The 144,179-nt window shown below is 41.5% G+C and overlaps 2 long non-coding RNA genes and 1 other non-coding gene across 3 annotated transcripts; 1 reads left to right on the forward strand and 2 right to left on the reverse strand.

The window, feature by feature from the left end:
* Nucleotides 1-12,273: 12,273 nt before the first annotated feature.
* LOC117979244 (uncharacterized) lies at nt 12,274-62,342 on the forward strand. The gene is made up of 9 exons (XR_010109191.1): nt 12,274-12,364; nt 12,696-13,609; nt 13,784-13,885; nt 14,005-14,119; nt 18,943-19,110; nt 21,286-29,132; nt 49,349-51,099; nt 58,304-58,411; nt 61,009-62,342. It is a non-coding gene; the product is annotated as an uncharacterized LOC117979244 (long non-coding RNA).
* Nucleotides 35,120-35,248, reverse strand: LOC112438972 (small nucleolar RNA SNORA72). The gene has a single exon (XR_003027283.1). It is a non-coding gene; the product is annotated as a small nucleolar RNA SNORA72 (small nucleolar RNA).
* On the reverse strand, nt 61,199-112,403 carry LOC117979247 (uncharacterized). The gene is made up of 16 exons (XR_008624299.1): nt 108,915-112,403; nt 106,788-106,938; nt 105,541-105,693; nt 103,456-103,678; nt 102,514-102,690; nt 101,424-101,748; nt 100,765-100,943; nt 87,959-88,068; nt 85,377-85,407; nt 83,067-83,164; nt 81,795-81,921; nt 80,197-80,296; nt 78,267-78,603; nt 70,251-70,626; nt 64,590-67,606; nt 61,199-61,307 (listed from the first exon to the last, which is right to left on the reverse strand). It is a non-coding gene; the product is annotated as an uncharacterized LOC117979247 (long non-coding RNA).
* Between the last annotated feature and the right edge of the window lie 31,776 nt (nt 112,404-144,179).

Below are 144,179 nucleotides of genomic sequence, written 5' to 3' on the forward strand. Positions count from 1 at the left end.
GTGATCTGCCCGCCTTGGCCTCCCAAAGTGCTGGGATTATAGGCACGGGCCACCATGCCCAGCCTGGACATTTTTTAATTAGGTGAATTGGCAACTGGATCTTTTTCTGCCTTTTTCTTTTGAGAAGGTTTTTTTGGTTGTTGTTAATCAAAAGCTTTTTCCCCTTTCATTAATGTCTAAGTACATAAATGTCTACCTGACACTCTTATTTTTGTGAGTAAAACAGTTCAGTTTTTGTACTAGTATTATAAAATTCTGGTTTTGATAATTCAAAGTTATGGGGTCTATGCAGAATTTCTTATGAGAAACACACAGAAATCCAGTGTCTTATAAAATGATTTATATTTCATTCACGTTTCAATTCTATTTTTGGTGAAACTTGATCATTAGCAGACACAAATGTACCTTGAAGCCTTGGTCAGTATATAATATGTGACATATCATCACCTACAGCACTAGAATCTCCTCATCTTTTGAAAACTGGGCTAGAAAAATGAAATATGCAGGACAACCCCAAATTCCCATCTTTTCAGAGATTGCCAAGCAAATGTGAACCCTCTGAATTTGCTGAGACTCTGATCTCCAGTGTGAACTCAGGTTACCTGCCCTTCAGATTCTAGTTATGGCCTTCAGAGACTCTGCTGAGGCACTGCAAGGATGATGTTCTTTGTCACAAGCTCACTGTGTACTTATTTTATGCAGCCAGGCAATAAGCATATCAAATTCACCTTCAAACTTTTGGCTTTGTGGCTTGAAAAAACCCAAACAAGAATTTTTCTGGAACAACTCTTTCAAGAATCCTAGTTTGGTTGATCTGACTCCCAAGGGCTATTTGTGATTAGATGATTCCTCCTAAGGGTGATAAGTTCTGTTGAATTTCACATTAGGTCCAAGTTCCTCATGGCCCTAGTGTATACTGTAGTATAGCCACGGGGATCACAGCCAAGGACTAGATGGTGAAAGGGCAAACTAAAATATACAGGTGTGTTCCAAAAAAGGAAGAACAAGTGCCCATATAAAAATAATTATGCTATATATTTTATATAATATAATGACATTTATACTATAAGCTAAATTTTCAGTTACACCAACAACAAATAACACAAGTATACAGAATCCCATCGTTCCTGAAAATCTTGGGGCTGTGTAATTTAGAAACAGAAATGAGCGTGTCTGGGCCTATACAAAGAACCCCAGAAGCATTCTTCATGTTCTTGCCCAATGTCGTTCAAACAGCACTATTTCAGGATACCCGTTGACTTGGGAAGTGAGGGTGATCAGCTCCCTGCTGCCTCAGGCACTCTCCCTCCACATAGTCCCTGGGCACCCCAGCTTGGAGCACAATATCAACCTGAGGGGAAGAAAGCTGGGCCGCTCATGGGTCCGTGAACCCAACTGAGAACTGGTTAACTGGTTAGCAGGCAGGGCTGTTGAGTGATGTGCAGGCCGCTCCCTCTCTCTTCCCAAGCAGCTGGGCTTCCGGAATGCAGATGCCCGGCTGCCTTCCTGCCAGACAGTGGAGAGTTGGGTTAGAAGGGGGAACATCTGGGGAGATTTCCGGTAGCAATCTCCGGAGGCTGAGCTAGATAATCAGGCTTCATAAATTGGGTTGACTAGACAGTAAAATATTTATTATGATTCCTCTTTTTTTTTTTTTTTTGAAGTTCAAAAATCCTTGTCATCCCCGGCTGAAGCCTGTGTCCACATGAGAGGAATTCATAATGAAATCAGAAGTAGCCTGCCACCACTTACTCACGACCTCCACCTGCAGCAGGGAGGCAGTGATTGGATCTGCATATGTGCTCCATTTAATTGTTTTTTCCTAATAAAACAGAAAAATCCATGAAACAACAACAATGAGCAATCCAAAAAAAAAAAAAAAAACAAAACAAAAAAACAGAACAGCCCATGTGATGGTCTTTTATTCATTCTTGATGTATCAAATATTTTCTTACATGGGTGAAAAACAGAGGCAAATAATTTGGATGTTGTTTAAAAATAGACTTTCATATAAATAATGTTTAGTCTTAAAGATACCTATTATTATTATTTTAACCTTGAATCTCTACTAAAAACAAATGGTGAGTTGTGGAATTATTCAGATAATTGAGACCAAAATGCTGGTTTCTCTTTAAATATTTAGATAATGGAACAAAAACAGCTACAGCTGATGTGTATGATTAGTGACCATGATTAGTGACCAAGTGCTTTCTTTGGGAAAGTGGTTGATGTCTTGGCTGTACCCTCAAACTAAGTCCCATGTCAGTGGAGAGCATTAGAGGTTTATTATAAAAGAGGGATTCAGATTTCTGTCAAAGGTGGACATTTTTTTTTTTTTTTGAGACAGAGTCTTGCTCTGTCACTCAGGCTGGAATGCAATGGCATAATCGCAACTCACTGCAGTGTCCACTTTCTGGGCTCAATTGATCCTCCGGCCTCAGCCTCCTGAATAGCTGGGACTACAGGTGTGTGCCCTGTGCCACCATGACTGGTTAATTTTCTTGTTTTTTTTTTTTTTTTTTTTTTTGTAGAGGTGGGAATGGTCTCACTATGTTGTTCAGGCTGGTCTCGAACTCCTGGGCTCGAGTGATCCTCCCGCCTTGGCCTCCAAAAGTGTTGGGATTACACACGAGTCACTGTGCCCAGACTCTTTTTTCTTAAATGCTCGCACTAGTTAATAATTTGGCATTTAAATGTTTCAGTCAATTGGTAATCAACACCGATTACAGAGAACAGCTTCTCCACCTGGGTATAAGACGACTGCTGCTTCAGGCCTCACTGCCCATCTAGCCCCAGATCCTGCCATTCCCCACAGCATCCTATGCTCCAGTGAAACTTCCTCAGCATTCCCAATCTCATCCAGATGGCCCACTCCTCCTTGACTTCACACCTGCTGTGTGCTTCCAGACTTTGTTCTTTGGGAAACCTCCTGCACATCCCCTCATGGGGCTCCCTGCTCCCATCCTCATCAACTCCTCCATACCTTTCCCATCAACCCGCCTTCCACCACAGTCTATGCTGAGAAAGGTATCTGCCTTTTGAGCTTCCATTTTATCCTATTTACATATCTAAAATATCACTTTTTTTTTTTTTTTCCAACAGCCACAGATATTTACTGAGTGCCTCTTCTTTGGTAGGTCCTGCTCACACAGACACAGTTCCTGCCCTCCTGAGGCTGACATTCCAGGTGAGGAGAAAGATGATAGACGTGCATGGGAAATGATGCCAGGAAGTGCCATGACAAAGATACAACAGAGGTTTTTCTTGTTTGACTTTCACCATAGACTATGAACTCTTTGAAAGCAGAGACGGTAAATCTAGCATAGAGTGGAGTGTTAGCATATACTACATGTCAGTCAATGTTGAATGAATGAGCAAATGAAAGGCATATTTAGTGGACTTCTCATGATGTTTCCAATCCTTCCAATAATGGAAGAAATAAAAGAAATAAATAATAATTTTACTTATTATGGTTGGAAAGTTTTCTCAAAGAATATCTATGAGACATTTTCAAAGATAAAGAATTTTCCCTTTGACTACGAAACAACAATTAGTTCAGATAGCCAGGCACAAGGCCATCACCTCTTCTGACTGTCACTGATAATCATTCAGACAGATCACCCACAAGACATGTAAAAATGGTGGTTCTCTACTCCAGGTTTTTATTTCTATTAACTTTTATGGCATATGATCTTGAACAAACATTTGTAGTCAATATTTGATAAAAAGCCCGATTCAATCAAGTAAATAAAGCATTAGAAAAAATAATTTCATTCCTTTGCTAAACTAAATCCATTAAGACACCAATAGAACTGAGGACAAAGGATATTTAAAACAAAACAAAACAAAACAAAACAGTGAGACCCATTGCTCATTTGCATTTTAAAATTAATTGCTGCCCTAATTATTCATCAGTAGAAGCATAAATGAAGCAAATATAACTTAGCGTAAGCTTTTAGACACCCACAGGATTCTCCCTGCAAGAGTAAATTTTTGTAATGGTTCTCTGTGACAGTTTATTTTTGTTGTCTTCCTATGACTGAAGAAAGAGAAGATTGAAGCCATACAGAAATGAAACAGACTCAAGGGAAAGAGATGGACACAAGTAGTTACTTTTAGTTTTCACCTGTAAGATGTAAGAAGGAGGGCTGGGCATGGTGACTCACGCCTGTAATCCCAGCACTTTGGGTGGCTGAGGTGGGAAGATTGCTTGAAGCCAGGAGTTCTCCACCATGCCTGAGCAATATAGCAAGACCCTGTCTCTACGGAAAAAAAAAAAAAAAAATTAGCTGATCCTAGTGGCATGCACCTGAAGTTCCAGCTACTCAGGAGGCTGAACTGAGAGGATCTCTTGAGCCCAGGAGGTCAAGGTTGCAGTGAGCCAGAATTGCACCATTGCACCCCAGCTTGGGTGAGAGCGAGCGAGAGCTTGTCTCTAAATAAAATATTAAAAAAAAATAAGATGCAAGAAGGTAATAACCAGTAAAGAATGTTGGTACCAAGGAGCTTCCTTGGCAACCTTCCTGAAGCTACACTTCCATTAATTGCAAAGTGTGACTGACTCCATGACCCCAAAATGGAACCAAAAGCTGAAAAATGTAGTTCAACATGGAGTTGTTACCTGTCTTGCTTTGTGTAAATCTGATTGTTTGACTTGAGTATTTGCTCCATCTATCTATTTTCCCTCTGTCTTAGTTTTGGCTGCTATAACAAACACCGTAGACTGAGGGTGGGGGCTTAAATGATGATTTATTTTTCACAGTTCTGCAGGCTGAGATGTCCAAGATCACGATGCTGGCTGATCAAGGTTCCTGGTGAGGACTTTCTTCCTGGTTTGCAGATGGATGTCTTCTCTCTGTGTCCTCACATGGCAGAGAGAGAGAGAGAGAGAGACAGAGAGACAGAGAGATAGAGATAGATAGAGAGAGAGAGAGAGACAGAGAGACAGAGAGATAGAGATAGATAGAGAGAGAGAGAGAGAGATCTTGGGTTTCTTTCCCTTCTTATAAGGTCATTAATCTCATAGTGACAGTGACACCTTCATGACCCAATCTAACCGAAATCATCTCCCAAAGTCTCCACCTCCTGATACTATCATATTGGCGGTTAAGGTTTCAACATATAAAATTTGGGGGGACACAAGCATTTAACCCAAAGCACCCTCCCACCACGTCGACAGAGCTGTAGGAGGCATTTAGCACAGCTGGGAAAATTTCTCTGGCACATAATCAGGCATTCATTGTTGGTAATCTCTATCAAAAGCTTATGAAGCAACACAATGATGCTGAATAACAAACAATTCTAAATCTCAGTGATTTAAATTAACTGTCGTCTATGCTCATGCTTCCTGGGCTGCAGGTCAGCTGTGGTGTGGGTGATCTACGTGGACACAGCTAGGCACCTCTCCTCCAGGGATGCTTTGCAGTGCATGGGTCAGTTGGAAAAACTCTGCTTCAAGCCACAGTTTGTATTCAGGTCTGTTTCACCTGTCTCATTCTGCAATGATCATCACAGGGCATAGAGCTATCTGATTTACAATCTTTCTAAGGTGCAAGTAGAAGCACTCAAAGTGGTATGTGTAAACATGCAATGCCTTAAGGCTTAGGCTCCAAATTGACATATGGTCATTTCTGCCCACATTTCACTGGCCAAAGGAGTCCCATAGTCAAGCTCAACATCAGTAGGGTGAGAAAGTAAACTCTTCCCATTGGAGGCCAGTATGTTTCTGTGTTGGGGGCAGGAGGGGTACTGAATATTTGTTAAACAATAATGTAATCTATCATAACTATATTTAAAGGAAGTCCTTTATTTTCTGATTTAGGCCTCTACACATGAATTATTTCAAGTTTGCCCCCGTCCTGCTTTTTTGGTTTTCTCCTGAGTTTGTTAATTATGTTAGAGTAGCCAGAAAGATCTTCTCTCCTTAGGAAAGGTATGTGGAAGATTTAGAAACACTTGACTTTGCATGAACTTCCAGCAGAAACAACTAGACATGGTCCAGTTGAGTCTTTGCCCTGCTGCTTGAGGAAGGGGACCATGGGATGTGGGTCTACGGGTCTTATTTGGATTTGAGGCTATGCATTGAGGTGCCCAGTACAGACCAGATAGCAGAAATCTGCCTCCGCAGATGTGTACCTGACTTTACTGCTCCGATTACAGCATCACCTCTCCCCTGTCACCAACTGGCAACCCACAGCAAAGGATGTTTTTCTGATCATTTTGCACTCATTAAACGCAGCTGTCACAACAGTAGATGCGAGGATGCATGCAAAACTTTTCTGCCACATCAAAATAAAGCTGAAACGCTTTTTTAAAAAAGAGCTGATGCCTTTGAAGCCTGTTCTCAAGGAGTATTGGAAATATCGCCTTTTGTCATTGACAATTGAAAGAGTTCCACTGAAACACAAATTAAATCTCTGCCCAGGCTAAAGAAGCATCATCCATCAAAATTTTGCACCAGAAAGCATTTGGCCCACCATTTGTGGGGTTCGATCATACTGTTCCTGGGTGTGAATGACTCATATTCATTGTACTGGCTGATCCCTGCTCATGGTTTCAAGAGGGAGAAGTAGTTCCCTGACTCTCAAAGGAATGTTACGAGTATGAGATAACCAGGTACCTACTACACCCCCTATTAGGACTTAAACCAAGTGAATAGATTCTTGAGCTTCAACATGGACCCACTGGACTAGATTCTGTGGATGGGAGTGGGGGCCTTCCCTGATTCCAATGCAGTCATCAGAATCCATTTCACCAATCCCCAGGCCTGTGTGGGAACCAATAAGGACCATACATTTCAGTAATGTGCCTGTTGATGCAGCACCTCTTATATTTTCCTGTTGTTTACTCAGTGTCAGTCTTATCTCTTGATCAGTCACAGGTTGACCCTGGCCTCTACTTCTCAGAGAAGCCCACCATCCGCTCCCCCTGGGCTGCATAATGAGACCACTACCTGTGCCCCTTCATACCCTTTTCCCACCTCGATCACAGTAGTTCGCACTCTGTCCCCGTCATCTGCTCATGCATCCTCACTAGACTGGAATTTTGAGAGTAAGGACTGTGTCCATCATCGTATGTGTGGTTCTAACAGTATAACACAGGACAGGGCTTGACATAGAGAAGGCCCCCGGAAGGGTTGGTGACAGACAGGAAGGAAGGTGGGGGACAGGAGAACAATAGCATCAGATTGTTTCAAGGGGTGGGTGGGCACAGCTTCCAGCCAGATGCTGCTTTTGCACACCAGGTGACTACAGATACAGATTTTTTAGTCTTTATCTGCCTTCCTTCTTCCACCCCAAGGGCTACATGACAGCCTGGGCACACAGGCAACAATTATTAAGTAATGAGAAAAGATAAGAAGAGCTCTCATCTCCTGGGTGGCTGTATCTGTCAGGGTCCAGCCAGGAAAACTCACCTCGCTAGTTATTTCCTGCCTTGTCTCCGCCTACATTCCCCTTTTGACAAAGCCTAATGGGAGGCCAGGGAAATGGGGCACCTGTGCCATGAGAACCAAGTGGCTGAGCAGTTTGGACTCATTCAGTTCCCTCTCTCATCACAAGATGGGACACACGTTTCAATGACCCACAGCCAGTTGCACAAGCTATGGTGTCTGATGAGGACACACCCTCGCTCTGTGTTCTTGCAATGTGTGATGGCATTGCGGGCTACTTGAGGAATATGTGTGAGAAATTGAGATGCCGCCTCTTCCATGATGTCACACTGGAGAGAAAAATCCAAAGACAGGATAGAAACAGTGAATTTAAGGGAATTATGGATGAACACCTAGAATCCTCTGGTGTTCCAGTTACTGCATAAATTAATGCTGGGCACTGACCAGAGAGCTGAGATGAGAGGAAAAGGAAAGGCTGAGGGTACAAGGGCTCTGAGCTTGGTTAGTTTTGGTGTCTTAAATGAACCCATCTTACGTGATCTTAAGTGATCCCTCTCCTTGAGGGAGCCCATTGCTTACACAAGGCTCTGTCACCTCCTGGATAGCAAAGAATTAATTTAGTGGGTGCTTTTTCTATACACGAGCCTACTGTGGTTAGATTGCATTAGTAATTTGAATTTATTAGATGTATTATATTAACTTTTATCAACAAATCAAGTGACTGTGTGTCTGTCATGTGCAAGATACCTCTACCAGGGATGCCACTCTCCCTTCTTGCTGCATAGCTAGCACTTTCTCTTCCTTCTGCGGGATGACCCAGAACATCCCTTCCAGAGGCTGTCCTGAAGCATCTCATTGGAAGTTGGTCTCTTCTTCTCTATCATTTGTTATCTTAGGCCCTTGTCCCTACCTAACCATAATTCTAATTGACAATCCATTCATTTATCTGCTATTTCTTTGCCATCTCTAGAAGGGCAGGACCAGCATCTATATCCTTGATGCTTGGTGCAGTGTCTGGCACATAATAGAAGTGAAGTAAAATGTGTAGCATGACTAGATACACACAAGGCATAATACGAAATTAAATCAGATCCCTTCCTTTTTCTCAAAACTTGATAATATTGGGAAAAGCCATGTGCACAGATAAGTAACAAAACAAAGCATTGCAACATAATTCCTTTTAAAAATGATGCAACTCATAGAAAGAGCTGCAGGTGATCTTGATGCAGGTACAGGTAGCAACCATGGTTTTTCAGATGAGTAGAAAAAGGAGGGAGTGGATTTGTGGTAGAAGTAGGAGCAGCATCCATGGCCTCATGAGCAACATTCTTCCCATTCACTGTTTTTTTTTGTTTTTTTTTTTTGTTTTTTTTTCTTTTGCCTCCAGGCAGGATGTGTGAGTAAGTGATGAGTTTGTGTGTGTGTGTGTGTGTGTGTGTGTGTGTATCTAGCCACAGCCTGAATTGGCACATGGAGAGCTACCCTGCTTGAGATGAATTGCACTGGATTTCTTCGGGTCTTTGTTTTTGTTTTTGCTTTGAGGCAGAGTCTCGCTCTTTTCCCCAGGCTGGAGTGCAGTGGCACGATCTTGGTTCACAGCAACCTCCACCTCCCAGGTTCAAGCCATTCTCCTGCCTCAGCTTCTCCAGTAGCTGGGATTACAGACATGTGCCACCATACCCAGCTAAGTTTTGTATTTTTAGTAGAGATGGGGTTTCACCATGTTGGCCAGGCTGGTCTCGAACTCCTGCCTTCAAGTGATCCACCTACCTCAGCCTCCCAAAATGCTGGGATTACAGGCATGAGCCACCACACCCGGCCCGGGTCTGTCTTTCACTTGCTCTCCTTCCCATCTCTATCACTCCCCACTGTCAAGCTGATGGCCATGTCCCTCCATGCCAGCAGTACATGCGCCTCCGTCATTCTCAAGGGTAGTAGCAGCTTACAACCATTCCATAGGTAGTATAGACAGTTGTTTAATTATATTATTCATGCCTCTCTTAAAAGTAACATCTGTATATCTTTTATTTTAATAAAAAAGCATTCATAATTCAATATAATTGGAAACATTTCTGGATATTTCTTGAAAACTCTTAAGGATTATTCAGGGTGCATGGTGTGGGGCAAAACCAAGGCTAGCTGTCAGAGGGTTAAAAACGCCTGAAGATTGCAGCTCATCTGAGGGAACTTGCCCAGCCCTGAGCATTAAAGCAGGAAGCCACCTAGAATGGTAAGGACCACCCCGAACTCAGGAGGCTTTAGAATTTATTTTTTCATTAATGAGTGCTTCAGAAAGTGCACTGTCCCTAATTCCCTTCTTTGAAAGATGGAAACTTTAATGTGCAGTTAATTAAATGTTGTGTTGATTTGCAAGCCCTCAGCTCTCAGAGGCCTTGGGGAGGTGGAGGCAGGTTTAGAAATCAAACAACAGGGGGGACCGGCTGTCCCTGATCTGACCACAGTGCAGGCGGCACTGTTTGCTGCAGATGCCCGGGAGGCGTCCGAGGCGCCCCTGTGGCCAGACCCGCCGTTCTGAGCCTTGGTGATTCGTGAACGGCTCTGTTTACCGTTGAAAGGAGCAGAGCCCAGGCAACAGGTCCAGGCCCCAGCAGGGAGGAGGCTGGCCCGAGCCTACATCTCTCTCCTGGCTGCCTGGCTTTCAGAAGCATTCTTTAAAAAATTTTTTTCCCTAGTGCTTCAGCATGTCTTTGTGCTGAGAGGAGCTGTGTCATGCTGGAATTCTTTTCACAGCAAACTAAAGAACCCAGCTGTGGCGCTGGCTGCAGCCTGAGAACCTGCAGGGTTTCTGTATGCAGTTATTTACTAAGGGGAGCAGTGAAGCTGCTGAGGTGGGTTTACTTGTGCAAATCCTCAGCAGGCTTTGCAATGCTGGCAGGGCTGGGGTGGGGGACTGTGGGCATCCATCCCCTGGGTGGGGTGGGGTGGGGTGGGGCGGGACTGGATGGAAATGCAAAGAAACTTAGAGATTGCAGAGTGCAAAAGGGCCACAGAGCTTATCTTCCCTCTCTCCCATTTTATAGATGAGGAAACGTAGTCAAGAAATTGAGTGTGTGATTTTGCAAGAAAAAGTGTGGATTGCTCCAAATAACTAGAGACTGTTAACAGTGGCAAGTTTATCATCCATTTGGCCCTGGCTAAAGGCACAACTTACGCAGTTACCAAATGACAACTTGCAGGGTTTTTGCTACCAGAGCACACTTCCTTCAACCCTACTCGTGGCAAGAACAAAGCATCAATACCTAATGAAAATACACTTGCTATTGTTTTGGCATGGGAACCCCTTTCTTGTAACTCTTCTGCATGGTCAGCTTGTTTACCATGCCCCCAAAGAGCTGGCGAAGATCCGAGGACTGGCTTTGGAGGGTCTTGGCAGTGCTACTATATTCTTATTATGAATAAAAATTTTAAACCCAAGCTGATAAACATATTTTTTTTTCACACTGAATTCATCAGGAATACATTAACATTTTCTAAAAGGTAAAGACAGAAAAAATGAAAGAATTGAAAGGAGAACATTAGGATGTATTTGGCCACTAGGACTCTGTTTCCATCAGCTCCTGCATATGAGCCAGAACTTCACCCCATATAACTAATGTACAGGGAATTAGCCTATGGAATAATGATCATTCCTGATGAACAGAATAAGAGCTTCTTCCCATGTATGCGCAGAGCCATTCATCCTAAGAAAGAAATCTGGAGTGAAAGCGCACAGCATATTTTGCATAGGTTCTGTAAAAGGATCCAGGCAAAACAGGCTTTGCAACATTAGTTATGATCATATATGGAAAAAGCAGTTACTTTCTGGGGTGACATATGGCTGAATTGGTACAATGCCCAGGAATCTCAATGTCCCCCTTAGAAGGGTGAGCCCTGGCTTCATCTTTCACCCACATCATCAGTGGGACAAACTGCACAGCTCGTGGACAGATCACCGGTAAAGAAAATCACATCCACCTGTGCTGAGACCAAAGCTGCTGTTGGGCTCTGGCAGTTGGCAAGCGCTAAGGTCCCCTTCTGTGATCATAACTTTTTCTAAAGCACGAAAATTATGAATGGAGCCCAAGCCCGTCTGCTTAAGATTCAAGCATGGTGACATTCCATAGTAAACAACAACAGCGACAATGCTGACAAAAACAACACGTTTATTGTGAGGGTGATTCCACCCTTAAATGTTGAAAATTTAACCTTGCTCTGATATTATTCTGTAACCAGTATACCTATATCCAACATTCCTGACATAGGCAAGCCAATCAATTGAGCCTTATTGTGGAAGAGACAGGAAATGTGATCACTTGAATGTGTGATATTCATTCATCCACTCATTCATTTTGCTGACCATTAATTAATTCAATTAACCCTCCTGAGTACAGCTCTGTGCTAAGCATTAGGGACTCAAGATGATTCTTATCTTCAAGGCATCCAGCCTGGGGAGAAAAACAGACGTACAACTAAGCTGCAGAGGGACACATCCTTTAGTGATGGGGACACCTGGAAGGGATTGAGAGACTCCTTGCAGTTGGCCTTGGGAAGCTGGGGAGGACTTGAAACTTCTAAGTGGCCCTGGGAGCCACTGGAGGTGGGATGGGCCAGTGCCTGTAGGCCTGGGCCTGCCTGGCTGAGGATCCCAGCTGGACTACTGCCTTGCTGTCTACAAATGATGGAGCCCTTCCAGTCTCAGCTTCCTCACAAGTAAAATGCAGGCGGCAATGCCTCTTTCCAGTGACGTTGGGAGGATTCGATGGAAAGTTTCATGAAAGCACTTAGCAGGGTTTTTGGTGAGTGCTCAGAAGGTGATAGTTTGGTGTTGCTAGGGGAACAGAAGCCTGGGCTGAGAACAGGCCGTGGAGAGTCACAAATGGTCTTCAGCCGTCGGAAGGCACTGTTAGATTTACTCTTCACAAAGAACATTTTGGGACATCTTGGTGTACGGATTAGAAGGAAGGACAGAAGCTGGTGAGCTGTGGGCCACAGGGTCAGCAGGGAGGATACTGAAGCAGTCCACAGACGCAGCTGTGAGGGTGTCCTGGAGCTGGGGAGAGGGAGAGGAGTGGATTAGAGACGTGTTTGGAAAGTGTTAATAAGATAGGCAGGGCTGAGGGGAGAGAATAAGAGAGGGAGAAGGGGGTAGATTTTGATGAGGAGGTGACGGCAATGACAGTGACTGAGAAGGGCAATAAAGCCAGGAGCAGGCTGTGGGAAGAGGGAGTGGCTTCCCTCAGAAGAGGCGCCGCCTCCCTAGCAGTGAGCAAATGTGTTTAGGAGCTTGTTCTTCCTCCCAATCCAGAGACGGATTGCTGAGATGATTCCTGCTTTCCGGCTCCCCGACACCTGCTGTTCTTTAGATCCGCTCAGCGGCGCTTTTTCCTGTGCCATGTGCCCAGATCTGAGCGAGGCTTGGGAAGATGCGAACGGGCTGTAAAATCTGTCCCCAGAACTGGAGAGTAAGAATGCGCGGTGTGGGGCTGAGCTGAGTCCAGGGAGTGCGAGAATTTAGCAGTCGTGCTGTGCCTGGGCATTTCAGACTGTGCCACAGCCGGGCCTGCCTGTTCCGCAATGTGGCTGAGGAAGGGAGCCAGAAACGCTGCTGCAGGGCTGGCTGTGGGCAGTGGCAGGAAGCAAACAGAGGCTCTCTGGCCACTTCTCTCCCCTGGAGGCCCTCCTCCCTCTACTTCTAGCCCCACTGCTGTGGGACAGTTGCATCCTGGGGCTTTCTGTGGCTCTCCCATCAGTGCCCTGGGGCTGGCATATGCGACACCTCCTCTGCCTAGGGCATTCAGGCATCCTTCAGTACTTGGTGAGCACCTCCTAGTGCCAAGCTCTGTCCTGGTCACAGGAGAGCACTCCTATCCATGTGTTGTCCCTGTCCTCACTGCGCTTTGGGCCGGAGAGGAGCTCACTGTCTGATCCTTTTCCCCGACTGTGGCTTAAGGGGTTTCATCTCTTGCTAGAGCCCTTCTAGGCAGGCAGCAGGTCCTGGTTTGTGAGCAAGGGGCTCCTCCTCCATTTTGGAGCCTCGGCTGCCCTGCCTCCCCGGTAATCTGGTATTCTGGTAGTGCCTCTCTGGGCCCTGGTTTAAAAGGCCGAGAGAAGCTGTATTCTGGAGATCAGCTCCAGGTTCTCCCGCAGAGAGCAAGCTCCAGGCACAGGCCAAGGTTGTGGCTTCAGAGAAGAGCGAGGATCTTGCCATCTCTTTTACAGGTTGGTGCAGACTTTTTAGCAGCGTTAAACCCCTGATTGCTGTCATCAGTGGTGTGATTTTACCAGATGCTCCCTCAGTACTTTACAATCAACCTGCACTGAGCACTTTGTGTGGGGGCAGGGCCTGGTCTGGGGACTGTCAAGTGCTTTATCTTATCTAAGCCTTACCCCTAGATCCGTGGAAGGCAGAGAGAATTTGGGAACCTGTGTGCTATAAGCATGGAAAATTGGGACTCAGGTAAAAAGGCTGGTTCCTGGTCACACAGCTGGTCATGGGTGAGTGTGGTTTTTGAACTCTGATATTTGGATTCTGAGTACAGAACATGTTATATTGTGGCCCATGCTCTCCTCCTGAGTTCTTCAGTTTTAATCATTTCATTTTCTACTCTTTTTAGGCACTTTGGCAAAGGAGTGTGAGTTTTGGGGAAGCTCAAGGAAGAGGTACCAGGTAGAGAGAGGGTCAGGGCTGAGTTCACGGGCTCTTTCTAAATGGAAATGTCTCACATTCAGGTAGGTTACGGCATGCGTCAGGAATATCTTTTCTCTATAACAGTGATAAGCAATATGCAGTCATCAAGCTTTAGGAATGCAAACATCAATCTAGTAATTTCAGGAGCAAAAACCTCAGTTCAGGTGGTGGAGTCCTTTGAACATAACCTCCCTCATTCAAGTTTGAGCAGTAGTTGTCTCTCCAGCTGGAGCTGACCCTGCCAGGCTGGGGCTGAGGAACCATCTACCAGCCCAGGACGGACAGAGGCTGGCCCAGAGAGATGGCATCTGCGGCCATGTGCATGCAGTTGGTGTCCTGGATTGAGGTTGAGAGAGACACATAGTCCTCTATCCTTTCCACACATATCCTCAGGAAAGGATCTAGCAGGGTGTTCATTTTTCACTATTTTGTGAGTAGTTGGAGGAGGCAATGCCACCAAGAAAGCATTTTGCTACCCTTCCTTCCTGTGTACTGAAGGCATTCTGTATATGTATATTTTACATGTAACTCCTAAAAATATGTGGACCATAAACATTTTTATTTTTCCTGAATTTTACTTTATGCAAAAAAGACATCATATTTTAAATTCTTAGTGATGAGAGTGAGACACCTGAGATGGCTCTGGTGGAAGATGGTAGGTTATACTGTACTTGGATTCCAGAAGATGAGGCCTCCCTGTGTCTATGGGCTGGGAACTGGGGGGGCTCATCCCACCAGGTGTTGGAGGTGGGTCCTGTGGCTCCTGTAAATTGGAGGTTTCTTGCCATTTCAGGGGCCTGAGACTTATGTTGTGGAAAGACACCAGCAACAGGGAAGGGATGGTGAGTGGGGACAAGATAGACCAGCTTTGTCCTCGGTTCCATCCTCAAGATGGGTGCGGCACTTATTGTGCCCGGTAAGTTCTCACCCAGATACTACCTTACCTCTGAGGTTATATCCCTGGACATATTTTTTTTTTAAATTTAATTTTTATGAATACATCATAGTTGTACATATTTATGGGGTACATGTGATATTTTGATACAAGCATACAATTACTATCCAATCATAGTAATTGGGATATCTATCACCTTAAACATTTATCATTTCCTTGTGTTAGGAACATTCAATTCTACTCTTCTAGTTATTTCGAAATATGCAATAAATTATTGTTAACTATAGCCACCCTATTGTGCTATGGAACACCAGATCTAATTTCTTCTATCTAATTGTGTTTTTGTACCCCTTAATCAACCCATTTTTAATCCCTCCTTCCCCTCTACCCTTCCCAGCCTCAGCCTCTGGTAACCATCATCTATCCTCTACCTCCATGAAGTCGCCTTTGTAGCTCCCACATATGAATGAGAACATGTGATATTTGTCTGTCTTTTTTTTATTATTTTTAATTTTTTTGAGATGGAGTCCTGCTCTGTCTCCCAGGCTGGAGTGCAGTGATGTGATCTCGGTTCACTGCAACCCCTGGGAATATTCTTGTAGCACAAACTCCGGCCACCTTCTGCCACAGCTGATACCTGTAGGATAATTATTCCAGCTTCAGAGGAAAGCGAAATGATGACCAGAGATACCCAGATATTGTTCTCGTTGTGAGTGTGGCTTTCAGTCACTTAACGATAGGGAGGTTGAGGGGAAAGAGGAAGTGCATTCCTAAGGCAAGTCGGTGGTGGTGCTTGCTCATGAGGCCTGCACTGCTGCACTGGCCTTTTCTCTGGTCAGATTTTGAGGGGTTGACACCTCAGAGTTGGCCACGAGAGCCAGGGCTTCCTGGAGCTGCATCCTTTCTGGCATGAAGACCCTGATGGGTCTGGCAGGCTTTCTCACAGCGGGAATGTTACCGAGGAGTCCACTCATGGGGTCAATCAGGGAAGTTCCTCGAGGTGGAACTCTGGGATGTTTGATCCTCTGTATGGACAGATACTGAGTCTAAGTTTAGCTGGGAGTCACTGCTCACATGGACACTGTGGCCTTCCTTAGTGCTGGGCTGTTGGGGCTTGGCGTGAACTTGTTGATCACCTAAGATGAGATATATGGTACTTTGGCCTCTGAATTATTTATTTGTACAACTTAACAGATTTCTCAGGTGTGGAGAAAAAAATTGCAACTTAGACCAAGGACTTGTAAACTTTATTAGTACCTCTGCAGGTTTTTCATTTTTGTTTTTGAGATGGAGTCTCACTCTGTTGCCCAGGCTGGAATGGAGTGGCACATCTCAGCTCACTGCAACCTCTGCCTCATTCAAGCTATTCTCCTGACTCCGTCTCCTGAGTAGCTGGGACTACAGGCTCCCGCCAACATGCCCAGCTAATTTTTGTATTTTTGGTAGAGATGGTGTTTCACCATATTGGCCAGGCTGGTCTCGAACTCCTGACCTTGTGATCTGCTCACTTTGGACTTCTGCAGGTTTTTAATCCCTTTGGATTAAAAAGGGATCATGACCTTCCGTCTGTGAATTTCATGCAGCACCTACTAGTGACCAACACTTGTAGGAGGCTCCACCCTAATAGGCACTTTTCCACCCTCTTTAGCCTTACCACAAACCTAGGAGGGATGTACGGTTCTTACCATGTTTCTCCTGTAACTGAAAAATTGATTCTGAGCATATGACTTGCTCAAGATCCCATGCTGGCAAGTGTCTAGGCTGGCCTTTGGCCTTGGTGCACTCAATCTACCCTTTAACCCACGTGTAAGTCCAGGCGGTCCTGGGGAGGGTTTTTGGGATAAGATAACCTGGGAAATTTTCTCCTGGCTGTCATCTCAGACTGAATCTACACAAGTGGCACAGCTCTCCAGGGAAGGGTGGGCCAGTCTCTCTAGGCAAACTCTACAAATGTCCTTACAACCCTTATTGCCAGGAACTCTTTTTTTGATATTGAACTTAAATCCTCCTCACTCAAGGTTAAGCTGCAAGCTTCTCACTGCATACTAGATGGGGATGAAGTTGGTTACAATGCTCTGTGTGTAAATCTACAGTTCTTTGAGAAGACACACACACACACACACACACACACACACACTAAACAACCCAATTCCTCTATATGCTTTCCTTGCAATATAATAAAAAGCTCAGAGTTTTGACTTTAGGATTATTTTCTTTTGTTTGGAAAATATTCCCCAAATCAAATCTAACTTAGCTTTTGATTTCTCAAAATTAATATTTTTCTAGCTGATACAATTTCTGTATGTATATTTTATAGCAGAAATAGTTAAATTACCGAGTTTTGGAAGTCCTGGCCTATAGACTCTTAAAATTATGAAGCAGATAAACTTCCTAAAGAAATACACACCACATGTAGTAAATTCTTGGAAAGGAAGTGTCCGTGAACTTAAGAGTTAAGTGATATTGTCTCCTTGAATGGAAAGGCATTAAGAAACCAGGATTTTAAATTTGAAACAATGTGTGCATCATAGCAATTTGTACTACATAAGAGGAAAAGCTGCAGCACTTGGCTCTATTCTATTTTTATTTCCATTACGGATTACTTTTGTGTGTTTTTATGAGATCCTATTCAGAAAGGAGCCAGAGCTGTGCAAGTCAACAGATTTCCATTTGGCCAATATCTGAAGTAACGGGCGTGGGTGCAGCAGGGTGAAGAGAGGGAGGTGGGATGGGAGCAGAACCCCCTGGAACCACGCAGAGCTGCCGTTGCCTCCGTTCAGCTGCCCTTGCTCCTGCCCCCGGCCCTGGCCTGCATGGTCACAACCTCCTGCAAAATGCAGAAATGTCAGAAAAATGAATGGAAATGCCCCTATGGTGGGTGGAGACTTCTAGGGGAGGGACTCATTTCTGATTTTGTTCTGCAAGGGAAGGTTAGAAAGCTAAAGCAAGGGAGAGGAGAAAGGGAGACGGGGAGAGAGAGGAATGGAGAGGAAGGAAAGGGACAGGAGGTGGGGAGCCGCTGTCTGGAGGGAGAAGAAGCAGAAAACACCGGTTCTACCTCCAGGCTGCTAAAAACCTCCTCCACAGACTTAGCCCCTGAAGGAGCTGGCAGTGTGACCCCTACCCCTCCCAGCCCCCTTGCCCCTGGCCTAGGCAGTGAGGGGGTTTGGGGAGCACAAATGGCCCCACTCCTCAGGGTCCTTTACATTCTCCACTCCCTCTCTCCATGCCTATCCTCAGGGTACCTAGTGAGGACCTCCTGAGCCTGCTCTCCAGTGGGGGCTGTGCCACCCTTGCCTCCCCCTTCAACCTCCACAGGCCTCAGCAAGTCCCTCCTCACACAGCAGACGCCCTGGCCCACCCTCCTCACTAGCCGCCTCTCCTGCCACCCCTGCCTGGAACCCTGTGCTTTTGCTGCCCAGAAGTGTTGGCAGTTTCCCCACAAAACCAAGTGGTGCACATCTTGCTTCCTAAGTCTGGAATAACAAACACAACAATCACTACACCAGCTCATGCCCGTGCCAGGCATGGGCTCAGCCCTTGACATGCACAGCCCTACCAGGTGGGCACCAGAGTTGTCTCTGCTTTCCAGAGCTTACACTGAAGCTTGGAGAGACTAGCCAATTTAAGGGGAGGCTGGCTGGCCTGTGCAGGAAGGTGTAATAGACAAGAAAAGGGACACAAAAAAAGAATGAATATACATCTAGCACCCACTAAGTACCAGACCATGCTAGGCATGAGCGTTACTTCCGGATCTAAGACACTGATTTGAATGCCAAGCAGTCATATTTTTCTAGAACAGAGATTTTTGATCACTGTTTAGTCAGAAAAGAGACATTTCATCTTCTGCAGACTTTATTTTCTTGCTATTTAAGCCACGGCATTTTCTGGTTTGATAAGGTAAAGGGAGTCTCTCTCACCTGCCCCTTTTCCTATTGTCAATCTTCTTTTTTGTTCCTTTGCTTGCAGCTGTTGTCTGCCTTTGAGTCACACAGAACCACTTGCAGGAAGAACTCTAGAGAATTTGGGAAGAAAGGGGGAGAGGACAGACAAAAGATGCATTTTTTTTTCAAGAAGCAGGAAAATGTAAGGAAAATTGAAGGTGTTCTCAAGTGTGTCTGCTGCTGCCTGACACAGGTAACATTTCTTTAGTTGGCTTCGCTTCCCCTCCCTCATGCCTAGCCAGTTCTTCACCATTTTTTAACATCTCTTTAGGGACAGGGACATGAAAGTGAACCGCAGGTCAAAGGCAAGAATTAGGGGTTCTGGGGCCCTTTGTCGGACGGCCTCGCTGCTCCTTTGCGCCCATGCCTTCCCGGGAGCTGGTACAGTGGCTCAGAGCTCCAGCCACATCAGCCTCTCCTGAATGACAGCATCACACCTTCCTCCATCTCATTTACATTTCAAACTGCCACCCGCCTGCTCTTGATTAATTATTTAGTAACCCTGGCCACTTGTGAGCCTTTCGGAGCTCATATTTCACGTCAAAGGTCCAATCCTTTTTTATCCAAATCTTCTTTCCCTGAATCCATGTGTAGTTTTCTGCATGAAATGCTATGGTATTCCTTTTGCAGCCTCAACACCCAAGGTATTGGCCTCCCTTCTTTGTGGCAGAAACTCCTGGACATTCAGCCACCGGTCATTCATAAGACCGGAGTCTACCTGCCTGGTTCCTTCCCTACCTACTTCTGACTTTGGTCAACTCTATTATTATTATTATTATTATTATTATTATTATTATTTTTAAGACAGGGTCTCACTCTGTTTCCCAGGCCAGAGTGCGGTGATTTGATCATAGCTCACTACAGCCTTGAACTGCTAGGTTCACACGATCCTGCTGTCTCAACCTCCTGAGTAGCTGGGACTACAGGTGCATGCTACTGACCGGCTTAACTCTATTTTAAAATAAGTAAATAAAGGAGTCTGGAAGGCACAGCCACAGGCTCTCTTCTGTCTTTAATTATTGATGGAATCTGTGCGAAGAAGTGGGAGAGATGTGGGCGTTAGAATTCGAGAGCATTTCAGTATGTCCCTGGCTCTGGCACTTCTTTGCTGTGTGAGATAATGGGAAAGTTGCATACTCTGAGCCTTACTTTCTTTACCTCTACAATGGGTATGGAAATATAGAGGCGGCACGGGTGTTAAGATGGATTCATGAAGGAGTAGCAAGAACAATACACACTGAGTTCTGACCATGAGGATTTAATGACTCTCTCAAACAATGCAAGTCAGATAACCCGCACAGGATCAGTCCTCAAGAACAGTTAGGATGGCTGGGCATGGTGGCTCATGCCTGTAATCCCAGCACTTTGGGAGGCCGAGGTGGGCGAATCACTTGAGCCTAGGAGTTCGAGACCAGACTGGCCAATGTGACAAAACCCCATCTCTACTAAAAGTACAAAAATTAGCCGAGCATGGTGGCGGGCACCTGTATTCCCAGCTACTCAGGAGGCTGAGGCAGGAGAATTGCTTGAACACAGGAAACAGAGGCTGCAGTGAACTTAGATTGTGCCACTGCACTCCAGCCTGGGTGACAGAGTGAGGCTCTGTCACAAAACAAACAAACAACTAAAAAACCAGTTAGGTAGTTTATACCATGACACCTTTACCCTATGTAAAATTCTTACCGATACTGATGTGAAGTGGTATGAAAATTGCATGGTAAATAGTAACTTTTCAGTTTGTATCTTTTGAACTTTGGAATTCTATTTCTTACACTAATTAGTGGTGTGACTTTAGAAAATGTACTTCATTTGTATGGGCCTCAGTTTCATCATCTGCAAAATGGTCCCCACTGAACCTACCTCTGAAAAGTGTGAAAAAAATCAAAGAGCTAAGGTAGGTTAACACCTGGCACATAATAAGCATTCAAAAAATGGTCTTGTTTTTTTGACATCATGGTTATTTAATGTCAGTTCATAGATAAGCTTTTATCAATTCTCAAAAAAAAAGGAATGTTCATATTTTTCCATTTTGTTACCAAAAGTATGATTAGATTTTAAAGAAAACAGAGCACATCTTTCACCACATGACAATAAGGAATCTACTCTTTTTTGGCAAGAAAAAAAAAGCCATAAACACAACTGACATTAATTCTCTGTGCATATTGCATCTTGCATCCTTGTTTTACAGTTTTCGGAAACCAAGCGTCCATCTGTCTCTAAAGACCTACTCTAGGTTCTAGAAAAGAAAACACCATCTAGATCTGTTGGTGCTATCAATTTGGCTGACTTAAAGCCCCTTGCGTGACTTCCTTCTGCTGGCGCGTCCGTGAGGCCGGGATGCTGATTTATGGCTGCCTCTGTTCCGCAGGTTAACCCCGTCGCAGGTCACTCCGCTCTGTTAATTGCATCCTAACCTTCCTCGGCTCTTCGGCAGCGAAATCGCAGCAGAGGAGATGGAGCAGCTTCGTGCGCATTGCTCATTTGCGCCAACGTGAAAAGAACTGCCAGGATGCCCAGGACACCAGCTCCCTGGCTTCTGCGGGGCTTGCACAGTCCTGAATCAGCCCGAGAGCTGTGGATCTGCGTCCCCTGGCTGCATAGCCGACTGCTGGCTCCATGGAGGGGCCTGTGCCGGAGAACGCACATGTTGACTTATTTCTTCAGTCTAGGCCTTTCTTGGCCCCCTTGGTTATTCATTCTAGATGATACACCTCGTATTTCAGTTCAAATGTCTTACGGAAGAGGCATTGAAGACAGAGTGGATGCCCGTGTTCGTTGGCAGTAGGTAGTATTTACCACTCCGGCTGTAGTAAAAGAACAAAAGGAGAAATTACACCTATTTCTCATATTTAAGGGAAAAGCAATTAAATCACCAAAGTCAGATTCTCGAGTAATTGCTGGGCCCTTGGAGGGGCGGGCAAGGTGAGGTGTGAGGCCCCAGATCTCTGTCTTGTGTGGGGCTGACACTGCCTGCTGGGGACTCCAAGCAGAGGCGGGGCCAGGGAAGGCAGCATGCAGGGGGAAACCGAGAGCCTCTTGCCAGCCTCCCCTCCCAGCTGCTATCCATGCACTTGTCGTAGCTTCCCCGCTGTCCTCAGGCCAGGCAAGAGGTAGCAGGGCTCCAGCTACAGAAGTTATAGGAGGCGACTCTCAGAGCCTTGGTTTCCTCCATTTGAAATACTGAGAACAGTATCTTCCATACCTAGTTTCTAAAAGTTGTTATGAAGATTACGTAGATTCATACCTGTGAAGGCTGGTGAAAGAATAAAACAGCCTAAACACACAAGGTGTTAAAAACATCCCTTCCAACTAAATAATAGATGAGTTGGAATCCCAAGCATGCCGGACAGCAGCAGTCACAGCGGAGGGGTGGGGGCCCCGGCCTTTACCAGGTGACCTCCCATCGGTCAGGAGGACAATGGCATGTGGCAGTGCCGAGCACCACCTGGCTGGGATCACTTCTCCCGCCTTCTTTTCTCCTTCTCCGGCCTGGGTCGGTAGCATGGTCCGGAGAGCCAGCAGGCAGTCTCTCCCAGTCCGCAGAGGCAGAGGAGCTGTCTGAATGTGCAGGGCGGCCACTGCCAACGCAGCCTGGGATCAGGAGCTGCCCTGCACCCGGTGATCTCTGCAAATCAATGCTTACCCAGAAGGAAAACCAATTTACATTGGGTGAGTAACAGAGAATGCCAAGTTCGTGTTAGGAGATGAAGTTCTTTTGGATGAAGGGAGGCCGGAGCCCTTTAAAAATAGTATTTTATTTGTATGTGTTCCCACTGCTGAGTAAGGTGTTCCTTAGGCCAGCTCTGGGCAAAATTGGGAAGCTCCGTTTCAGCTCCCCCAAGCCCCACTTGTTTTAAAATAGGTATGTGAAAACTGTTACAATATCCAGGCAAGATGGACAATAGTAGAACTGACATTCAATCTTCATTTTGAAGAGCAGTTAAATGGGAGTGAGATTATAACACAGCTAAAATAAGATTAATGTTATAATAAATGCTAGCATCCCAGAACAATTGAATAGAAATATAATGAACAGCCAAGGCTGGTAAGTGGAAATGTCATCAACGGCCACATAGGTAGAGTAAGTTACTACCTTTGAGGATTGAGTTGGACTGTGCATAAAATGAGATCCAGAATAACTGTGGCTTTAGCTAGATAGAGGTTTATTTCTTTCTTACATAAAAATCTGGACACCACCCTCCCTCTTTTCTCTGTGTCCTCTGGAGTGAGGGCAACTTTGCTTATCTAACACACTAGACGCTGGGGTGTCTGGCCTCCATTGCTCATTGCTTCTTCTTTCTTGTGGTTCCACATGGGCTTCTGTTCCCCCAGGATACCTCTAGGTCCAAGATGACTGCTGTAGCACTGCCCATCACGCCTGCATTCCTGCCAGCAAGAAAGAGGAATGAGGAAGACGTGGCAAAGAGCAGACACCTGCTGTCTCTTAAAGAAGATTCCCAGAAACTGCAGCACACACTTTCACTTACATCCCATGGGCTGAGCCTTGGTCTAGGACTATACCTAGCTGTCTCTATTCAGTCAGCCAGTGCCTGCAAAAAACAAGTACTATGAAAGAAGTGGGAAGCACACTGGCCACCACTGATGATCTCTGTCATTTGTGTAATTTCCAGATTTCTGGGAAGTGCCTCTGCCTTCCCCTACCTTCCCGCATCTCCCAGTCCACTTAGCTGATGCCTGCATTCTCAACAGTTGTTAAGTCTCTCACTAAGACAAAGAGGACTTTCTCATGCCGAAACCTTCTTGCTCCAGGTCATTTGGAGAGTTCCCGGTGCTGATTTGTTTTTTTCCCCCCAATATTTCCCCAGCCCAACTGAGCTGATTTCCGGGTGATTCACCTCCAAGATATTTTTTTTTTCTGTTGTCCACCCTCTCAGAGGGCATTACCTATTCAAGCAGACAGCATTCACTGAGGCTCACTATATGCCAGCTCTTACACTCGGTTTTATATTCTTCTTCTCACGTAGTCTCTAGCACAGCTCTAAGAGATGATTGCTCTTCATGGAAATTAGGATCAAAATCGTGGTACACACCAGTGTGATCCTATGCCCTAGCCCTGCTGCCAATCTTTATGCCACACTACCTCTCCTGTATCCTGTATGATCTCTGTCACCATGCCCATCTTATAGGTTAGGGAAGAAGGTGAATAAGTTTCCATGGTAGGCCTGACATGGGGCTGAGTCCTGGGGAGAAGGCACATTTCTCTTGGTCCTAGTTCTCAAGGCATGTGTGTAAAGCAGAGGGGAGGGGAGCTGGAGGAAGTTAACACAATTCCTATATGATATAAGGCCAACTGGGATGTTTTCTAAGAGGTGAAAGTAGGTTACTTTCACTGCAGATGTTCAGGAGATGTAAGGTTGAGACACCTGAAGGGTGGCATGAAACGAGTCAACTACTCTGCCCCAGCTACCCCTCCTTTCCTGTGGCTTTGCTGTAGGGCTTCACCAGTCCACACCCAGTCGAGTTAAGGTCCTTACTGTGTGAGCCAGCTGTCAGCTGGGTTCCCACCTAGGAGGATCTGGTCAAATTTTACTGGAATCCTCATTCCGTGGCCTTGGAAGAACTCAGAGTCCTTCCTGCAATTTCTTTTCCTTAGTGCTTTCTTCCTTCAGCCTCCCTTAGCCTCATTGCCTGAATGTCACCTCCCTAGTCCATGCCACTGTTTTCATGGAAGGTCATTCTCAAGCCTGTTTCTCAGTTTAGCAGCTTTATTGGAGAATCATTCTCTGAGATAGGACCCCCTCCTAGGAATCCCCCCAGTCTTTTATTAGAAAAGGCCCACCCTTTTTGCCTTTTCTCTCCCTCCTCTGGGATGACTTCAGCTTTATGTCTAACACATGATTCCTCAACATTTGTGAATTTTATACCCAACCAATTTATGAAAGTATTTTTCTCACCAAGACCTGATTTCTTATGCTGTAAGAGATCCTGGAGAATTAAGTTTCCTTCTCTTGTTACTCTTGACGTTTTGGTGACTGTATTGGTAGAGCAGAAGTTAATCTAAATCTCCAGGTCAAAAAGCAATGCCATGATGCTGTTGAAAGTGGTGATGAGAAACCCTGGTCCCTCATGTGGGCCTGGGAGGCAGGGCCTTGAGATTATGGTGAGGTCATTGGCCCTGAAGCAATGGGACTGGCTACTTGTCAGATGTGGCAGTTGCTAACAATTGTGAAGATGGTTGTAATGAAAACACCTGCTTCACAATATATGAGTTGGGCCATTGATGGAAGCCCTAGAGATACTTAGTGCTTACCACATCCAGGTATTCATTCCTGAGCACATGAGAAGACTCAAGTTGTCCTGAAAGTAGTTCAAGATCATCTAACCAGCACTACCCAGTGGACTTTGAGTAAAAAGGCATATCATTTTTGTTCTGAGGCCGTTAAGAGTCTCCCATGCTCACTCTATCCGTGGGAGCCAGGAGTTGAAATGGTAGCAGCATGGAATGGGAAGACCTTAGATCCTTGAGACATCAGATGGAGGAGAGTCCTGCTGACCTGCATCAGACTTTGCATGAACAACATATAATCTTCTATAAGGTTGAACCCCTGCTACTTTATTTGTTACTGTAGCATAGCAGAGTGTGTCCCAACAAACACAGATAATATGGAAATGTATATAGCTTTTACTCAGCTCTGCCACTGGGATATTTCTGGATATTTAGTAGCTTCCAAAGGTTTGCTGGTTAAGGGGTGTTTTGGAAGAAGAAAGGGATGATTTTCTGTATTCTTTACTTATTTCTGTTGTTTTTTTCTTAAGTGGTCATCATTTCAAAAAGACTAGGTAATAAGGTGAGAGGTACTGAAATAGAAGTGCCAACAGACAAAATTGGAGAGAAGCATTTGGTAGGATGGTTTGCAAAAAACCCCTCAAGCCTCTGCTTGCCTAATTGATATGCTGTTCTGGAACAATTCAGCCTGACACAGGTGCTCCTGCAGGTTAGTTAAAAGGAGAGTGCAGTGCGGAATCCATATGCTACCATTCCGCCTTTCAAAGCAGCAGAGAATCTGAGGCTGTGTCTCCATTAGTAATCACCAGACATAACAGTTAAACATGTATCACACCAGGCTCAAAAATCCCTGGAAGATACTTTGTGTCCATTCTGTTCTACTCTGAATCTGTTCATAATATTGGTAAAATGGGACAAGAGGTTGGAGAAGAAGAAGAAGGGAAGGAAACCCCCGACAAGATTTGGAAAGCAGAGAATTCACATATTCTACTCTTGGAAGCTTAAAGAGTGTCCAACAGAGTGCCTAATAAAGCGTAAAGTGAATATTTATTGAACCAATGGTGACCATGTGCTAAGAGGTTGAACATATCAGTTATCAGTGGAGATTCTGGCTATGAAGAGAGGTGGTTAGTACCATCCAGTGCAGCTCACCACCTGACACACACATGGCAAGGTCTGGGACAGCTAAGCCTGCATATGCTGTGTGTAGTTTAATTCTCTTTTCCATATTCTTTGATCCAGTTCCTGTGGGTGTGGACATTCCAGTCACAGAACAGCAGCTCTACATCTAGGAGGCTCCTGAAGAACCCAAACTAACTATGAAAATGCAAGTGAAAAGTCCTGCTCTGGTGTGTTACAGGTGCTGCTTCTAGAAAACCCCTTTATTAGAAAGCAGCATGAAACCAGCGTTGGGATATAAGAGGATGTGCTTTGTTAAAAGAAAACCTCTTTCTAATACTCCCAACCAAAGAGCCAGAGGTCTTGTCTAACTAAATGCCACCTTTCTGTGATTCTTGGAGCTTCATCTTCAAAGACTGAGAGGATCCTCCTTCATCTGAAACCTCTCAGAAAGGGAAAGGTTGGTCGTGACTTGTCCCCTCAACAAGGAACTTCAGGAACTGCCAACTGTGTTCAGTAACCCTTCTCTGACAGGTGAATACGTGAGGGGTCCTGGAACTATTATGCCAATTCTCCATGTTGGTGGGTTGCCAACGTTTACTTGTCTTATTGAGAAAGGAAAGAATGAGCAAAGAAATCTTTCCTTTTCTTTCCAGGATGCTCTCCAGAAAAATTCCTGCTAGCTTGACTCAGAAGAAGAGCAGCCTGTGCATGAGCCTGTTCCCCTTGAGAATTTCCTCTTCCTTCATTAGTGTCTTGCGATGGCCACATTTTCCATTTCTGTGACTTCCTACCAGCTTTTCAAATGCTTAACTACAAACTAAAGTTATTCTGGCATTGGCAATGTGATCTCTGGATTCTCACAACTAGCTTTCCTCAAGATGAATATTGGGACGAGTTTGGCAGCAGACTGTATGATAAGGAGCACTGGAGTGGGAGTCAGAAAGCATTGTGAACCCTACAGGGCAAGTGACTTCACCTCTCTCAATCTCATTGTCATCAACCGTAAGTGAGAGTGAATGAAGGATGCTCCCAACTGTCAAACCCTGTAAGTCAAGAAAACCTGTGCTCCAGAGGAGAACATGAACATTGGCAAAAAGGTATTTATACATCCTTCACCATATTTTTGTAGATGAGTCTGAAAGAATTTTGAATTCACCTAGCAATTGCACTATCCTGATTTCATATGGAAAACACAGTTTCAAGAAGTTAACCGCAAGGCTTGCACACTGGCTGGCTTCCAGCCTTCTCCTCACAGAGTAGATTAACTAATCCAGACAATTACTGTCAAACAAAGGAGCAGGTTGGAAATTCTTGGAGGATTTTTTTTTTGGTACAGCTTGTATAGTTAAATTGAGAGACCTCAAGTGGAATTGTTTTCATGAATAATTTAAGTAACTATTCTATTTATCTAGTGCTTGTTGGGTAAAAATTTACAAAAATTATGAAAGTTGGATCAACTGACCAATTTGAAGGACAAACATGATTCCAGCTTTCTTTTACTTTATTTTTTCCCCTAGGACCACAGCAATTAGAATAATTTTATCACGAGTTTGAGCAAATAAGTCATCCAATCCCAAACTGAAAGTAATTGAAAAGTAAACCATCACAACATCCCACCTCAAACAGGTGTACTGGGAAGCAGTGTGTGTATATAGCACACCTTATAAAATGAAATAGGCAGGGTACAAAATTTCTGAAAACAGAATCTCTCAATTAGGACCTTCCCCATGTGTATGCCATTACCTTGATAAAATTGAGACTTGACCAGTGGCTCAATAAATTTGGAGAAAACAGAAACAATTAAGTTCTCACTTCAGATTCATACTTTTTAAATTTTCTTTTATATTTTCAGATTTATGGTCTTAATGCAGGCTAGGTATTGCATTTTGACAATGGAATCTGAAACAGCTACGACTCTAGATTTTGTAAATTCTTCTTGACCATAGCAGTGGCTTAGTTTTAACTGTGATTACTGTCTCATTGGTCAAACTGTTTTGACAGAAAGGACATTTTATTGAGAGGTTAGTCCCCAAAAGACATGCTTTGGAGATCTTTTTCAAATGTTCAAATAATGGATGGCTTAGTTTATACTCTTTACCCGAAAATGAAAATTCTGGCATTCTCATTAGCCTTCTCACAAAGCAAGTCTTTAAAGCTTCCCCAACACATGTGAAAACCGAATTTTATGAGGATTCAAGACCAGCCAGGAAACTTTAGTAAAGACTAGATTTCAGAACAGCAGATCTTTAGTTGTGCAAAGGACATTGCTAAACTTCTGGGTTGGAAGGTATCCTGATATACCTAATTCTATTTATGAAACTGCATATGTGCTTTGAAACTCCGTTTAGATCCAGCTCTTTCAGTTAGAGATGGAAACCATATGTGTGTCTAAGGCCCTTATGTTTTGCCTTGGAGAGTCTTAGATTTTGTTTTGATTTCAAACTTGGCATCATTTTCAGATTTGGAGGCATCCTGGGTATGTCCTTGACCCTCTGTGTCATGCAGAAACATTTTTGTTATCCATTATTACTCTTCTTAGATGAGTCTCAGGGCCATATGCTTCGAAAGGTGTTGTGCCTTTCTTTCTCAGAAAAGTTATTCTAAGTAAAAAAGAGATCCAAAGAAAATATGTGGAACGTTCAGGCTCACAATCTTGTACATAGTAAAATAGTTTTTTGTTTATTGTTTATTTGAATTAATCAGGTCTGCTTTTCCCCTTTATTCCTTATTTCTTTTGTGGGAAGTGAACTAAAGCTTCTGCTGCACCATGAACCCAAGAATTGTAGACATATCCCAGTGGCCAGATGGCTGACTACACACCAAGTCTACCTTCCCATTCTCTCAAGGTAATGAGCTAGCTGTAGCCCAATATGTGACCTCTTAGTTGGTGGCTATGTTTCAAGAGCCACTTGCAGGTGTGTGTCTGAGTTCCTTCCAGTGGAATGTGAGCAGAAGGGACAGGAGACATTTCTAGGCCCTGGGTCTGACACACAGCCTTCCCTGTGGTTGGTGCTGAACTACAGCGTAGCCGAAGACCAACTGGCTTTGAGCATACAGGTGCAGGACTACTGTATGAGAGATGAAAAACCTTCTTTGTCCTTAAAATGAACTTTTTCCCTAAAATCACATGTAGACCTTGGGGCTCATGCATAAGAATTAAAGAGAAAGTGGGAAAGAAATCTCTTTTTGTTTCCTTGCATAGAACTGAGACATGGAGGAGTTTGGTGTCTTAGTAAGTAGTTGGTTTTGGCTGAAATGAGTGTATGTGGGTGTGTGAGTGTGAGAGAGAGAGAGTGTGTGTGTGTGTGTGTGTGTACGTGTTGGGGGCTGGGGCCCAGGACGAGGGGTTGTGGATTACAGGAGGCCTCTTTTTTAAATTTAAATTAAAATTTTTTTTTGAGACAGAGTCTCACTCTGTCACGCAGCTTGGAGTGCAGTGTTTGATCATAGTTCATTGCAGCCTCAACCTCCCTGGCTCAAGCAATTCTCCTACCTCAACCTCCTAAGTAGTTGGCACCACAAATGTGCATCACCATGCCTAGCTAATTTTTTTTTTTAATTTTTGGTAGAGACAGAATCTCTCCATGTTGCCCAGGCTGGTCTTGAACTCCTGGGCTCAAGCAAGCAATCCTCCTGCCTCGGCCTCCCAAAGTGCTGGGATTACAAGTGTGAGTCACTTCGCCCTGCTGAAAGACTTCTTAGTGAGCACAACAAGGACAAGCACTGGGGTCAGATTCCCAAGGTGGACCCACATTTGAGGGATGGTCATGGTCATAGAAAGTTTAAGGGAGCAAAAGAGTCCAGGAAAATAATGAAGCAGCAAATGCTGGAGAAAGTGGTATCACGAAGCCAAGGAAGAAGATTCCAATTGATACAGATATTTGCTACTACAGTTTTTGCTGGTTTTTTTTTTGAAATGAGAATAATTCTTATTTTTCTTCTATAAGAATTTTTCTTACGAAATAAGAAGTTTTCAAAGGGAATTCAATGAAAAAATTAACCAATTTATCCTTTGGTCCTAGGGCTTGGTTTAGATGAATAAATACCCATATCTTGTACCCAGTGCTACCTGTGACAGTCTAGTTGCTCCAAATACTTGCTCTGCCTCTTTGAATAGTACTTTTTCCAAGCTGCTTTAAAGTTCTAATTTTTTAGCAATAATTTTAATGGCTTTGTCATTGTTGAGGAGAAGGTGGTAAAGTATCATGGAGATAAGAGAAACCGGATCTATAGAGTCAAAGAGAAGAGAAGCAAAGGAATACTTAATTGGATGATTTAAGACAAGTTCCATTCCACTATTTAAAAATTAGTTGAAAAATTTTAGACTGAGGCGATTGAGAAACTTGTTTCAAGACTTCAGAATTTATGGGTTAGGATATGCAGGAATGAGGTCTATGTTTCTCCAACTTGTCCTGTCTTATTTGACTAAGCATAATGGTGAAAGGTACAGATTTGAAAATCAGGTGGCCTGGAGTCACGGCCCTGCTCAGCCACTCATTAGCTGTGTGATTTCAGTCAAGTTAGTCAGCTTCTCTGTGCCACAGCTTCTTCATCTGCAAAATGGGGATAACGACAGAATCTGTCACAGCCCAGGTTCTCCCCACGGTGGAGTGTGAACAAAGAGATCTATCTTTCTGAGTTGCTTATCTTAGAAAGAGATCCCAGATAGCAGGAGAGAGAGACAGGGGAGGTGGGACAGGGACAAAGGGAAGGCCAACTCAAGGATGTGTGTTAGGATGGCCACTGCTGTGGGTGACAGATTGCTCCAATGTTGAGGACTTGATCTGTCTTGTGAAGACACTGCATTTGGCACCAGGCTGTTCATTTTAATCAGTCTTTCATAACCTTCTCGCTGTGTCCTTTTCACATGTTCTGCCATGTCTTCATGTCTTTTTCTTCTTCTTCTTTTTTTTTTTAAGATGGAGTCTCGCTCTGTTGCCCAGGCTGGAGTGCAGTGGCGCGATCTTGGCTCACTGCAAGCTCCGCCTCCCAGGTTCATGCCATTCTCCTGCCTCAGCCTCCCGAGTAGCTGGGACTACAGGCGCCCACCACCACGCCCTGCTATTTTTTTTCTTTTTTGTATTTTTAGTGGAGACAGGGTTTCACCGTGTTAGCCAGGGTGGTCTCGATCTCCTGACCTCGTGATCCACCTGTCTCGGCCTCCCAAAGTGCTGTGATTACAGGCATGAGCCACCGCCACTGTGGCCAGCCTCTTTCTTTCCTTCCTTTCTTCCCTCCCTCCCTCCCTCCCACCTTCCTTCCTTCCTTCACTTCCTTCCTTCCTTCCTTCCCTCCCTCCCTCCCTCCCACCTTCCTTCCTTCCCTTCCTTCCTTCCTTCCTTCCCTCCCTCCCTCCCACCTTCCTTCCTTCTTTCTCTTCCTTCCTTCCTTCCTCCCTCCCTCCCTCCCTCCCTCCCTCTCTCTCTCTCTCTCTGTCTTTCTTTCTTTCTTCTCAGGGTCTTTCTCTGTCACTCAGGCTGGAGTACAGTGGCACAATCATAGCTTACTGCAGCCTTGAACTGCTGGGCCCAAGCCATCCTCCCAGCATAGCCTCCCAAGTAGCTGCAGCAGTACCTGGGACTACAGGCATGCACCACCCCTGCCCAGCTCATTCATTTTATTTTATTTTTTGTAGAGTTGGGGTCTCCTTACGTTGCCCAGGTTGGTCTCAAATTCCTGGCCTCAAGTGACCCTTCTTTCTTAACCCCCTAAAGTGCTGGGATTACAGGCATGAATGAGCCACTGCACTGGGTCATTTTCCCTTTTTTTGCTGTATGTCGCTACCTACCTTGTTCTAACTTCAAGGAATCATCAAAAGCAGGTATGGGAACTCACAAGTGATTGCCCATGTCAACAATTCCTCCCCAACCAGCCCTACAACCCTATTGCCCTGTGCCTCTATCTTCTGGTTTCTGCTGGTACATATCCACCAAGTCCTGCCATCCTTTCAGCGTGTGAGTCATTTCCATTCATATCAAGGACTTTATTTTCCCACACAGTCTCTGCTGAGGCAAAGCGGGTGGGGTGGGAACAGATCCTGAGAAGGACAGGCATTGTGGTCTGAGAAGCACGCTCTAGGTGAGATGTCTGCAGGGATCCAGGTGGGGAAGGCTGCTCTCTTCCATCACAGAGCAGGGCATTGCTTGTGCCAGTACAGAGAGTTCAGGGCATCTGACGTTCAAGATTCTCAGGCTCAGCTCATCCACCAGCCTGCCTGGCCTCTACAAGGTCTCAGGGACTTATGCTTTCCTGTGAGTGCCCTGATTTCCACATAGCAGACCCGTCCTGGCTGTACACGCAGTCTCCTGTGCACTTCTGCCTCTCTTCATAAGACCTTGACTGTGATTTTGAGCCTACATTGAGGTGAGAGTTGACTCATCTGAGCCTGTTGTTTTCTTTTTTATTAACTTCCTCATATTCAAATTTATCTTTTAAATTAATAGACTTTTTAAGGGTAATTTTGCATTCACAGGAAAAATGAGAGGAAAGTACGGAGAGTTCCCATGTACCCCTCCCTTTACCCCCCTGCACAGTTCTTTTATTATTAATGTCTTACATTAGGGGGGGTACATTCATTACAACTGAATGAGCCAATATTGATATGTTGGTAGGAACTGAAGTCCATACTTTACATCAGGGTTCAAGGTTGATGCTGCTTATTCTATGGGTGTGATAAATGCAGAATGAATGACATGTGTGGTTTCCTTTTTAATGATTGTCACTAACCTGATGCTTCACCATCACCTGTCCCCCATCCCAATCAATCACAGACAAGAGTCATAGAGACTGACTGCACAAACCCACTCACCCCAGCAGTGACATCTTTATGGCCATCTGATTGATTGGTCGGTGACCCCGCTCTAGTATTTTATTCTGAGCATACTATTTCCAGGGCTATCCTTTTACCAATTGCCTTAGTCTCCTAGGGCTGCCATTCAAAATATCACAGCCTGGGTGGCTTAAACGACAGACATGTATTTCTAACCATTCTGGAAGCTGGAGATCCAAGACCAAGGTGCTGCCAGGGTTGATGTGTTTTGTGGTTTCCTGTGACAGCTGCCTTCTCACTGTGTCCTCATATGAACTCTTCTTTGTGTGCATGTGTGTGGGAGGGGAGAGAGTGAGAGAGAGAGAGAGCGGAGTTCACCTTCTGAGGTCTCTTTTTATAAGAACACTAATCCTATCAGATGGGGCCCCACCCCATGCCCTCATTTCACCTTAATTACCTCTGTAAAGGCCGTATCACTAAATGCAGTCGCATTGGAGGTTAAGACTTCAATATCTGAATTTTGGGGTAACAAAAACATTCATTCCATAACGCCAACTATCCTAGCTTAGATCATCTGAAAGCAGAGGACAAGACAAAGGTTAACATGTGAGTAATTTATGGGAATGAGATCTTAGGGCATTAAGAGTAAAGAGCTGGGAAAGAGAAGCCTGCAGGGAGGGAGGGACTAACAGGTGATCACGGTGTATGGCTGGGCTGCTTGGTGCCCAGGACCTTACAATACATGCCTCAGAACTGTGCACCTTTCATCTTGAGTGTACAATACCCTTGTACTTCCCAGTTGCATGTGGGAGTGCTGAGCAGGATTCTGTGGGTTCACCTGTGACACCAGGGTATCCCCAGGGCAGGAGGTAAGAAGTGCAAGGAGCAGTCATGAAGCAGAGCCTGTCATGAAGGGCTGTACCCTGCACAAGGTTGGTGTGCAAATCATTTTGCGCTTTACACAAAATGAATGTGTGTAAAGTGCTCAGAACACTGCTGATATATGTGACCGGTAAAGATCTGTCAGCTGTGACGGTGATGGTGATGATGATGATGATATTATTATTATTATTATATGGAGCAAAAAGAACCAAGCAACCATCTGCATATTCATCTACAAGATTGAGTATACTTGCCTCTCTCTTAGGAAGCTGTCATGTATTATTGATGGGCCCCTGATGTCCCCTGATATCAGCGGGTTTTTGGCAGCCCCTAGTTTGAATCTGGTCCCTGCACAGTTCAGACTTTTAAAATATATGGCTTTGCCTGAGTCAGGTGAACGGCACTGTGCCTTTGGCTATTGCTCCTTCTATGATCTCTAGCCTTGCCAGCTACTTCTCGGGTTTACCCTGGAAGGTGACATCTACCAGGCAGCCCTGACATTTGGCGTGGAGAAGTTGCTGGCGGCATAGAAGAGTTAGAAAGTTCCATTGTCTAGGGTAGCCAGCATTTTATGTTAACAAGTATGGCTGGGTTGAATTGGGAAGGGTCAAGCAAATCCTCTTCCCTCAACTTGTATCTAGACCACAGTTTTGTGGAACTGAACCTGTGAGGAGGGACTAGCAGGGCTGTGGTGGGCCTCCAGGGACCCGGGTTACCTATGTGAGAGGTCATCCCTGCACTGTGCTCTAGAGGGCGACATTCGTGCTGGACTCCAGGTGAATGGGGTTCCTGTAGGCATGCGTGGTGGCCCTGGTCTGGTGCCTGGGGCTCTGCCCCTTGGCCAGGTCACACGGGAGATTTGAGCTCTCCCAGCACTTGCAGCCTTGCTCTCAGAACTTGGCAGCACCGCCTCTAAACCAAGCATAGGTTAATAACAGGAATATTTTTAAATGTTTGAAATATTTTGATACTGGAAACTATTCTTAAAGATATTTAATGAATAAGTTGTCTTTTGCATGTTGTTAAGCCAAGGTAAAAAGACTCAATGAAAACTTTGCTCCTTATTGGTGACAACATGGATTTGCATGCTTGGTGTTTATTTGGTTGAACAGACAAAGAATGTCTGTTGACATTTTTTCCAAGCTATTCACACTGATAGCCCAAGACCTTCTTCTTGACCTGGTTTATTACCAGAGTTTATAAAACCAGACCTAGGGAAAGAATTAAGACTGGGGACATGTGCGTGGCCTTAATATAGCCAATCTTTATAGCCTGTCCTATTACAAAATCAGAACAGCAAGATATTCTCAGGAGCAGCTTCCTCCGACCCCCTGGTGTGTTCCTTTTGAGCGTGTGAATTCTGGTATACTCCTCCCCAGGACACTTGCTTCAACCAAATAAACACCAAGCATGCAAATCCATGTTGTCACCAATAAGGAGCAAAGTTTTCATTGAGTCTTTTTATCTTGGCTTAACAACATGTAAAAGACAACTTATTCATTAAATACTTGTAAGAATAGTTTCCAATATCAAAATATTTCAAACATTTAAAAATATTCCTGTTATTAACCTACACTAGTTGATAGCTCTTTAGTTCACTGAGAAATAAAAACACATGGTTAACCATCAAATAAATTATGAGTAGATTGAATATAAATCACAGAGGTTTAAAGACTGCATACAAATTACAAAGACTTCACATGTATGTGTTCACAATATGTTCTTAAATATAAGACAGTTTGATTCTTGATCATATCTGTTCTCCATCACCTCCACAGAAGTCCTCTTTGCAATAAGTGAGTATTTAAACAGTTTCCAGAATAATAGGCATCTTCTGCTTATTTCACCAAAATACAGTTTTGTCTGTTAAAGAAAACAAAGAAATATATTTGTCAGCCATAATGAGTTTTAAAGACATTCTTTAAACGTGGGTATGCCTCAAATTAAGAAAACCAGACATTTAAATAGTTGACCTTACAGAGCACATAAATTAGAGGGTAATTACTTAAATGTTCTTCAGTTTGTGAAAGGATTTACAACAGGGTTCCTCTAAATAGCTAACTCTCTAGTGAATTTAAATTACTAGTGTGTGTGTCTTAAAATCAGTTCATTTTTTTTTAAAAAGAAACATACCTGTTGCATAACACAAGTTGTGTTAGAATTAAGAAATGCTGGTGGGTTTTCCCCTTGGTTAAGTGAGTCTTTAGGTTACACTGGAACTCATATTTACCAAGCCTTTTTATGGCAGGAAGAATTAGTCAGCAAAAAATGCTGAGCTCATGTTTGCGCTGGCTCCATTTCCTGTCTGGAATAAGAGGTAGGGCCGCCAGGGAAGTCCTGGTGGTATGAGTTTCCTTGGGTTTCCACTGGGGATTGGGGCCGAGGGGATATTGAATGTATTGTGGAGCCCATGGCTGTCCTGGGCTGAGCCTTTCTGTCTTGGAGTGGGAGTAATGAAGGTGGGAGTAGGGTGGGGTGGGGATGGGAATGATTCCAGTGGGGAAGACTATCAAAGAACATTGAGGGGGAGAAACCATTGACCTCATTGGAATCCAGCTCTGTGACCATGGGTAAGGATTGAAACCCATTCTAGCCTTAATTGTACCATCAGGCATGGAAATTCAGCCAATGACAAGAAACTGTCATTATCAATATCTCCACCTGTCATTGACCCTGGTTGCTTCTAAAGACTAGTCTCATGAACGTTATTCCTAAGGGGGTTGACCTTTTGAAGTCATAGAAAAGTTTCTGCTTCTTGTTACCTCATGCGTGGCTTTTCTTTCTGCCTCTGCTGCAGTTTGTTGCTCTAAATAGAGGCTATGTGCCATGATTTTACCCTCAGTGTTTACATTCAACTGGACCAGTTCTGCCATTTTGAACAAAAAGCATGTCTTCAGGATTGGGTCCCAAGATCTTTGTGTCCAAGCCTTAGTCTGCTACTAATTACCAATCCAAAGTGAAGTGTTCATCATTCATTTATTCTACAAATATTTACATGTCTCCTACTTCATGTCAGTTACTGTTATTGTCACTGGAGGTATCAATGAGACAGATAAAATGTCAGTTCTAGTTGGTGGAGATAAGCAACGGTAAATAAAACAGATACATAATTATTATCAGTGAAATTTTTAAAATAAGGAAAATGTATTATATTTTCTATATAGTCATAGGAGTTTTAATGTAAAAAATTGCCATTATGCCAACATTATATCTTTCTTAGTATTTTAGAATCAACATTTTATTTCTATTTATTTATAATTGTTATATCAGATGATGATTAAAAATTTAGCACAATTAAAAGTTGGTGTGGTAGCTGGGCTCCAAGATTGTCTGCAGTGACCCCTACATGGTGGTATTTGCACGAGGATGTAGGATTGGTACAAGGGCTGGTCTGTGTGAACAACAGAATATAGCAGAGGTGATGGTAGTCAATTCTGAGACTGGTTTCTGAAAGGCATTATTTCCTATTGAGGTCACTCTCTCTTGGATTACTGGGTCTGGGAGAAATCAGCTGCCATTTTGTGTGCAGCCCTATAATGAAGTTCACATAGTGAAGAACAGGTAGGGAAGAAACAAGGCCCATTGTCAACAGCTGTGTGAGTGGGCATGGGAAACAATCTCTCCAGCCCCAGTCACACCTTCAGATAATACAGCCTCAGCCAATGTCTCAGCTGCAACTTTATGAGACACCCTGAGCCAGATCCGTCTGGCTGGGCCACTCCTGAATTCCTGACCTGTGTGATAATAGATGTTTATGTTTTAAGCCACTAAGGTTTGGTGCAGTTTGTTATGCAGCAATAGATTGCTGATAGAGTTGGCAACCTGACTGCTGTATTACATGCAAATAATGAAAACCCAGAAGTGTAGCAACCACCATCCCATGTGAAAATAAATTCTCTTGGCAAAAGAATCTGGACAAAATTATACTTGTTTGTGCTATCAATTATTCTGTGCATTCTGTTCCTTGCACTTGTCAATGTTACTACTGTTTAGACATAGCACACACTTATGCATGAACTATAACTTCAGTGTGGCTGTTTCTCTTGGCTGAACTATCCTCTTATCTCCATTTCCTTTATCCAAATCCTATTCCTTCTTTTAAGCCACATTATAATGCATTTAATAGCAGTTACCAGATAGCCAACTAATACTTTTTTTTTTTTGAGACGGAGTCTTGCTCTGTCACCCAGGTTGGAGTGCAGTGGCACAATCTCAGCTCACTGCAAGTTCCACCTCCCAGGTTCATGCCATTCTCCTGCCTCAGCCTCCCGAGTAGCTGGGACTACAGGTGCCCGCCACCATGCCTGGCTAATTTTTTGTATTTTTAGTAGAGACGGGGTTTCCCTGTGTTAGCCAGGATGGTCTTGATCTCCTGACCTTGTGATCCGCCTGCCTTGGCCTCCCAAATTGCTGGGATTACAGATGTGAGTACATTTTTTACAGGTAATTTTCCTAGAGAACCTGAGAAGTAGAAGGAAGACTATTTTGCACCTGTTGTTTTATTAGTGCCACCCTCTTTCACTCTTAGAAGTGTCCAGCTTTGGAAAAGTCTTATGGCCATCCTAGCTAAAAGTAAAAATCCTATCAATTTATTTTAGGTTGTCTCATTTTGCAGATTTTTAGGGTGGGGACTAGAGTCCATTTTTGAAAGTGAGTGATAAGATAACTAAACTTGTCTACATCTCCTCTATGTGGTAATATTTTCCTTCCTGATATCTGTGTGGAGAGAGACAAGGCTCCCTTGGCCCACGGAGTTCCTAAGCAAACATCAGCATTAGAGCCCAGAATGGTAGCTGGGTGCCTAGCACTGCCACAACTGTATCAACCATAGCCATGAACATTAATGGGTTCCTTTGCTTCCCGAAGTGCTGAGGGAGATGCAGTGAAAGTGGTTCTTCTCTTGTAGCTTAGAGACTGAAGCAGGTGTCTCTGAAGGCATCTCCAACTTCCACAGTGAGCTCTAGAAACCATTATCAGCATGTGTGTTTCCTGCAAGGTCTGCCCTTGGACAACCTGGGCAGTGGGCAGACTCTCATCATGTGGGCAGACCCGGACCTTTCTGTGAAAGTAGGATGGTTCCGATTTCAGCCATGACAGCCAAGAAAGATTCCCCTCACACCTGGGTTTTATGGCATGGAAAGTTAGGGTGCCACTGGAGAGGCAGTGAAGAGAGGGGAAAATAGCCCAGGATTTGAAGTGGGACCCATCTGGATTTCAGTTCTTCTGGCTAAACTGCTTCACATCTCCGAGCCTCAGTTTCTTTCTTTTGTACTAATGCCAACTTCCAAGTGTTATTATGAGGATTAATTAGGAAAAGGGTAAAGAACAGAACCCAGGGACTGGCATAATTACAGCATACTGGCTATTTCTGAATAATGGACTTGGATGAGGGAAGTCATGAAGACTCTCTTCAATGTGTTTCCCTGCTCCCTGCATCACATTCAGTTCAGGGTCTTTGAGGTTGCTGCCTCCCTCTGCCTGGGACATCTTTCCTCTCTTTGCCTATCTATACCTTGTCTATCCCTCAAGCCCATTTATCTCTATTCCCTATTGATTTCTTGATCTCTCTCCCCATCTCTCCATCTCTATCTCCATGATTCATCTAGATTGAGCCTTCTTAGCCTGGAATTTAATAATTGTATGCAATGTTAGAATCTGTGTCTCAATCCTCTTCATGCTGCTAGAATGTCTTCAAGCATAGGAATGATGTCTTGGATGGGACAGGGTTCAGGCCATGTGAAAAATAAATACTAATTGGTTGTCTTTAAAAAAAATAGAGCTATGAATGTAGAGGAAATACTTTTATTTCTGGAAGCACCCAAATTCTTATGAGGAGAATGTGGACGGTTGCACCAGCCTCTTCCCTGATACATCCTGTATTAGTCTGTTCTCATGCTGCTAATAAAGACATATTGAGACTGCATAATTTATAAAGGAAAAAGAGGTTTAATAGACTCACAGTTCCACATGGCTGGGGAGGCCTCACAATCATGGTGGAAAGTGAAGGAGGAGCAAAGGCACGTATAACATGGCAGCAGGCAAGACAGTGTGTGCGGAGGAACTCCGCTTAATAAAACCATCAGAGAAAAACCCACCCCCATGATTCAATTACCTCCCACCAGGTCCCTCCCATGACACCTGGGGATTAGAGGAGCTATAATTCAAGATGAGATTGCGGTGATGAAAGAGTCAAACCATATCACATTCCAACTGTTTAGTGTTGATTTAAAAAAATTCAAATGCAGAGTGATGACATAGTTCTTTTCTTCATCTCATGAAATTTTGGTTGTGAATCAATGACTGAGGAAATCTGACCCAGGAAGATTTTAATACCTAAAAATGGTTAAAGAAATCCTTGTTTATAGTGGTCCTCTACACCTTCGAATGCACAGGTAGATTTCAATGTCTCTCAGCTCAGCTTCAGGCACGCCTGGAAGTTGAGGATGTATGCCATGGAATACAGCATTGGAGACTTCAAGCAGCTGAAACTAACTTGCTTGGACCAAGGGCTCACAACTGGGGACATGGCCAAAATTGCACTAGCATTTACTTTGTGCCAAGGCAACCAGCTTCCAGAGTGAGACAAGATGGGGGTTTGGGGCTATGAACATGTGAATAAAGTCCTGAGCTATAAAAATAATGAATAAATAAAAACCAGGAAAATATTTCAAGTTCTTATGTGGCAACATCTCTAGATCTAAAATGTAGCAGGAGGAAAATAATTGAAGACATTTGTCATATGCTACAGGTGAACTGTGACCACATCTGATATCACCTGCGGCTTCCTTATAACATGCCCACTGGGCAGAGAGGGTGAGAGGCAGGAGAGCACCAGTGTATTTAGGACCAACTTTTGAAATTTAACCATTAAGTTCAGTCCCTCCTACTCTCCATAAAACAGGCCCATGTCTTTTCCATCTTGGTCTTCCCAGCACTCAATAAATGGTTTTGAAATAGATAATGACCAAAATGTGTGCTATAATTTTAGTTCCTAATTTAAATGGCAAAAAAATGCATATTTCACTTTCTAATTGGGAATCTGGCAAGCTGTATTCAAAGCATTTTAGAGTCTTGCCTGCTATTCACTATTTCTTCTCCTGTTCTCCAAATATAAGACAAAAGAATAACCATTTATGGAAAGTTAAATGCTAAGCTACATGTCTTCATGGATTGCATCTTCTTTGAGAAACATATATTCACTCTACATTCCATGAGATTTTTCTTCTTTATTGAAAGGTAAAATATTCTGACATTTCTGGGATGATTTTGATCATATTGATTACCCTTGTTTATTTATCAATTACCATTTGTTAGTGACTTCAGCTTTTTTTTGGAATTAGAAAAAGATACATTTGGGCATATGAATTTTGTGTGCTTGTCCATTTATTTTCTTTGGATAAATTTCTAGAAGAGAATTCCGCAATAAAGAGCATACATATTTTAAGGGTTTTCTGATACATATTACCAACATGTGCTTCCACCCTTTGGTTATTGATCAGTTGCAAATAACCAAAACCAACATGGCCAGTTTAAACGGAAAGGAATTTATTACTAATTCTTTATCGTTTACAATTGTTGGAGGGCTGGAGGACCTGTCTTTAGGCTAAGCTTCTATGGAAACAACTAGTCCCTGGAATTTCATTACCTGTGCCATGATTAAGCAAGCAGCCAGTTCTGCCATATCAGGAGGCTGCTGGTAGTAAACCCTAACTTCTTCCACTAGAATCGACACCACCAAACAGATACCTTGTCATGGTCACTGAGGATGGTCCAGAGAGGCCCCTGGAGTTGTAGTGAGGTAGCAGTTTCAAGTTCCACAGCATTATGCAATTGCTAAATTACCCTCTCGCAGCATTCATTCCTGGATATGAGAGGCTTTGGAAAAGTAAAGCACAAAGCTGCAGGCACAGGAAGCAGATAGATTTTGTTGGGGGTATTTTTCAGTGGAAAAGTGAGAATGTCAGCTCCACCTCCTGCCGTTGGATTCTGGAGCAATGTTTTCAACAAGAAAGAACGCCCTATATTGGTTGGTGGTTCAGAGCACACAATGCAATGGTAGGATAGCACCTTAACTATGCAAGGTTGTTGTTTATCAGTTAATGCCACAATTGAGGTTTCAATAGGACATTCTGGTATTTGTTAAGTGGCATCCCATTGTCTCACTTGCTTTACTATAAAATCAGGTCCTCAATCAGAAGCATTGTGTTGGACACTGTGTTTGTGACTATTGCATTCATTAAGTCATGGAGAGTGTTGGCAAAAGCAAAGTAAACATTCAGATCCGTATGTCTCCATGCCAGGGAAGTCATTGCTGCTTCTGCCATTTTGGAAGGGATCCAATTCTAACTGATCTGCTACCTAGTGGCTGGCTGGACCCCTCCTTTGAGCTATGAGGCCAGCTAGATTAGCCTTGGGAAAGGCAATCCATGTGTTATCTTCATTCATGCTACTATGGCTACTTAATTTATGAACCCATGGCAAAGCATTAGGGTAGTTGGTGAAAGGCAAGATGGACACCCACAGGATACTCATCTTATTCTCCAGATTATTGACAACGTCCTTCTCAAGAAGACCTTTTGAAGAGGATTCACTTCTCACACTCTGAGTCTGTTGTAATGTATGCACTCCTATACCCGTTCTCCAAACTCCCTTGTCACTAATTCATCACTCTTGGTTTTTCCAAACTTTTGACCATATGGCCGAACCATTAACCATCTCCCATGAATCAGTATAGATCTGTACCCTTGGTTATTTCTCTTTCTAGACAAGGTACAAAGCAAAACCCAACCAAACCAAATGAGAAATGCTACTTGAAGTTCTGCCTAATGCAGGGCTCCCTTTTCCATCATTTTTCGGCGGGTACTGTTGTGATCTGAAAAGCTGACTCAGGATTGTTACTTACATTATCACATAGAATGGACCGTAAGCCAGGTTACTTTTTTGTTATTTTCTTTTTAGCCAACTGTCCATACTGAACTCCCCATGAGGCTTGAGCCTGACATGCCTGAGGGCTGGGCACATGCAACTTCATGTTGTGATGACTCAGACAACAGTGGGTTCTGGATGGTCAACTCAGGGCACATGGTTACTTGTTGCCCCATAATCAGCTTTTTTGTCTACCAAGATCCAGAAGGAAGCCAAGATCTGTTTCTCAAAAGAACAGTAATTATGTTCTTGGGAATGTAACTTGGCTTCAAAGTCCTATGAGCCTTGACTGTTTATTTCCCTACCAGGGTTTGCCATGGGCTCTGTCCAATATTCTACTCTGCCCTAGATACTTCAAGCACAATGGGATGTGCTGTATCTGAAGGTCCAAATGTTTGCAGCTGCTGGGCCATCTTGAGAGCCTTCTCTCATCCTGGCCCTCCCTAAGAGGTGGTGCCCTTATGAGTTACATGGTGAATGGATCAAAGCAGCACAAATGAATATGGTATCTATTGCCTCTAAAGTTCAAAGAAGTCACATTCTTCGGGGCAATGGGTTCATGATGCAGCACATTTTCTTGCACTTGGGAGGTTTCCCTGATATGTCCCAGAAAACTAGAGCTGATGAACTTTGGATATGGGAGCAAGTCTTCGGATTTTTATCTCCTATTCTCTGGTACTCCTGTGTCTTACCAAGGGATCTAGGGTAACTACTATCAACTACTATCAACATTTGGTCTTATGCCACAGTGAAATGATCAAGGCCTCTGTGGGATACATTATGAAAAAGTCAGAGAACAGACATAACCCTGAGATCAGATGGTGATAGTGTACTTCTTCCAGGTGAAAGCAAATTGCTTCTGGTTAGTTATGGTTATTGAGAAAGAAAAAGTTTGTCAGATTGACAGATGTATACTAGGTACCAGGATCTGTTGGTTTGCTTCAGTAATAAGATTACTTTAGGAACAGAAAGAGCATTTGACATTACCATCTGATCTAGTTTGCAATAATCCAACATCATTTTTCAAGGCCTATCTTCCTTTTGCATAGAATAAATAGGTGAATTCAATAAGGATGAGATAAGAATAAACCCTCTTGAACCTTTTGGGTTTTAATGGTGGGTCCTATCTCCATCATTCCACCTGACATATGTGGTAGCATTACTTTTGGTTTGCTATTTTGCATGAAGACATGGCTTGAGAATACAGTTCCAAAGTTTCCCACCTGGCCCTTCTTTATGCTGTGGTTCAATTTCCCAGCATATCTATTCCAGCTATACACTTGCGAATGGAGATCCTAACCACAGGATGGACTTAAAGATGTACTTTCACTTCATCTTCATTACACTTCAATTGATTGGTGGATCACAATGGCGTTCTGGATCTCCAGGAATTGATCTTAGCTCAGATCCAGTATCTCATAATCCTTGAAAGATGTATTTTTCTTTTCTTTTCTTTTTTAAAGACAAAGTCTCACCTTGTCACCCAGGCTAGAGTGCAGTGGTGCAATCTCAGCTCACTGCAACCTCTGCATGCCAGGTTCAAGCGATTCTTCTGTCTCAGCCTTCCAAGTAGCTGGGATTACAGGCATGCACCACCACACCCGGCTAAGTTTTGTACTTTTACTAGAGACGGGGTTTCACCATGTTGGCCAGGCTGGTCTCAAACTCCTGACCTCAGGTGATCTGCCTGCTTCAGCCTCCCAAAGTACTGGGATTACAGGCGTGAGCCACCATACCCCGCCTGAGTATATTTCTTTCCTCGATGCACAGCCAACTAAGTCAGGAGTTATAGGCTCTTCAAAAGGATGCAAGAAGAATGTATACAGCATGTGTTTGTGTATTAATGATAGGCTCTTTCCTCATCCTGATTCCCTGCATACAAGGGTTCTTGCATACAGAGCATCCAGATTCCCTGCATACAAGGGTTCTTGATTTGTGAACTAATTTAGGTCTGGAAGTGGAATAAGCTGATGTGACTCCACATCTTGCTGCTGCAGTCAGACATCTGTTAACCAAATTTAGAGGGTTTTATTGGAGCTTGGGGTGAGTGATATACAGTTTAAGTAAGATCATAGTGGGCTCCCAATCCATTTCAGCCCAAGGGGCCCCTTCTTTATGAGCTCCTGCCAAAGAACCCTTCATGTCACAGTAATTTGATTGTCATCTTGGCTGTATTTGGTTATCATGGTGGCCATGCCACTTACTTAATTGGTTAAGGGCTGTTGCTTGGCCTCTATAAATCTGAGATCTCAAGATGACTGGTGAAATCAGCTACCCCATTTCATTGGCAGCATCCCTCACTTTTCTTTCTTGCATACAGATACAGTCACTACAATATGGCATTTTCTAAGGCTTTGGAAATGTCCCTCGGCAATACGTGTCTGAATGCCTTTGTGAATGGGAACTCTGCTGGGCTTCTCTGGAAATGTAGTGAAAGGGGAGCTGGGTGAGTCTCACAAAATAAATCCACTCCATGATTACCATATTTTTATGTCTTTCTATTTCTTTCTACAGTATACCAGAAATCGTTTTTGTTTTTGTTTTTGTTTTGCCTAGTATACCACTGAACCAACCAGCCCAGCTGCTTGAGACAGCACAATGGATCTTTGGCAAGTGCACTTATATTAGTAAATCTGGCCCAATATCAAATGATATCTCTCCCTCCATGGTCTGGCCCTCTCACAGTTCATTTCCACACATTTCCCCAAGTTTCTGATCATCTCAGTTAGAAAACCTTGCAACCCTTTAACTCTTTTCCATTTATTTGGCACGTAAGCCTCCATCTCCTTGGTGGGATGATGCTCCCCGTCTCATCTCCACTCTTCTCCATTATCTACGTACAGCTTTGGAAGGAATACAGAGAGTAGGCAGGGACATGAGGAGAATTGGCATCTTCTTACAAAATAACAACCCCAGGAGAGGTCATTACAGGGTCCTCAATCAAGGCAGGAACCCCTTCCCTCCACAGTGAAGGAGGACCTACACCTCTTGGCAAGGGTTCTCGGGATTGAGGTAACTTGGAGTCATTCAAGTCCACCCAAAATTCCCTATGCTGATTCTTGGGATTCCTCCATTTGCAGTCAATTCTCTAACATTTATATAAGAGACATTGTGAGACTGTCAATTACTATAATTTAACAACCATCAGGCCCAGATTCTACTCCAATTTTGGGTTATTCTAGGCCTGCTACAAGAAAAGAGATTATTTTAGGGACCTCTGACCATGCCCTGAATGCAGCATGTCTTTCTTTAAGCTCTCTAGCTGATTAGAAGGCTCTAGTCCATCACCCCACAGCCCCTGCATTCCTATTTCTGATGGCACTGGGTTGTGTAAATAGGCACTCAGTTGTCCAGGGCTTCGCCTTCCCAGGTGACCACAGATGACAATTTATGTGAATGTTTTGTCATTGCATACTGTGAACTACAGTGTCTTGTCCTTTGGTATTAACAGGATCTAATCCCAGATTCCCACTTTCAGAGTGTTACTCAGTACTTGGTTGGGACCAGTTACTCAACAGATTAGCATTTAGTTGCAGACAAAAGAAGCCATCTCAGTAAATTAATCAGAAGGGTATTGTATTTATCACTGTGTTAAGAGTCTTTCAAAATCATTATAATGGTGGTGGATGATGTTCTAGCTAAGCTCCCAGGAATAATTTGCAAGGTCTAGGATCACCATTTTCCCATTGTGATTGAGAAAGTAATTTTTTTTGCCGATGCAGGAAATGTCTATTTCAACAGCCAGGTCTTGGTGCCACATAGGTTAATGTCTTTACCTGGTGAGTGTATATGATTGGTGGATCCTAAATCACATTCATATCTTAGCTCTAAGGAATATGGGTGACACAACTTTGAGCTTCGCAGCCTCTGCAGTAGAGGAAGGAACACTAGGAGGGAGTTGACACAGATACTGAATGAGACAAACAACAGTCTTTACCATGGGTTTGGAAGTTAGGGTTTCCTCAAACTTTCACCTTATTAGATATTAGCATCCTTTTAATTTTGGTCAGTTTAGTTAATGAAGCTATTTTCTCGTTATTTTAACTTGCACTTTATTAGTTGAATGCTTTATCCAATTCTGGTGTTTCTTATTTTTTTTTTTTGAAAAAAATCTCTGTTCATTTTCTCTAGTTAGGTGTGTCTATTTCTACTATATGGATTTATAAAAGCTTTCTACATATTTTATCTTTTTGAAAGATGGTCGTGGCAAAGTTTAACTTTTTTTACATATTCAAACATTTTCCTTTTTTTCTGTCATGTCTACTGCTTTTGGAGTTTAATTTTAAAGGTTCTTTTCTACTTCATGATTATGGAAATATTCAACCATTTTTTGGGTGCAATTTTTGGCTTTATTTTTACATTAAGTAATTAATCCATCTGTAATGTGTTTTGGAATATAATATGGATTCAGAGTCCAACTTTGTGTTTTCCAGATAGTAATCCAATCATCCTCACACTATTTGGATCATCTATTCCTTATCACTGACTGAAGGTGTTACCTTATCATATACTGAATTCCTATATGCACCTGAGTCTAAATTGCCTATTCTCTTCCATTGATCTTTCTGTTTCTGGATCCGTATCACACTTTAGCATTCTTATTTTTAAAATGTGTTGTGGTTATACTAATACATTAACTCATGTCAACAAAATTTATGAAATTTTTGTCAAGAATTTTAAAATTCCATAGGTATTTTGATTTGGAAATTAACAAAAAATGTAGATCAACCCATACATATTTGATGCCTTCTTTCCTAGGAATATGGGAGGTGGTAATGCTTGATTATTAAGGGTATGAGCTGTATGAGAAACTCATCAGTTTGGGCCCCTGCTCTGCCAGGATTTATACTGTCAGGTCTCCTGCAAGTACTGCACTTTTTTTTTTTATATACTTTAAGTTCTAGGGTACATGTGCACAACGTGCAGGTTTGTTACATATGTATACATGTGCCATGTTGGTGTGCTGCATGCATCAACTCGTCATTTACATTAGGTATATCTCCTAATGCTATCCCTCCCCCCTCACCCACCCCACGACAGGCCCTGGTATGTGGTGTTCCCCTTCCTGTGTCCAGGTGTTCTCATTGTTCAATTCCCACCTATGAGTGAGAACATGCGGTGTTTGGTTTCCTGTCCTTGCGATAGTTTGCTGAGAACGATGGTTTCCAGCACCTTTTTAATTGTTAGTTTTTTCATCTGTAACATGGGAAGAAATATTGCAGCTACTAAAAAGATGTGGTGAGGATTAATGAACGGGCACTTGTAAAACTCTCAGAAGAGTACCTGGAGCAAAGTTTAGACTGAAAATGTGATACCAGCATGTCCTGCCAACATTCTTGGTGAAGACGTTGATACTACTTTTTAAGGCTGTATTAGTCTGTTCTCATGCTGCTAATAAAGAAATACTCCAGTTCCCAAAAAGTCCCTCATCTCCATCTGAAACCTCCTTAGCCTTGACCTCATTGTCCATATCACTATCAGCATGTTGGTCAAAGCCATTCAACAAGTCTCTAGGAAGTTCCAAACTTTCCCACATTTTCCTGCTTTCTTCTGAGCCCTCCAAACTGTTCCATCCTCTGCCCTTTACCCAGTTCCAAAGTCACTTTCACATTTTTGGGTGTCTTTACAGTGGCACCCCATTCTACAGGTACCAATTTACTGTATTAGTTAGTTCTCACACTGCTAATAAATTACCTGAGACTCGGTAATTTATAAAAGAAAGAGGCTTAATTAACTGACAGTTCCACATGGTTGGGGAGGCCTCACAATCATGGCTGGAGGTAAATGAGAAGCAAAGTCATGTCTTACATGGTGGCAGGCAAGAGAGGGATGTGCAGGGGAACTCCCCTGTATAAAACCATCAGAACTCATGAGACTTATTTGCTATCATGACAACAGCATGAGAAAAACCTGCCCCCATAATTCCATCACCTCCCACCAGGTCCCTCCCACAACAGGTAAGGATTATTACAATTCAAGGTGAGATTTAGGTGGGGACACAGAGCCAAACGATATCAAAGGCGCACAGTAGAATGTTGTATCTTCATTCATTCAGGTGATGAACAATTCTTCATTACATTTACTTCTTGGTATTTTGTTATTGTTGTTGTGTGCTAAATAGCAGAGAAAGCACCACACTTTGAAAGATGTATAAGATTAAGTTCGATAAATTATATTATGTCTCTGTTTTTGGTTTAGAAAATCCTAGTTTTAATCTATCTTACATTATGAAGCCTGAAAGTAATAGAACATAATACTATCCAGAACTCCATATTCTGGTCAATGCTTAATTGTCTCTTTAAAGCCTTACTTCTTCACTGGACTGCAAGTTCCCTGGGCTGGTGTGACCTCTTCCACTGCCATGTATCTCCTATGGGCCTGGGTCTAGTATGTGCTCGATACATATTTGCATGAACAAATAAATGGCTTCACCTTGATATCTCTTCAAAAGCATCTAATTTGCCTCTTTTTCCCCCACCTTTACAGACTTCCAGCTACATCAAGCTTCTTGCTCTTTCCTGAATACTCCAAGATACTTATTCCTCTGTGCCTTTTCACATGCTATTTCTTCTTGGTGTCAGGTCTTTGTACCTCTCTGTCAACTGGAAGACTGTCATCAAACGACTTCCACAAGAAACCTTTCCAGAGGGGTCACTAGCAGTGTGAGTCACTCCCTCACTTATGCTGATAACATGTTGCACTTGCCTTCTTGGTGATTCTGAACCTTATTTATGTGTGCCCATATCTGCCTTCCCATGTAGATTCTGCCCAGCACAGTTCCTGGCATACAGGTATGGAATAAATGCATGAAGCTCAATTCTGCCCTTTGATCGAGGAATAAGAATGGTGATACATTTTTCTGGTTCAGAGGGGAGCAAACATTTCCAATACTACTCTTTTATGGTCTCCACAGAACACTTTCTTACAGTTAAAACTCTACAATAGGCAATCCTACAAGGTGGCAATGGGAAGGAAGAATGCCTCCTGTATTCCAGTGATCATATTATTTTGTTAAAAAGCTCAAGTTGCTAATGGTTGGAGCAAGATGGCAGAATAGAAGGCTCCACTGATCATCTCCCTGGCAATTACACCAACTTAGCAACTATCTACAAAATAAAGCTCCTTTATAAGAATCAAAAATCAGGTGAACACTCACAGTATCTGGTTTTAACTTTCTATTACTGAAAGAGGCACTGAAGAGGTAGAAAAGAGTCTTGAATCACCAGTGCTACCCTTTCCCCATCTCTCGACAGTAGCAGCATGGTGCAGTGTTTCTGTGTGCTGGGAAGAGGGAGAGCACAGCAATTGTGAGGCCTTAAACTCAGTGCTGCCTTATTATAACAGAAGACAAAACTCGGCCAAACTCAGCTGATGCCCGTCCATGGAGGAAGCATTGAAACCAGCCCTACACAGAGGGGAATCACCAATTCCAGTGGTCTGAACTTGAGTTCCCACAAGCCTTGCTACTGTGGGCTAAAGGGCTCTGTGGCTGTAAATAAACTTGAAAGACAGTCTAGGCCACAAGGACTGCAACATCTAGGAGTGTTCTCATGCTGAACTGGGTCCAGAGACAGTGGACTAGAGGGCACATGACCTACTGAGACACCAGCTGGGGCAGCTAAGGGATGCTGGCATCACCGTTCCCCTAACCCCAGGCTGCACAGCTCATAGCTCCGAAAGATACCACTTCCCTTTGCTTGAGGAGAGGAGAGGGAAGATTGAGGAGGACTTCATCTTGCATCTTGGGTACCAGCTCAGCCACAGCAAGATAGGGCACTGGTTAGAGTCATGAGGCCCCCTTCCAGGCCCTAGCTCCTGGATGACATTCTAGACACATAGACACATCCTAGGCCAGAAAAGAACCTACTGCCTTGAAGGGAAGGACCTAGTCTTGGCAGCATTCATCACCTGTTAACTGAAGAGCCCTTGGGCCCTGAATAACCAGCAGTGACACTCAGGTACTACGTCAAGGGCCTTGGGTGAACCTCAGAGACTTGCTGGCTTCTGGTGAGACTCAGCACATTCCCAGCTGTGGTGGCTACGGGGCGAGACTCCTTCAACTTGAGAAAAGCAGAAGAAAAAGTAAATGTGACCTTGTCTTGCACCTTAGGTACCAACTCAGTCACAGGGGTGTAGAGCACCAAGCAGGCTCTTGTGTTCTCTGATTCCAGGTCTTAACTCTCGGACAGCATTTCTGGACCTGCCCTGGGCCAGAGGGGAGCCCACTGCCCTGAAGGGTGAGTTCCAGGCCAGGCAGCATTCACCACAAGCTGACTAAAGGGCTTCTGGGTCATAAGGGAACATCTGCGGTAGTCTGGCAGTATCCCTGTGGGCCTGTGATGACAGTGGCCATGGGGTGAGACTCCTTTGCTTTTGGAAGGAGGAGAAAAGAATGAGAAAGACTGCATCTTCTGGTTTCAGTGCCAGCTCCACTGCAGTACAATAGAACACCAGATAGATTTCTAAAGGTTTTGATTCTAGTCCCTGACTCCCTGGTGGTACCTCTGGACCCACCTGGGGCCTACGAGATCTCACCAGCCTGAAGGGAAAGACACAGCCTGGATGGTTTTACCACCTGTTGATTATAGAGCCCCAGGGCCTTGAGCTTGGGAATGGTTATAGCAGGCCCTGGACAAGACTCAGTGCTGTGTCGGCTTCAAGTGTGACCCAGCATAGTTCTAGTGGTGGTGGCCACAGGTGCTGGTCTCACTCCACCCCCAGCTTCAGGTGGCTCAGCACAGAGAGTGAGAGACTCCATTTGTTTGGGAGAAAGTAAGGGAAGAAGAGTCAGCCTGGTAATACAGAGAATTCTTTCAGATCTTGTCCAAGACAATCAAGGTGGTACTTCTACGAGTCTGCAAGAACCACAGCATTACTGGGCTTAGGGTGCCCCTAAATCAGATATAGCTTAGATCACAACACCCATGTCTTTTTGAATATCTGGAAAGTCTTTCCAAGAAGGACAGATTCAAACAAGCCTAGACTGTGAAGACTACAATTAATACCAAACTCATCAAATCCCCAGATGAATGTCTACATGTATCAAGGCCATCCAGGAAAACATGACCTCACCAAATGAACTAAACAAGACACCAGAGACCAATCTTGGACAAGATCTGAAGGAATTCTCTGGATTACCAGGAAGAAACTCTTGTTTTCTTCCCTTACTTTCTCTGAAACAAATGGAGTCTCTCTCTCACTCTCTGTGCTGAGTCACCTGAAGCTGGGGGTGGAGGAACAAAAACACCCCGTGGCCACCCCATTAGAACTATGCTGGGTCACACTTGAAGCCAGCACAGCCCTGAGTCTCGCCCAGAGCCTGCTGTAACCACTCCCAGGCTATGGCCTATGTTCGCGCAAGGCCCTGGGGCTCTGAAATAAGTAACCTTTCAGACAGATAATTCAAAATAGCTGTTTTGAGAAAACTCAATTAAATTCAAGGTATCACAGGGAAGGAATTCAGATTTCTATCAGATAAATTTAACAAAGAGATTGAAATAATTAAAAAGAATCAAGCAGAAATTTTCGAGCTGAAAAATGCAATGCGCATACTGAAGAATGCATCAGAGTTTTTTAGTAGCAGACTTGATCAAGCAGAAGAAAAAATAAATGAGCTTGAAGATGGGTTATTTGAAAATACACAGTCAGAAAAGACAAAAAAAAAAAATGTTAAAAAAATAAAGCATGTCTACAGGACCTAGAAAGCCTGAAAAGGGCAAATCTAAGACTTTTGGCTTTAAAGGGGAGGTAGAGAAAAAGATAGGTGTTCTTCAAAGGAATAATAACATAAAATCTTCCCAAACTTAGAGAAAGATATCAGTGTCCCAGTGCAAGACGGTTATAGAACACCAAGCAGATTTAACCCAAAGGCATTTAAAAATCAAACTCCCAAAGGTCAAGTATGCGGAAAGGATCCTAAAAGCAATAAGAAAAAATAAATAAATAACCTATAGAGGCACTCCAATACATCCAGCAGCAGACATTTCAGTGGAACCATTTTAGGCCAGGAGAAAGTGGCATGACATATCTAAAGTGCTGAAGAGAAACATTTTTTATCCTAGAACAGTACATCTGGTGAAAATATCCTTCAAACATGAAGAAGAAATGAAGACTTTCCCAGACAGACAAAAGCTGAAGAATTTCATCAACACCAGACCTGTCCTACAAGAAATGCTAAAGGGAGTATTTCAGTCAGAAAGAAAAAGACGTTAATGAGCAATAAGAAATCATCTGAAGGTGCAAAACTCACTGGTAATAGTAAGCACACAGAAAAACACTGAATATTATAACACTGTAACTATAGTGTGTAAAGTACTCTTAAGTAGAAAGACAAAAAAAGAACCAATCAAAAATTATAACTACAACAACTTTTCAAGACATAGTACAGTAAGATATAAATAGAAACAACAAAAAGTTAAAAAGCAGGGGTACGAACCTAAGGCATAGAATCTTCATTAATACTTTTCTTTTTGCTTGTATGTTTGTTTATGCAAAGAGTGTTTGGTTGTTATCAGCTTAAAATAATGGGTTATAAGATAGTATTGGCAAACCTCATGGTAACTAACACCAAAAAACATATAACAGGTACACAAAAAATAAAAAGCAAGAAACTAAATCATATAACCTGAGAAAATCCCCTTCACTAAAAGAAAAAAAGGAAAGAAAGAAGGAAGAAATGACACGAAACAACCAGAAAACACATAATAAAGTGGCAGGAGTAAGTCATTACTTATCAGTAATAACACTGAATGTGAAAGGACTAAAACTCTCCAATCAAAAGACAGAGTGGGCCGGGCAGGATGGCTCATGTCTGTAATCCCAGCATTTTGGGAGGCCGAGGCGGCTGGATCACCTGAGGTCAGGAGTTTGAGACTAGCATGGCCAACATGATGAAACCCTGTCTCTACTGAAAAATACAAAAATTAGCCGGGCATGGTGGCGGGTGCCTGTAATCCCAGCTACTCAGGCGGCTGAGGCAGGAGAATTGCTTGAACCCAGGTGGTGGAGGTTGCAGTGAGCTGAGATCATGCCATTGCACTCCAGCCTGGGTGACAAGGCAAAACTCCATCTCAATAACAACAACAAAAAGACAGAGTGGCTGAATGGATAAACAACAACAAGAAGAAGAACCAATTATCAGTTGCTTATAGGAAACACACTTCACCTGCAAAGATACATACAGCTTGAAAATAAAGGGATGGAAAAATATATTCTATGCCAATGGAAACCAATGAAAAGCAAAAGTAGCTATATTTATATCAGACAAAATAGATTTTGAGATAAAAACTATAAGAAGAGAGCAAGAAGGTCACTATATAATGATAAAGCAGTCAATTCAGCAAGAGGGTATAACAATTACAAATATATATGCACCCGGCACTGGAACACCCAGACATAAAAAGCAAATATTTGAGCTAAAGGGAGAGATAGGCCCCAATATAATAATAGCTGGAGACTTCAACACCCTACTCGTAGCATTGGACAGACCTTCTAGATAGAAAATCAACAAAGAAACACTGGACTTGTTCTGCACTATAGACCAAATGGACCTCATAGATATTTACAGAACATTTCATCCAACAGCTATAGACTACACATTCATTTCCTCAGCACATGGATCATTCTCAAGGATAGAGCATATGTTTGGTCATAAAGTAAGTCTTAAAACATTCAAAAAAACCTGAAATAGTATCAAGCATCTTCTCTGACCACAATGGAATAAAACTAGAGATCAATAAAAACAAAAATTTTGGAAACTATACAAATACATGGAAATCAAACAATATGCTCCTGAATGACCAGTGGGTCAATGAAGAAATTAAGAAGGAAATTGAAAAATTTTTTGAAACAAATGATAATGGAAAGACAACATACCAAAACCTATGGGCTACAGCAAAATCAATACTAGGAGAGAAGTTTATAGCTATAAGTGCCTACATCAAAAAACAGAAAAACTTTAAATAAACAACCCAACGATGCATCTTAAAGAACTAGAAAAGCAAGAGCAAACCAAACCTGTAATTAGTAGAGGATAAGAAATAATAAAGATCAGAGCAGAAATACATGAAATTGAAATAAAGAAAACAATGCAAATGATCAATGAAACCAAAAGTTGGTTTTGTTGAAAAGTTCAACAAAACTGACAAACCTTTAGCCAGACTAAGAAAAAGCAAGAAATCCAAACAAATAAAATCAGAGATGAAAAGGGAGACATCACAACTGATACCGCAGAAATTCAAAGGATCATCAGTGGCTATTATGAGCAACTATATGTCAATAAACTGGGAAGTCTAGAAGAAATGGACAAATTCCTAGAGACATGCAACCTACTAAGATTGAGCCATGAAGATATACAAAATCTGAACAGACCAATAACAAGTAACAAGAATGGAGAAAAACTGAAATCCTTTCCTCTAAGATCTGGAACATAACAAGGATGTCCACTGTTATTCAACATAGTCCTGGAAGTCCAAGCTGGAGCAATCAGACAAGAGAAAGAAATAAAGGGCATCCAAATTAGAAAGAAAGAAGTCAAACTATCCTTGTTTGTAGATGATATGATCTTATATTTGAAAAAACCTAAGGACACCGTAAAAAATCTATTAGGACTGATAAACACATTCAGTGAAGTTGCCGGATACAAAATCAACATACAAAAATCAATAGCATTTCTACATGCCAACAGGGAACAATCTGAAAAAGAAATAAAAGTAATCCCAGCCGGGTGTGGTGGCTCACGCCTGTAATCCCAGCATGTTGGGAGGCTGAGGCGGGTGGATCACGAATGAGGTCAGGAGTTTGAGACCAGCCTGCCGAATATAGTGAAACCTCATCTCTACTAAAGATACAAAAAATTAGCTGGGCATGGTGGTGGGCACCTGTAATCCCAGCTACTCGGGAGGCTGAGGCAGGAGAACCACTTGAACCCAGGAGGCAGAAGTTGCAGTGAGTCAAGATCGTGCCACTGCACTCCAGCCTGGGTGACAGTGCGAGACTCCATCTCAAAAAATAAAAACAACAACAAAAAACGTAATCCCATTAATAATGGCCACAAATAGAATTAGGAATTAACTTAACCAAAGAAGTGAACAATCTCTATAATAAAAACTGTAAAACACTAATGAAAGAAATTGAAGAAGACATCAAAAATGTAAAGATATTTTATGTTCATGGGTTGGAAGAATCCATGTCATTAAAATGTCCATATACCCAAAGCAATCTACAGATTCAGTGCAATCCCTATCAAAATACCAATGACATTCTTGAAGAAATAGAAAAAAAAATCCTAAAATTTATGTGGAACCACAAAAGACACAAAATAGCGAGAGCTGTCCTAAGTAAAAAGAACAAAACTGACGGAATCACATTAGCTGACTTCAAATTATATTACACAGCTACAGTAACCAAAGCAGCATGGTGCTGGCATAAAACCAGACACAGAAACCAATGGAACAGAATAGAGAACCCAGAAACAAATCCACACACCTAAAGTGAACTCATTTTTGACAAAGGTGCCAAGAACATATAATGGGAAACACTGTCTTCAATAAATGGTGCTGGGAAAACTGAATATCCATATGCAGTAGAATGAAACTAGACTCCTATCTCTCACCATCTACAAAAATCTAATCAAATGAATTAAAGACATAAATCTAAGACCTCAAACTATGAAACTTCTGCAGGTAAGCATTGAGGAAACTCTCCAGGACATTGGTCTGGGCAAAAATTTCTTGAGTAATACCTCGCAAGCACAGGCAACCAAAGCAAAAATGGACACATGGGGTCACATCAAATTAAAAAGCTTCTGCACAGCAAAGGAAACAATTAGCAAAGTTAAGAGAGAACCCACAGAATTGGAGAAAATCCTTGCAAACTAACCATCTCACGAGGGATTCATAACCAGAATACAGAAGGAGCTCAAACAATTCTATAAGAAAATAATCTGATAAATTTATTTAAAACTTGGCAAAAGATTTAAATAGACATTGCTCAAAAGAAGGTATGCAAATGGAAAACAGGTATATGAAAAGGTGCTCAACATCATTGATCATCAGAGAAATGCAAATCGAAACTCCAATGAGATCTCATCTCTTTCCAGTTAAAATGGCTTATATCCAAAATGCAGGCAATAACAAATGCTGGAGAGGAGGTGGAGAAAAGGGAACCCCCTGCCACTACACCGTTCGTGGGAATGTAAATTAGTACAACCACTATGGAGAACAGTTGGGAGGTTCCTCAAAAAACTAAAAATAGAGCTACCATATGATCCAGCAATCCCACTGCTGGATATATACCCAGAAGAAAGGAAATCAGTATTGGAAGAGATATTTCCCATGTTTGTTGCAGCACTGTTCACAATAGCTAAGATTTGGAAGCAACCTAAGTGTCCATCGAAAGGTGAATGAATAAAGAAATGTAGCAGTTACACACAATGGAGTACAATTCAGCCATTAAAAAGAATGAGATCCTGTCATTTGCAACAACATGGATGGAACTGGAGATCACTATGCTAAGTGAAATAAGCCAGGCACAGAAAGCAAACATCACATATTCTCAACTATTTGTGGGACCTAAAAATCAAAACAAACTCATGGACATAGAGTAGAAGGATAGTTACCAGAGGCTGGGAAAAGAGTAGGGGATTGTGGGGGAGTTGGGGGTGCTTAATGGGTACAAAAAAATAGAAAGACTAAATAGGGCCTAGTATTTGATGGCACAATAGTGTGCCTATAGTCAATAATAATTTCATTGTACATTTTTAAATAACTGAAAGAATATAACTGGATTGTTTGTAACACAAAGGATAAATGCTTGAGGGGATGGATACCCCACTTTACATAATGTGATTATTACTCCTTGCATGCCTGTATCAGAACATCTAATGTACCCCATAAATATATACACCTACTATGTACCCACAAAATTAAAATTTAAAAATTTTAAAAATTCAAAAAAAGTATAAGTTGCAAACTGAATGTTTTTAGGCATGATTTAAATGTGAAGAAAGTAATTTTTTTTTTTTTTTGACACAGAGTCTCACTCTGTGGCTGGAGTGCAGTGGCACAATCTCAGCTCACTGCAACTTCTGCCTGCTGGGTTCAAGCAATTCTCCTGCCTCAGCCTCCCAAGTAGCTGGGATTACAGGAACCTGCCACCACGCATGGCTAATTTTTGTATTTTTAGTAGACATGTGTTTCACCACATTGGTCAGGCTGGTCTTGAACTCCTGACCTCGTGATCCACCCACCTCGGCCTCCCAAAGTGCTGGGATTACAGGCGTGAGCCGCCGCACCTGGCCGAAGAAAGCAATTTCTATATTGGAAGAATATGGACTAACGATACAAAGGATGAAATTCCTTAAGAGAAAAGGGTGGGTGGAGGAACAAAAAACCATGCACAGCACTGAAGAGCTTATTTGGTCATCTGCTTTGTCACTTTCAGATAATGGAATCAGAGGATAAGCATCGTGATGCATCATACAGAATCTCCTTTCAAATAAAGTTATGAAAATGGGGATGGCATTTCATTTCCTGAAATGCATCAGTGCAGGTTAGATAACTCATTAAATATAACTTCAGTTTTCAGGACAAGGTTTTAGCGAACAAGACAATCTAACATTATTTTATTAATTTTAAAAGCTTTTCCCCCAATAGAGGTGAATACATTATTTAAGCAAGTCAATAGAAAAAAAAAACCCAGCTGTCAATAATAGGTTATTTTAGAGACATAGCAGAAAGAGTACAGCAGTGTTCCTCCAACTGGAAGCTGAGGACATTGGGGTAAATTAGAACACAGGAAATGTTTGGGGTTAGGTATTTGGAAGGGACAGTGGTTGATGGCAGTTTTAGAACAGAAGATCGCTTAGAGGGACCTAGGAGGCTCTTAGGTTGGCAGAATAGTCAAGGTGACTGTGTTGGGCTGGAGGGCTCCAAGAGAGGCAGATGAGGCACATGGACAAGTGAGGGTCCTCAGCTTCTAGTGGCAAGACGGGGCTCATAACTCCACAGCACACACAGTGGGGTTGACACATCTGTAGTCTCTCACAATGAAGACAGGGAAATAAGCACATATGTTTTTATTAATATTATTTTATTATTATCATTGTCATTTGGCTGTGAGACTCCATGGTGTATTGCATAGCTGTGGAGTCTACTGCCAGGTTTCAAATTCTGGCCCCACCTCTTCCTGGGACAAATTACTAAACCTTTCAGTCTGTTTTCTCATGGGTGCAATGGAACTGTAAAATCCGGGCTGTAACAAGGATGAAATGAACTAACATTTGTAAAGCACTGAGCCCATATAACCTCTATTATTATTTTTACTCTTATTATGTAATGGGGAGATAAATAGATGACGCATCATACTCACCATTAATTTTGTGCTCTGTTCCAATGTAGGGTTATGATTACATAAGGACTTTTTACACATTCAGAAGCGCTGACACTGGGCCCTTACTTTTAACTTTTTGTGAAATTCGGTATGATAGGGTCTAAGTTTTGCTAGTGTTTAAATGTTGAAATATAAATTTCATAAGGAAGGAAGTAACATATGCTTTTATTCATTTAATTTTATTTGAATATCAAAAAGATATCTTAGATTTTTTTTATATATATTCCTTCAACTCTCATTCAACAAGTGTCTATTGAGTGCCTCCTGTGTGCCAGGCACTGTTCTAGATGCTTGGGAGACAGAAATTCCTGCCCTCCTAAAAGTTCTGAAAACCTAAAGAAAAACTTGGTAGCTTATTTTTTTATAAGCAATTTGCCAGATATTGGGGCTCAAAAAATTCTGGGGGGGCCGGGTGCAGTGACTCATGTCTGTAATCCCAGCACTTTGGGAGGCCAAGGTGGGCAGATCACTTGAGGTCAGGAGTTCAAGACCAGCCTGGCCAACATGGCAAAACCCCCTTTCTACTAAAAATATTAGAATACTAAAAATACTAAAAAATTAGCTGGGCATGGTGGTGCATGTGTGTAATCCCAGCTACTTGGGATGCTAAGGCAGGAGAATTGCTTGAACCTGGGAGGTGGAGGTTGCAGTGAGCCGAGATCGCGCCACTGCACTCTAGCCTGGGGAACAGAGGGAGACTCCATCTCAAAAAAAAAAAAAAAATTCTGGGGGAGAATGTATTTTACAAGATATGATGCAAAGTTCCCTTCTGGCAAATGATATGTAGATGTGGGATGAACAAAACCAAATCTTTATGTTGCATTTTGTGTCATAAATGTTACCCAGATGTATAGGTCATTATCAGATGCTGAGATTCAGGGTCTACCATTGTGGAAATAAACACACAGAAAATGAGGGGTGTGAAAATAAGACAAAAAATAACCCTGGAAGATTGCCCAGGCAATAATTAAGCAAAATAATTGAAAAATATAAAAGACTTAAAATTTGTTACAAAATACGAATAAACCATTTTAATGAAGTCCAGGGTCCCCGATTTCTCAGTATAAAAAACAGGGATTACAATTCATTGAAAATCAGAAGAGGAAAAAAAAACCTAATGTGTATATAGTGCTTATAATCCATGCGTTGTCCATATTCAATCTTATTTAATCTTCACTCTCAAATCTGAGGAGGATTTTATCTTCTTCACTTAATGGAAGAAAACAGAGAATTGGAGGAGGTGGTAACTTCCTCCAATTGTATTCCAACTGGGTAACCCCAGTTGGAATATGCTGGAGAGAGGGCATGAACTTACCCTATTTGGTTGCAGATCTTATACATGTCTTTAACAAATCTTTAACAAATAACATGCAATCCCATGGGCTCCAAAAATTATATTTGGCTCTGAAAATGATTCATTCTCAATTTATCGTAGTTTTATATTCTCAATGCAACCATCTACCCTCATGAAAACTTTCCTATTCTGCTTCAGGTAGGGACTGAACTAGCTACCAGGCCTCACATTCTTCATGCGCTCACGCATTCATTCCCCAGTCTAACTCAGCACCTTTATGTTAGGCACTCTGTTAGACATTGGTGATATAAAAATAGATAAGACAGAATCCCTGCTCTCAAGGGGCTTACGGTATAATTGGACAGGAGACAGTTACTTTAGCAAATAATTTTATGAGATGCTAAGATATGCAATGTGATTATTATGAAACTCTTTTAATTTAGTTTTTTTCAATTAAATGCAGAAAATACTTATTAAGTGCCGACAGACAGTGTGCAAAGGAACTGGAGTTGCAGAAATAACCAAGCTCTGAAAAAGCAGCATACTACATAGGAAACAGTGCAACGAGGAGAAACATATTGATGCTTGCAGACTTGGCATTTTCACAAACACAAAACTGGCTTTGCCTGACAGGATGTTTTAGGAAAACTTACCTAAGGATTCGTCCATGTAGTTTTCAGCAAGAACAAAATTTTCACTTGCGCTCACCAAGGGCTTAAGTGTCTTCCCCCGGGGTGTGCTCAGGTTGAGAGATCAACGGAGCTATTTTCAATTAGGACAGAAAGCACAATTTGTTTGGCTCAACCAAAATTGCCAGAGTGTTATCACAAGGTGAACTCAAAGTAACTATTATCTGGACACCAATTTAGCATATTGCTGTGCCTTTTTTTTTTTGTTTAACTGTATGCTGCTCTAACAAAAAGGCTTGTCTAAAGGCATTAAAGGATATGAAAAAATATTTGGTTCTGAATTGATATATCTCCCATCAGGAGACCAAGTAATATCCAGAATTATTAAATTAGATAAAAACATGCATGAGGTTAAGTACAGCTGCTATTAGATTATTGCTCTAAGATTATGTTTTTTTTTTCTGGATAATTCGTCCTTTGTATCTAAAGTTTTGCTTTTTATTTTAATTTAGTTTTAACTTGTGTTAACCTGTATATTAGCATTTAAGATCATCCACTGAATTTGAAGTCACATGTCTCCATATGTTAACTAAAATAAAAGTGCTAAGATATATCTATGGAAAATGGATTTGAAAATGTCTAAGTGTTCTAGGTAAAGCTATAAACTCTGAGTACTTTTTATAGGGTTGAAAGAGTTAATCAAAAGAAGCTTTTGAGTCAGAGAAAACTCAGTTCCATCTTAATTTCTACTAAAATGAGACCTTAAATTCTATTGAAATAGAATTTGACACAATTCAGGCCAGATTTCCTATCAACACCACCTTGCGCTCTGGGACACATCTGTCTAATTAAGGGACTTCCTTCATTAGTCACCCTGTGTCCGGCAAGCTAAATCCAAATCTGTGGAGGAAAAGCAATGAGATGTTTTAAACAATGATAAGAACATCACAAATAATCAATTTCTATGGCATTACGAGCTACCTGGTCAAGGAAAAGTCTATAAGTGCAAGAATGTATCGTAGAACTCCAGCCCGCCTACTGGGCATTGATTCTTTGCAGTGTGCATAGATTACTGGGTTTAAAGAGAGATTCCTAATGACGCTCACCTTTAATTTTTCCCCTCACATAAAAAGAAAGCGAGTTGCCCATCAAGGCCTCAGTATAAGCAAATCAGTGTCTTTGTGGTTGTAAAGATGTATTGTGAGACTTTTCACAAAAATAGGAAACCAGCAAACTGCTTGGGAGTAATTAGACGTAATCTGATGCATGCAACCTCATAAAGGAGGAAGAGCTGATTACAATTACAATGCACCGTGCTTAGAAACATATTTATTGTGCTTATTTTCAAGATGTTTACTTCACCTGAAAGAAAAGGCCTACAAAAGCATTTCCGTGTAATCAAAACACAGATCTTCTTTTACCAACCACATTTATTTCAATTTCTAAAGTTCATGGCAGACAGCATTTTAATCCACATTAACCTTTGGAATCCTTACATGTTCCAAAACTAGCGTCGCTTAAGAAAAACACACATATTCACCTCCAGCCCTACCCACCACCTCTCTATGCTACCCCCACACTGGAGACAGAATGAAATACAATGATTTGACACAACAATTTAACCATAACTTCCTCAAGAAAGGGCATCAACCGACTTATATATTCATTAAAGGATTAAACTTGCATTTAATCCTCAAAACTGAAACAAAACACAAAGATCCATAGAACTTTCCCAGCACACTTTCATGCACACTGCCCTCACATGGAATATTCATTACTCTCATTAAAGTAGTAACAACTGGAACCAAAATCTATGCTGTGCCTTTAAGGTAGAAAAATGGAGATGGATTAATTATATTCTCATTATTCAGCCTTCACTTTCAGTTACTAAGAAGCAAAATAAGGCAAAAAACGTCCACCCTAAACCCCAAGTTAATTTCCTTTTAATTCTATCCAGAGGGTGACTTCTGTGTTGTATAGAAGATACCTGAAATTAAAGTTTAAGTTGAAGGAAAAGGAAATTAAAAGAGTTAAGCAGATGATTGTAACTTTCTAAGAATTCTGGGGCGATGCATTTGTTTCTTTTAGAGCATGGCTGGTTGAGGCAGGAAACGGTGGCCATAGTTAGGATTCTGCGCATCTCTAGCCTGTGCTGGGAAGAGGGGGCGCACGCGCAGGTGGGCGCTTCGGAGACAGTCTGTCAGCTCCACCTGGAACGATGACAGCCAGAAACGGCTGTCCCTGGCACTCTGACCACACAGCTTGCAGAGTTCATTGTACAGTCAGAAGGAGAGGCCGTACCTGTGACCTCCCACGGCCTCTTCTGTGATGCAGCCTCCCTCGTCTCAGTGGCCTGAATGCAAACCTGCTCCCTGGAGAGGGCAAATCATTGAACATATGTTTAGTCTAAAAATATAGCTTGCAAAAAATGCACTTTTGGAATGTGCTAAGATATTTCCTTACAGTGGAACCTTCTCTTTGCCCCAAAGATTTGTCAAATGGAATTGAATGCACACACATCAATCTGCACATTGTTGCCAGACTAGGATCATTTCAGTGTGTCCTTGTGTATTTTGCAGAAAATGCCAGCCATGTTGAAACAAGATGCCTTACAAAAGTTGTGAGCACATTACTACTCCAGGTTTCTTCCCATAGAAGATTTAAATTTAGAACTCCCTGAATTCACATTTTATTTTAAGGCATGGGAAAGATATGCAATGTGCCTTATCAATAGTTGAAATGGGATTGGAGAATATCTCTCAAGTTTATCAATTACTAAACAAAAAGATGTATATAACTTCTCCAAGATTAAATTCTTAAAGATTTAAGATGACAGACGTATTTTTATAACAAAGATCTACAATAAAGCATTGGTGGTGTTTAAAACAATGTCCAGATATGTAATAAAGACACTTTTAAAAATACCATGAGCCGAAAATTAAAACAGCAACCATTTTTTTTTAATGTGGCTCTTTGGTTTTCTTCAACATTTATATTCTCAAAATGTGAAAACTGTAGGAACCACTCGAGAGTATGACTGAGTAGTAAGAAAAACGGGGTTTTCCATAAAGCTTTGGTACCACCTAAATCAGCTTTAGGTCAAAACCGACGACTCTGAAACAAATCAGAATTCAAACAGCCAGGCCACGCTGCTGAAGGTACACGCTTACTGTGAAGGGCACACTCCCCACCTGACATATTCCACGTCTACAGAGAACCTATCAGACAGAGACTCAGACATGACCGCTGACACCAGAATCGAGTTTTCTCACTGAACGCCACATAAATGGGAGGGACTGTAATGACACACACACACACACGCTCTCTGCCTCCCTCTCTGCATGTTCTCGCAGTGAAAATAACACACGTATAATACGACAACCTTGAGAGAGCACAAACTGCTGGGAAACATTACCTTCTGTGCTGCAGAGAATTCATGAGTTTTCACCAGCTGCCTGGATCTGTCCGGACATGTTCCAGTGCTCATCCTGTTAAGACTGGCAATTAAACAGAGTATTACAGCTAGGAGACCCCAAATTTGATTCCATCCTACTCTCCTCTTTGCAGAACCCAATTTGATTTTTTTCCCCACTAAAAAAAATGCATGCGTAAGTGTAGCTGTGTACGTGTGCATGAGTGTAAGCATTTCTGATGCACCTAAGCAAAAATGACAACTCTACAATAAAACAATAGGAATTCCTACCATGAAAGAAAATGAGTTTTACAAAAGTACAAGTTCTTCATAGCTGTTTTAAACAACTGTGTTTAGCAATACACCTGCTTTGATATTGTCTTTTAACTGTCTCCTCTTGCTACTTAGGCTGGCAAAAGACAGCCTCGATGGTTAATTGCCGAATGTACAGAGAAATGAAACGTGGACTTTTAAAAGAGTAGTAAGCTGGAAAGAAGATTAATAACAAATTAGTAAATAGGAAAGTCTTGCAAATCTATGACATGTTACAAAGGGAAAATACGAGCAGAATCTGTAAAATGTTACCAAAACACGAAAAGAACCTAGAAAAGGAGCACATTTGATGTTTATTTGAAACAATTATTTGCTAAGATGAAACACATTTTAGCAAGGGACTGGTGGGATAGGCAGATTGTCAGGGGAGCTGAAAATGCAGCAAGAATGACCAAAGTTAAGAGACCTAATGACTCGTGACATCTTCCCTTAAAAATAAATCCAAACAGGGGAAAGGAATAATAAATTTTAAAATCGCTAACTGATTGGCAACCTAGATTTTGCTTTATTAGGGAGGGCAAGTAAATTTTATGTGATAGTTTGTTGTATTTAAAGACAGTGTAAAACTCTCATTGCAAACAGTTGTTTACAGTGCGTTTTTCAGCACCGAGCTGTTTTAAAGCTCAATTGTGCATTTTGCAGATAAAGTGGGAAAACTAACTGAAGGCTGTATTGTAAGCAGTGGTTGCCGTGGAAACCCCAGTTTCAAGAGCTGGTTCTCCATTACCACTTAATTTAGGCTTCCTAATTGCATTCCACTAAATCGGTAGCGACAATATCTGCAGAGCAAAACTGCATGCCCAGTCTAGCGCAAACCTCTTTGAAACAGGCTTTTTGAAAGCCAGGAGCTATAAAAACTCAGCATGACGTGGAGCATATGAGAAACCTGTAGTTCAAATGTACTACTGCCTGCTTTCTCATCCTTGGTAACTTCAGTGCGCTCCACACCAATCTATTAGTTCAGTCTACCTTAAAGATCATAAAGCTCTGCCATGTGGAAACTCATCTGTCCAGCAACACATTGGTGCAAAATAGATTTAATTGTACTCCCAACCCTGTATCATGTCCACCTTATTTCACTGCACACCAGCAGGTAGCCAGTGCACAGTCTCACTTCCCTTGAACTGCCCTTGCTCCACAATACGAGGAGAACAATACTTTCTCAGTTTAAATTATTTGCCACTGTTGGGCTGAGCGGAGAGCTAGACCGCCCATACGTGACCTGAAGAAGAGGCTTGTCAGAACCACTAGACATAAAAGCATTCCAATTATCGACCACACTGCTTTAATAGAGGAGGCAACTAATATGATAGTGTAAGTGACTGCACCAGTGAGGAGCTCTTCGTCACTGTCAGATTAACACTTGAGTTAAACTCTTGTAAATCAGTCACATTATGCTGCTGGTGGAGAAATAAACACAGACCTATTAGGCTTAGGATTCCAGAGAGCTCTTTCTGCAAAAGGAGTTACACTGGATGCCTTATTAATAGGAAATTTGCCATGTTTATTATTTTGCAATTACTAATATGGGTAACGTTGGCAAATTTAAGTTGCCCGTGATCAGATTCCGAAAGAGAAGCAAGTGCCTTCGGTGGCCAGAGAGCAGGCCAGCCTGGCTCCGTGGCAGGGCACCGCAGGGCACGGTGGGCATTCTGTGTGAGCGGCCAGTGGGAGAGGAAGTTGGCTGACTCTTGATTGACAAAAAAATCCCACAATTCTCGTTTTCTCTTTAAACAACGAATGCTTTCAAGCAAAATGCCGTGCTATCTTGGAGCACAGGACTTCATGCCAATCCCTGGCGAAGCTCATCATTTCCTCACTCAGGACCTGAGGATTTGGCATCTATATGGTAGGCGAAGAGACTCTTTTGCTCCAGAGAGGCAAGTAAACAACTGCAGCGTTTTATCCTCTCCCTGGCGTGGGTGCATGTTGCTAAAGCAGCCCAGGCACTGCTGCCAAGCACTCCACTATTGTCTTCTGTCTCCCAAGGTTTCGAACGCCCCTGCCCTCCCAACGGCGGGTCTTCTGCAGGGATGAATGAGGCATTTTCCAGGACAAGACTTTATGAATGAGACAGACTGTGTATTACAAGGCAAGAGGCTCCTGTGCATTTCCTGAAGAAGAAAGCCAATGTGAAGGAAGTCTGCATCCCAGTTTCAGCAGCAATGTGGAGGAGAAATCAACATCACTGACAAGATTTTGCCAGAAAGCCTCTCCCTTAGTCACGATACAAAGAGGGGATGACCGATTCAAAGGCCAGGCATATAAAAGCCCTGGACAAGGTAGATTCTAAAGGATAAATAGTTGCTCTTCCGAGGTAGTGGGGAGGGGCGCCCGCTGTTGGACCGTTTTAATCAACAGAAAATCAGGTGCACTGCTGTGGGTGTGGCAGCTGCAAAACATGGCAGGATTGCAGGTCATCTTTGGATGAAATATAACGACTCATGGTTCTGTGACTGAGAACATGTGATCTTGGAGACGAAGTTTGAGCAAAATGACGAGTGAAAGTTCTGGGATGTTAGTTATCCTGAGTCATGGAGATCTAATCGAAGTACTCCTTTCCGATCCTCTAGAGTTTCCTTAAGAAGCCCTCGGCATCAACTTCAGGGTGTGAATACATTTCTCTATTTCTGATGCACCTGCAACCTGGGTGCTACAACCGTTCTTTTCTGTGTGTTTCTTCCTCACTATGGATGGAGAAAAGTAAACAAGTGTGTTTTGTGCATCACCTTCATGTTGCCACTCCTCAGTTAAGCAAGTAAAAGCTAGCCCTTCCTCCCCAAACTTGCTTGGTGCCTCTGTTCCCAGAGCAAGGTTTCAACCCTGTTGAAACTCTGTTTCAGTCCAAGTCCAGGGCCCTCAGAGACTTTTTTTTCTCCCTGAGGGGATAAGCAGGGCTTTAAAAAGATTCTACTCCCTTTCCAAGCCCACCAAGTGCTCAGAAGCAGCCCCCAAAGGAGCCAGCAGGGAAAAGTACACTCAACTTTGTCCAAGCATCAAGTTCCTGCTAATTTCCTCTCCTGCTACCCTGATGAAATCACCTCTGATTTTATCTGTGTTCTCCCACTTTGCCACTGCTTATCTCTGATCCACCCATGGAACTAATAAAATAAAGGACTAATGTTTCCTTCTCATCCTTAACAATTAATTCTAATTCTAAAACTTCTTTGATCTCCTCTCTATTATTCTAAAATGAAACCCCAAATCTTTGGGCTTAAAATCAAGCCTTGTTTCAGTACATAGCCTAGGTACCACATGGAAAGAAAATTGCAGCAGCCACAGAAAATGATTACTGCTGAATTACAAATCACAGAGAGATGCATAAATAGTTATGAGGGAAAATTGCAGGATAATGCTGCTGATACAATCAATAGCATCCTTGATAGTGATAGGCCCAGGGGTTCTATATATTATCTATCCACCAAAATGCCAATATAGTAAAACCTACAGAGGAATTTATATCATGATCCATTCTCTGTTAATTCCCAAGTGAATAATAAATCAAATGGGATACCTGAAAGATCGTCTCCTGTAATTGACTTGTTTAAGAAACTGGTTATACTGGCCATTACGCTATTCCAACTAATGTGTGTTAGGAAGCATTTCTCTCTCTTTTAAAATTAATAAAACAATTTCACATATGACCCATGGTGCAAAGAAAAAATACATATTCTGTAAGTGATTAGAACTCATTATAATTATATTTACTAAAATGTTTTATGTTTACATCATTTCTCCCGGAACTGCAGTGGTCAATAAGGGGCCCAGAGTATGAGGGGTTTCCTATTAAATGCTTTTTGAAAAAGCAAATATACATTGATCAGGCTTTCTTTATCTTTAGCTATCACTGCTCATTTTCTCTTCTTTCCTTTCATTGAACATCTTTTAAATTAATTAATCTATGAATTTCCAAATGTTAGATAGCAATCTATATCCATTTCTGTAGAAAAATTAACGATGCATTTTAAATGGAATCCTTTTGTGATCCCAGAATGACACCACAAATGAGATTTCCATAGGTTTACGGTTATGGCAGGTGTCTTTGAAAGTGGCAAGAATTCTCCCAGCTCACTAGGGGATTGATTATTAAATCTTACCAACACAAACATGGCTTTCTTATATATCTCTTTACAAGAACTAGATTTTAGAGCACCACATCATGGCCTACATATTGGGACAATATTTGGTATAATAAAATTCCAGTAAAATAAACATTTCTCTTCTCTCTCTCTTTTTTAAAACAAATCCTTCTACTCCATTTATTTGTTCTGCAGGGGAATTTGGCCTGATTTGAATAATAAAGCAGCTATTTCCTATATGTCTTAGGCACCAAAAAATGTTATCTGAAGTGGTCTTGTGGCCCTAGGCTAGGGGCTAACACGTGAAGCCCCCAGAGCTTCATCTGGTGGGTGATAAGGTTTTCAATAACGTGGTCCTTGTCTTTATACAAAACCTAAGTATCAATTCCATTTGAAACAGAGGATATTCAAGAAATTGTATTTCAAAAAGTTTAGATTTGCTACTTTAATTCTTAGGAGAAAAATCACATGCAGTCTGGGCAGGACTGGCTACCCAATTTGAGGAGCTCTGTGCAAAATGAAAATACAAAATGTATTCCCCCTGTACAAAAATGGTAAAAGTGAATCTCAGCAGAGCATTAAACTAAGCATGGGCCCTCCTGGGCACAGGGTCCTGTGTGACTGGAGGCACGGCACACGCCCACAGCCAGCCTTGGTTTGGAGTCCAGCTGAGGCTCCCCCTTTCTTAGCTGTGTGATCCTGGCAACTTAACCTCATGTAGCTTGGGTTTTCTGTGGCTTTCAAGCACACTTTACTACACACTGGTATGGCGCTTGTGAGCATACAATGCAAAAGTGTTTTGTAAATTCTGAAGCATGATGTAAAATCACGCGTTGGGATATCATTATTTCATTATTACTTTTAAATTGTTGGGTCATGATTAGGATCGGGAACAGACAAGATCATGACGTCATCAATCCAATGTTGGCTTCACTTTTCTTTCTCTCGACTTAGAGTGAAGTGACTTGATACTCCTCTCAGCCTCACTGGGCATCAGGTCACACGAATAGACCATCTTGTTCTTCTCTGTCACTAAAACCACCACTGTATTCTATCCCTTGTTGTGGGTCCCTGCTTTCTCTAGTCATGGAACCCAAGAGTGAGTCAGTCACTGAGAAGGTGTCATACTGAATTGATGGGATGCCTGGACATATAAAATGGTGACGTTCCCATGAACCATTTCTCTGAGTCCTCATAGCATAAATATAATGCACTCCAGTTGAGCATTGTGTCAGAAGGACATGATTCTCACCTCAGACTCAGGCAGGGACAATGCTCGAAAACAACAGCCACTGCTCCCATCTAAGCTGAGTAGCTCCAGGAGTGAGGGCACCTCCTGAAGGTCTCTGAAGCAGCTGCCCTCTCTACGGGTGCCCTGACATTTCCATTGCTTCTAAGCAAAGGGACAAACCTCAGCCTTCCTTTGTATTAAGATACTTCCGATCAGACCGGCTTGTGAAGTGGGATCCAGGAGGCTTAGAGTTGAGTCTGATTACAAATTGCAGTAGCTTAACTGAGTCGGAGAAGCAACTTCTCAGATGTTTCCACAGAACTTTGGTGTGCAGTCTTGGCCTAGGAGGTTCTATCACCATGGAATTGCTTCAAGATGTCAGGTGTTGTCTCAAAACCTGTGTGGGCAAAAAACACCATAAAGAGATTCCAAAGACAAACCTTGGCAGACTTGTATGATAAAGGCTAATGCCATTCGTCTTAAAGAGCTCCTAAAATTTATGAAGAAAAGATGAAGAATCTGATGAAAAATGTGTAAAGGACATCAGCAGGCAGTTCCCAGGAGAAAAGAAAAGGCCCTCAAATACAGGAAAAGATGCTAGAGTGAAAGAAATGCAAATTAAGAGTACGTTTAGACACCAGATTGGCAAAAACTCATGTATGTCAGCATCATTGGTGGGTGAGCCTGTGAGGAAATAGGCCCTATTCTATACTGCTGGGAAAGGTGTAAAAGGGTACGACCCCTTATGGAGGGAAATCAGGCAACATCGAGAAAACTTACATAGGATTTGACCCTTTGAAACAGAGCTCTCACTTCTAGGAATCTATCCTGTAGACACACTGCCAAAAATACTATAAGGCATATGCACAAAACTATTAATTGCAGCATATTTGTATTAGCAGAGGACTGGAATCAACCCAGGTGTCTCCATTAATAGGGGACTGTGGGAATAAACAATAGAGGATCCACACAAAGAAAGTCTATACAAAAAAAAAAAGTGAGAAATGTGGAACACAAACCTTTTGTGTAAGAAAGAGAGGCGATATAAATATATTTACTGATTTGCTTATATTTTCAAAAAGCAACCCTGAAGAGATAAATGAAAAATAAATATACATCATTATCTGTAGAAGAAGGCACAGGGGACAGAACGAAAGGAGATGCCTCTGAATCATGTCTATGTTTTGTAGGTTCAAGAAACATACAGTTTAAATTTCAAAATATACTGAAATTGATGTAGAGTTGAATGAGCCAACTCTACATCAATTTGGTGACATAATCACACAGAAGAAACAATGATTTCAAGTGACTTTAGAAGACGTTATTTAACCTGTGCATCCATGATGAAATATTTTATAGGAACAAATAATGCTGCCACACAGTGTTCAACTACATTCTGCAATCTTACTTTTAGTAGCAACATTAGTAATCATACTTTGTGATAATTCTACATAGTTTGTATGATACAGCAAATAATTTGAAGCCAATATTTTCAACATAAGAGAAAAAAAGTACAAGTGTAAAGCCAAAGGATAAGAAAAATTCCTGCAATATAATTGAAAATAGCAAGTTTAACTCATGATTTGTTTATTATGTTTTTTTACTAGCCCCACCTAAAAGCAAAGGCAACATTGCAGCACTAACTACTCCCAGTGCCTGAAGGGGGGTCTGTAAATACTATTTCCCAATGAAAGAAATCAGTTTTCGGACAGAAAATACGTAAATGAAGTGGGACATTTTGGTATGTCAGAAAAAAACGGAAGCTATCGAGGACTACTGGGCGCATGTCAAAATGACACACTAGACAATATGCAAGGGGACCACTGGCCAAAGACAGAGCAAGTTGAGCATCAAAAAATGATGATTAATTATTGAAATACACTAAATGTGTAAAAACATGAACTCTCCATGATACTGAGAGGGGGAGTTTAGAAACAACAACAAAACAAAACAAAGTGCACACACAAAACAAAACAATTCACTGGTGACCATTGTAGGTAATTAGGACTTCAAATCCTTTGAACGTTGGCAATGGAAGGAAAGGAACAAAGCATTTATCGTGCCTTTCGAGGACTAGATTGATAGCCTTAGCTGATGAAAGAAAATTATTTACAAAAAAGGTGGAAAAATAAACCAAATTAGAAGGTCACCCTTTATGACATGTAATGGATGATCTGACTTTGCAAAGCACACCAGTGGAGGACACCGTGAGATGAAAGTGTGATGGGAACTTTATGGTGGGGGGATTAGGCTGTCACCACCTCACCTGCCCTCACATGATTACGATTGTGCTCCCAAAGATGGCCACAATGGTACTTCCCATCCTCTTTTGCACTGTGACCTTGTGACTCCCCAGCAAGAGGTAGAGTCTATTTCAAATCCTTTTGATCTACAATGGTCCCATGACTTGCTCTGGCCAATAGAATGAGATGGATGTGATGCTCTGTAACTCTCAAGGCTGGGCCTTAAGAGACCCATAGCTTCTGCCTTTATCACTAGAACACCCTCTTCAAAGCCAGTCACAAAAGCAACCCAGAGACCATCAAGCTATAAGGAAGCCCAAGCTAGCCATTTGGAAAGAGAGGATGACCACTGAGGAGCCAGGCCCATGAGCAAGACATTGTTGGACTTGCCAGCCCAGCCACCAGCTGGGTGCAGTAGAATGAAAGAATTCAGCTAATGCCACATGGCTCGATCAGAAAAAACTGCTCAGCAAAGCTCTACCCAAACTGTGACCTATGGAATTGTGCACAAATAATTGTTTTAGGCCATCAAGTTTTGGGATAGTTTGTTATGCAGAGCTACTGCATAATTTAAAAGTCACTGTTTTGGAACAATCAAGTAGTATCTGATTCAGGGGGGCACAAATGATCAACGAGGAAACCAGTAAATGCAAGTTTGGTGGCGATTTTAATATTGGAAAAAGTGGCTGTCACCATCTGAACCTTACCAAGACAGGGACAGCCTGACAGTAGGGGTCTTTCGATAGGATGTAATAAGGAGTGCCCAGCTTCACTTATGAAATATTCTTGTAGCACTTTGGGAGGCCAAGGTGGGTGGGTCACCTGAGGTCAGGAGTTCGAGACTAGGCTGGCCAACGTGGTGAAATCCTGTCTCTTCAGAAAATACAAAAATTAGCTGGACGTGGTAGTGCACGCTTGTAATCCCAGCTACTCAGGAGGCTGAGGCAGGAGAATCGCTTGAACCCAGGAGGCAGATGTTGCAGTGAGCCAGGATCGCACCATTGCATTCCAGCCTGGGTGACAAGCACAACTCCATCTCAAAAAAAAAAAAAAAAAAAAAAAAAAAAAAAAAAAAAAAAGACATATTCTTGTACAAAAAGCAAAACACAAAAGATTTAGAGTTGAATTGGAACACTTTAATGGATTCTGTAGTGCTAACCTTCAATTTACAGAAAATACAGAGAGAGAAATATCAGTTAAATGACATCGAGAAGAAGCGAGCAGAAGCACCCAGGGAGAGAGACTTCTATGGGACAACTGACCTGGCTGACCTTCCAAGAACCAGTGACACAAAAACAGGGTGGAACCAGCTGTGGATTAAAAGAGTCTTAAGAGGCTATCAGCCACAAAATATATGAATCTTGTTGGGATCCTGATTCAGACAGGCCAAATGGCAATAGACAAACTGATACACTCAGGGAAGTTTGAATATGGAAGGAGTGTAACATTTCACCAAGAAATTAGTTTTTAATTTTTAAGATGGGATAGTGGCATGTTAGTTATGTAACAAAATATCTGTCTTTTTTTAAAAGACACATATGCTAAGTACATAGATGTGAAATGACATGAAGGTTGGAATTTATCTTAAATTTCTTTACCAATTAAAAAGAAAAGAAGAAAGGGAGAAGGAAGGCAGAAAGAGAAATATGAATAAATGATACAAAAAATCTCACTAACAAGTTTAGAGAGGCAATACAGGGACTCATATATTAAAATTTCTATACTTTTGCTTATAGTTGAAAGTTTTTATCATAAAATTTGCAAAATAAAAATGTACTATCCAGGCCTGGTGCCTCACGCCTATAATCCCGACACTTTGGGAGGCAGAGGTGGGAGGCAGAGGTAGCTTGAGCCCAGGAGTTTGAAACCAGCTTGGGCAACATGGTGAAACCCCATCACTACAAAAATTACCAAAAAATTAGCCAGGAGTGGTGGGTGGTGGTGTGTGACTGCAGTCCCAGCTACTCGGGAGGCTGAGGTGGGAGGATCACTCGAGCCCAGGAGTTTGAGGCTGCAATGAGACATAATCATGCCACTGCCCTCCAGCCTGGGCAACAAAGCAAGACATTGTCTCAAAAAAAATTACAAAATATGAAAATTTATGTAAACTTCTTTTTTTAAGTCATGTCAATACCTCTTCTAATATAAAAGTATGACTTTACATTACCAATGAAACAAACTAATGTCTTACCCCAAATATTGGAGTAAAACTGATGTTCCAGAAAGACCTGCCACCACTTACATTAAGCTAAGCAGCCAGGGCTTCTTATATCCGTCTCCCAACATTCTCCTATTACTTGCTTCTGGCTCATTCTTGTTGTAATGGTTTTCAATGTTATGTGTTATCTATTTAATTATTTTAGTAAGTTGGAAGTACTTTTTGGGCATCGATGGGCTATGAAGAAGGAAATTTAACGTAAATATGATAGTTCTTGACCCTCTTACTCTGCTTGCTTGTAATAAATGGATCAAGACACAAATGTCCTTGGTATGGGCTTTGGGGTCCACTGCTCCGGGTTCAAATCCTGGCTCCACTATCATCAGTTGTGTGACTTTGAACAGTGACTTCCTTCTCTGTGTCCATGTCCTCCTTTACAAGATGAAGATAATACTAACAGCTCCTATTCGTACACCATGTTCATGGCAGCATTATTCACAATAGCCAAAAGGCGGGAATAACACAAGAGTCCATTTATGAATGAATGGGTAAATAACAGGTGGTCTATCCACATGATGGAATATTGCTTAGCTGAAAAAGGAAGGAAATTCTGACACATGCTGCAACATGAATGAACTTTGAGAAAATAATGCTAAGTGGAATAAACCTGACATAAAAGTACATGATTCCACTTACATGAGGTGCCTAGAGTAGTCAAATACATACAGATAGAAAGTAGAAGGGTGGTTGCCAATGGCTGGAGGGAGGAGAGAATGAGGAGTTTAACAGGTACAGAGTTTCAGTTTTGCAAGATGAAAAATTTCTAGAGATGGGTTGCACAGCAATGTGAATGTACTTAATTCCACTGAACTGCGTTAAAATAGTTAAAATGGTAAATTTTATGTTAAGTATATTTTACCCCCATTAAAAAAGAATTAAAGCTGGAAAAGTATCTAGCAGCTCCTGTGTAAGAATGCTAGATGAATCATTTGAAGTAACCCTGTAGAGATGTGCAGAGGAGTGCCTTGCACATAACCAGTGCTCCATAAAGGACAGCTAGTAGCCTCAGGATGTTCCTCACTGTCACTTTCCTTCCACCCCAAAGACAAGGATTAACCCCATCAACTAATGCCTTGTAAGGTTGGGGCTTTTTTGGGGACAGCAGGTCTGGAAGAGGGCTCAGATTCACTAGAGAATCTAATGAAAATCATGACCCCTGTCCTAGAAACAATTTTGGTGCTTGCTGTCCGTCTCTCTCTCTCTCTCTCTCTCTCTGGTTCTCTGTCTCATTTTCTGTGTCTCTCATTCCTGCCCTCCACAACCATTTCACATCCTCTTATAGATCCCCCACTCCCCAGCGGGAGCCAGAACCCATGGACCCCAGATTAGGTTCCTACCTTGCTCTTCCCACATTAGTGACTGTTGATGAAGGTAGGGGCTGCCTTGGGGTAATTGCACTTTAATGGAGGCTTGTTGGAGAGAGGCCATTACACAAGGAAATGACATGAATGGTGAAATCTTTTTTTAAAAAAAAATTATAGTAAAATATACATCTCCAGAAATGGAGATGAATAGTGGTGATGGTCGCACAACAACGTGAATGTGTTTAATTCATTCCTCTTCTCAAACCGAAAATCCATTAACATTGACTCCTCATTCTCCTCTCCCCTCCAGCTCCTGGCAACTACCTTTCTGTCTCTATGAGTTTGATTATTCTAGGTATCTCATATGTGTTAGTCATTTCTGGCTGCTGTAACAAAAATACCATGCACTAGGCTCTGATGATGGTTTTCTTCCCGGTTTGCAAATGGCTATCTTCTTGCTGTGTCCTCATATGGCAGAGGAAGCAAGTTCCTGTGTCTCTTCTTATACTGGCACTAATCCCATCATGAGGACTCCACTGTTAGGACCTAATCACCTCTCAAAGCCCCCACCTCCTAATAGCTTCACATTGGATGTTTGGATTTCAACATTTGAGTTCTGGGGAGACACAGACATTCAGTCCACAACATCTAAGTGAAACCGTGCAATACATAGGCTTTTGCGTCTGGCTTATTTCACTTAGCATAATGTCTTCAAGGTTCATCCATGCTATAACGTGTGTAAGAATTTCATTCTTTTTGAAGACTGAGTAATATTCAGAATGGTGGACTCAGCATGATGGTAGGTCTGAGGAGTGGGGCTAGAGATGGGCATAGGCTGGGATCTCTGTGGGGGAAGTGTACTTTCTTAAAGGTTTTCAAGTAATACTGTGGAATTTGTTGCCTACTTGGCTGCTCTCTGAAGCCAGTCCAGGCTATGTCTTTAGAAAACAATGTTTATAGAAGGCACGGGCCATGGAAATGGAAAGAATTTACAAGGAGTCCTTGAAACTGCATAGATTTTGCATCACTGCATTAGGAGTTCCTTTAGAACTGCTCAGTGGCTGCAAAGAGTGAAGGCAGCTTTGCAATGTCATACTCTCTTCCTCTTCCACGGCTTTTCGCCATATGCCCATGTTTTTCTTGACATTCAATATGCTTGCATGTATTTCAGGATGATTTTTGGTCATGAGAGCAAATATTTACTGGGTTATTAGCCAAATGAAAGGAAAACAAAACATGACCTTCCAGGGCCAAGCCCATTGTGTAGGATATGAGTTTAAGAAACATAAACCCTTCCACAAGGATTGGTTGGGTACAGGCCTGAATGTCTAAATCCTGCAGGGATTTCCCATCTTTCCCTACCTTGCTAATATTCAAGAAAAACAACGATGTGTGTGGAACCCAATGAGATTAGACTAAAACCCAGAATAAATAAGGATTTTGATATCATCCTGTCCTGACTCATGTCTTGCATGTTTTAAATTCTCTTGGCCCCATAAACACATTACAACTAATTATGGCTGAAGCTCAAAAGGCTTGGGAGTTGAGTACATAGTGGATTCCAAGCCTGAAAGCCTAGCTCGATTTCTCTGCATTGGCAAGGGCACACTCCTACTCAAGGGCCAAAAACGCTGGGGAGGTGGCTTAAGTAGTTTGCAGCCAAATACAGGGGAGGAGGAAAGAGAAATAGAACTCAATCATCAATCATCATGTTGTTAAAACCGCTTGGGGTTTTGGTTTTCCTTTATTTTGCCCATTTATTGTAACAGCTGGAAGGGTGAGCTCAGCTGACTTAATGATATTTTGTAGCACTAATGTATTTGGTGACAACGCAACACTTGGAGGTTTAACAAAAGCAGAGGATTAAAACCGTAGCCAGAGATTTGAGAATTCTGTGACATCATAGAGAAGAAATAAAAGTTTTCCTTCTTTGCTCTTCTATTATGACATGGTTGGGATTAGTCATCATTTTTGAAAAGTAAAACACAACAGCAAAAAACAATAGGGAGAGAAGGCAGAGCATGTGGCTCAGGGAGGGCCTGGAATTTTTAAGCCACCTCTGGCCTACATATTAGGCCTAGGGGCACAGTGCCTAAGGTCTGCAATACTTTTAGTAGAGCACAAAAATGTTTTCATTTCTTATAAATTCAGAAAAAAAATAAAGTTTAAGGTTAGGAAAAAATTTAATATAAAATATTAATATATTTGTTTTATACCAACACAGTTGGAAAATATTATTTTTAATCTTATTTTTATGGAGGAAGGGACTTACGCAGGCAAAAGTGTCTGGGGTCCATGAAAGCCATCTGAAGTTCTGTTTGAAGTTATTGGCATATGGTTATAAGTCGTCCCTCTCCAGCACCGCTACTGACATCTGGGTCTTGGAAGCAGCCCTGGGGAATTGGGCAATCTCCCTCGGCCATATATCTCTTCAAATTCACTGATTCCATCTAGGAGATGTACATGGAGCAAGTAGGATTTGGATTGTGTGCATTTCCCTTTGATACTCAGTTATCATGAGCTTATTTGAGTTTCCTCCCCTTTTGAGGCTAGTATCCTACTTTCCAGCCAGCATTTTGGGCTAGAGTTGAAGGAAGCAGCTCCCAGTTCTGGAGAGAAGAGTAAGAGATCCTTAGTCCCCAGGGAACTGGGAATTAACCCCAGTTAATTCCCTCAGGAGTCTGGAGCAGCTGACTGCAGAACCGTGACTATCTCTGGCCAGTATCTGGTTATAAAGGAGGGCAGTGAGGTCGAAAGTGCACGAAACTAGAAACCCAATGACCTGGGTTCTAAATCTACCACGTATCAACCATGCAACGTTAGTTCCTCTGACTTCTACGAGATGGGAATAGTCATACCTGTCTAGGTCACCTGCTGTAGTTGTTATGGAAGCCAAATAAAATAATACATGTGAATGTATTTTGTACATTTGGAAAGTTTTCTACAATGTAAAGATCTGAGCAGGGCACAGTGGCTCACGCCTGTAATCCCAGCACTTTGGGAGGCCAAGGCGGGCAGATCACCTGAGGTCAGGATTTCGAGACCAGCCTGGCCAAAATGGTGAAACCCCATTTCTACTAAAAAAAAAAAATAGCCTGGCATAGTGGCACATGCCCATAGTCCCAGGTACCTGGGAGGCTGAGGCAGAAGAATTGCTTGAACCCAGGAGACGGAGGTTGCAGTGAGCCAAGATCTTGCCATTGCACTCCAGCCTGGGCGACAAGAGCAAAACTCCGTCTCGATAAATACATAAATCTGCTATCTATTTCACATACTATGCCTCAGTTTCTTTACAGTAAAATGGGGAGAAAATGATCCTGGCCTGCAGTTCACCTCAGAGGAGCTTCACATGGCTAGGACTGGCTGGCGAGCGAAAGCTCACTGCAGACATTCAGTGTGGCCGTGCAGACATTCAGTGTGACCGTGCAGACCACATGACTCCCATATCATGATACAGAACGTGGACTCTAGTCGGGTCTCCCCAGAAATGTTGTATGTTGGATCTGAAAAACCTACTCAATAGCTGAATGCTTGCATTTAGCCCATCAGAAGCAGATTTGACAATCCCTGCAGCAGAGACACAAAGGCATCTCAGCAGCAGCTGACCTCTGTTGCCACTATTCTGGTGCATCTCCGCTTCCACCCTGCCAAAGCCCTGCCCATTAGCTTTTACCCCATGAGCGCTTCCTCATTAAATACTCCCTCCCTCACTCGCCAGTCAGGTATGATTTGGGGAAGAGCCTGAACTTAGTCACAGCAATTACGTTCTCTTCTGGGCCAGCCTTTGACGTGCTGCAGAATAACCCAGAAGGAAAGGTACCTGCTGTTTGTGAGGGCTCAGCTACCCCAGGAGAAGACGAATGGCTTCACAACCATCTCCACCTTCAGTGAAGTCAGGACTGCACACCGAAGGGGCAACAGGCCAAGGGGATACTACCCATCTTCCCAAAGGGTGAGAAAACAAGTGTACTGAGTACTGAGTATGGAGGCAGGTAGGGTGTGCCGGGGATAGAGTCCTCATTCAGCACATCCAGTTATGAGGCCACAGCACGGTCCCATCAATTCACAAGCTGCAAATCATTTCCAGATTATTTGGCCCCTGAGGTGTTAATTATGTCAAATTCACACCTTTTTCTAGGAGACATAGGCTAAACCTGAATAATGATTACATTAGGCTACGAGACCTGACATCTCCTCCTTACCTGCCATCCTTGGTCCCTTTTTTCTACTAACAACTTTGCTGAGTTCCACCGTGAGCCAGGCCCTGGGCCTGGGGGTAGGGCTTCTCACAGAGTTCACATTCTCATCAGGGAGAGAGACAAAATGCAAATAACACAGATAAAGAGACAAAACAACTAAACATTGTGAAAAGTGGCACAGAGGAAGCCGTCCATCCCACTAGACCCCCTGGTTCTTCTGCTCTCCCCTTGCCGGGACTGGCATCTCTCCACTGACTTCCATATGCCTCCTCCACCTTCACACTCAGCAAGGGCAATTGCTTAGATGTGATGCACTAAATGGAAGGGGGCAGCCTCGCCCTTCCTCATCCTGCCATCACCAAACCTCTGCCTTTTTCCTTCCTGCATTGCTAGGCGAAGGCCACCTGGCTCACCGCTAGCTCTTGTTGCGTTGAAAGGACTTCCCACCTGTAGCTCTCCCCCCATCCCTCTCTCGCTGCCTCAGTCTTTCCCTCCTATGCGTTTATCCCCAAAACCATAGACATACGCAGCACTGCCCACCCTAAAAAATGAGAAATTTTGTTTGATCTTACATCTCCTGCCAGGTTCTGTGCCACCTCTCTGCTCCTTTTCAAAGTTGAACCTCATGAAGTTACCACCTTCACTAGCTACATAATTTGCCGGGCCCCATGCAAAACGATAATGTAGGGCCCACTCAGGTAGGAAGTTAATGTTCCCTTCCCAGGTGGCTGTGCAACCCCGGTGGAAGACACTCCTCCAGGGATTGCAGCCTCTGCGCCAGATGCGCTCTGGACCTGGATCATGGGTAGGCAGGAAGACACCACAGACCTGCCCCCAAATACACTGAGGGATGGAGATGGCCATGGGCCCCTGCCCGAGATGTCACGAGGCCCACGGCAAAGCCCGATCTTCACACATCCTGGCCCAGGTCCCCACTGGGGATCAGGGGGCAGAACGGTGGTCTCTCTCAGTCAACATGTGGTGGAGGGTGGCAGTGGTGGCAGTGGGGAGACCCCAACCCCTGGAGGCCGAAGGAGGAGGTGGAACTATGCAGACATGAGGACCCAGGGCCCCAGTGCATGCTTTTCTGCCCATTGTCCCATCAGACTTCACTTACAAAACAAACTGAAAGACAAAAGTCTTAAGAATGTCCAGGCTGTCATGGGGCACTGACTTCCAAGCACAGGGTATCAGAGCAGGCAGCCCTGCGGGTGGCACTGACCATACTGGACCCGTTTTTTCCATGCGGGCTCCTCCTGGGCCCAGGGGGCCAGGCTTCTGCCCCTCGCTGCACTCCCTGTGTTCTTGTCAAGGCTGCCACAGGCTGGGCTGCTTTGTCGCCCCCTTACTTAGCCTTCATTCAGCACGTTCAGCAACTCTGGAAGCTCGGGAAGCTCCCTCCTTCTGGAACTCCTGGCCTTTGACACAGCACCCTCTCCTGCTGGCCTCACTCAGGCTGGCTGCTCCTGAATGAGCAGGGGGCTCCCTGGGGTCCCTGGGGTCTATCCTGGGCTCCTCTCTTCTCACTGGCCTGCACTCCCTAGACGATCCTTCAGCTTATGGGACTGACACCATTTCATGACCATGGCCCCCACATTCACCTCTCTGGGCCTGCAATGTCTTGTGAGGTCGCCTCCACATCCAGCATTTCATTAGCCGATTCTAGCAAGGTTGGGCTTGCATCTGTGGTTCTCAAGCTTGTAAAACAGCGACATCCATTCTTTGTATCTGGAACAAAATCAGACCTTTTCAGGGCATTTGCAACTTGCAGTTACAGAAACCAAGAATAAATTCTGGAAGTTATGTTTCTTGGTTACCCATATGATCATGATCATGACTCACGGGTTCTCTTTTTATAAACTGGTTCCCATAGGAATTCTAAAAAATTATATTAGTTGAGGCTATAGTTAGGAGTGTCATGATCATATGGCTTAGATTGATAGGTACCTGAGTACTCAGGACCCCAGAGTTTCACTGAGAGGCCCAGAAGCTGTTACCAAGGCATCAGGAGGGAGGCTGCCTGGGTGGCAGCCAGCAGTTCCTCTTGTATTTGTTCTCAACATTTTAATTTTATATACAATTTCATTAGAAGGAAGGACACTGCATTCTAAGGCACATAAGTGACTTGTTAAAGTTACACACCGGGCGCTGGAGGAGTGGGGACAAGAGCTTTGTTTCCCATCGCAGGTCGCTTCCTTGGGGCTTCCAAATGGTCCCTATGTATAAAGAACTCTGTAACGCTGAAATTCATTTTGAGCTTTAAAAACTTGGTCTCCATTTCTCTTGTCAGCATATCTAATTTTGAGGAACATGTATATTTAGAGCTGTTTTGGTTTTAAAGTTTGGTAATAACCTTTGAGCAAACACCGAAAGACTTGGAGAGACTGGATCAGTGTCTCAGCTCTCTTTCACGGGCATGGCATCTGGGGCTGCTCAATTTGCACTCAGGATGAGTCATTCCAGAATTCTGCCAGCCGTGGGAGCAAGGGGTGAAATGAGTGACTGTGCTACCTGAAGATAGGCAGGTACAGTTTAGACTGAATCGTGACTCTGGTGCATTTCAGCTATGCAAAATAATGCACAAAGAAGCATTATTTCACTTCTTTGTGACATGGAGAATGTAATTCCCTTTGTATGCCTGTGCTAAGAATTAATTTATTTTTATTTTATATAAAAATAAAATTTTTGAGACAGGGGCTCACTCTGTCACCCAGGCTGCAGTGCTGTGGTGCCATCACAGTTCACTGCAGCCTCAACCTCCCAGGCTCAAGCAATTCTCCCGCCTCAACTTCCCGAGCAGCTAGGATTACAGAAACACCACCATGCCAGGTTAATTGTTTTTTCCCCCACTTTTTGTAGAGATTGGGTCTCACCATGTTTCCCAAGCTGGTCCCGAACTCCTGGGCACAAACAATCCTCTGCTATGACTTCCCAAAGTGCCTGGATTACAGCCATGAGCCACCGTGCCCAGCTGGAATTAATTTATTAAAAAATATGTGATGCGGAACATTAAACATAGTAGATATATAATCAATAGGAAATATATAACTGTCTGTGATCAAAGGATGAATATATATCATTGTATCTATATATCTATACACACATATATATGTTTATATACTTTTTCATATTATTTTAGTTTTTTTTGTGCTTAGGGGATGCTTTCACTAACCAGCATATAGACTTGGAGAAAAAATAGTTTTTAATCATGATTTGAACACCACTCGTTTTCACATTTATTAATGCAATAAAAATTTTCTTGGGTAAGCATCAGGTATAAAGAGACTGTATTCAGGAGACAAGGATAAGAAACAGTCTTCACACTGAAGGAATTTAAAATCTAGAAATAGAACATAATACTTCTATGTGGCCACGATTTTTTAATTTATCTTGAAAATTTCAAATGTCAGGCACAAATTTCTCCGCAAACTAAAAGACAGTTTCTGATGAGTGTTCAGACATTTTGTCTTGAATTTATATTATCAGCTTGATATCTCTGCTGTGTTAGGGATGCTCACGAGACAGCTGAAAGGGATAATATTAAAATAGATTAGGTGATTGTATTCAGTGTCTATAAAAAGCCATAATCTAAAGGCCTCGATAGTTTATTTCCATAACTACTAAAATGTAAATGGACATTCAAATGTAGCATTCGTATTTTTAGCGAAACATGGCTTTTATCACATATAAACAAACAAGTAATCCAAGATTGTCAAAGAAGTTGTTAGAAGTATAAAATGACTAATTAAAATAAGAAATACCGGTCTTATTACCCTGAAATGGTCTGGAACTGAATTGAATGCTGTTTGATTTAGGAATTATAGCAATTCATATCTTAAGGGCTCTGGAGTCTTCATCAAACCATGGAAAATATGGTACATTAACTCTGGAGACCATACATAGAGATGCTAAGCTCAGGAACATTCTAACCAACAGAAATTCCTAGAGGGGGAGCCTGCTCCTTTCTGCATTCCAGTTTGATCTGCTTAGTTTGGGATAACCTTTGTTCAACACGTAACATTGTCATCAAGTCTTTTTCTGAATCGGTACCAAATTCTCCCATTTTAAAAAGTCACCTATTTAATAGGCCTATTTCCTTGGTCGGTCCTCTTCATAGGATTTTTGTGAGCTTGAAGATGGGGAAGGTGATAAGAAACCTGTAGAACTGGGTGAGAGGGCGACATAACAGGCCTGGCCCAAACCTGGGGTATTAGGTACGTCAAGGTACAAATTTTATTAGAACACAAAGGTGAGTTAGGAAAAATAGTTTGTCAGAAATCCATCAATGGAAACAATGTAGTGTGCTGCTTCTTTAGTTCAGAGGTTTCTACTGGGGTCCTGATGTGCTTTCTCTCTGCTAGTCCCTAGCCTTGAATGTGACTTTTTCAGGCTTACCTTGGGTCTTATTTTAATTTTTTCTTGCACATTCTTTAACAAAAGTACTACTCTACTGCTAATGGTAGCTCTTCTTTTCTTAAAAAAAAATGAAATAAAACAAACAAAAAAAATTTTATGTGTTTTTTTGTGAGCAGAGGCTTACACCTGCAATCCCAGCACTTTGGGAGGCCAGGGTGGGCAGATCACTTCAGTCCAGGAGTTCAAGACCAGCCTGGGAAACATGGTGAGACTCCATCTCTACAAAGAAATACAAAAATTAGCCGGGCGTGGTGGTGTGCGCCTGTAGTCCCAGCTACTCAGGATGCTGAGATGGGAGGACTGCTTGAGGCCAGGAGTTGGAGGTTGCAGTGAGCCAAGAACGTGCCACTGCACTCCAGCTGGGGTGACAGAGTGAGACTCTGTCTCAAAAAAGGAAAGAAAAAAACCCAAAGCATTTTAATGAGATATGATTGAGCATTTTAGTATTATGTGGTCCATCTTACATGGATAAAGAGGTGTGCAATTCTTTTGGTGGACGTGAATTAACACTGGTTAAAGTTTTGCCATAGATTTTCCATTATGTTGAACAAGACAAGTGAAAAATAAAAATAAAGTTTAGCACACATCCACACAATCGACATTCTCAGAACACTGGCCTTCCTCCACAGTTGTTGCTTGGGAAGAAAATTTCTGTTTGCCCCCTCCTTTTAGTTTTCATTTTCATTTTACCTCCCTTCTCTCCTTCCCTTTCTTCTTTTATCCAGATACTATGAATGAATCTTTTCATTAGTAAAATTCTTATGTACCTTAAGAGAATTATCATTCTGCCTCTTCTTTCTGAAACAAAACAGAATTTTGATTTGTTATTAAATTGGCCTTTTAAAAAATACATCATTACTTATTGGATGTTTTCTCACAGGATAAAAACCTGGGCTTGTATTGTCAATGCTCCTCTCCAAATCGCAATAATTTGATCTATCTATAGATCTATACCAATAGGTGAGCAATAATAGATATCAATTTTGGAAAATGAAAGAAAATCAATTAAACTATTAGAAAGATATTCAAAAAATGTGTCTTGAAGTCTGAGGATGATTCCTGTAGAAAATGCTTCTTTGTTTTTGCTTATCAAATCTATTTAATTTATCCAGTATTTATAGAGAGCCTACTATGTGAAATGTAACAAAAAAAAATGTATCCAAGTGTAATACTTTGCCACACCATTCCAGGAAATGGTACTTGGCTTGCTACTGACATTCACCTATTGTCATTTAAAAACATTAAACGGTGGACTTATAGAAATGATTCTCTGGAGAGCACTAGTAGGTTTTTTATAGGACATTGTCTGGAAGGGAAAGTTCCCGGAGCGTGTGAATGAAGGCACTGAGCCACTGCCATGGGTGAAAGGCAACAGCTCAGCCTCTTAGTCTCTGCTCCTTATACCTAACAATAGCACACAATTTGCTATCCAGACATACAGTCCATTTATTACTGAATCAAGTCCAGAGGTACAGAATCGACCTACTTCAAATATAGAAGTAACTAATCTTGCTAGCTTAACAACACTCTATGGTTTCATCTGTGGCAAGGCAAAGATTCTTGAAAATTTTGTCTTCGATTTTCAAATTTAGCAGATAGCACATTAAAAAAATAACATCACTTCCTCAATTATTTTTCTTCATTGATTCACAGGTGACATTTTATATTTTTAATTCTCGTGTTCTTGAAAAGTAACTGCATTATGCCCAAATGTCCCATACTCCCAGACTTCAGTTAGAAATAAAATATGAGCAGATACGTGTGATAAACATGTAGCTGTGAAAAAGTTCAAGCTGGAGAGTCCAGCTGCCTGTGTTTGCATTCTGGCTCCATCATTCACCAGCTGGGCAGCGCTTGGTGACTTACTGACCCTCTCTGTGCTTCTGCAGGATGTGGTCGATAATGAAGCTCACTCATAGAACTGTTGTGAAGATTAGTGCAGTGAAAACATTTAAAGCAATTCTTGGGACACAGTGAGTGCTCAGTAAACGCTTATAGTTATATCAAAAGATAGAGATACATTTAAATCTTAATGAATGTAGTCCAATTCAATTTCACAAGGACAGTTTTTCTTGAATATAGGAGGGCATTTGCCTATGGAGAAAATAATGTGACATGAATTAATCATTATCAATGGCAAATGATCGTTAAATACAGACATTCAGTAGACAACAGCAGATGCAAGGCAATGGTTCTGTCTATCTTGTTGGTTATTTTTCTCATTCATGTGGTTACTTCATGACATTCTGAGGTTCTGTACCTTGAAAGAATCCTTTCTCTCTTTATTTTCAGCAGCTTTAATCTTCCACAACCTTGCATCTCCTTTGAGGTCTAGAGTGGTCTCCTCATGCTTTTCAGCTCCTTTAGGGCCATTCCCTTTGTCTTAAAAACCTTCTAAAGATACACGCAGCATTTGGGCCACACTCTGCTTGTAGATCGGGACTGCTGCAAAGATGTCATTGTTGAAAGGAACTCAGGGGCCGTGGAGCTTTGGGTACTCCGCTAAGGAAACAGACCCAGAGAGGGTCTGGCTTCCTCACAATTACTATCTATGACTAAGCATGAATTAGTAACTACTAAATCCATATCAAATTAGCCATGTGAAAAATTGGGACTAAATAGGCACCTGATCTGAGTTCTCTGAATTCCAATTTGGAGGTTTTTGACACTGTTCCACATTAACTTCCACAGCCTTTGGACTAAGAGTCACTTGGGGCTGGGATTTTTAGTTTTGGCCTTGTCATACAATTACTTACTGGCAAACACCACATACCTTATGGCAACCACAGAAAAATGAAGGATTCGTAAGGATGATGTACTGTCACAAATTCAAAATGAAGCCTTGTTTGCCCCCCTAGAACTTCTTAGTTAAATCCCAGCCCTAACATTAACTATGTCTCTATTTGCCTTTATAAGGTTAGTACCTTGGTAAGAGAATAAATACTACTTTGTTCTTTATTTCATTAATTCCATAAATAATAGGAATTTTAGCCTAACAATGTTTATAGTCTATATATAAGCCACTTTATAAATATTTAAAATTTCCACTTATGTAGTTAACACACTCTTAAAAATTATGTTTGAACGGACTTCACCAACTGTCAGAGTGTTAATTGAAGACCACTTAGGAGAACACCAAAGTACCTGTAGAGTCAATGTTTACACTTCTTACTGTTTTTTTTTTTCTCCAAAGTTTAAAGAAACATGATCAACCCTCATCTATTCTGTGTTCCTCAATGCGATGACATGAATGTCATATTGACGAGGATTCAATTTCTTTCCATTGCAGGGGAAGAGGAAACTATTCCCAAGATAAATTTAAAAAGACAGCGGGGCCACACAAACTTACCAAAGCCAATACCCAGTGATTAAGTGGTTCTGCCCAAGTAAATCAAATGTGTGCTGTAGTACACAAGTGTCCAAGTGAAAGACCTGTCTAGTATTTTTCATACACACTTTCTGAAAAACAAAAACAAACAAAAGCAAAAGCAAGTATGGTGGTAGCTTTCATGCCCAAAGCAAAAACCTTCAAAACCAAACACTTAAACTACACTGGTATTGTGAGAATAAATGCTGGTGTTCGGGAATAAATACTGTACCAGAAATGCTGATTAAAATATTAACAAAGTCTTATCTTTTTCGAGATCTCTTTCCTCTGTAAACTCAGCAGTTTTAATGGGGTTTGAGTAATGATGGACTTAGTAAAAACTTCATCAAGGTTGGAAAGGAAGAAAGCAATTTTATGGTAACTGTCGGCTAATTAGTGAACTAAAGCCTAAATTGGAACACATACACATACACTTAAAAGACTTTGGGCTTCGGAGAAAGAAAATCCATTGTAATAAGAAGTCAAGCAGTCTCTTCAGTTGACACCAAGAATTCTTCTCAGTTTTTCATGTGGGAATGCAATCCTGTCACATCAAATTATCCAAGTAGTTAGTAAAAACAAATTCCTCTGGAATTGCTTATTATTTCAGTGATCCAAATAAACGCCAGTCACCTCAACCTGTGCTTGGTGACTCCCAGGGATGACTGGGCCAGGCTGTGTGGTCCCAGCCGAGCTGGTCAGTTCAGTAAATGGCTTTCATGAAAATGGCCTGGGCCCTTCCTTCTCCAACATGATGGAAATAATTTCTGGAAAGGCCAACATTTAGATAAACCCTGATGGTTTGCACCTTTTTATAACTTTCCAGATCTGACCCATAAGTTCCAGCCAAGTTCAAACCTCCCCTTATGTTCTAGACGTTCTGAGAACGAACCGGTGATTGGAGAGAGTTTGAATCTACAACGTTGGCCTCAGAACTTAGAGAGTGCAAGTCGTCTTGCTGGTCCTTGCTGTGGAAATCGTTCACTTTCTTCCTTACTACGTACTGTACAGGAAAGCTGCCCAAAATGTGTTTTTTGTTTATTGGTAAAGGGTCTTGTTGGAATTAAGTTACTTAGGAATGTGTCTATTGCAATTAAAAGAGGCATAATGTTTATATTAACATTTTAAAGTTTGGTTACTCAGGGAGCATTGGTTTACATGAGTGTAAATAGGCGATAATGAATATGTTGAATTATTCCATATTAAAACTGTAGCTTCCTAGGAAGATGTTAGTGTGGTTAAATAGACTCTCTAGTACCAGCTGCAGGACAACAGACAATACTACTGTTAGCATTTAGTCCCTGTATATCTTAAATAGGTAAACAAAAAAGCTGGATATCATTTTCCCACTTAGAATTTTAGTGAATGCATTGACTACAGGTTGCTTAAGATATGATTATGAAGAACCAGATTAGGAAATGATTGTAGGAAAATAAAACTAAGTATTTGGATTTAAATAATTTGCCAAAAATTCAGATTACAATTATATTGGTTAGGAGAGGAAGCTTCTGGATCCAAGGATACATTCCATTCTATTTCCTGGGGTCCGCTTAGCAGACTGTGGTTACCTGCGTGTGTTGACGCAGGACCCAGTACGCACAGTGATTCCTTCTCCTTCTTCTCAGTGACTTAATTATCTCCTAAAACACTACAGGTGCCTCTCCTCTTCTCTCATTCATTTTCATTCCACTTCGCACGTCATCCCGTGGTGGAGAAGAAGCCTTGAGTGCACGTTTCATTTTTTTTATGGTGTAAAGATACATATTTAGAATTAGCCAGCTGGACTTGGTTTAGATGATCTCGATTTTGTTGGCAACATCCGAAGCATCTTAATCAGGAGCCAGTGGAACATATGCCTTCTCTCCATCAGGGCTGATCAGGATGTGGACTTGGCCACATCAATGTCAGAGAGCTTCTTCACAACCTGTTTGATTTGGTGCTTGTTGGCTTTAACATCCCCAATGAGCGCAAGTGTTTTCTTTCATCTAGCTTCCTCATGGCAGACTCAGTGGCTGGGGGAACTTGATGGAAGCATGGTTAAGCTACTTCCTCCTGGGGCTGCCTTCGGAGCGTTGGTGTCTTGGGCTGCTGGAAGGTGAGTGACATGTGGATGTTTTGTGTGTGTGTGTGCGTGTGTGGCTGTGGATGCCTTTCAGCAGTGCCTTCTTGGCCTTCAGAGCTTCTGCTTTGGCTTCATCTCGGGGGGAGGAAGGAGCTTCCTTCTTGGCCTTCAGCACCACTTTGTTAAATGCACGTCTCTTAAGCCCTGCTGTCCGCAGGTGAAGTTGTATTCCTGCTGTCATCCCCTTCCCCAGACTCTGATCTGTCTTCCAGAATCTCGCTGCCTCGCGGTGGGCAGAGCCTAGAGATCAGAAACACATTTTTCATCTCTTCTTTTAAATTCTTAACAGGACTGGGCTTTGTCTTTCTCCAAAGATACTTTAGTTTCTGTTCATTTTCCTAGGGAGGTTACAGCTTCCACATTCAAGAGCTCCAGTGGTCAAACCGAAAGAAGGAAATCACACCTCTCATTGTTCTTTGGGGGGAGATTTTCAAATCAATTCAGTAAATACTTGTTGCATGCTTACTATATTGCAGATACTAGATGCTAGAGACTGATGGAAGGAAGTAGATGTGGATATACAAAGATGAGAGTTCCAGCCATGGAGAAGGCTAGGCTTGGGTGGAGGAAAGCTATATGCACACAAATCACTGTATAGGATGCAATGTGGGAATAGAAAAGAGATTTGAAGTGCTGCAGAGCTACAGAATAGGCAGCTAAATTATTCTCCATGAAAGGATGGAGGAAAACTTCAGGGGGGTGGTAGCACTTCTGATGGGCCTCGAAATGTGGTTGGGATTCAGTTATTAGAGATCAGAGTTTGGGTGTCAGGGGAAGATCACTAAGGCCATAAAGACCAGGAATCAGAAACAGGTAGGATGATAAATGCTAAGCATGGAGTGGTGACCCAGGCACTGACTACGTGTGTGCATACGTGCATATGTGAGCGGGGGTGTGTGTACCAGCGAGGAGAGAAGAAGGGCTGTGAGAGAGGTGATGGGTGTCGTGGCAGTTCATTGTGGTGGACCAAGATGGTGGTTATGATTTCAATCAGAGCCGTCAAAGGATTTTCCAAATATTTTATTTTCTGAGAAAATTCAGAAACAACTTAGAGGCATCGAGAAGAAAAATATCCCTTGTAACCCTCCTCTGTGTTCTGAATGCTTGTTTTCCCGCACCTGCCCCCAATTCGTATGTTGAGATCTTAACCCCCAAGGTGATGGTATTTGGAGGTGGGGCCTTTGGAAGGTGATTAGGTCCTGAGGGTGGAGCCCTGATGAATAGGATTAATGCTATTAAATGAGCCCCTTCTACGCTGTGAGGACACAATGAGAAGGCACCATTTATGAACCAGTAAGGAGGCCCTCACCAGACAGTAGATTTGCTGGTGGCTTGGTCTTAGACTTCCCTTCCCAGCCTCCAGAATAGTAAGACACAAATTTATTTTCTTTCTCTTTTTTTTTTGAGATGGAGTCTCACTCTGTTTGGGGTACAGTGGCATGATATCTGCTCACTGCAACCTCCATCTCCCATGTTCAAGCAATTCTCCTGCCTCAGCCTTCCAAGTAGCCAGGATTACAAGTGTGCACCACCATGCCCAGCTAATTTTTGTATTTTTAGTAGAGATGGGGTTTCACCATGTTGGCCAGGCTGGTCTCGAACTCCTGACCTCAGGTGATCTGCCCGCCTCGGCCTCCCAAAGTGCTGGGATTACAGGTATGAGCCACTGCACCCGGCCAACAAATTTCTGTTGTTTATAAGCCACCTGGTCTATGATGCTGTGTTAAAGCAGCCCAGACTAAGACACCCTTCGACCTTGATAGAAATTGCCACTGATCTTCAGAGGTGTTTCCTGCTAATTTCTGCTTTATGAATTTAAGAAAAACTAATAAGATATTATATACATGTTCTGAATATTTTCTTTATTATAAATTTGTATGTTATAAATGTATATACAAATTTGCATATGTATAGCTTTGTATAAATTTCCTTGCGTATGTTCTTACAATTTAATCAGCATAATTTTAATGGCTCTATAATATCCCAGAATTCACATATATTTTCCCCTGTTTTAGGGTGGCCTGTTGATGATGTAGTATTGCCATTCAGCATTAAACTTTTAAAAGGGATTGTATTATGCATTGCCTAACACTTGTTTTCATAATACATCACAATTATACCCCAATTTACTCTTTTCCTTACTGGAAATCCATGCCATCTGATGAAAACTCATGGCAGCAGGGCCCCCGATCCCTCTTGGACCACAGCCAGCTTCCTCCAGTGCGTCAGATCCACCTATGGTCGCTCCTTCCCCTGCTCCTGCATTTCCAGTGTCCACTCCTAGATGTCTCCTTTTACTTCTGCTACACTACCAGTCGACTTAACAGATCTAACTGTGTCTGTGGGGTCTCAGGTACCATGTTCTCCTCGCCCACCATCATCTCTGCCCTCCATCTGCCTTTGGAGGCCTTTGGCACGGGCCCTTCCTGGATGGGCGCTGCTCCTCTGCCCATCACAGGCTTCATGGCCAAAACCACGCTGCTGCCCAGGTGATGCTCTATGAAGAAACTTATCCATCTTCAGCCAGACATCCCATCTTCCACCCACCATGCAAGTGCTCGCAAACCTGGAGTCTTCTCCCTGTTCATGTGTCCTTTGTCATCATTATTAAAAACCATAATATTCCATTCTTTATTTACTTCTTGTTGTTCACATCATGGCAGTTATTTCAGATCTTTTACTCTCCGTAATTTTAATTTCCACCCCTGCTCGACTCACTCCTAGAAGCTTACCTTACCTTCTATTAGGAAGATTGAAGACACCTAGAAAATCCCTGTCTGTATTTTTACTTATCTTTTAAGAAATCCCCACTTCAGTTCTCCCTTTCTGCTTCACAAAATGCCATATTAAGCATAAAAGTGCCAAAACTTATAAAAGGCAAAGCAAGTGGTACATTTTCAGAATCTAAATAATTAATGAATAGAGTTAAAAAAACAAAACCGTATTCTGCTTTTAACAAATCAAAAATACCCTGTTCATTTCAGTAAGAATATGAATTTAATTTCAGTACTTATGCTAATCACTCTCACTTTGCACACTATTAAGAACCTTTTAAAAACTGGTTATAAAAGTAATATGTTTATTGAAAAAATTGGAAAAATACACAAATAACGCAAGGGAGAAAATAACCCACAGAACAACACAATGGATAGTGTTATGTAGGACAGATCGTCTAGGATCAAACACTGGCTACCCAATGTATTAGCTGAGTGATCTTTGACAACTTAATCTCTCTTTGCTCTGGTTTTCTCACTGTCAAAATAGAGATCAAAATAGTTCATTCTTTGAATTATTTTGATGAGTGAATAAAATAATTATGTAAAGGTTTTATTGCATTCCTTGGCACTTAGTAAACTTCAATGTAGTTTTTCTTTCTTCCAAATTTTATATACACATATTACATGTCATATGCATATGTAATATTTATAAAACTGGGGTCACGTTGCATTTAACATGCTGTAGCCTACTTTTTTAACTTAACATTATCTTGTCAGCATTTCCCTGAGCCATTTTGCATTCTTTGAACACATGGTTTTTAATGCCTGAATAGCATTCTGTTCTATGGATTTACTATAATTTACTTAACTAAATCCCTATTGTTGCTTAATTAGGCAGTGGCAATTTTTTGCTATTATAAATAGCATTGCAATGAACATCCTTGTACATAATTCTTTGTTTGCTTCTCTGATAATTTCCTTGGGATAAATTCCAAGAACTGTAATTATTAGGTCAAAGGATAAGAACATTTGTAAGAATCTTGATCTATGTGGTCAATCTGCTCTCCAGAAAGTTTGCCCTCATTTATATTCTCTGCTTCAATATGGGAGAGAGTTTTTGTTTCACCAGACCTTGGCCACTGGTGGATAATGTACAAGAGCTTGTTTTGGAAACTGCTGGTTTCTTAGATGAAGGAGAGCTTACGCACTTTTCATTGGCAGGTTTTGGTTGCATGAGTGATTTGTGGGCGATGTTAGGAGAGTAAACCTGAAGAGCAGATTTCCCTTGGGCAGCTACCCCAGAGTACGGAAATGAACTTGAAACTTCAAGATACAAACATGAAAGGTGAAATGCAGCTCTCAACCATCTTTTTATAGACAAATATTATACCTCCTTGAAAATATTTATAAAAATAATGCCATTTATTTAAGGTAATTAATCTGGAGTCCTCGGCCACCCAGTAATCGTTTAGCAGCCTCACCTTTCCTGTAATGTGGGTGATGACAGTGTGTCACCTGGAAGTGAAAGGGGTCCACGGCTTTTTCCACACCAAGACCTTCTTCTAATCTCTTTCATGTTTGGGCACCAACTCTGGGTACCGACTACTGGGTGCTTATAAGGGCTTACTCTTGACATTTAAAGAGGGATCAAAGGGAGGCCTTTTTTGTTTAAAATGCACTGCTTCCCAACAGTCAGTGGTGAGAAAAAGGTTGGTTATAGGATCAGATGAGAAAACAGAGTTCAGGAATGCTGACCCCCATCTGAAGTGCTGGACTTACCCTGATGCTCTAACTCATATTTTTGAATCCCTTTTACCACTTACTCTTTAGCTAGTAAGGTCAATGTAATAAGTTATATCCATCATTGCAATGGTGCGCTTCCTATGTTTGTATGTTAATTGTGTATGTGCATGTTTAAGCTGTGGGGATTTTTTTGTTTGAAAGAATGTGTGCTGTTTAGAGAAGAGGGGGCTTGTCCTTGGGTGAGATGGAGATTGTAGTTTGTGTTGCATCCAGGCGGGTGGACTGAGGAGGGTAAAAAGACAGTCCTTCATTCTGCCTGTGAGTGTGATGGCAATTAACATGTTTGTCTGTAAAAACAAGAAGTAGTCTCTGCGCTATGGAGAACTGATTAGAGCCCTGCATGCTCAGAGTAAAAAGCAGATGGGGTGAGGGGGGTAGGGAGGTGGTCGGTATTAGTGAGTTCTGCGAGCACTTGTGCAGGGCCAGACAGCTGAGAACAGACTGGAATAGAAAGCAAATCATTCCGGATGGTGAGAGTCCACAAGACAATCCATAGCTGAACTACTGAGAAAGAGAAAAAGGCAGAGCTGATGTAAACAGAGCTTAGTAACAGTTTGCTCTAGTAAAATGGTGGTTTCATATCAGATTTAACTGGCTCTCCTCATAGCTTGATTAACTGGTTTATCACTTTGTTTTTGGTTAGAAGTTTGAGTTTGTTCAGTCTACATATTTCTTTTTTTTTTTTTCTTAAAAAAAGGCTCCAGTTTGATATTGTCTTCTATATCGACAGGGATTAATTTTAACTTAGATCCTTCGCTGATGAGCATGCTGACTTGTAAAGCATAATAACTGGTGTTTTCATATCACACTGTCATCATTTAGGTGTAAGGGGTGACTAGATTAAGACTGCAGTTTTTAAAGTTTTTGGTAGCTTTGTTCAGCAAATCCTCTGGAAGTTGTGATGCTTTGCCAGACACAGTCTTTGATTTTGGTTTAGACTGTGCTTTGATTCACTGGCTGCTTGGGATAATCGTCTCTGTTAGCACAGAGTATATCACTGACTCAGATGAGAGCCCGGTGTGGAGATGGCTCTGTCACTACAATCATCTAGTAAGTCATTCCAAGTTGGGGCTTAGGACTCTGATTTCCTCTCCCAGGCTTGAATGTGTGCTTTTGGCACATGAATCCTTCTTGATTCTTATCTTAGTCTGTAAATAGCATAGAAATTACACATGGAAAAATGGAACAAATCATACTTTCTTTCAAAGGGCAAATTAAACATTCCATAGAATAAGGAAAGAGTTGTTAGTGAGGGGAAAAAAATGCAACCTTGCTAGCTCCAGTGTGAAAAAAGAACAGCATAAATTGGACTCAAACGCAACCTTAAAGAACGTTTTGAGCATTTGCACTTTTTTTCTTTAACCGCCCTCTTAGCCCTCCTGCCAAATACCAAATCCTAAGTTTTCCAAAGGTTTGAAAATATTCCCATTAATTTTTTTTTTCTCTTATAGCCCTGTATTTACCAGGGCTTGAAATGGAAATACTGAAACCTAGTAATGAAGGGCACTATAGAATTCCTGGTCCGTCGGAGGCCAAGTGCTCCTGGCAAAATGCTCAGGAAGTCCCCTTCCTACTAGGCTACAGTGCGGTTTTCAGTTACAGACTTTTGAAAATTCAGGTAAATTAGGAATAAGCAGTTTACCTAAAAAAAAAATGAAGTGAGCTGTTTCTTTGATTCAATAAATAAATACATTTGCAGACGAAATTATGAAACCATCTTCCTGAAAAGGGAGAGGATGAATGTCCTGTGAGAATGACACAGAATGGTAAGATTCTGCCCATCTTCTGGAGGAGACACTGGGTATGTCAACTCTGAGTTGGACAGAGTTCAACAACACGTGGATTGTCACTCATTCGTGGAATTCTGGAATGCGACATCTCTTACTCCATCCATACTGCTTTCAAGAGGCAGCTGTTATGAGCACCTCTAGGACAGTGAGAGGGGATCCTGATTCATTCAATTACAATTGTTCAAGGGATGACCGGACAAATTTGAACAAGGGCAAGAAGTGAGTAAAAAGTGAGTGAGAACAAGGCAGGCTCTCTCATTTATTAGAGAGCTACTGGCTCTGGCTCTGAAGAGGCTGCAGGCAGGGAGGACTGTCTTGATCACATTTGCACAGTTGGTGAATGGCCTGTTAGGACTAGAATCCGGATGCTGCTTTCCAATTCTGCATCCGTTGGCCAACCATGCTGGCCCAAGGCACAACCAGCTCCATCACGTTACATCCTGGCCCCGAATATTAAACTCATGCTCTCTCCTGGTTCAATTTTTCATTTATAACTGTGGCACCACTCAAGTTTCCACTCTGCCCTTCTCTGTCTCCTGGCTCAGGTGCATATTTATTCAGCTTCCCCACTCTGCACCTCTAGGCAGAGCATCTTCACCCATCTGTCCTCTCTCTCTCTGGGAAGGCCATCACTATTCCTTTATTGGAGAGATACCTTCAGCTAGGCTCTCAATCCCATCCTCTTCCAGCCCTCAAAGGTGATGGATCTTTCCATCCCTTGTGACGCTGAGACTGAGCCATTCTCTGGGCAGGCTGTACCCCGTGCTGTGCCAAGGCTGCTCCAGCCTCCATCCTCTGCCTGGACAGCTCTGCTGGGGCTTCCCTCTTCTTTTGTGTGTCTATTGTCATTCATTGACATTTGCTCTTAATATGTTAATATACATATAGTCAATTTTAGGAGTGGTAAAAGCTCCTTTTAGAAAATACAAGAAAATAGGCCCGGCACGGTGGCTTATGCCTGTAATCCCAGCTCTTTGGGAGGCCGAGGTGGGAGGATCACCTGTGGTCAGGAGACCAGCCTGGCCAACATGGTGAGACCCCGTCTCTACTAAAAATACAAAACATTAGCCGGGTGTGGTGGCGCGTGCCTGTAATCCCAGCTACTTTGGAGGCTGAGGCAAGAGAATCGCTTGATTCAGGGAGGCAGAGGTTGCAGTGAACTGAGATGGTGCCACTGTACTACTGTACCCCAGCCTGGGACACAGAGTGAGACTCCATCTCAAAAAAAGAAAAAAGAAAGGAAAGAAAATACGAGAAAACAAATCATGCAATAAAGCAGAAATCACTATAGTTCCCAATGTATCTTAGGCTACTTTCCCTCCCCCCACCCAGGTTTTTAAAAAGCAAAATCGTAATCCTATAGTTTTTTTTTGTTGTTGTTAGATGTACTCTCGCTCTGTCGCCCAGGCTGGAGTGCAGTGGTGCGATCTCGGCTCACTGCAATCTCCACCTCCTGAGTTCAAATAATTCTCTGCCTCAGCCTCCTGAGTAGCTGGGATTACAGGCATGTGCCACCATGCCCAGCTAATTTTTTTGCATTTTTAGTAGAGATGGGGTTTCACCATCTTGGCCAGACTGATCTTGAACTCCTCACCCCGTGATCCACCTGCCTCAGCCTCCCAAAGTGGTGGGATTACAGGCGTGAGCCACCACACCCGGCCATAATCCTACAGAATTTTTAAAAATCCCCAACTGCACATGGTATTTCTTTGATTGATTTTAAAAGTATTTTCTTGGTAGAATATTTAAAATATATAGAAAGGTCCAAAGGAAAACATTTCCTAGAGTTTCACCCTACATTTCAATGTCCTTAGGACATTTTTTCCCAAGCTCATCTAAAGGGCATACTTTCAGCATGATTTTTGGGAATACCTGGCACAAGAATAGTCACAGCTTCTACATGGAAGAGCATGTAAAGGGGGAGTTTAGCAGTAGATAACAGCTGCTGCTGGGTGCCTTAGTAGTCTTTATTGATTAAAAGAAAACAATCCTAAATGGTTTAGATCATTCCTCTAAAGATGCGGTAAAACATTAGCCAAGTTTTTGGCAATAAAAATGCCATAATGCCAAAAATATCATATTATTTTATTTACATACTTCTTGGAAGAAAAAATGCTTTTTTAATTTAATAGTTCTCTTAGTGTCTCAATTGTGTAATAAGCTTAGCTGGAACAGGATGCTGTCATTTATTAGACTGAAGCAGCTTAGTTTCCTGGTTAAAAGTAGGATGCCCCAGCTGGGCGCGGTGGCTCATGCCTGTAATCCCAGCACTTTGGGAGGCCAAGGCGGGCGGATCATGAGGTCAGGAGATCGAGACCATCCTGGCTAACTCGGTGAAACCTATTCTCTACTAAAAATACAAAAAAATTAGCCAGGCGTGGTGGCAGGGGCCTGTAGTCCCAGCTACTCAGGAGGCTGAGGCAGGAGAATGGCGTGAACCCGGAAAGCGGAGCTTGCAGTAAGCCGAGATCGCACCACTGCACTCCAGCCTGGGCGACAGAGCGAGACTCCGTTCCCCCCTTCCCCCACCAAAAAAAAGTAGGATGATCCTGGCTTGATGGGCTCTGCAACTTACTATCTGTTACTTATTAGCTGATGATAGTATGAATTCTTATCTTCTCCGTCTTCGTAATTATCTTAGCAAGAAGCTGGGTGAATCAAGGCTAGCAGCCACTACTAGTCAAATGCCTGACCGCTTTTTCCTCTTTCAGAATCCTCTCAGGCTTCCCCAACTTGCACCCACCCTCCCAGGGGTAAAATTAGTTTCTCCATTTCTTGTGCTCTCATAGAATACGTACTCAAGTCTCTCACAGTATTGATTGAAATGTGTACTGTATTTTTTAAACGTCCATCATCTCTCACTTCCCTCTTGCCAATACTGTAAGCCTGTGAGCTTATTAGGTATTGGGACTTTAAAAAAAATCTTTGTGTCATCAGAGCCCAGCCTGGACCTTGTGGGTGCTTAATACAAATGCCTCTCAGATGTATAAATACTGTACTCTGGAACTGATTTTCAAACTAAAATGCATCGCCTCCTATTTATTTCTACTGCATTTGGGCCTCAACATCCCAGTGGTGTTTATTTTTACTTCGTTGTAAGATACAACCAAAAAAAAAATCAAAACAAAACATAACAAAACTGTGCATCAGCAGAATGCAGTGATATAACTTCCTTGTCTGAATATTCCATGTGCATTTAGTCATTTATGCAAAAATTACTCGTGAGTGAAGGAGGTGCAGTGGAATTTACAAAAGTAATAATGGCCAAATAACAAGGAAGACGTTACTTATTATTATAAGGTATTCATGTTTTACAAATGAGCAAACTGAGGCTCAGAAAGACCACATGATGAAGGGCAACACAGATTTACTGGCAGAAATAAGACTACAACATGTTATTCAGGGGAAATGATAGCTGTCCTTGAAATACAGTGGTTAAGTATGGGATAATAGACAAGGCAGCCCCGATGGAGGAGGTATCTCTAACTGAGTCTTGTAGGGAACGGACTAGAGAATAGAAAGATTCCAGGGTAGAGAGCCATAGTCACTGAGGACGTCATGGTGCAAGCACCAAAGCAGAGTAAGACCCTCCAGAGTGACCAGATGTGCAGCAGAGTAGCACACAGTCATTTTTTGTGTGTAACTTGTAATTCCTTTTCCTCCAAAAGGCAGCAACTGGCTCTTGTGTTGGAGCAGCCTACCATTTTACTCACTTTCCCTGCAAAACCTATCGCCTTCCTCAAATACCTCCAAATTCAGAGGGACCAGAATACAGTTGAAGGAATAACAGATGTGATAAACAAACAGTCTGAAAAGAAATTGAGTTGTCCATGGATACTATGGTCTGAGTTTTAATAATTCATAATCCCATTAAAATACTAATTCATAATCCAGTTAACATGTGCAGAAACATGAAACATTACTTAAACTATTTTTAAAAGATCTGGGAAAATATTATACATTATTTTAAGTTATTTACTTTGAAGGTATTTAGCATACTAGATATGACAGAACTTTCGACTTTTTCAATGAGACAGAATATGAGAAGACAAAGGTTTTATTAAGAGTGCAGCAATACTCATTATCAGAACAATTTCAAAGTTAGTATAATAAAAGGAATTTGGAGAAATTGAATATTGTAAATGAAAAAACTTTTAAGGCTTGTGTTCAAGAATTGTGCATGTCGTGTGTTTTTGGCATGCTTTAAATTCATGAGCCACAGTCTGCTATAAAAATTCTGCAAACTTTTTAAGGCTTTTGCATCCCTAATCAGTTTCTAAGTGTTATCAATTAATAAAATATATTTCATAACAAACATTTGGTAAATATTTAGCATCATTATTGATTTGCACTTACCTCAGGTTTTTTATTCTTTTTTCCTCCACTTCTAAAAAAGCATGCTACAGATTTCAGTAGAAGTTGGCAGCCACACAGATGTTGAAGTGTGAATTTGGGATGTTTGCAGGTTGTAAATATGTGGAATTTTGATCGTGAATGGGAATTTAACATTACAACCTTACATGGTTGGAAAGATTCTGCAATAGCAACAATTTCACATTTGCATAAACAGCTTTATTATAGTTGGAGTAATATATAGAAAGAACACAAATTACTCTGACCAGAGTTAAACCTATAAAGCAATCACATTTGAATGAAGATTTTACTTAAAATCATAGACTCATCAACTTTAAAGTGTTTTTATCTTTCACAAGAGACAAATTTAGCCTGTTATGAATAAAATCCCTTAATATCTGCATTTTCTGCCTGGCATATGTATATTGCCTCAGTGGAACTTTAAAATAAAACCATACATAAGAAAAAATTAAAAAGAGGCAAAGAACTAAAGCACCAGACAAAAAAATCTATTTTTTTACATCAAATAGTAAAATAATTGTCAAAAGTGTTTGCTTTAATTGAATTTTAAGCCTAGAATCTTTTTCAGTGCTTGATTTCACTGTAAGAGTACAGAGAGTACAGAAACAGCTAGAACCTCTTGAAATTTACCATTCTCTTACCTTTTTGTTGATGTTAGTACCATCTCTGTCACTTTGCTCGGTGGAGGTATAGTTTTGATTGTGTAATTTTACAGGTATTTTATTAAAATATTCAGGAAGTTAGGTAGCTACATTCCAAATTCAACAAATTACAACGTGTTCTTGATAAATCAGAATGCTTTATGACACATATTTTCAAGCCTCAGGTTGAAACAATTTGTATGTCCCCATCAAAGGTGTGATATTCATTTGAAGAATTATGCAAGTTAGTTCAGCATTTCAGATAAATGTTGGATTAATTATTTGGCTCCTAGGAAACTTCACTCAGGCATGTCTTAGTTGCATACTGTTTGAAAATAAAAAGCAATTGAACTGAGAAATACAAATATAGCATTGCATGATATTGCTATTTTTATTGTAACTCTAAGTCAGTTTTAGATAGCAAAGCTCCGACCTTCAATTGAGGAAGCCTTTATAGTTTTTAACTGGTTATTAACTCCATCTCTTAAAAATATTAATTTGTAAGTTTGAAGGGAATGAAACAAAATTGTCTAATCACTTGAAAGTTGGTAAGACGATTTAGAAGAAAAGCACTCATATACAGAATGTTATTTCTCTAGTCTCATTCACATTGATGTTAACTTGTCAAAGCTATTCTCATTTCTATATATTTTACCCACTCTTAAAACACTGAATGGAGTTTTGCTGCCTTAAATTCAGAAGTGGAGTATTAATTCAGGAGAGAGAGCAGCAAAAATGTGAAAGTCTTTGTATTTCTCTCCTGGCAAATCAATGGCTTGTACAGATATGAGGGAAATAAATGCATGTTCCCAGTTAGAGTTCTTTAAAAGGAGGGGATGAGGAAAGATGAAGGGAATACTACTAATGCTTCTCCAAACATTAGCTGGAGATTGCAGTATATCTCAGCTGATTTTAGTCTTTACTTTAAATTTGAAAACTGAAAGAAAGCTAGAATTTAATAATAATAGGTAGCATTTATGGAAAGGTTTCTGTGGGTTCTCACTTCTCTACACCTATAATCTCATGAGATTTTTACGCACAACCCTATGAGCGAGGCGCAGATATTACCCCATTTTACAGGTTGATTAACCTGGGAAGAGATAAGTTATGGAAGCTGTCAATGCTTATACTGCAAGCATTTTGATCCCAGGCAGTCTGCCTCTAGAGTACACACTCCATTGAAATCTGTGTGACTGCATCTTGTTTTCAGCCCCAAGCAAAGGGCATGACAAGTAATTCTGAACATCATTCATGTCTTGTAGATGATCTGAAAATAAAGATAAGGAAAAAGAATTTAAAATCACATGGGATTCCGGTATCCAGTGACAATGATGGTGTAGTTTTTGGAGTGTGTATTTCAGGGTTTTCAATACTTACGGACATACCTGCACATTTGCGTACATTTGCCGACCTCTCAGCTTTTCTCAGGAGAACAATACTCATTGACTGATCAATCAATAAATCCCTGTTGCTTCTCACCACGGAGTGTACTACACAGAGTAGCCCAGATAAGAAGCAGCTCAATAGCAAATCAAAGTGTGCGAATGTCTGCCTGTGTATGTGTGTGTGTGCGTGTGTGTATGTGTTTGTATGTGTATGTGTGTATTTGTATGTGTATGTGTGTATTTTGCCCAAATATTTGCTTGGTATCCTAGAGTGTACTATGTAGAATTGCCCAGATAAGAAGCAGCTCAATAGCAAACCAAAGTTAGCGAATGTCTGTCTTTGTGTGTGTGTGTGTGTGTGTGTGTGTGTGTGTGTGTGTGTGTGTATTTTGCCCAAATTTTTGCTGATCTTCTTCATTGTCCACACTATTGTGATATGCGAGACATTTCTTTCTCCACAAGCTGTTATAGGGCAGTCTCATGACTCCATTTTATTAATGGTTGCTTTAGAGGTTGACTGCTTAGATCCTGGAGGTATTCTCAAGGGCTTTCCAAGTAAATTTTTGGATGTCAGGTAACACGTATTTAACCCAGATGATCTTAAATATACTTTCCAAAATTTGTTCTGGCCTCTGCCGGCCCCCTACCTCTTTCTCTTTCTGTGGCATTTCTTAGGACTTCTCAGCATTGATTTCCAGTTAGCTGTCTTCCAGCTGCATTGTGGGATTGCATTTTCTGGCCTTCCTGAGATTGGGTGTGGTCATGTGACTGATTCTAGCCAATGAGGTGCAGCATTCAATTGCCAGTGCAAGACCCTCTACAGCACTGTGGCTCCCACAGACTTAAGTCAGATGTGTAATTTTCAAGTTTCTAGTAACACATTAAAAATGTACAAGAAACAGGTGAAATTAATTTTAACAATATATCTTCTTTAACATAAGATATTTAAAATACAATTTCAACATGAAATCAATATAAAATTATTGAGGTTATTTTATATCCTTTTATAATTACTATTGTTATTTGGACAAAGTCTTGGCAATCAGATATGTATTTAGCACTTATAGCAATCTCAATTCACCCAAGCCCCATTCCAAGTACTCAATAGCAACATGCGCCAAGTGGCTACTTGGTTAGGGAGGCCAGCTTGGAGCGCTCTTTGACTCTGCTGCAGTGCAGCCTTGTTTGAGACGGTGGCTGTTGTATTCTTGGGTCACACAGTGAGGGGATGCGGAGCAGAGCTCCCTGCTGCCAAGAGGGACCTGGAATATGATGAGCACTAAACCTTGGTTGTTACAAGCCTCTAACATTTTTGTGTTTTTGTTATGTTACAGCATACGCTACCCTAGCCTGCCTGACATTTCATTCCTCTCCATCACAGCATCTTTTCTATCAGCTTTATAACATTGCATGGTATACATATATCATAGTGTATTTAACCAACTGCTCCGGGGTCGCACACTTAGAATTGTTCCCATTTACTCAATTTAATGATGCTGTAATATTTATCCCTATAGTTAAATCTTAGGGTACAATAATAATAATAATGATGATTTTTTTTAACCGCAAATTCCAAGAAATGAAGTGGTTGAGATAAAGGCACAGCACTTTTTATAGTGTATGATAGTTACTTCTGGTTGTTTCTTCAGAAAGTATCAATGTATTCATCTACTACCTGATGTATAGCACAGAGTATTTATGTTAGTTTATTATTTAGATTAAATACTTTTTCATGTGAGTTAGGCATTGTATTTATTATTTTTTCTAATTGCTTGTTCATTCCAACTGTCTTTTCCTACTGACTTGTTTGTCTTATTGATTTGTAATAATTCTGTCTGTGTGTAGGTTATTAAACTTTTGCTGTCATATTATATGCTCTTCATTTGTCATTTTTTCATCTTTGAGATTCAATTAAAGAGAATATATGACTGTATACGACTTTAAGTGTGCTTTTAGATATAACTTGTTTTTAAACCTGAAAATTTTGATTCTTCAGAAGTAAATGTGGATGCAAAAGCGTAGGTTATTGCATGTCAAGTATTCAATTTTATTAAAAAATACAGTACAAATAAAGACTGCTCTGCTTAGGTCCAAACTAAAGTAAAGCATTACTGAATATTTTTAGTTAATCATTAAATGTTCTTTCATTCTTTTAAAAAGCTACCTGTGAAATCTTCCTGCATTACAGAACAAGATACGCATTATAAATCCTAAACAAGACATCCTGTTTTTTTTTTTTACATGAAATACCTTCTCTAAGTTGTGTATTTGCTTTCCACATAGAAAACATGTAACGCTCAATCAATATTTCTAGAAGAATTTTAGACTAACTCAAACTAAGTATATGTTATGGTTTGTTACCCCAACATTACTTCTGATAATAATTTAAATTAAAAAATGAGAGTTAATTCTCCTTTCCCACTTGGCCATTTTGGTCCAGTGACTCAAGAATTTTTTCTAAAGGATTCCCTTGGTTGTAATTGGCTTGGTGGTCCCTAATTCTTGTTATCATTCTATGCTTGCAACATCTGCCTGTTGTTTCTGGAAAAGTGTATTGTGAACTACAAGCTTATGCTATTTCTTAGCACTTGTATGTCATTCTTAACACACACAAGATGATTTGCATTCATTTGTAATCATTGTTCTTTACAAAATACTGGTAAGAGGGTTATTATAATAACCACCATTTTGCCCATGGGGAAACTGAGACCCAGAAAGGTTAAGTGACTTACCCAAAGGCATACAGTGAATTGATGGCAGAGCCGGAATTGCAGGCGAGCATCCTTAGAGGTTGTCTATTGTTCAGCACACTCAGCAGCAAGGCCTCTCGGCAGTGTGTTTTTTCTTCCAAGCATCACATTTTCTTATTCCTTCGCTAAACAATTCTTTAAGAATATGTGACATGCTTATAATACAAGGTTAGAATAATAATATCTTTTCTTCTATTTTTTCCTTCTCTTACTTAAATGTATTATTCCAACAACTTGGAAATAGGTGGGAAACAGAGAAATCACTCAAGCTTTTTACATGGAAAACAATTGAATGGCATCATTGAAGAATCCAAAAGTGTATCTTGTCTTTTCCCTTAAGGGATGGGGAATGCACTCAAGTGAAAAGGAAAACTATGTACTTTTGTACACTCACTTATATTTACATAATAAGAGGTGAGGAAGAAATATTAGTAGTATCACAAATAAGTGCTGTGATTTCAAAGTCTTTGTAATTGTTGAGAGTGACTAAACAGTATACAGTGCAAAGTCTGTAGGGATATTAATTCCAGGTGATCCTTCAAATTTATTTTGGCACTACAATTTTTTTAACTACCCCAGGTACTACAAAACTGTTAAATAGTATAACACTATACTAATTCAACTGTTGAAATAACAGGTTATTAGTGGAAAAGGATTTTTCAGCTTTAAGTAATCAAACAACAGAATGAATTATCCTTTGCAACGTTTTCTTAAAGTGTAGACTAGTATTGTTTTGAAGATAAGGTTTTGGGGGGAGTTTGGGAACTTTGCATGTGTGTATGTTTCCATATTGATTTTGTGGTTGTCAAAATCAATACTGTATTCAGAAAGAATAACATGCTATAACTTAGAAATTCCTATCTCCTCCTTCTCTCATGCCCCCACTTTCCATTTTAAAGAAATTTTGTGTTTGTCCTATTTAGAATACTGTTTGTGGATAGTTTCCCTACATTTTAAAAGATATAGTTTTAGCTTCTCTTTTATGTAAATTATTTAAAAATGTAATTTTAATAGGGATCTTTGGAAAGAACATGAAGGATATGAACAGAATTGTTGTTCAACTTAATTTAGGACCCTAATTTAGAACATATACCATGTTCTTTTTGCCTCCGAATGGTTTTTTAGTAACCCTCTGCTCCAAGAAGTTATCAATTCTTACCCACCCTCAGGAAGCAAGTCACGTGTATTCAAACGTAATCAGATTAACAGAGAAACTTAATCCGACTTACCTTAGAAGTAACATTTCTTTCTCCAGCTTTCAGGAATAACACTTAAATACATATTTATCTAATTTTGTGGTTTTGTATAAAAAGTATTCAGTCACATTCTTCCTGGAGAGGCTACTTGTATCTCCTTTCTCCTTATTCCATGGTGTTCTTCCTACCTCAGGAAAAATTGGAGATAAGAAGAACTCACCATCTTTTAGGCAACCCTAGACTTCAGATTTCAGAGAATAATCAAAAAGGAAAATCAATCAAACAAACAAAAGATCCTTCAGATTACCCTAAGTCAAGTGGCTCATGCCTTTTATACGAAAGCATAACCTTTCTCTCTCGCATCATGTCCTCTCTGCCTTTCTAGCCACCTCTTTGGATTATTTATAGTTCCCCCTTCCCTACCTACCCACCACCCTTTTTTTTGTGTGTGGCTACCTCCTCTCTACCCAACAAAGGAGGAAGCCTGAGAGATGTTATCACTGTGCGTTGGCGGGGGACGGGGGTTCCCCTGCCTCTGGGAGGGTGGAGGGAATCAGGTTGAACAAGCAACATCACAGAGCATCCCCTCTGCTCACTTCTTGTCGCTGAGGCTGGGGACCAATCAACCACCTTAACTCTTGCACCTTGTACCTTGGAGCTGTGGAAATCGAACTATCCAGCCCCAGTGGGGTAGACCAGGAAGGCAGGCTTTATAAACACTGTCTTTCTTCTCTCTCTCTTTTTTTTTTTTTTTTTTTTTTTTTTTGAGATGGAGTCTCCCTCTATTGCCCAGGCTGGAGTGCAGTGGCGCAATCTCGGCTCACTATAATCTCTGCCTCCTCGGTTCAAGTGATTCTCCTGCCTCAGCCTCCTGAGTAGCTGGTACTATAGGCGTGCGCCACCATGCCTGGCTAATTTTTGCATTTTTAGTAGAGACAGGGTTTCACCATGCTGACCAGGATGGTCTCGAACTCCTGACCTCATGATGCTCCCGCCTCGGCCTCCCAAAGTGCCGGGATTACAGGCGTGAGCTGCCGCGCCCGGCTCTTCTCATTTTTAATAGCATAGCTTGGGCCTTGTGCGAGTCCTTGTGTGATGTGATTTGGAAATCTTAAAGAGGATATGGGGCTCGGGGTGCCCTCAAAGGCTCAGCACCCAGCAGAATGTGTTCTTGCTTAGGGTAGTAGTAAATCACCCACACTCTCATCACCTGTCCTGTGTTCAACTCTTTGTCCTCTACATGGTCATATTCTGACTTCCAAAATAATTAAGAGAAAGAGAACTTCCTTCAACCTCAGCATGTGCAAACACAATTTCAGAGGTAAATAGTTACCATGTCTAGCAATCAACTCTTTGGGCTCATTTGATTGAAATTCATGAGTTTGGGGAGAACATGACTGGCTAAGGAGTTTGGCAGCTCCAAGCCTGCAATAAACAGAAACTCCTGAATCACCCTATGAAAACCAGATATCTGGCTACGTTTATCGATATTATTTTGTCTAACTCTTTTTAACATACATTTTTTCCAGTTAAAAGCTCACTGAAAGCCTCATATAAGAATCCCTCTCCCTCCAGCCCTCCCTCTCCCTCTATTTCTCTGTCTGTTCCCTGGAGAAATTAAAAAAAAAAAAAGAGCATATTGACGCTAAATAAAAACCAGAAAGAGCAACCTTATGTCATTTATTTCTCTGAAATTGAAAAAAAAATCATTTTTCCTCTTAGAAAACTGTTCTGGTTTAAAATAAAAACACTTCAAAAGGTACTTTGCATTATATGTATGTCTTCCATGAGAAACAACACCCACATCTAGTGATTTTCTCATCTTGTCCCCGTCTGACAAGATCTGTACTAAAATATATTAAAAAAGAAAAAAAAAGATAAAGAAGAAAGAAACAAAGTGGGGGAAAAGCTGACTGGGAGCAGCAGAAATCTCTCCCTCAGGCCGGGGGCCTTTCCTTTCTCTCCGGGGCAGGGGTGGGGGCCTCGACCTGGGCTTCCTGGGGCTCCAGCTCTGAGACCCCGCGACCTTCTGACTCTGGGGCCCCCCTGGGTTCCCCGACTTCAGCTCCCACCCCATTCATTCAGCTCGACCTGGGAGCCGGGCTCAGCTTCCCTCCTGGAATCCACCCAGGGACCCTGCTATTGTCCCTGTCGTCTGACCTCTGCTACGCTAAGTTCCAACAAGGTGATCTGGAAAACGCGCCACTCGCTCCCTGGCGGGCTCCCGGACTCGCCTTTTCGCGCCCTCGGCGGCGGCTCTTTTCTCCAGGGGGGACCACCTAGCGCTCGGCTTTGCACGGCCAATTTATGGCGCTGTCAGGGGCTCGGGCGCCGCGCCCATTGTGCGGGACGCCGCGCCTGACCCCGCCGCCAGCGCCGCGTAGCCCGATTGTTCCCTCATTAGGGCGGCCGGGAGCGGCGGAAAGGCTCGCGGCCCTTTCCCACAATCGCTGACAATGTGCGGCCGCAGGCTTGTCACAGTCGCAGGCGAGGAGAAATGGAGAGGATGTGCCACCGAGTGGGGCGCAAGGGACATCGCATTCCCACGCGAGGAAGTGGGAGAAAGCCACCACTCAAACAGCCAAACCCAAACTCCAGACCCTGCACCGCCTGGGGTAGTTTCTTCTGGGGTTTTGGTGGCGGCTGTCAAGACCCATAGGAAATACGCTGGGGGAAGACTCCACAGCGCCTTGCAAAGAACTAAAACAACGCTTGAGCCCAGGAGTTCGAGGCTCCAGTGAGCTGTGATCGAGCCACTGCACCCAGGCCTGGGCCCCAGAGTGAGACCCTATCTCAAAACAACAACAACAAAAAACAAACCAAACCAACACACACACACACACACACACACACACACACACGCACACACACTCCTAAATCAAGAGTTACAAAGAGCCAGACAGCCGGCGAACTTGGGCACAGGAGAGCTCTGTGCATAGGGGCAAGAAGCGCCCTGATGCAAGCGGGGCTGAACTGTGCACTCCCGGGGGCCAGGTCTGCGGCCACGTGGAGAAAGCAGGAAGGAAGCGGGCGGGGCTGTCAAGCAGGCCTAGGGCGATCAGCCCTGGCACAGGCTGCCTTCATAAGCAGGAGCCATCCGCAGTGTAGCAATCTCTTCTCCAGCCTGGCTCCTAGAAGGAGCCAGCTGATCTTTTTCCCTTTCGTGTTCTTTGCCCCACTGTGCCTGTTGCTGCTGTTCTTTCCCAGTGAAAATGCCTCCCAGAGAGGTGAGGCAGCCTGAACACCACACTTCCACGCTCTCATTTTTCCTCCTGGCCAACAAAGTGAGGACACTGCCCAGACAGCCCTTCTCTCTCCCCCTCCTCCACCGGCCTGTTGCGTTGAAAGGGCCTTCTCTAAAACTGCAAATAAAGAGCACAGCTTCAGAGAAACCGGGCAAAGGCTCAAGGGGAAGGCACAAAAAGGACTATCTCTGTCCTGACGCTTAGATGTATACAAAAAGCTACGCTCAGATTCTTAGGTCTGTGAAATGCTATTTGAGTTGAAACACAATACCCGCCTACAGGGCATGCATAGAAAGTGATTTTAGGCGGCAATAACTTAGGGTAATTCTCTCTGTTTTATAAACATCATTAACTCCTCTTATGAGATGATGCAAAAAGATTCAACGTTTCTTTGCACTTTCTCAAAAAAGTGAATTCTGGGGCTAAGGCCGTAAGCGACCACATTTATTAGCAGGTGATTCAAAATTGCGCACCCAAAGGGAAACTTCAAGAAGTTTCAGGTATACTATACACAGACTTTTAACTTGAAAACTCTTCTCAAAACAGTGTTTTTGAATTGAAAATGTGTTTAATCCTTTAATAGAATATAAAGCTAGAATTGAAAAGAAAGTTTACATTCCAATATATGATTTGTATAAAATATGTTGAAAGATATCAATTGTCTCTATTTAAACTACATTTGAAAAATTCTAAGTACTCCAGAATTTTAAATTATTCTTAAAACAGAACTAAAGATATTTTCATGATGGAAAAATAATGTGAATTAAGCTTCTTAAAAAAAGACCAAGTCTCATCTTTGGGGTGCATGTTGTCCTATTATTTTGTCCAAAGCTTTCTTGACAGGCTAAAAAGGACTTTAGGTTCTTGTGTTTAATATTTTAACAAGAACTAGGATACAGTTTGTATTCGTTTGTAAAATCCATTGCAAAGGTGATTTTGGTTGTGGCAGTTTTCCTTTCTTGTTTTTAGCAGATGGCTTTCTATTGACTGTTAACCTTAAAATCAAATGTGTAAAGCTTTTTATTTAAAAGAAAATAGTAATCTTAATTTGAGGTACATTGTGTGTAGTCTTACAGTTTGTGATGGCTGGTTTATGGTGGTGGGGAGTGTTTCTTTGTAACTTTTAGTTTTCTCTGACTCTTTAAATTTCACTGTTCTCGTAGTTCTGAGCTAGTATATCTGCACTTGATCTGGGCCCAGACATATTTTGATTGTAAATAAAAAGTCTTCTTTTATGAGGATGTTCACTTCACAGCTTGAGCAGTGTAATTTTTATACAGGTCTCAGCAATCAATAAAAAAGCCACAGGAGGAATGATTTATCTTGTTGGTTACAGAGACTGTCACCGAGAGAAATTGTAAAAGATCAATTTACACAACCTGGTGTGAGAATGTTATTGATATAACACGGTTGATCGGTTTCTGGTTGTCTGTGCGCAGGCACTGCGGAGGGAGCACCACCACCACTCGCCAAGGTCTTAATAGACTCCGCGCTCCATAAAGTGGACACCGAGCCAGTGACGGCGGAGATGGCCCGGCGGGCGCCCACCGGCATTGGCTGCGCTCCGATTACTTCGTTAAGCAGTGTCATGCTTCTTCTTCTTTTTTTTTTTTTTTTCTTTTCTTTTTTTTTTTAATTTTTCCCTCCTACTGTGAGAACTGTTCACTTGGAGACTCCCTGTCTTAATTACAAAGAGCCCTTTTAACCGTAGGTCACAGGACTTGGCTCTCTTGACAGGAAATAAGGAAACAAGCTACCTTCCTGGAAAAAAAAAAATTCAAACTTCTACTTCTCAAATTAGTTAAATGAAGCTTGTCGACGGTTGGGAGTTGAGCCTTATGACAGTTGGCTAATTGCAGTTGGTACATTAACTATGTTTTAACCAGAGCTGTTTGGGATCTAAGTAGATTAAAAAAATAAAGCAAGCCTAGGCATTTCCAACGAAAAACACTTAAAATAACCACAAAGTTAATATTGGTTTTACTTGCTATATGTATTACAATACAAAATGGATTCCTGTATCTTTAACATTGTAATTAAGTAAATTTACAAATATTAACATTTTAAAAATGACACTAAAGCTACTTTAAATCCTAGGAAGGCCTCTCTCTCTTTCTCTCTGCTCTTTCTTTTTTGATTCTGCCTTCAAAATGTCCTCTGTCTGTATTTTTTATATTAAATATTCGCTGCAAAGTCTATCTAGTAAATATCTGGTTCCAAGTCTGTGTACACCATTCTCAAATATAAAACTTTTCAAATGAAGATAAACCTTTAGTTGAATTGGTTTATTTTCTGATTTGATTCTTTAATGTTATTATAGAAGATGGAATATCATTTACTGTAACATTAAAAAAAAACTCTGGTGGTTTTCTTATTGAAAGGCTTATAATAATAAGCAGAAATAAAGCAACCAAGATTTAGAAAAATATCATAGTGTTTTTGCATATTTAATTTATTATTTACACTAACATATAACGTCAGAATGATAATTATAATATGGCCTGAGTTACAAGAATATAAAAGAATAAAAAGTCTAAGAAGAAAAACTTCCAGTGTAGACTTTCAGTTATAATTTTAGTCACATTTTTTCATGTTGGTTGTCTTTCTAACAGATTCCACATTTCTGTGTGTGTGCGTGTGCATGTGTGTGTGTGTGCACACACGCCAAGTCTTTTATATTTAAACCCTGTTGTTGCCATTTTCATTTCCTTGGGAAACACACACACATACACAAAAACACACACATCTTTTACTTGGAAAATGGATGAATCCCGTGCTTTCTGAACACCTACTTGAAAGGTAAGAATCAACTAGTTTTATGCATGCTGTTAGATCGAATTTTAATTGCTAAATGTCCAATTAGTATTTATTTGCTTTTGTTTACAGAAGAGTGAATAAATGTGATTTTGCTTTCATATTTCTGTATATTAAAATTACCTAATAGCTCTCATTGTCTTTTCATTAGCTAAAATTAGTCCTCAAATCTCTCACCACATTCATTATAAACTGAACACAAACAAAAGACTGCTCACAAAATATGCTTTCCTTTCATTTTCCCCCTACCCAGGCTCTTTCATGGCATGTAGATATTCCTATCTCAATATCAATGATGCCTGTAATCTGGCATCAGAAAACTTTGCGCTTATTTCCTCTTCAGGGCTTTAACTGAATCAGCACTTATATTATGTAGCTGGGAAGGATGCTACAACTCTATAGTGGGAGCAATGTTCCCACCAGATCAGAGAAATAACTCCTCGATTTTTTTCACATCTGGAAAAGACAAACTTGCTCTTATCTTCAACTCGTGTCTTTTCCCCCTAAATGCAGTTTCCATTCTGGCCAATCTCCTTATGGCCGCGGGCCCTATGATGGTCTAGTACTGACTGTTCTCTGCCCCTGTCCTCCTCCCAGCTCCACCCTCCTAACCAGATCAGCCCCTCCCCAGCATCCTACAGATCCAAGTTAAAATGCAATTTCCTGCTTTTGATAAGTAGACACTATCCAGCCAGAACAAAACAGAACACTCTGATACAATTGTCTCATGGCCAAAGGCGAGGGCAACTCCCACCCTTCAAGTTTCTCCTCATTTAATCCAGGCAGGAAATGCAATTCTGATTTTTATTCCTGTATTTTTTTAGAATTTTTTTTTTTTTTTTTTTACTATACTCTCTGGGAACATATTGACAGGGTCTGCGCATGCAAATCATCAAGGGATGCGAGGCCAAGATCCTAATTACAGGAACATTTCCAACAATCCCACCCACCCTATCAATGCAAACATTTATAGATACTTCTGATCTTGAATTCGCAAATAATCAGAAGTACCCTACTTCCAAGCTTCAAAAATGTGTTTTCATACCGGATGATACTCTACCAGAGTGCACCTTATTTTGGGAGGGTGCCAAACTTCCTAGAAATATGGCCAAATGAGTTTCCGTGGGAGCTAGCTGGCTGCGTTCTCTCTCCTTAAGACAATCAGTTCCTATTCAATAACCATTAACCTTATTTGTTTGTCTCCGCTTTTCTTGAAGTAGCTAAAGTACATATAGTTATGAATAAAGCCCTCTAGGTTGTTTCATAGTGCATACAGTAGGCAGATGGAAGGGAGCTATGTAATTAATCAACCAACATGTTTCTTCAGCATGTAAAGCACTCTAATCACCCCCAAAGGGGTAACAGAAGAATGGGAGATATGGACTTTCACTGGAAAGAGCTCATAAATTGGTAGGCAAGAAATTGTGCTCAAGAGTAAAGAGTAAATATGAAATTGGATGAACTGACTATATGTTTTTCAGGAGAGTTGTTGATGTCGAAGATAGAAATAATTTTGTCTGAAGGAAATCAGAATGGAGAGGATTAGAGATGAAGAAAGAGCATAGGAGATGGTGTGAATGAAGGAATGATTCTGCCATGGTCATGGGATGGACCCATATTATGCACTGTGTAGTGATGGGAACAGGGTGGAAGGATAGGCAGCCAGCTTGTGAAGAGTCTTAATGGGTATATCAGATGTTTAATAAATGTCTAGTGATTAAGTAAATGAGCTGAGATTTGAGGCAGTAGAATGTAAACCAATGAGTATTTCTGGGCAGCAGCACGGCTTAATGAAGGAGACCTTTTCAAGATACTGCTTAGACAGCTGTGGGCTTGCTGTCTATTGGGGTGTATATATGTGGCCAGAAGGAGCAGGGGCAGGAGAGCGCAAAAAAGTCAATGGTTGCAGTTATCAGGTGACAGATAATGAGAACCTGAAATAGAATAACAGCAGAAATGAGAAAAATGAATGTTTCAGAAATTTCAGAGACAAAAAGAGCCTGGCTCTCAGTGGGCAGTCAAAACAAGGTTAATGATAGACTAACGTGAGTACTGGAGATGAGATGGCCCCAGATGTGGAGACTAGCATCATGGTTGTGCCACTGGCAGGGAGGGATTTTCTGATTTGGTTGGGGAAGAAGTACACAATTTGGGGCAAGTATGAGGAAGAAATTGTAAACATTTCAAGTAAAACATCCGATAGAAAGTTAGACATTGACTAGATTTTGGTTAAAAGAGTAGAACTGGAGATAACTGTGTGAAGTCAAGAAGATCTTATATTGGCTGGGCGTGGTGGCTCATGCCTATAATCCCAGCACTTTGGGAGGCCAAGGCGGGTGGATCACCTGAGACTGGGAGTTCAAAACCAACCTGACCAACATGGAGAAACCCCGCCTCTACTAAAAATACCAAATTAGCTGGGCAAGGTCGCACATGCCTGTAATCCCAGCTACTTGGGAGGCTGAGGCAGGAGAGTCACTTGAACCTGGGAGGCAGAGGTTGCAGTGAGCTGAGATCATGACATTGCACTCCAGCCTGGGCAACAAGAGCAAAACTCCGTCTCAAAAAAAAAAAAAAAAAAATAGAAGATCTTATATTAATCAGTAAATCCTGTAAGCCATGCATGTAGCCTGTATCTACATGCATTTAATCTGGGTTTGAAGAGGAACAGGCTATATTTAGTCACATAACTTTTTATTTTTAATTATGAAAGTAGTATATGCAGATTAAAGTAGCATAGAAATAGCATACAAATATAATGTATGTAATCTAAAATAAGCAAAATGAAATCTTTTTAGACTGAAGTAGGTTCTATTATTATATTTTTGGGAGTAAAAGACTCATCCCATTTTAGCATTTTTAAAATAAACCATAAAGATGTGTGGACAGAGAAATGTGAAAAATGCAACGTCTCATCCTGCTAAACAAAGTGCCCTATAATGAAAGTTCTCCACACTCACTCGTGTTTCACAACTAGGAGTTTATGAACACTGAAAAAAATCTTTTGAGGAAAAAAGGAGTTGAGTGAGTGATTGATGTAATAAAAGCAGGACTCAGGGTCAAATGACCAGGCAACAAATTTCAGGCATGTAACTAGGCACCACGGTGCTTCTGAAAGCCTGGCTTGTCTAGGAGAGCTATGTTGTTTCAAACAGTACCTTTACTTCAGTCTTTGCCAAAATTAACAGTAGGAAATGAAGAAAAAAAAAGTTATTTATGTGACAAACATTCTAATGACAATGAAAATTTAACTATTGACAGCATCACCAGCTCAATTGTGAAGAGTATTTCATATAAAGAATATTTTAATTTTAATTTGAACTGACACCACTTAATATTGAAATAATTGATATTGAGTAAAACTGAAAAATAGCAACTAGTTATAATAATAACACCTTGAAACTCTTTTAAAAGCAAATGCATAGAGTCATAAGTGACAGTTCTCTCCTTTCCAGAAGGCCTGGTCTGATCTTGGGTGAAAGAACTCTAAATTATTTGTGAATTAATGATAGGAAAACTAAAGTTATAATAGGCGGGACCTACCAGAAAGAGACACAAGAACAAAATAAAAAGGAAAGAAAAATATATTTGTGACAAAATGCTCATGGCTCATTTAAAATTCTACGACACAGTGAATGAGGACATCCGACCTGCTGAGATTAATTGAAAACACTTTCAAATTATTAAACCTCAAGCTTATTTTAAGTGTGAGATCATATGAATATCCTAAAAATCTTTGTAATCAAAAAACAAAGTTATATGAAGCCAAAGAATACTGATATCCTCAAAGAAAAACAAACAAATTTGATCCATGAATGTAATAGAAGAAACTATTCATGCTTAATAAGAATTCATAGGAAATTAAGAATAGAAGAAAATGTCCCAGACATAAGGGGGAGCTTATTAGAAACCGGTCCCTGTGAACTTCTAGACACATCTGTTTCAGAGTCAAGAACAAGACTAGAAGCCCTCTCTCACTGCTAGGTCTAGGCAAGCAATAGGATGAACATAACAGAAAAGAGAATATAAAACAGAAGATAAGGCAGCAATAGTATTAAACAAGGCTTATCATTTCGGGTGCACTTTTATTGACATGAATGGAAAGATCTGCTCATATTGGATTTATGGATTTTTTATCAGGAGATTCCAGTGAGTAGTGGTACTGGTCCTTATTTTTAAAATTGTGGTTATGTACACATAACACAAAATATACATTTTTAGCTATTTTTAAGTTCACAGTTCAGTGGCATTCACATCGTACATTCAAATTGTTGGGCAACCATCGCCATCATCTATCTCTAGAACTATTTCATCTTTCCAAACCAAACTCTACCTGTTAAATACTAACTCCCCATTCCTTCCTCCTTCCCTCCCTCCCTTCGCAACCCCTGTTCTATTTTCTGTCTCTACGAATCTGACTACCCTAGGAACTTCATATAAGTGGAATCATATGGTATTTCTCTTTTTGTGACTGTCTTATTTCACTTAGAATAATGTCTCCAAGATTTATCCATGTTGTAGCCTGTGTCGGAATCTTCCTTTTTACGGATAACATTTGATTGTATGTATAGCCCACGTTTTGTTTATCCATTCAGCTGTTGACATATGGGTTGCTTCCACCTTTTGGTTATTGCAAATAATGCTGCTATGAGCATGGGTGTGTAAATATCTTTTTGAGGTCCTGCTTTCAATTTCTGGAGTATGTACCAGAAGTGGGATGGTTGGATCATATGGTAGTTCTATGGTGAATTTCTTGAGGCTGCCATACTGTTTTCCACATTAGCTGCACCATTTTACATTCACATCAGCAATGAAAAGGGTTCTGATTTTTCTACAGCCTCACATCTTTCTTTCTTTCTTTATCTTTCTTTCTCTTTCTTTCTCTTTCTCTCTCTCTTTCTTTCTTCTTTCTCTTTCTTTCCTTCTTTCTCTTTCTCTCTTTCTTCTCTTTCTTTCCTTCTTTCTCTTTCTTTCCTTCTTTTTCTTTTCTTCTTTCTCTTTCTTTCCTTCATTCTCTTTCTTCTTTCTTTCTTTCTCTCTTTCTTCTTTCTCTTTCTTTCCTTCTTTCTCTTTCTTTCCTTCCTTCCTTCCTTCTCTCTTTCTTTCTTATTTCTCTCTCTCTCTCTGTCTCTCTCCCCCTCTATCCTCATTCCCTCCTCCCCTGCCCTTCCCTCCCCTCCCCTCCTGTCCCTCTTCTCCCTTCCCCTCCCCTTCCCTTCTCTTCCTTATTTCCTTTTTTCCTTTCTTTCTTTCTTTCTTTCTTTTTTTTAATAACAGCCATCCTCATCTGTATAAGTCCTAGCCCTTTAGAATCCTCTTTTCTGTGTGAATCAGGGAACACATCATTTGTTTTCAACCAATTGCTTCCTAAAGATAAAAATCTAAATAAATGTTGAGGAAGCACAAATCCCAAATGGTGAAGACTAGCCCTGATTCTTTCCTTTTGCAAGAGAGTAAGATGTAGTCATGCAAGCATGATGTCATATGTGCCCGTGCATGGAGAAAAGAGCCCATAGGCAGGACTTTCCATTGCCTTGAAGGTACTAACACACTAGATTACCATGGTCTTGTTTCATTTCAGAGATTCTCTGAGCAGCTTTTTGAAATCTAGGGAAATGAGGATATTTATTATTAAGGACAATTGCATTACCTGGTGCTTGGTGAACTCTCCTTTCTTCAGACACTGAGATATGCACTCACTTTTTTTTTCAGTGATTTCTCTTCCTCCCTCTCAAACCCTCCACTTTCATACTCAGTTGAGAAACAGAGAAGTTACTTCTCTTATTTATACACACGATATTTTATACATACTTTTTTTGGCATCAATTCTGTACCAACCTCCCAATACTCTTGAGTCAGGTGGCTTCCAAATCAAGCTGAAGGACTAGGTCATTATCAACTGCCACTTGTGTTTCACCACTTCAAGATAAGAACTCTTTCCCCATCTTTTGGGAACTCCACATCTATGTCTTTATCCAAAAGCCCTGAGAATCCAGCCCCTGTGATTGGCCATAGTGCCCAGTACATGTGGAAGGAAAGAAGGCTACTCAGAAGGGAGCACACAGGCCTGTGATGTGACTGAGAGGAGGCAGAGGGAGTGGATGGGGTGTCATGGGGGTGGAACTCATGGAAACAAAGAAATCTGGAGTGTGGGGTTCCTAGTAGGAGAACGTTGAAAAGTAGGATCAAGAATTATGGGAAATTTAATTTCCCATAATTAGGAAATGGTTTACTTGGGAGGGGCTTTATAAGCATCACTAGTCATGTCTGATGTTTGAGTCAGGGTAACGTTTTCTAACAACGAATACTTTTAATCATCTATTGGGCACAAAGGGTGAATTGGCTTCCTAGGAAACACGATAAAGATCATATATAACCCTTTACCTTCACAAGCCTACAGTGCAATAAAGTAATGCCCAAATGCAAGTGAGGCTATGCTAGACACACACACACACACACACACACACACACACACGGATAGTAGAGACATCATTTCAATGTATGCTCTTAAGACACAGAATTTATAACGTGCTCATAAAAATCCTCTTACCTGAGCTATATTATTTGAACACATTATCTTAGGTAAATATAACAATAGAGATGAATTTTTCCCAGAGTTTCATCATAAAAATATTGTAGAGAGCTGTGTTTTCAAGTATGTCTTAATGATTTTGATAATAATGTTACAAAATGTAAATCCTTTGTATTGCTTGTACATTTTTTTTAACATAGAAAGGCGTGCTGGGGAACATTCACTATGCTATGCTTTTATTATAAAATAGATTTGGCCAATAAAATTATTTAATAAGTGTATTTGAAAACAAATTCAAAAAAGCAAACACTTTAAATAGTATCTTGCTCTTTTCTCTATGAAACTTCAGAAGAATTGCACTAAATACAGCAGATAAAAGACACAGCTCTTATCTAAAATGAAATGTCTTACATTAATAGGATATGCTGATTCACTGTTCCTTTATTTTAACAGCGTGAACATTTAAACCTTCTTTCAAAACAAAATGAAGAAAGAGAGAGAGAGACTTTGGATGGGGGAAGGTAGTCAACAAAAGGGGCTACCAAAAAAATCCTTTTGCTTCCAATAGGTCTTAATGTTTAAAACCTCTGAAGTTTTCCAGTACGTTATGAAAAACCACATATTTATCTTTTGCCATTTTCCCAAAGGAGGCTGACCCAAATCCAGCAGCAGCAGTTGAAAAATTTCTCTAAGCTTTATCAAATGGCCCCTACAGAGTCCAGCTTAAAATTAAAAGCTCCCCCACCAGAGGGAATATATGTGACTTTAATAACTGAAATGTGTTTTTACTTTCTATTACAGAGGTCAAAAGGTTTCCAAACAAACCAAATTTATCAATTATTTAGAGCTGATTTCTTCTGAAGTGGTATTTCTGAGATATTATTTGGTGGATAAATTCAATGTTCTAGGGCCAACAGCAGCATTTTATTCATAACAAATTTCCACTAAACTGAATTTTCTGGGGCAACTTAATTTCCACTATCGTGTTTGCACTGTAGAAATATCAACTGAACTGTTATAATGCCTAACTAGTGGGCTTTTCAAGAGAAAAATTCCATATGAGCATGCTTGTTCAGCACCCCCCACCCCGGCTTTCTGTTTATTGCCTAAGAAATGAACTGGCTTCTCTATCTACTGGGATTTAACTTTTTTTAAACAATTTTTTTTAGCTCCTGGATCATTTTTCAAAACCACTGAGACACCTTTAAAGTTAAAAACAATATCTAAAACTACATTGTCATCCTAGCGGCTGAGGAAAATGAGATTGTTGTCAAGATTTTGATTAAAGAGATATTTTTAAATGAAAGAGGCATAGGTTTGCACACCCACGTATATGTGCCAACAAACACACGTGTGTGTGTGCACTGGGAGGAGGTCAGGGCCTCTTCTCAAGAATTCTTCTAGAATCTTGATGGACCCCTTGGTTTAGGGCTGTATGTTAGAGAATTCAATAACAGTTTATAGAGCAACTGCTCTTGATTCTTCACACAGTGCATAGCCCATGTAAATATTATGTTTATTATATACTAACTAAACATATATTGGGTTTCTGCCTAAAGTCTGCCATTTGGTGTATGCAGAAAACATTATAGAACAGTTCATAAATTCATTTGAAGCTGTGTTAAATGAAAGCAGCCATCCAGAAGCTGAAATTTTTTCATCTTTAAAATAGCAGCCTTCCCAGCTCTAACGCGGTAGGTTTATTTACGCTGGTGAATGCAATGCACCAAAGTAGTCAAGGAGCTGGGCTGCATATTCTGTTTAAATGAAAGCAAATTTTGTTAAGGTGAAAGACTGAGTTGTATTTCCCTTATCAATATGGGCTTTTATCGTATTGTTGTTGTTGTTATTATTATTATTATAAATTCAGAAGAAAAAAAAGCCTTTCCTTCTCTGACTCTCTGATACCTATTAGCCTGTTCAAGATGGAAATAACAGCAATTAGGTTTTCCAGACGTCCGCTGATAAAGACAAATGAAAAATGAAGGAGGAAGAAAGGAACGGGGCAAGCACAGGCAAGCCATTTACCTTGCAGGGAGTTGGATGGCTGTGGGTTGTCAGAGCCGGACAACTTTTACTCTGAATGGCTGGCTGACATCCAACCAGAACCTGCAAAGCCCCTAAGAGACACTTTTCACCCTTGCATGGGTGTGGACTGTGGGGTGAGTTGGTGGGCTCAGGTCGAATTCCCAAGGGGACAGACTTCTCCTTCAGGACTGTGACCCATGTGAGGACTGACTGAAGGGTTTTGAACTCTGACCTGTACACTTCATTCCTAGAATTGGTCCAGGGTAGGATTGGCTGAATACAACTACAAACATAACACTGGGATTTTTACTAGTTCACTGCATCAACAATTTCAACCCTGCAGAAACAGATGACTTTAGTGTTCTATGCCACTGCTGCCATTTTTATTGCCTCATCAATGTGTATGTATTAAAGTGTCTTTGATTGTAAGTGAAGCTTAGAAATTAATACTCCACAAAAACAAAATTGGGTTGTCTTGGTAACACTCTTTGTGGGGATATTTGAGGGTGGGGATGTTTTTATCAAATCAATACACAGACATTTTTTGCTCCATGAAGGCAGAGATTTTTGTCTGTTTTGTTTACTGACATTATCTTTAGCACTCAGAACAGTAGCAGGCACATGGTATATGCTCAACAAAGATCTGCTGGCTGAAGGGAAGGATCCGTTGTTTGAACAGCGATTTTAAACCTAAAATGTGCATTGCGTTTCCCAAGCAACCATCACTGAGCTGGAAATTGGAGGCTTCTGGTTCCATACTTTAAAGCAGTTGAGCCTTTACTCCTTGTCCATAAAAAGAAACTTGAGGCTACATAGGCAGATCCTATTTTGACTCTTTGACCCTGCTTATGTAAAATATTCTTTTTTTTTAAAATTTTTTATTATACTTTAAGCTTTAGGGTTCATGTGCACAACGTGCAGGTTTGTTACAAATGTATACATGTGCCATGTTGGTGTGCTGCACCCATTAACTCATCATTTAACCTTAGGTATATCTCCTAATGCTATCCTTCCCCCATCCCCCCACCCCACAACAGGCCCCGGTGTGTGATGTTCCCCTTCCTGTGTCCATGTGTTCTCATTGTTCAATTCCCACCTATGACTGAGAACATGTGGTGTTTGGTTTTTTGTCCTTGAGACAGTTTGCTGAGAATGATGGCTTCCAGCTTCATCCATGTCCCTACAAAGGACATGAACTCATCATTTTTTGTGGCTGCATAGTATTCCATGGTGTATATGTGCCACATTTTCTTAATCCAGTCTATCATCGATGGACATTTGGGTTGGTTCCAAGTCTTTGTTATTGTGAATAGTGCCTCAGTAAACATACGTGTGCATGTGTCTTTATAGCAGCATGTTTTATAATCCTTTGGGTATATACCCAGTAATGGGATGGCTGGGTCAAACGGTATTTCTAGTTCTAGATCCCTGAGGAATCACCACACTGACTTCCACAAGGGTTGAACTAGTTTACAGTCCCACCAACAGTGTAAAAGTGTTCCTATTTCTCCACATCCTCTCCAGCACCTGTTGTTTCCTGACTTTTTAATGATCACCATTCTAACTGGTGTGAGATGGTATCTCATTGTGGTTTTGATTTGCATTTCTCTGATGGCCAGTGATGATGAGCATTTTTCCTGTGCCTTTTGGCTGCATAAATGTCTTCTTTTGAGAAGTGTCTGTTCATATCCTTTGCCCACTTTTTGATGAGGTTGTTTGATTTTTTCTTGTAAATTTATTTGAGTTCATTGTAGATTCTGGATATTAGCCCTTTGTCAGATGAGTAGACTGAAAAAATTTGCTCCCATTCTGTGGGTTGCCTGTTCACTCTGATGATTTTTTCTTTTGCTGTGCAGAAGCTCTTTAGTTTAATTAGATCCCATTTGTCAATTTTGGCTTTTGTTGCCATTGCTTTTGGTGTTTTAGACATGAAGTCCTTGCCCATGCCTATGTCCTGAATGTTATTGCCTAGGTTTTCTTCTAGGGTTTTTATGGTTTTAGGTCTAACACTTAAGTATTAAAATATTCTTTTGAGAGCAGCAGTTTCCATCGGTTGCTCAAACATCAGGTCAATGTTTGATAAATTCTCCCTGTGAAGAATCAAGTGCTAACACAAGGAAGGCTTCTTTTCTTTCTGGTTGTAAACTTTTTAGGAATTGGTATTTGCAGCTGCTTAGGTATCTTGGAGCCCCATGGTGACACTTCATTATGAGGTTATAGCAATCAGGTCCATAAAAATATTGACTAAAACTCAGAGATGCTAGAATGTTTACTTCTTTCACTGATGCTCTTTCTACACATCATTTGATTGGCTTGGCTAGACTGAAATTCCTGCTGAAGCCTGTAGACTTTAGGTCCCTAGCTGGGTACTTAGTGAGTAAAGAATGCACCCTCTCACCCTCAGAAGGTATACCCAAGGCCTGGATCTTGATGCTGTTAAAATATCACGTGACCCCATATCCTTTCTTTTTCCAGTCTGTTTTCAATGGCTGCACTATGCGGGTGTTTGATTTTGGAGACGTAAACACAGATCATGGATATAATGATTTTTTTTCCATCCTCAGCTGCTCTTATATCTGTGGTTGACAATCACATGCAGGGTATGGGTCATGCCAGTGCTTTGGAAATCTCAGTAGAAAGGTGAGGTGTCGGACCAATGCCTGCCTTCTTTTGCTGCCTAGCAGGAAAAGCTACATTCCGAACAAGGACAAATGGGGACTGAGCACCCACCTTGGTTTCTGAACCTAACCAAAGGACCCTCTTGCCAAGCACGTGATTCGAAAAGGCAGAAGAAAGTTTAAGTGTGGCTGGCAAGTAGGATTCTGCCCAAGCTCTTCCCTTGCCCACCAACTTTGTCCTGGGGTAAAGCATAGTCTGAGAAGTAGTTTTGAATATTGTCAACTGCTAAGGCAGCACCTCTGATTTAAATCCCCTGGAGCTTCCATATGCTGCCCTTCACCTTTAGAAGTCTCAGCCAGGCTCTGGTAGAAAGCACAAAGGAAAACAGAACGTGAAAACTAGAGGGTGTTGTAAGTTCCTGCCTGGTCAATCAATCAGTTCTTATGGTCCATCTTGATTCTGGGTAAGGAGAGAATGGAGCCCTTTAGGCTTTGGCTAAACTGTACCATTTGCCAAGCTGGATAAAAATTTGAAACTATATATGGACCCATTTTTAAGAAATTTGACTGTAATAGAACATGACATTATGTAAAGATAAAATTAAGATGTCAGCTTTTGGAATGATGCTTATTATTTTTATTATTACTGTTAATGTAATTTTCCACTTAGAGAACAGTTTTCCTAAGTAGAGGAAAAAAGTCAATAATATGTGGCCAATTGGGCTTTAAACATCATCTTTCATTGTCTAATCAATAAATAATTAGCCAATTAGCATACTCGTGTCTTTGCATGAATAACACATACTCTTCTCTTCCTTCTCTCTCTGTCCCTCTCGCACACACACACCCCTACTGACAGGACAAATATATTGTCACATCAGTATATATAAAGAGGTTCACAGAAACATACAGAACCTATGAATGTGCCAGGCCCTGGCAGTGCTGTCTCTGTCCATGTGAATTCTTTCTCTCTATTTTTGTCTTCAGATCCAACGTAGCAACCTAGTCTCCAATATTTATCATGTAGGATGCTGTCACCATTGGCGGAGGTCTTACACCTAGTTTCGACTGGCTTGTAAAATTTACTCAGTGAATTTTTTAGTGTATTTGGATTCAAGTTTCTATTGATAAATATTTTACCTGGTTGTCATGATTATCTTAGCATAGAGACAAATAGATACTAGATTAATCCACGTGTTATTAGAGACAAGCCAATAACTTCTAGAGAGAAGTGTTAATTTTACTTGCAAACATAGAACTAGTAAGCCATTCAGCATCCTAAGACTTAGATGGTGGAAACAATAAGGACTTGTCTTTCAACACAAATGGCAGCCAAGAGCCCCTGGGCCACTCTCTGTTTTGCACATACTTTAAAAAATAATAGAAGTTATGAGGTCATGTAACTCTATCCTTCATTATTGCCAATCCTTTCAGGGCATACAAAATTTATTCAAAAAATCAAAAACTCCCCAATGTGAGACAACCGTGGAGTGAGGTGGGGCAGCTTCACCGAGGACCACCACCTACATATCCCTGTGTTGCAGTCCTGAGGGTCACCCTCATTTAGTCACTCAGAAGGGATGAATTCTTTGTAGTCCATTTTCTTTGGAAAACCTTCTATTATAAGATCATCGTGGGCTGGGTGTGGTGGCTCACGCCTGTAATCCCAGCACTTTGGGAGGCTGAGGCAGGCGGATCACTTGAGGTTAGGATTTCAAGATCAGCCTGGCTAATGTGGTGAAACCCCATCTCTACTAAAAATACAAAAAAATTAGCCAGGCGTGGTGGTGCGCGCCTGTAGTCCCAGCTACTTGGGAGGCTGAGGTGGGAGAATCGCTTGAACCTGGGGGGCAGAGGTTGGAGTGAGCTGAGATTGTGCCACTGTACTCCAGCCTGGGTGACAGAGCAATACTTAGTCTTAAAAAAGAAACACACACACACACACACACGCACACACACACACACAAAGATCATTACGGTCATAGTCACTGTTGGATCCTGAGTACCTAGTAGGTGTCAGGTGCTCCAGACCCACTTCTGCATCTAGTCTCCCAGCCCCCAACTTACCACCTCTGAGGAGTTGTCATTTGTTGGTTTTACTGCAGAATGCTATTTTTCCAGTGGGTAAAGCTACTGTAAGTTCAAATTAGGCTCCTAGGTTTGCTTCCCTCTGGTACTCTATTCATCCTTTCCTGCTGGCTGCAGAAGGGGTAATCAGACTGCTGGTCTACCTCTCCCTCCAACAGCCCCATTGCCACTCCATCACACGCAACCCCTGGCCCTGTCTCCATCTCCTGTGGCTGGTGTGATGTCAAGCAGGGAACTCTGCCTTCTCTTCTCTTGGTTGTGCCCAGACACTCTTATCTCTTTTATCCACTGCTCTACTTGGAGGAAGTCTAAACCAACAGATGGTTTTGGGGCCTTGCCACTGTTCCAGACTCATGGTGGGGGCGGTTACTTTCATTTTATTTGCCATTGCCATTGAGGTTTATCTGCCCCACAGGGATCTGTGTGTAAGACTTCCTATGTTTTGGGCAGGATTCAGGCGTTCTTGGGGCCCTTGGCCTGGTACTGTCAAGGGCTCATCTTAGCCTGTATCTGATTCTTTACCTTTCCCATCTTCTGGTGGTCCTGCTGGGTCTCAGCATCTTTATTTGACAGGTGAGGCAGCAGGTTCAAGATTTGCTGGATTTCCCTAAATGGGAAAAGAAAAAACAAAAATGTAAACAAAACAAAATATGCAATTTCAGCATTTATCAGCACTATAACAACTATGAGGCGGCCTGGGGCAGAGTTAATGATGCGGCAGGGTTGTGAGTTTGGATTGCTGGGGAGGCTTAGAAGCAGCAAAGATCATTCTGGCTCCAAGTTTATTGCATCCTGTGTTGAAGGCACAACAAACTGATTTAACTCTCAGCAGTGTGATTCAATCAAGGAATATTTCTAAGAAATTTTATCCACCCACTGTACAAACCATGCTTGCACTTATGAAAACCTTCTCATTCCAAGGACATTTATATTCTTGTGAATTAAAAATTCAGGCTACATTTGCATGGGCTAAATAAAAAAGAATCATGTCGTTTACCCAAGGTGTAGTTTTCCAAGATATTATAGCTTGATGTCAGAGCCCAGTGTAGATTGTAATAGGAGCAAGTGGAGGCCCGAGCACTTACAGCTTACGGAAATGCTCAGTGATGGAATGGCTCCAAGAATTGCTTTGACATACTTTGCACATTTGCACACACTGTTACTAGCCCATTTGGTGCCTTTGCGCAAATTAGGAAAACATGCTCCTTTCTCCAGTGACATCCCAGGCCCATGCCCAATCACAGGGTTTGATGAGCCCAGAGTGGGCTGTATTTCAGGTGTCCTTGGACAGGGCATGTCCACAACTCTATGACAACCTCTTACCTTCCAGGCAATAATAATAATTCCCTATCATCCCATGGTGCATCAAAGCAATTGCACAAATGCCATGTCATTAGTTCCTGGAGCAATCTTGAGTGATGAATGGAGCAAAGATCCTTATCCTCATTTTAGAGTTATGGGAGCAAGGTATAGAGAAATTAAGTGACTTCCCCAAAGCCACACCCATCCTAGGTGATTCTGACTAGAAACAGAGGCTTCTTGACCTTTCACTGTATTTTTATAATACATTGAGCATTGTGCAGGCCAGAGGCATGCATCCATTCATTCATTTAGTCATTAGCCATTCAGGATTGCAAGTTCTTAAGGGAAGGAGCTTTGCCTCATTCATTTGTGTGTTCTGCAAACCCATCATAGTATTTGACATATACTAAGCATGCAATGAGTGTTTGTTACATGAATGACAGAAAGCATTGGTTGTTCTGCTTGTGTTGTTACAAAACGTGTCCTGTTAATACATGTGGCTGCAAATGAGGACTGTAATGCTTCACCACGTTTTTTGCTGCCAGAGCTGTGGGTGTGGTCAGCATCATCTAAGCCCATTTGTTGTGCTGCAAAAGCCAGTTCCCGGCTGAACTGGTCAAAGCTCCATGGAAAAGGGAAGAAGGCAGGTGAGCACCTAGACTGCTAAACAGACCTGCAGTTCTGAGAGGCTGCTTGGAAAGTAATGAATTACACTTTCTGCCACCTTCAGAAAACTGATGTTATTGAAAGAATGAAACCACGGAGGAGTATCTGAGAACTTGGGCTCCTTTTATTGAAGATGTATGATCACTGAGGTTTTAGGCAGCATTCCCCCCTGCTTATTGCCTGATAATTTACCTATCATATCTGTCAGGTCCTTCAGAAAACAGAAAAATAACCTTGGAAGTCTCAGAATAAGCCCGTTCAGAACCCTCCCCCTGCCATTGGTTGGGTTATTAATAATGTTTAGTTAGAATCTTTGGAGTTTCAAAGAGGAGGAGACTTGACTTTTCCGAGTGTCCTCAACAGTGTGAGTTCTTCTCTGAAGATGCTTGCAAGATCAAAGGTGAAGCATCAGAGTTCGTTAGCCAAATGGGTGCAGTCAGTTCTTCTAAAAATGAAGGGCCTTTTGTGACTAAGTCGCAGTCAAAATAGCGAAAATCGCACCCAAGTTTATTTTCCATAGGTCTAAAAATATGGGGAACCAGTGAGTTACTCTTATGCAGCTCATAATAATGTCATAATTGAACGATCTATAAACGGCATTATGCAAAGGAACATGGAACAAATGCAGCTGAATGCTCTTCTATTGGAATCTTTTCTTTCTCACAATTAAATGTCATTATGAGGGATTCTACTCTATTTTATACATAATCAGGACTTGTAAAGTCTCAATATAAACAACATTTTTATTTGATCAGAGTTCATTATGAGAAGCACTACTGTATAGAAAAATGTCTGAAATTACACTCTGGACTGGAAGTCGGAATTCACTAAATGGAAGGGAAAAAATGGCTGCCTCGCCAAGCATGCATACCTTTGCAATCTGGTGCATTTCCTTATGTGGCCTTGCTCAGGCTTACAAACTACTGGAATCAATTTCTTTTAAAAACACGTTTTTCAGAAACTTATTACGCACTTTAGAGATATATTATATACCTTCAGCAGCAAAAGAAGAAAAATTACAGGTGGAAAAGCAGCCCATTTTTCTAGCAGCTGAAAATGATGCTGTGTACTAGTCACAGGGGAACAGTAAAAATTACACTCCGACAGCAACAGGGCAGAAGCCCACAAAGGCACAGCCGAGCGAGTGGCACAGCTAGGGAGTGCACTAATAAATCAAGATAATTCTCTGCCTGCCTTGAACTTAGACCCGGCTACAATTCACTGGTACAGCCGGAAAAAAAAAAAAAAAAAAAAAAAAGTCTGTTAGTGGAATTCAGCTTTACTGGGGGGACGTGATTAGTCACTGGGCAGATTAAGCCTCGATTGCATCTAAATGGTCCACTTTATGAACCATTTATCTTCTGCTCAGACCATTTTCATTACACCAAAAACTGATGCTGAGCCACCAGCTGTAAGATACAGCCTGGTGAAAATTAATAACCTTTTTTTTTTCCCCTTCTGCAGGACTCCTGCATATGTGAGCAGGAGCATTTATCCCTGTTTTGTTGCTATTTGCATCCCAGCATCCTGGCAGTCTTTCAATTTTCTCAAGTCTCTTAGCCTTTGCCCCCTGTTTCGCTTTTGCAACACAAACAATCCATCCTGTGCATTTAAAATTCTCTTAGCGCCCTGACATCACGATATAGCCTTAGAGCAGGGAGCAGTTTACACAGAAAGGGCTCTTATTAATTCCTCTGTCCTGCCTTCCTGCTAAAATATAGGGATCTTGAGATTACTGCTGGGTCCCTTAAAGACCATTTAGAGCAGTGCAATTTAAAAAAGGAGACCTTTATTAATACCTGCTTAGGCTACTGACTGCGGGGCGGGCAAAGGAGGTCTGGCTGTGATGGAAGATAGTCTCTTAGTGAAGCAGAGTCACGTGACTGATAATTCAAGGCAGCCTATTGAGCTTTGCGTAGCCACTGAGATATACGCTGATATGATTACAATAACATACAATAAAATTATGGCGTATTAATGGTGCTTAACCACTGTTAGGCATTAAGCAGAATTAACATGAATCTTTTTCTGGGCAGACATAGTTTTGATAGGACTGATTAAGAATTTGGCTATCTAAGGAAACTCATTATAGTATTAATTAGGATACAATGAGCCCAAACTGTGTTGTTTTGGCATATTTCTGCAGGGGCCCACATGTTTGGTGAGAAGCTTGGAGCTCATCGCATCAGCCCTGGAGTTGTTGGACGCCATACAACTTTTGTTTTCTCAAACAGATTTTGAAGTGTCGTCTGTCTTTTTCCTCTTTTGAAACATGCTGAAACTATTTTGATAACTAGTTTTCTTTATTCATCATGAAGGCCAGCCTGTCACTAGAAGTGCTAATAAGTTTATAGAAAAATATTTTATGTCTGCAGGCGGATTATGTGCTGTTTTTAACTCTTCAAAAGAGATTTGTTTTTTTTTAAATCTTGTAAATTTTAGGCAGTAGAGGGAATGGACACCTTGGTTGTTTTAGAGGGAATGGGCACCTTGATTGTTCTACATGTGTGACTGTATTACGTTTTACAAGTTTTTTTCTTCAATATCTAACATGTGATGGAGCAAATAGGGTAAATACTCCTTTTCCACTACAGCCTGCATTTGGTAAGGAAAGAGACTCAAGGTCTCTTGAAATCTCTTTGGAGTCTCGAGTTGGTTTCCTCTGCTGGACCAGATGCTCAGCAATGACATTTTAGGAAATGCTTCTTGAGAGAGACTTTGGTGGTAGGGACTTGAGGTCACAATGAGTCCCTGACTAAAAGGAAGATGAACAACAACAGTTGTGGAGCAGGTCTTCCCCTTTCTCAGCACAGGTGTGTGGAGACTGCCCTGCAGCCAGGACTGTGGTGTGGCTGTCTGCTTCACTTTGATGAGCTCTATGCTCCCTCGCTCATCTCTGTAGTTGCAATGAGCCCAGCTGATCTGCATCAATTGCTGTGATGGCCAAATGGAACCGATGGGCTGTGTCCATTCATTTTGTCTAAACATGGCTTCAATTGACCAGCTGGGTGTGCGCGGCCTGTTCACCTGACAGCTGCTAACTGTCAATGGGCCATATGTAGCCATGGGAAGCTGCAGGCTTTGGAATGCTCAAAGGCACAGACCAAACTCCTTAGGGAGAGAGTTCTTCCACAAGGATGAGTGGAGGCTCTGATGAGCCCACTCTCAGCAGTCTTCCTTTTCAAAAACTTCTGGCCGAAAGGGCAGTGGCTAACTCCAGTTAAATACCTTTGTGGCCAAACAACCATTGTCAAAACTCTATGAAGTATTAATATCTCACAGCGAAGGAAAGCCTGGGAGACTTGACATGCGTTCCTAAAATCCTTGGTGCCTCTTGCCTCGGAGGCCTCTCCTCAAGTGTCTGGATCTGGCTTTAAGTTTAGAAGTTGAAAGAGTGAAAGACAACTTCCTGGCCTCTTAACACAGTAAGCTACTTGAAGTTGTCCCCAGGGAGAGAATGTAAAAGTACAGCCATTCTTTAAAAAATAGATAATTACAGCATGAAATTTGGGGATGCGAAGTAAGCATTAACATTGATCTTGCTTTTCCGTGCCGATACTTTTCTTTGGATAAACTTGATGAAACATGAGGGCACTTCCAAAGAATGCCTCCTCTTTGTATCATAAAATATGGCAATTGAGGAATTGTCTTTGAGGAGAAATGTTTATCACGTTTTAATATTTGTATTAAAATAGTGCATAGTTATCATGTGGCATTTAGAAATCTATATAGCAGCAACACTAGAGGTGCCAGAAAATAATGCTTTTTCAGGTAATGACTTTCTTTGCTCCCGCCACCAATAGGAGATTTCTACCCATGCTAGGAGCAGTTAACTGGTAGTAATTTTGGTAGCCAGACCTTGGTGAATACCTTGGTAAATAACAAAGTGATAAGAAGGACCCAGGGAGATATAGTAGAAGCAAATTAAAAACAATAAATTGAGCCCAGTGTGGTGGCTCATGCCTGTAATCCCAGTACTTTGGGAGGCTAAGGTGGGCGGATCACTTGAGGTCAGGAGTTTGAGACCAGCCTGGCCAAAATGGCGAAACCCCATCTCTACTAAAAAAAAAAAAACACACACAAAAATTAGCCAGTCGTGGTGGTGGGCACCTGTAGTCCCAGCTATTCAGGAGGCTAAGGCAGGAAAATCACTTGAACCCAGGAGGCAGAGGTTGCAGTGAGCCGAGGTCACACCACTGCACTCCAGCTTGGGCAACAGAGAAGGACTCCATCTCAAAAAAAAAAAAAAAAAAAAAAACAACAAAAAAAAAACGAACCAACCAACCAACAAACAAAAAAAACCCCAAATGAATTGGACACGGCTTCATCTGACACAGAATATGTAGATAACAAAAGCAGGCTGGGGATGGTAGGTGGGGCAGGATGGTGGTGTTTTCCTCTTTCCGTATTTATGCATGGGTGTTCCACTTGTTCTTCCACAGAGGCATATGCCATTTCAGCAGGGTCCAGGGGCCATCATCAGCAAGGGCTGGACTACTAGAGACATCATGGAAGGTGACCAAACACTGCCTCAGAGGCGTGGCTGGTTCAACATAGAAGCTGCAAGTAAAGCAAAGTTCTTTGCTGGGGAACTGTTGGGGGTGGCCAAGGGCACTTAAAGGGGGTGAAGTAGGAGAAGTTTCTTCCTTTTGCTTCTGGAAAAGTGTCATTTTATTCCCTCCATGCAAGCATTAGGGTGAGGGCTCCTACCCGTTATTTATATATGTCCATTTGAGAACTAGATCTTTACAGTCATTCTTGGAAACCATGTGTGAGTTAGAGGCAACTCTCTGAGATTATGAATCAAATAAAATTAAAGCCTTCCTATGACAGGCATCAACTCAGTAGCTCGGTAGGCAAATGCCACTTTGGTCAATGTTTACTGAGTTCTTGCTACATTTCAGACACAAGGCTATGGTCTGGAGATACAGAGAACAGATAAAAAATTTATTGTTCTCAAAGTGATCAGTCTAGTAGGAGAAGAGACCCCTATATCACTAATCACTACACAATAGAGAAAGTACCACAAGAGAGTTAAGTAGAGGGGCTCCCTGAGCACACCTGGCAGACAATCGGTGAGGCCGTAGGGTCAGGATGGGCTTCCAGGAGGCCGCAGGTGGGCTGAGGAGGAATCTGTTAGGATTACTGAGAAGGCCCCAGGCAGAAGGACCAGCACGTGCACAGGCAGAGTGCTGGGGCTCTGTCACCCTGATAGGAGCCAACAGTTCTGGGTTGTGGAAGGAAGCAAAGCTCGTAAACGGTGTTCACCCAGAGGAGATGGGAGTCATGAGGAACTTTACAAAGTGGAGAGACATGCTGAGATGAACGTGTTAGCTTTCTGGGAGCTGCGGGGTAGAGAAGGCAGTGCGCTGGGAGGATGCGGTTGCATTTCTTAACTCCCTGTTGCCACCAGGACTCCTGTAAAACGCTGTCCTTTGAAAATCATGCTATCAGCTCAGCCCTCTCCATCCCTTAGCTTTTACGTCCTCCTCCCCTTGTCCATTGAGGGCTTTCATCCCTGCTCTCAGCCTTCTTTTCATCTCTGTTTCTCCCAGCATACTGGGGGACTATAATGGTCATACTATTTAACATTCCTTCCATCAACCCAAGCTTCTGTGCGATCTCATGATCCTCCTGCTCAAACCTTTCAGTGGATCCCACAGTTTGCAGAATGGCACTGGCAGGATATCCACAGATGTTCATGATTTCATCCCTACCAACCTCTCTGATGGTGTCTTCTGCTTCCCCAGTGCAGCAGGTCAAGATGCTGGGACCCTGGGTCAGGTGGAAGCAAGAGTCATGGCTGAGCAGAGGCTTTCTGTTGTGTACATTATCTGATAATAAACACGTATGGGTTAGTAGGTTTTTAGGCAGAGTCAAAATGTTCTTGAATCCAAATTACCCTCATCAAAATTTTAGATACTCATGCTTAGGAAATACAGGGTCAACAGATTAAAAAAGAAAAAAGCAGTGTGAATAAACAAATGATGGCCACATTGCTCTTAAAAAATAAATGTTGAATGAATGAGTAAATAAATGAGGGCCTTAATAAAAGAGGGGAGTCCAGTTAAGAGTCATTTAATAGCCTAAGAGAGAAAGAACGAGGACCTGAATTTAATTTGTGTCAATAAAGTGACGTGAAATTAAAGTGGGGATTAATTTGGATTCGAAAATTTCTTGTAGATCATTCTGGGCATGGCTCTATCACTGTGAATTTTTTTTGCTTATCCATATTGATACTGGACTTGATGGGCTGATGGTGTGGACTTCTTATCATCATGTACTATATTGCTATGAGACCCTCTGGAAGATTTCTGCCCCTTGTGCAAAGCACACTGTTTCAGTCTAGGCAGGCTCTCTGGCCTGTGGAACACAGAAGCAGTGCTCTGCAGAGGTTACAGTTGAGTTTGTGGAAGGCCAAGGCTGCTGAAAGAAAGAATCATTTCCCATTGCTTTTAAAATTTAAGCATCATGTCTGCAAGAGCATAGGCTATACATCAGTTCTAAAGATGGAATAGTGTATATTATAAAAACTAACCTTGAAAGGAAAAGGAAAAAAATAGAAGTTGAGAAGACAGTTACATTTACACAGACTAGAGAGGAAAAGCAATTTTGGTTTCCAAAAGCCTGAGGATTTCTGAAAGTTCTTTGAGACCAGAGACCATCTCCCACTTGGTATTTGGCATACTGTAGGTACTTGGTAAATGTGTGTGTGTGTTTTTTGTTTTTAAAGAAAAACATTTAAAAGAATCGAGAAATTAAGATATAAAAATTTCAGAAAATCAACCAAGCTCAGTGGCTTACTGCCCTGCCCAAATTTTGGGAGGCAAAGGTGGGCGGATCACTTAAGGCCAGGAGTTCAAGATTAGCCTGGGCAACATGTCAAAACCCGTCTCTATTAAAAGTTCAAAAACTAGTTAGGCATGGTGGTGCGTGCCTGTAGTCCCAGCTACTTGGGAGGCTGAGGTGGGAGAATTGCTTGAACACAAGAGGCAGAGGTTGCAGTAAGCCAATATCGTGCCATTGCACTCCAGCCTGGGTGACAGAGCGAGACTCTATCTCAAAAAAAAAAAAATCCAGAAAATTATACATTATTTAACTTGTAGGTAATTTTTAGATTAGTCTGACACAAAGTATGCCTCCTTCTCCAAAATCTAAATTGAATAGTTTTTACATTTTAAGTTTATTCCATAATATAAGGAAAATAAAAATATTTGTGGCCATTCACTTATCAAACATTAATGTGCCAAGTAGTGTTTTGGACGCTGGGTGGAGAGAAAGCAAATAACAGATCAGCAAAGGCCTGAGGCTTGTCCCTCTAAAGTTCACCATCCATCACATCTATGGTGACAGTGAATGTGAAGAAGCTAATATCCCCCTTGAAACCAAAGCATAGCGTGAGGAAGGTGGTTTAATACAGGAGCACGGAATATATTTTGCTTACTCTACTGTTTACTTCTCCTTAGGTTTATAACTGCAACAGTCTACCCTTGGAGATCATACCAGCATTTATTTCAAATCAATGTTGAAAATTAAATGGTAATCCTCAAGGGGAGGGGGGGCTCCTCCGTAACTATCACTTCCTATTGGAAATCTTTCTTTCATGTTTCTGCTTACTACTCAATCCAGGGTTTGAAATTAATTAAAATATATCCTTTCTCTAATCTTTAGATAATTAGCTTCAAAGATTTTCCTCAAAATGTTGTAATAACTTCATCTTTTATGTGTAAATTCAGAACTGTTCCTATCTGGACAATAATAATTCAGTAGTAGTTAGCAATTGAAGGAAAGGAGTGTTTTGTCAGTAATTTGAGTGGTTGGGTTTCAGTCATGAAAAATAACTGTTTATTGTGAAACATTTTTAGACTCTTTGTACAAGACTAAAGTTTGGGTAAAGAGCTCCATATAAGTAGGAATGTGCCATATAATTTCTAGATGCCCATACTATGGAAGGAAAACTCCAGTCCCAGATAGGATATAAATGTCTTAAATTATAGAAATTATTGCTACCAAATGAAAGCTTTCTAGTTATTTCTTGTCTATCTTTAAGAAGACAAAATAAGAAAAATAGCTTATGATTACAAGAAAGATTTCACAGAGGTATAAGTTCAGCCTCTACAAGGCATTTTTTCTTAGGGGAGAAATGAGGAACTAAATATGGCTCAAAATTCTTTGACATTCCTTCCCTTGAGAGGCAGAGTGTAATTCCTTCCCCTTGAATCTGCCCTGGCCTGATGGACCAAATAGAATGTGGTAGAGGTGACACTTTGGAACTTCTGAGGCTAAGTCATAAGAAACCTGTCTGCTTCTGCTTGGGTCTCTGAGAACAGTCATTTTTGGAGCTTGAGTTTTCAAAAGCCTGGTTCTCCCAACAGCACCATGCTGTGAAGAAGCCCAAGCTAGCCATGGAGAGAAATTGTGTGGAGAGATGCCACACTGTGAGAAGGAAGCCTTCAGATGATCCTCCCTGATATGGTCTGGCTCTGTGTGTCCCCACACAAATCTCATCTCAAATCGTAATCCACATAATCCCCGTGTATCAAGGGAGGGATCTGGTGGGAGGTGATTGGATCATGGTGAAGATTTCCCCCATGCTGTTCTCGTGATAGTGGGTGAGTTCTCACGAGATCTGATGGTTTTATAAGTGTTTGACAGTTCCTCCTTCACATGTTCTTTCTCACCTGCCACCATGTAAGACATGCCTGCTTTCCCTTTCACCATATTGTAAGTTTCCTGAGGCTTCCCCAGCCATGCAGAACTGTGAGTGAGTGAGTACATTAAGCCTCTTTCCTTTATAAATTTACCAGTCTTGGGTATTTCTTTAGAGCAGTGTGAAAATGGACTGATCCCCTCCCCCAGCCACATCTACCTGCAACTGTATGGGACCCAAGTGAGAATCACCTAATTGAGCTGGTCAGAGCTGAGAGGTAACAGCTAATTGATGGCTCATACCACCAAATTTTGTGGTGATTAGTTATACAATGATAGATAACTGGAATAGTAGGTACTTAAAAAACTTGGAAAAATTCTCTTGGGAGTGGCATTGTAAAATATTATTATCTGGAGATTATGAATATGAGAAACAATACCTGACTCAAATAGTTAACATAATTTTTCTTATCTGGGGTCACTTGGATACAGTGCTCATGACCTAAGGTGACAGCCAGCCCTCATTCCTGCTCTTCTGTGCTATTTTTCTCCAGCTGACTGAGTTCCTCTCCTCTGTTCTCAGATCATTAATTTATGTTTATTTTGATTTTATGAGAACTATTTCTGAAAAAAGTGTACTACAGACTTATTCATATTAAGTCAAATGCTTGCTTGGGCTTATTGCTTTGATCTCTATTCATCTGTTGTGTCACTAGGAAAATTTTTATTTATTGTCTGCCAGGTGCTAATCACATGTGAATCACTATCAGAATACAACAATACACAAGACAGTCAGAGTTTCTGCCAGTCTTATAGGGACTTGCAGTCTAGAAGGGATAGAGCTAGTTAAATAGGCAGATGGCTTTTGCCCAGGTTACAGTCTAAAGCCAAAGGAATGTATATGTAGCTGTAGAAGTTTAGATACTTGAAACTTAGACACTAAAAATTTTATTTTGGACGCAGACAGCTTTCCTAAAATCTGAATATTACGTCTCCTCCTAATATTTGCTCTGTGGAAAGCCTCCTACTTTTCTTAAATTTCTTCCCAATCTGAGATGCTATAGTTTTGCTTCTGAAACCCATTCTATAGCTCCCAAGGAGAGAAAAGCTGGAAGGCTTTGATTCTCCCACCTCATCCAGTCTACTTAGCTCTTTGACTGTCAGTGGGGTCTAGAATTGTCACCTAGTCATCAAAACCTGTTTAACAGCTGCTGCGGAACCACCACCATAATGGATCCAGAACAAAAAGAAAATCAGAAAGCTCAGAATCTAATAGGAGACAAAGAAAAAGCAAATGGTTATAATATAGAACAACAAATGCTGTGGTAGAAATCAGGTAAAAATGCTAAGGTAACATCTGATATAACAACAATAGGATGGCAAATCATGCAGCCATTAAGGTGACATTTACATATAAAGATTTGATATGTGACAAAGATGGTCTTCTGAGTCAAGAGGAAAGGAAGGTTAATAAAAGATACTAGGAAGATGGCCGAATAGGAACAGCTCCAGTATGCAGCTCCCAGCGAGATCAAGGCAGAAGGTGGGTGATTTCTGCCTTTCCAACTAAGGGACATGGCTAATCACATAATCACATCGGGACTGGTTAGGCAGTGGGCGCAGCCCACAGAGGGCGAGCCAAAGCAAGTGGGGTGTTGCTTCACCTGGGAAGTGCAAGGAGTCAGGGAACTCCCTCCTCTACCCAAGGGAAGCCATAAGGGGCTGTGCCATGAGAAATGGTGTGCTCTAGTCCAGATACTATGCTTTTCCCAAGGTCTTCACAACCCACAGAGCAGGAGATTCCCTCGGGAGCCTACACCACCAGGGCCCTGGGTTTCAAGCATAAAACTGAGAGGCTGTTTGGGCAGACACTGCCCAAACCGAGCTAGCTGCAGGAGTTTTTTTTCATACCCCAGTGGCACATGGAATGCCAGCAAGAGAGAACCTTTCATGCCCCTGGAAAAGGGGCTGAAGGCAGGGAGCCAACTGATCTAGCTCAGCAGATCCTACCCCCACGGAGCCTAGCAAGCTAAGATCCACTGGCTTGAAATTCTCGCTGCCAGCACAGAAGTCTGAAATTGACTTGAGACACTCTAGCTTGGTGGGGGGAGGGGAGTCTGCCATTACTGAGACTTGAGTAGGCAGTTTTCCCCTCACAGTGTAAACAAAGCCACCAGGAAGTTGGAACTGGGCAGAGCCCACTGCAGCTTGGCAAAGCCGCTGTAGCCAGACTGCCTCTCTAGATTTCTCCTCTCTGGGCAGAGCATCTCTGAAAGAAAGCCAGCAGCCCCAGTCAGGGGTTTATAGATACAACTTCCATCTCCCTGGGACAGAGCACCTGGGGGAAATGGTGGCTATGGGTGCAGCTTCAGTGGACTTACACATTCCTGCCTGCTGGCTCTGAAGAGAACAGCAGATCTCCCAGCACAGCACTCGAGCTCTGCTAAGGGACAGACTGCCTCTTCAAGTGGGTCCCTGACCCCTGTGCCTCCTGACTGGGAGACACCTCCCAGCAGTGGTTGACAGATACCTCATACAGGAGAGCTCTGGCTTGCATCTGGTGGGTGTCTCTCTGGGATGAAGCTTCCAGAGGAAGGAACAGGCAGTGGTCTTTGTTGTTCTGCAGCTTCCGCTGGTGATACTCAGGCAAACAGGGTCTGGAGTGGACCTGATCAAACTCCAGCAGATCTGCAGCACAGGGGCCTGACTATTGAAAGGAAAACTAACAAACAGAAGGGAATAGCATCAACATCAACAAAAAGGACGTCCACACAGAAACCCCATCTGAAGGTCACCAACATCAAAGACCAAAGGTAGATAAATCCATGAAGATGAGGAAAAACCAGCACAAAAAGGCTGAAAATTCCAAAAACCAGAACGCCTTTTCTCCTTCAAAGGATCACAACTCCTCACCAGCAAGAGAACAAAACTGGACGGAGAATGAGTTTGACGAATTGACAGAAGTAGGCTTCAGAAGGTGGGTAATAACAAGCTCTTCTGAGCTAAAGGAGCATGTTCTAACCCAATGCAAGGAAGCTAAGAACCTTGAAAAAATGTTAGACAAATTGCTAACTAGAATAATCAGTTTAGAGAAGATGAATGACCTGATGGAGCTAAAAAACACAGCACGAGAACTTCATGAAGCATACACAAGCATCAATAGCCGAATTGATCAAGTGGAAGAAAGGATATCAGAGATTGAAGATCAACTCAATGAAATAAACTGTGAAGACAAGATTAGAGAAAAAAGAATGAAAAGGAATGAACAAAGCATCCAAGAAATATGGGACTATGTGAAAAGACCAAACCTATGTTTGATTGGTGTACCTGAAAGCGATGGGGAAAATGGAACCAAGTTGGAAAACACTCTTCAGGATATTATCCAGGAGAATTTCCCCAACCTAGCAAGACAGCCCAACATTCAAATTCAGGAAATACAGAGAACACCACAAAGATACTCCTTGAGAAGAGCAACCCCAAGACACATAATTGTCAGATTCACCAAGGTTGAAATGAAGGAAAAAATGGGCAGCCAGAGAGAAAGGTCAGGTTACCACAAAGGGAAGCCAATCAGACTAACAGTGGATCTCTCTGCAGAAACCCTATGCCTGAAGACAGTGGGGGCCAATATTCAACATTCTTAAAGAAAAGAATTTTCAACCCAGAATTTCATATCCAGCCAAACTAAGCTTCGTAAGTAAAGGAGAAATAAAATCCTTTACAGACAAGCAAATGCTGAGAGATTTTGTCACCACCAGGCCTGCCTTACAAGAGCTCCTGAAGGAAGCACTAAACATGGGAAGGAACAACCGGTACCAGCCACTGCAAAAACATACCAAACTGTAAAGACCCTCAACACTATGAAGAAACTGCATCAACTAACAGGCAAAATAACCAGCTAGCATCATAATGACAGGATCAAATTCATACTTAACAATATTAACCTTAAATGTAAATGGGCTAAATGCCCCAATTAAAAGATGCAGACTGGCAAATTGGATAGAGTCAAGACCTATCGGTGTGCTGTATTCAGGAGACTCATCTCATGTGCAAAGACACACATAAAGGAATGGCAGAATATGTACCAAGCAAAAGAAAAGCAAAAAAAAAAAAAAAAAAAAAGGCAGGGGTTGCAACCCTAAACAGACTTTAAACCAACAAAGATCAAAAAAGACAAACAAGGGCATTACATAATGGTAAAGGGATCAATGCAACAAGAAGAGCTAACTATCCTAAATATATATGCACCCAATACAGGAGCACCCAGATTTATAAAGCAAGTTCTTAGAGACCTACAGAGAGACTTAGGCTCCCAAACAATAATAGTGGGAGACTTTAACACCCCACTATCAATATTAGACAGATCAATGAGACAGAAAATTAACAAGGATATTCAGGACTTGAACTCAGCTCTGGACCAACTGGACCTAATAGACATCTACAGAACTCTCTACCCCAAATCCACAGAATATACATTCTTCTCAGCACCACATTGCACTTATTATAAAATTGACCACATAATTGCAAGTAAAGCACTCCTCAGCAAACGCAAAAGAATAGAAATCATAACAAACAGTCTCTCAGACCACAGTGCAATCACCTTAGAATTCAGGATTAAGAAATTCATTCAAAATTGCACAACTACGTGGAAACTGAACAACCTGCTCCTGAATGACTACTGGGTAAATAACGAAATGAAGGCAGAAAGAAATAAATTCTTTGAAACCAATGAGAACAAAGACACAACGTACCAGAATCTCGGGAACACAGCTAAAGTAGTGTTTAGAGGGAAATTTATAGCACTAAATGCCCACAGGAGAAAGTGGGAAACATCTAAAATCAACACCCTAACATCACAATTAAGAGAACTAGAGAAGCAAGAGCAAACAAATTCAAAAGCTAGCAGAAGACAAGAAATAACTAAGATCAGAGCAGAATTGAAGGAGACAGAGACAAAAAACCCTTCAAAAAATCAATGAATCCAGGAGGTGGTTTTTTGAAAAGATTAACAAAATAGACTGCTAGCCAGACAAATAAAGAAAACAGAGAAGAATCCAATAGATACAATAAAAAATGATAAAGGTGATATCACCACTGATCCCACAGAAATACAAACTACCATCAGAGAATACTATAAACACTTCTACGCAAATAAACTAGAGAATCGAGAAGAAATGGGTAAATTCCTGGACACAGACACATTCCCAAGACTAAACCACGAAGAAGTCGAATTTCTGAATAGACCAATAACAAGTTCTGAAATTGAGGCAGTAATTACTAGCCTACCAAACAAAAAAAGCCCAGGACCAGACAGATTCACAGCTGAATTCTACCAGAGGTACAAAGAGGAGTTGGTACCATTCCTTCTGAAACTATTCCAAACAATAGAAAAAAAGGGACTCCTCCCTAACTCATTTTATGAGGCCAGTATCACCCTGATACCAAAACCTGGCAGAGACACAACAAAAAAAGATAATTTCAGGCCAATATCCCTGATGAACATCAATGCGAAAATCCTTAATAAAATACTGGCAAACCAAATCCAGCAGCACATCAAAAAGTTTATCCACCACGATCAAGTCAGCTTCTTCATCCCTGGGATGCAAGCCTGGTTCAACATACACAAATCAATAAACGTAATCCATCACATAACAGAACCAATGACAAAAACCACGTGATTATCTCAATAGATGCAGAAAAGGCCTTTGATAAAATTCAACACTTCTTTATGCTAAAAACTCTCAATAAACTAGGTATTGATGGAATGCATCTCAAAATAATAAGAGCTATTTATGACAAACCCACGGCCAATGTCGCACTGAACTGGCAAAATCTGGAAGCATTCCCTTTGAAAATTGGCAAAAGACAAGCATGCCCTCTCTCACCACTCCTATTCAACATAGTATTGGAAGTTCTGACCAGGGCAATCAGGCAAGAGAAAGAAATAAAGGTATTTAAATAGGAAGAGAGGAAGTTAAATTGTCTCTGTTTGCAGATGACATTATTGGATATTTAGAAAACCCCATCATCTGCTTAAGCTCATAAGCAACTTCAGCAAAGTCTCAGGATACAAAATCAATGTGCAAAAATCACAAGCATTCCTATACACCAATAATAGACAAACAGCCAAATCATGAGTGAACTCCCATTCATGAATGCTACAAAGAGAGTAAAATACCTAGGAATACAACTTACAAGGGATGTGAAGGACCTCTTCAAGAAGAACTACAAACCACTGCTCAAGGAAATAAGAGAGAACACAAACAAATGGAAAAACATTTCATGCTCATGGATAGGAATAATCAATATCATGAAAATGGCCATTCTGCCCAAAGTAATTTATAGATTCAGTGCTATCCCCATCAAGCTACCATTGATTTTCTTCATAGAATTAGAAAGAACTACTTTAAATTTCATATGGAACCAAAAAAGAGCCTGTATAGCCAAGACAATCCTGGGCAAGAAGAACAAAGCTGGAGGCCTCAAGCTACCTGACTTCAAACTATGCTACAGGACTGCAGTAACCAAAACAGCATGGTACTTGTACCAAAGCAGATATATAGACCAATGGAACAGAACAGGGGCCCCAGAAATAATACCACACATCTACAACCATCCGATCTTTGACAAACCTGACAAAAACAAGCAATGGAGAAAGGATTCCCTATTTAATAAATGGTTTTGGGAAAATTTGCTAGCCATATGCAGAAAAATGAAACTAGACCCCTTCCTTACACCTTATACAAAAATTAACTCAAGATGGATTAAAGACTTAAACCTAAGACCTAAAACCATAAAAACCCTAGAAGAAAACTTAGGTAATACCATTCAAGACATAGGCATGGGCAAAGACTTCATGACTAAAACACCAAAAGCAATTGCAACAAAACCCAAAACAGACAAATGGGATCTAATTAAACTAAAGAGCTTCTGCACAGCAAAAGAAACTATCATCAGAGTGAACAGGCAACCTACAGAATGGGAGGAGACTTTTTAAATCTATCCATCTGACAAAGGGCTAATATCCAGAATCTACAAAGAACTTAAACAAATTTACAAGAAAAAAACAAACAACCCCATCAAAATTGGGTGAAGGATATGAACAGACACTTCTCAAAAGGAGACATTTATGTGGCCATCAAACATATGAAAAAAAGTTCATCATCACTGGTCATTAGAGAAATGCAAATCAAAACCACAATGAGATACCATGTCACGCCAGTTAGAATGGTGAACATTAAAAAGTCAGGAAACAACAGATGCTGGAGAGGATGTGGAGAAATCGGAACACTTTTACACTGTTAGTGGGAGTGTAAATTAGTTCAACCATTGTGGAAGACAGTGTGGCAATTCCTCAAGGATCCAGAACCAGAAATACCACTTGACCCAGCAATCCCATTACAGGGTATATACCCAAAAGATTATAAATCATTCTACTATGAAGACACATGCACACATGTATTTACAGCAGCACTTTTCACAA

This window comes from Pan paniscus, chromosome 12 (genome assembly GCF_029289425.2).
Source record: "Pan paniscus chromosome 12, NHGRI_mPanPan1-v2.0_pri, whole genome shotgun sequence".
In the NCBI taxonomy this organism is placed as follows: Eukaryota; Metazoa; Chordata; class Mammalia; order Primates; family Hominidae; genus Pan; species Pan paniscus.